This window comes from Taudactylus pleione, unplaced genomic scaffold, assembly GCF_031769625.1.
Source record: "Taudactylus pleione unplaced genomic scaffold, aTauple2 ptg000019l, whole genome shotgun sequence".
Taxonomy (NCBI): Eukaryota; Metazoa; Chordata; class Amphibia; order Anura; family Myobatrachidae; genus Taudactylus; species Taudactylus pleione.
Genome location: NW_028284421.1, coordinates 13,538,555 through 13,682,733, shown reverse-complemented (window position 1 = coordinate 13,682,733; position 144,179 = coordinate 13,538,555). Strand labels below are relative to the sequence as shown.

Genomic DNA, 144,179 nt, shown 5'->3' with positions numbered 1-144,179 from the left:
GTTTAGATTTGGGTCCCATTCCCAGTATATCTCATTATGGTATGCAAATATTCCAAATAGCGGAAAAATCAGATATCCAAAATACCCCTGGTCCCAAACATTTTGGATATGGGAGACTCAACCTGTAGTACAATGCACATATCAATACAATTATACAATTCAATGTCAACAAATTACTATTAGGTTACAAAATACCTTTAGCGCTAAATTAACTGTTGCATTCTCTTCACAACACGATACAAATAAATAACTTGCACGATACAACAATTTACTGTACCTTTACCAATAAATTAATGCTATACTGCAATATAAGTAACCTTGGTTTAACCAAAATGTCTTTACTTTTGACCTAGATAATGAGCTGGGTAGTGTACACTATTTATTTGCTTTCTCTTGTAATATACACAGGATATTGTTTGACTGATGACTGTAAATGTAGCCAGTGTCAGCGTGAAGCAAGTTAGAAGAAACTGCTATAGCACGTCAGTATAAAGTTAGGCTTTCCCAGTGAGTTTCTTAGTTAAACAGTGGTTACAGTAGCTAATGGTTTATAAATGGAGGAGAAATTGCAATTTAATTTCAAAGTTACTGAGTCTGAGTACTGTACCCGAGCTGCGTCTCAGAGCCGGAGGCCGTCCCCGTCATTCTGGCTGCTCATCAGCATTGATAGAGCCCAGTATATCTCCCAGCTCCACCTCTTCAGTTGGAAGACACTAGCCAGATATCTCCATCCAAAACCTGTCACACTCACTGGCTCCACCTCAACTCCCGCTCTCACACCTCCATTGGATCAGGGCTTCACAGGAGAGACACAGCAGACACAGCCTCTCCTGCAGGTAACCTCAGGAAAAAGAAGCTCAGAGTCCCAGCGCATGCAGCTTCCAACTGCCACTTCCAACTGCCGCCCGTGCACTGACAGTTCCATCTCCCACAGCTGCTGCAGTGCTTGCACAATAGTTTAAAAGGAGCATGGGATACTTCCATTACCAGTATGGGGCAGCTGTCATATCCATATGGGCCCCTGTTTACTACTATTATGTTATACTGTACACAGGGCTGCAAAGAGAATTAGTGGTCCCAAGTACAGCAATTTTGCGCCGCCCCCCCCACGGAGTGGATGTGGCTGCAGCATGCTGGGAGTGTATAATATATCTATATATACACTATATGCATAATACATATTTTTATATATATAATTAGATATCTATTTACAGTAATATATATATATATAAATCTAATATACTGTATATAACACATAAATGTATACACATAAGCACATATATATATATATATATATATATATATTCAGACATGTCCTGCACTCTCATCATGTGCAAGTTGACATCGGGGTGCTTCCAGTGGCTGAAAGGGCCACATAAATAAACAAAGATTTCCCCTGGAGGAAGGATGCACTCTCCTGGATTACAATAAGTCAATTTTATTTGCATTTAAAAATTCTGTTTTGGTGAACAAGCACTCCAAACAGCGTTGAACAGGTAGCGGTCGGTCGACGTTTTGGTTCTCACTTGAACCTTTATCAAGACCTCAATATTCAGAAGCAACTGATGACAACAGTGTACAATGGTGAACAATGATCTTCATAGGTACTGGAAACAATGAGTTAAATTACATCATCAGAGTCAAATAGGTCCATGCTGGAAGACCTTTATCCCAATGGAGGGCTGTGGAGCGCCCGGTCCAGTATGGCCATCAATGTCGGGAAGCACTACTAGGGGCACTGTATAAGGGGCACTGTATAAGGGGCACTACTGGGGGCACTGTATATTGGGATATTGGGCAATGCATAAGGAGCATGACTGGAGCACTGTATAAGGGGCACTGCATAATGGGCACTATTGGGGGCACTACATAAGGGGCACTACTGGGGGCACTATATATATTGGGCACTGCATAAGGGGGCACTCCTTAAGGGGCATTAATGGGATCACTGCATAAGAGTAACTACATAATGGGCACAACAACAGGGGGCATTGCATAAGGGGCACTACTGGGGGCACTGCATAATGTGCAATACAACAGGGGGCTTTGCATAAGGGGCACTACTACTGGGGGCACTGCATAACAGGCACTACTACTGGGGTTACTGCTTAAGAGGCACTGCTACTAGGGACATTGCATAAGGGGCACTACTACAGTGGCTCCTAACTGCCATGTCACAGGCTGTGTTTGAAAAATTACAGTTAGGAGCTGATTGGCTGGCACCATATCACTTTTCACTCATCACTTTTCACTTCTCCTAACACTGCTTAGTAAATAGACCCCTCAGTGTGTTTTCATCAACACGTAGATCTTAGTAACTGCGTTGGGGCTCATATATGTTTGGATGTAAATCAATTTTATGACACGCCTCATGTAGCAGTACACGTCCACTTTACGACGCAGTCACAGGTGTTGCTTTCACAATCTTCCTGAAATGCTTTTTCAAAAGTAGGCAAGTATGCATCAAGATGTCACATGCACGAGCACATGACGTTGCACGCACGACTAGAGGAGCCGCGCCCTAGAGAAAAAAAGGATATGACTAAAGGCCCACATCCACATGAATCATAGCCCGAACATGTCGGTCAATCTGCCAATAACGACAGATTGACCATGTTCGGGGATGAGGGAGGGTGCCTACACTGAACGACTAATCGTTCAGTGTAGGTACTGCAGAGGATGGGGAAAAAGGTACGATTGCGATGTCGTAATCATACTGTCTGTCCCGGGTCGCCTAGTGGATGTGCTGCATTAGTTTTAAGTAAGTCCCATCCCACTGTGTCCTCACTCCTCTATCTTTTTGCAGGCAGCAAGAAGGAGGCAGAGATCTGCCAAGTAGGCAACAGGTAACCCGATCCCCTCATATCAACAGAAGTATAATTGTCTATCTTTTCCTGGCAGCAGTGGCTCATTACCTTTCCCAGTATGTTACTTCTCTGGGCTTAATTACAGCACAACCTGGGCAGGTGCCCCCTGTACAGCAATGAGGTGCTAGCCTGCTGCTATATACACATTTCTACAACTCACATTTGTCAGCTCTTTCTGATTGTCAGGGAGACTCCCTGAAATGGGATGCAGTCAGGAAGCCGACGGTCGAAATGCCGACGGTCGGCTTCCCAACTGTCAAATCCCGGCAGGGGTCTAATGTTGGGCGTCGAAATCCTGATGCCTATTATTATCCCTATGCCGGGAGCCTGACGCCCGGCATACCGAACGAAGGTAAGACGGGCGGTGTGTGTGGACAGCCACGGGGAGGGAGGTTAGGTTAGGGGCTCCTGGGGGGACTTAGGGTTAGGCACCACCTTGGGAGGGTTAAGCTAGGGGAAGGGGGTTAGGGTTAGGCACCCCCGGGGGGGAGGTTAGGGTTAGATACCCCCTCGGGAGACTTAGGTTTAGGCTGCGGGGATGGGGGGGTTAGGTTTAGGCACTTGAGGGGGGGTTAGGGTTAGACACCACTAAGGGAGGGTTAGGGTTAAGTGTGGGAGTAGGGTTTGTTTTACTTACCTTAATCCGCTGCCGAGATCTTCACTCCTGCCGGTCTTCCGGCGCCCTGAAGTAGTGGCAATCCTCCTGACTCTGAAGAGTCTAGCAATCGCTGATTGCATCTTACACCCATTATGCTGTTTTTATATGCTTGAAATATAGATATATACACATTCAAATGGGACACTCCATAACTACTGAACCAATTTTGATTCGGTTTTCAGTCACTGAAATGTTCCTTGAGATGCTCCTAGTACATACATACTAGGGGTGAGCGGGTTCGGATTTCTGAAATCCGAACCCCCCCGAGCCCCCCCGATCCGAGTCCGATCCGAATCAGGCTCGACTTTTCCCGCCTGACTCGGATCTGAAATCGAGGCAAAACGTCATCATCCCGCCTTCCGAGTCTCGCGGGTTTTGGATCCTATATAAGGTACCCACGTCGGCGCCATTTTCTCACTCGGCTGTGGACAGTGAAGAGGGAGGGTGGGAGTTAGGGCTGTGTAGTGTAGTGCTGCTGTTGTCCACTACTTCAAAGTCCATAGGGGCTGGCTGTGTTGTGCTGTGCTGCTGTTGTTAATAGGGGCTGTGTCCACTACTTCAAAGTCCATAGGGGCTGGCTGGACTGTGTTGTGCAGTCAGTTCTCCATAGGGGCTGTGTCCACTCCAAAGTCCTGTGCAGTGTCCCAGTCCTAAAGGAGTGCTGCAGTGTTGTCCAGGGGGTGCTCTGTCCATCAGGGGTGCTCCCCCCAAGTGCTAAAAAAATAATATATTTTCTGTGTTTGTGAATTGTGTGCGCAGTAGCCGCACGTGCATCAACAAAGTAGTGCCAAGCGTGCGCCTGTGTCATAAGTAAAGGGCCGGCTGGCTTGACCGTTAAGGGTGCTGTAACCCCCGAAAGTACACTCCAGTCCAAACCAAAAAAAAAATTATTTTCTGTGTTTGTGAATTGTGTGCGCAGTAGCCGCACGTGCATCAACAAAGTAGTGCCAAGCGTGCGCCTGTGTCATAAGTAAAGGGCCGGCTGGCTTGACCGTTAAGGGTGCTGTAACCCCCGAAAGTACACTCCAGTCCAAACCAAAAAAAAAATTATTTTCTGTGTTTGTGAATTGTGTGCGCAGTAGCCGCACGTGCATCAACAAAGTAGTGCCAAGCGTGCGCCTGTGTCATAAGTAAAGGGCCGGCTGGCTTGACCGTTAAGGGTGCTGTAACCCCCGAAAGTACACTCCAGTCCAAACCAAAAAAAAAATTATTTTCTGTGTTTGTGAATTGTGTGCGCAGTAGCCGCACGTGCATCAACAAAGTAGTGCCAAGCGTGCGCCTGTGTCATAAGTAAAGGGCCGGCTGGCTTGACCGTTAAGGGTGCTGTAACCCCCGAAAGTACACTCCAGTCCAAACCAAAAAAAAAATTATTTTCTGTGTTTGTGAATTGTGTGCGCAGTAGCCGCACGTGCATCAACAAAGTAGTGCCAAGCGTGCGCCTGTGTCATAAGTAAAGGGCCGGCTGGCTTGACCGTTAAGGGTGCTGTAACCCCCGAAAGTACACTCCAGTCCAAACCAAAAAAAAATTATTTTCTGTGTTTGTGAATTGTGTGCACTGTGGCTGCACGTGCATCAACAAAGGAGCAGCGCCAAGCGTGCGCCTGTGTCCCATAAGTAAAGAGCCGGCTGGCTCATTTCTTAAAGGGTGGTGTAACCCACAAAGTGCACTACTCTCCAGCAAAAATAAAATAATATTTTCTGTGTTTGTGTGCGCTTTAGCCGCACGTATATATATCAATATAACATAAATGGAGGACCAAACTTTCTCCGATAAAAATAAAATAGGGAAAGATCAAGAACCACTTCCTCCTAGTGCTGTTGCTGCTGCTGGGAGTTGTTCATCATCCCAGAGAGGAAGTAGGAACATCACTACTTTTACTAAACAATTGACCCTCCAACAGTCCCTAGCGATGAGGATGAAGTACGACAGCAGTCATCCTGAAGCAAAACGTATAACTGAGGCCTTGACTGCTATGTTGGTGTTAGACGTGCGTCCGGTATCCGACATTAGTGCAGTGGGATTTAGACAATTGATGGAGGTAGTGTGTCCTCGGTTCCAAATCCCGTCTAGATTCCACCTGCATCCTCAAAGCAGCAGCGACAAGCGTGCGTCTGTCTGTTAAAGGGTGGTGACACCCTCAAAGTGTGCTACACAAACAATTAAAATATTGTTCTTTTTTTTTGGTCTTTGTGAAATGTGTGGGCTGTAGCCGCACCTGCATCCTTAAAGCAGCAGCGACAAGCGTGCGTCTGTCTGTTAAAGGGTGGTGACACCCTCAAAGTGTGCTACACAAACAATTAAAATATTGTTCTTTTTTTTCTGTCTTTGTGAATTGTGTGGGCTGTAGCCGCACCTGCATCCTTAAAGCAGCAGCGACAAGCGTGCGTCTGTCTGTTAAAGGGTGGTGACACCCTCAAAGTGTGCTACACAAACAATTAAAATATTGTTCTTTTTTTTTTGGTCTTTGTGAAATGTGTGGGCTGTAGCCGCACCTGCATCCTTAAAGCAGCAGCGACAAGCATGCGTCTGTCTGTTAAAGGGTGGTGACACCCTCAAAGTGTGCTACACAAACAATTAAAATATTGTTCTTTTTTTTTTGGTCTTTGTGAAATGTGTGGGCTGTAGCCGCACCTGCATCCTTAAAGCAGCAGCGACAAGCGTGCGTCTGTCTGTTAAAGGGTGGTGACACCCTCAAAGTGTTCTACACAAACAATTAAAATATTGTTCTTTTTTTTTCGGTCTTTGTGAAATGTGTGGGCTGTAGCCGCACCTGCATCCTTAAAGCAGCAGCGACAAGCGTGCGTCTGTCTGTTAAAGGGTGGTGACACCCTCAAAGTGTTCTACACAAACAATTAAAATATTGTTCTTTTTTTTTCGGTCTTTGTGAAATGTGTGGGCTGTAGCCGCACCTGCATCCTTAAAGCAGCAGCGACAAGCGTGCGTCTGTCTGTTAAAGGGTGGTGTAACTCTCAAAGTGCTCCAAAAAATAAAAAACTATTTTTTAATGTGTTTGTGGCTTGTGTGCGATGTAGCCGCACCTGCATCCTTAAAGCAGCAGCGACAAGCGTGCGTCTGTCTGTTAAAGGGTGGTGACACCCTCAAAGTGTGCTACACAAACAATAAAAATATTCTTCTTTTTTCTGTCTATGTGAATTGTGTGGGGTGTAGCCGCACCTGCATCCTTAAAGCAGCAGCGACAAGCGTGCGTCTGTCTGTTAAAGGTTGGTGACACCCTCAAAGTGTTCTACACAAACAATTAAAATATTGTTCTTTTTTTTTCGGTCTTTGTGAATTGTGTGGGCTGTAGCCGCACCTGCATCCTTAAAGCAGCAGCAACAAGCGTGCGTCTGTCTGTTAAAGGGTGGTGTAACTCTCAAAGTGTTCCAAAAAATAAAAAACTATTTTTTTAATGTGTTTGTGACTTGTGTGCGATGTAGCCACACTTGCATCCTCAAAGCAGCAGCGACAAGCGTGCATCTGTCTGTTAAAGGGTGGTGACACCCTCAAAGTGTGCTACACAAACAATTAAAATATTGTTCTTTTTTTTTTCTGTCTATGTGAATTGTGTGGGCTGTAGCCGCACCTGCATCCTTAAAGCAGCAGCGACAAGCGTGCGTCTGTCTGTTAAACGGTGGTGACACCTCAAAGTGTTCTACACAAACAATTAAAATATTGTTCTTTTTTTTTGGGTCTTTGTGAAATGTGTGGGCTGTAGCCGCACCTGCATCCTTAAAGCAGCAGCGACAAGCGTGCGTCTGTCTGTTAAGGGGTGGTGACACCTCAAAGTGTTCTACACAAACAATTAAAATATTCTTCTTTTTTCTGTCTTTGTGAATTGTGTGGGCTGTAGCCGCACTTGCATCCTCAAAGCAGCAGCGACAAGCGTGCGTCTGTCTGTTAAAGGGTGGTGTAACCCTCAAAGTGTGCTCCACAAACAATAAAAATATTCTTTTTTTTTTCTGTCTTTGTGAATTGTGTGGGCTGTAGCCGCACTTGAATCCTCAAAGCAGCAGCGACAAGCGTGCGTCTGTCTGTTAAAGGATTACATCGGTGACAGCATCCAAGTAGGCATGTCAGACAGTCCGTACCTGTACTGGCAGGAAAAAGAAGCAATTTGGAGGTCCCTGTACAAACTGGCTCTATTTTACCTGAGTTGCCCCCCCTCCAGTGTGTACTCCGAAAGAGTGTTTAGTGCAGCCGGGAACCTTGTCAGCGAAAGGCGTAGGAGGTTGCTTCCACAAAATGTGGAGAAGATGATGTTCATAAAATGAATTATCAACTCTTCCAGGGAGACCAGCCTCCAGAACGTACAGAGGGACCTGTGGTTCCAGCAGGGACGAATTAATACTCTGTGAGGATGAGGATGTACACACTGAAGAGGGTGAGGAATCGGTGGATGAGGAGGATGAGGATGACATCTTGCCTCCGTAGAGCCAGTTTGTGCAGGGACAGATAAATTGCCAGCTTGTTTTGTGGGGGCCCAAACGAACCAATCATTTCAGCCACAGTTGTGTGGCAGACCCTGGCGCTGAAATGATTGGTTTGTTAAAGTGTGCATGTCCTGTTTATACAACATAAGGGTTGGTGGGAGGGCCCAAGGACAATTCCATCTTGCACCTCTTTTTTTTCTTTGCATTATGTACAGTTTGGGGCCTAGTTTTTCAATGCCATCCTGTCTGCCACTGCAGTTTCACGCCTAGATGGGTCACGTGTTTGTGCCGCCCACTTGTGTCGCTTAGCATAGTCATCCAGCTACCTCGGTGCAACCTTTTGGACATAAAAACACTATTGTGAGGTGTGAGGTATTCAGAATAGACTGGAAATGAGTGGAAATTAAGGTTATTGAGGTTAATAATAGCATAGGAGCAGAAAAACCTACAAATTCTGTGATTTTAGCTGTTTTTATGCTTTTTTTCAAAAAAATACAGATCCAAAACACAAAACCCAGAACCCAAAACACGCAAGGGTGGTTTTGGCAAAACCAATCCAGATCCAAAACACGAAGAAAGATCCAGATCCAAAACCAAAACACAAAACACGAAAAGTGGCCGGTGCACACCCCTATTCTGAACCAAAACCTCCATCTCCTTTCTTGTGAATTGTGGCTGCCTTTTCTTTTTGCCAGCTTTGGCCGGAATACTGGGCCCAGCAGCCTCTTCCATGTCATCCTCAACACCTATTTACATTAAATTATTGTTAAGTTAGATGTCAATCTTTCACTATATTCTGCTTCTAAATAAGCCTTGATTTGAAATGTGAGAAATACTTACCAGCCGCCTCTTGGCCATTGTTTGGCTGGTCTGTAGCCATTTTTCAATCAAAAACAAGAACTACACCAGACCGTTTGTTTTTTGCCGTGACGTATTTATACATACGTCCTTATTATTCGGCCGCATCATTGATTGTGCATTCCTATGATCCGTCCTTAATTTGAGCGGGAAAAGAAACACTATTTATGGCTTTTGGCGACTCGAGTCGAGGCGGCGGGTGTTGTTTATTGGAGGTTACGTTGGTCGGAGTGGATTGTTGGCGGGAGTTGTATTTGGAGGTGTTTTGGTATTTGTTAGAGGCGTTTTTTTGGGGTTTAACTTTCCATTCGCATTTTTTGGTGTGGTTCTTTTAGTTGTGGTGTCTTTTTTGGGTACGTTTTTTCCCGTCATCCTTTTGTAAAATATGGCTCTCCTTTTTTTTTGGTTTTGGACCAACAATAATTTGTGTTTTTTTTTTTTCTTTTGTAGGTTTATTTTGGCTCTGCCCCAACGACCTTTTTGTTCTGTGACTTCTATATCGTGTATTGGTAAGTTTGGATTTTCACTTGTTTGTTAAATGTTCAGGACTTGTTTTTCTCATCTTTTGGGGACATTACTGATTTCTTCTGGGTTTTTTGGGATGTGAAAATTGCGAACTATTTAGCGCACTTTTGTAGGCTTGATTTCTCTTGTTAAATTGCGAACTATTTAGCGCACTTTTGTAGGCTTGATTTCTCTTGTTAAATTGCAAACTATTTAGCGCACTTTTGTTGGCTTGATTTCTCTTGTTAAAATGCTAACTATTTAGCGTTCACAATCTGGGTTGTTTTTTGGGGGCAAAATTGTGGAAGTCGTCGCAATGTCGGTTTGCTCTTTGTAGAAATGTGTGTTTACCCCCTTTATTTGTGTGCCATTTCAAAAATCAAGCTTACAAAATGGACACCCCAAAATCTGTCCTTTTTATGGTCTGTTGAAATGTAGGTTTTGGAAAACATGACAATACCCCGGCATGTAAGCATCTTTGGATTGTATCGTAAAGATAAGTATTTTTCAGTCTTTTTTTGGGGCAACATACCTTAACTTCAATTCTTACCATTTCAGGTTGATGTTGGTCGTATTATTGTGGCCATGCTACCGGAAGCCGACCAACCTCAATCTCGTCCCAGGCGTAGGCATCGTAGGCGTGCAAGGCCCCAGATATATAGAACACATGTCACCCTTTTTGGAATTACCAAATAGCTGGCTTCCCACACATCATAGGGGTTGTGGATGGTACTCACATACCACTTCAGCCTCCAGCACGGCTGGAGGACATTTTTGGGAACCGAAAACACTATCACTCACTGAATGTAATGGTGGTATGTGATGCCTCCCTCCAGATCCTGTCCCTGAATGCAAAATTACCCGGGTGTGCACATGACTCATTTGTCATCCAGCAATCAGGGATTTGGCAAAAATTAAACAACCTACAAGCTGGTGATGCGTGGCTTCTGGGTAAGTGGAGACCTTTAGTAGATACCAATGCAAAGCTTGATACACAGTGATCCTGATGTTGTCACTTCTTTTTCACAGGAGACAGTGGCTACCCTTGCACGCCCTGGCTGCTCACTCCTTATTTGGCTCCCACACCAGGCCCACAAAGTGATTTTAATTACGCACTTACAGCCACCAGGCAAGTGGTGGAGCGCTGTATCGGCCTTTTAAAAGGCCGATTCAGATGCCTCCACCGCTCTGGTGGCGAGCTCATGTATTTGCCGGATATGGTTTCGAAAATTGTGGTCCTGTGTGGGATATTTCACAACATTGCCATAAGGAGTGGTGTCCCAATGCAGCCAGAGGATGCCTTGCCTGAGGATGGCCCCCACGAGGTTGGTCGGAGGTCAGTATGTGGGGGGGCCATACGCGATGATGTGGTGGCCAGATTCTTTAGGTAATTTTTGACACAAAATAAGTTAATTGACACAATGTAGAAAGGTTATTTTTTTTTAAATCAAATTAATCGGTTTTTATTTTCCCATCTTGTTTTTTTTTACAAAATATTTTGGAATGAAACGATGACTACTTCCTGCTCCCAAAAAATTACTTCCTGTGGCCACATTGGATATATCTTCTGGACCCAATTTTGCAACGCAACATTTGTGGAATCATGTTGGCATGCTCATTCGTCAACCAGTTCTTGATTGTTTTTTTGCTTTTTTATTATGGTGTAGGCTGGATTTTTGAGTTTGTTATCACTGTGTGTATTGATTGTGACCCAACACTTTGTGTTTATTATTTATTTTTAATAAATTTTTGGTTATTTTAAAAACATCATTTCTTTTCGACATTACAAGCAAGTGTAAGCAGGTTCACCCAAGGAAAAGTTGCTTAATGGCTAATCCAGTAATGTGTCAAATTGCTCATTATTTTACTATGCTCTGTGGGTTAAAACCAACACCAAAAGGTATTATGTAGAATCAGTATGTTTTACAATCTCGGCCTAAGCAGGTTTAAAAAAAAAATTACAAATCCCAAAAAAAAAAAAAAAACAAATGATGGTAACTCTACAAACCTATTGATAGTGTTAGGTGTTTCATGTGCCTGCTTAAAAAATCAGCTTTACACAATCTTAGTTACATTAGTTTCAAATACTTGCTGCAATAGTCTACTTATGTAAGTTTAAACAATCTTAGATTTCCAGACAAGGAATGAGACTGTATTCAAAATTTAAATGTTTATTGTTTTAAAATATTTTGGGAAAAAAAAATAATAAAAAAAATTAGTGGCGCAGGATCCCCAACATTCAATCCAGGACCACCCGCAGGCCGATCACATGCCCCCTCAACATTTGTACACACCCGGCTAGCTCCGCCAAACGCCTCTGGTCCTCTGTGGGTTATAAAATTGTGGTGCTTACTAAAATGAATCCTTAATTTACGATTCTAAAAAACTTCAAAAGCAAAATCGACTTAGCAAAAAGTGACAATTGTTTTACAAAATCCAAAAAAACACCAATTCATTTTTCAAACCAAAAACTTGTCTAAGTATGAGTGTTTTGACATGTGTGATATGTGTATGGGGAAATCAGCTGAGAAATTTATAAACAAACAGATATATAACCAACCTTTTAAAATACTAAAAAAAGGAAAAGGCACAGACAAAAGGATTACATCAACACATAAAAAAAAATAAAAATAAAAAAGGATAAAAGGGAAACATACCGTTGAGAATGACGCCTGGACCAGGAACCACACCATCGTCCTCCTCGGACGTGGGACAATTTCCTAAGGAGGTCGGCGGGGTGATTTCAGACTGTGGTGATGGGGTGGTCAAGAGAGGGGTGGGTTGAGGGGAGGGGGAATTTGGATGGATGGGAAATCTCCAAGAGGGAGGGGCGTCAGGGTCTGGGCAGGCTGGGGTGGAGGGGGAATTTTGGGAATTTTGGGGAGAGGAGGTTTGGCTCAGGGTTGGGGAGAGGGGATGAGGGCGACGTCTGCGCAGGCGATGACGCCGTAGTCTTCGCTCGGCCCCTAAATGATGGATAACAAATTGAGGTTAGTTTAGAACATCACCTTTCTAAACGCTAATTGGTTAACAAACAAAAAGGAAAACATGCACACGCAGATATGTGTGAAAAAAAGAAACAGGCCAAACAAGAAAACATGCACACGCAGATATGTTTAAAAAAAAGAAACAGGCTAAACAAGAAAACATGCACACGCAGATATGTGTGAAAAAAAGAAACAGGCCAAACAAGAAAACATGCACACGCAGATAGGGCCGCAAATATAAACATGAAAACCAAACAAAACATAACTTACTTTCCGCTATACGCTGGCGAAAACATGCCAGCAAGCGGGGCGTCCGCCGTTGAAGGTCGGACCACCTGCGCTCCAGCTGGCCGATCTGTCGGCATGAGCCGAAGGAACGCAGGCGGCCGCGAACCTCCGCATAGGCGGCACGCTTCTCCCGATTGCTGATGGGGGGAGGCTGGCTGGTGATACGACGGTCCATCACCTCTGTCAGGACAATAAGCTCCAGCTTGGTGAATGCAGAGGCTCTCATGATGGCAATGGTGTATTTTTAATAAAACAGTTTTAATAAAGACCAGAAAAAAATTTTGATTGGCTAATGTAGTTGGGAAATTAACAGGAACCATTCTATTGGTTAGTGTATGAGTCATGTGTTCTACAGGCCAAAAAATCTATTGTGAGTTATGATAGGCTTGATGCAGTAACATGCGTAAGCTAATTTAAATAAAGAAATGAAACCAGTAAAATATGCGTGGGTAAAAACACGGAAAACAAATAGATAATTGGATCAAACATGTATTTTGGATAAAGAAAACCATTGTTTAAACCGTACGTATTCTGCGGGTAAACAAAAACACGGACAAGAGTAAAGTTTATTGAAAAAGAAAAAAAAACGTTTTGAAAACATGTGAAGAGCAATTAAGCTAATTGATATATTGATTGGCATGATACGATTGAAGTAGGTAGGCAGAATGAACGAGCAGGTAATCGAAATCTGACAGGCCCACTTCCGGTTTGTATTTGTGCGAGCGTTCCCTGCAAGCCACATTGGGGATGTACGCTCGCTATTTGGCTCGCTCGTTAGCTAGAGGAGGGGTTGGGAGACTTTGGGGAGGAAGTTTAGCTGCATACGAAATTACGAGCGAGCGCTTAAATTAACATATTTCGGCACGTACGCCGAACGTACAAACGGCCACTTGCGTCCGGCTCTGAATCAAGCCCTAAGTTACTTAATTGAACCTCAAATGTTTTCAATCTTGTTTTTTTTTTGAATGTCAATAAACTTTATTGTTTGTATTGTGTGACATTTGTTCTGGTGAATCCGTACCATTATAAGGACAAAGCAGATTTATAGTATAGTTCCTGTTTAAAGAATGTTTCTGTTATTTATGTTTTCCTTTTTGGTTTACAAACAGATTATATGGTTATTCCGTTTGTTGTGACCTTTGCTAACGCATCTAAATGCATCAAGCCAATCATAAGTCTCAATATATTTTTGGGGGGTTTTCACATGACTCACACATTAACCAATAGAATTGTTCCTTTTAATTATGAAAGTACATTAGCCAATCAGATTTTTCTTGTAACCTTATTAAAACTGTTTTGTGTGAAAAAAATCATTGCCATCATGAGAGCCAGTGCGTTCACACGCCGTGAATTGCTGGTCCTTACTGAGGTAATGGACCAGAGAATCACCACACTACAGCCCCCCGTCACTAATATAATGAAGAGGCGGGCGTACGCGGAGGTGTGGCGTCGTCTGCGTTCCAAGGGCTACCGCCGGAACATCGGCCAATTGGAGCGCAGATGGTCTGATCTGCAAGGCAGGTCACCCCGCCTGCTCGAGTCTCTCCGGCTGCGTATCTGTAGGCGTAAGTGTAAATGTGAATTGTTTAATCTTAATCTTATTTGCATAATGTACTTTGCTAATGTAATTTATCATTAATGCATGTGCATGTTTGCAATATGGCCTTGTTTTGTTATAAATTATACCTTGTATTTGTGTATGTGAATTTAGGCTTTATTTTTTTTTTTTAAATTAAAAATGTATGCCAATTTAGTTAATCTTTTGAACTATCCATCATTTAGGTCGAGAGCGGATAGTGAGGCTGCGAAGAAGGCCGACCCGACCCCTATCCCCCATTCCAACCCTCTCTTCCCCTGCCCACTCCTCCCCAAATTCCCCACCCTCCCCTGACCTTGCCAACCATATTTCCCCTCCCTCTCCTGGCCCCCAATCCCAAACCACCCCTCCCTCCCCTGTCATACCCATCCATATTTCTACTCCCTCCCCTGATCAACCCTCTCCATGTTCCACTCCCTCATCTGTTTCCCAACTCACCCCTCCCACATCACATGTCCATTGGCCGACATCATCCGAGGATGTGATTGGCCACTCTTCCCTCGGTTCTGGATGGTGCAGGTACTTTTTTTTTGGTGGAAGTAATGTTTTTAAATGTTCCCTATATGCATACACTGTGGGTTTTTTTTTGTTTTTTTGTTTTTTGGACATTATATTTCTTTTTTATGCATTTTATATGATTTTTAAATTTGCCCTGTGTACCTAAAAAATTCAGTTTAGAACAAATCTGCTAGTTTTTAAAAAAAAAAAAAATGTTGGTTTAACCTTGCACATATGACACATGCAAAACCACTACCACTTGTGTCTTTCATGTTTTTTAATTAATTTTAACATTGTCAACTTGTGTTAGGCTTACTTCATATGCAAATCTTTTAGTTCTAACCACTGTTATATTATTTTTTTTTTTTTACATTTGCTTTGTGTTTGAAAGTTTACAATGTTGAGTTTATTTTAATAAATGTGAAATGTTTGCCCCATTTTGCATGGTATCTTATCTTGTTTTATATGTTAATCCTAATGACCATTAGAAAAAATATTAATGTCTACATTTTAGTAATACACAGATTTCTCTTTCAACAGAGGCACGGATGCAGAATAATGCAATATTCGAGGAGCTTGGGCGTCTGCGTGGCCATATTATTGGTATTCTCATGTGTTTGGACCATTTGTTGGCCTTAAGGAGGCCTTAATTGTGCTTTATTTTGTTTGATACAGTTGTTCATTTTTTTTTTCAAAAAATTAAAAAAAAATTGGTTAATAAATCTCTTTCCTTGCCTCTAACATTTTAATCCCTGGATAAATAATAAGTTTGCATTTGTGGAATGTGTTTTGACATTTTGAAAAGGAATATTTGGAAACTCCAAGTAATTATGAAAGTGGTCATTTTAATACCATTACATTTAATAAGAATTTTTGCAAATTCCTTAACACACATTACCTTTTTTTTATGGATACATTTACATAAACGTGTTTGTATTAGTCTTTCCCTCCATACTGCTTCGCCATAATACCTTTTGTTATTCCAAAAAAAAACAGTTTTCACTTGAGACAAAATTAAGAAGCTATTGTCCCGTTTTTTACAACCAAAAATTTTGGGTAACTTATTGTTAAAAAACAAACAAACACATTTTTCAAAACAAACATTTAATAAACACAACACAAACATGCTTAATATACATTTTTAAAAAAAGGACATCAAGAACTGGTTGTAGATGTAGCATGCCAACATGTTTCCACAATTTATGGTAATAATTCATTTGTCCAGATGTAAAATCCCATTTTGGAACATATTTGTCACAGTCGTTTATTTTCAGGTAGTATGCAGGTTGTTTATTTGTTGGTAAAAAAAGAGAAGAAAGATTAAAACAAAATACCACATTTGAAATTTAACAGTCAAAAAAAATCAGATAACATATGTTTGATTAACTAAATGATTGAAAAAAATTACCTGAAAAAACGTGCCACTACATCATCATGTATGGCCCCCCAGGCACTCTCCTCCGACCAACCTCGGGGGGGCCATCCTCAGGCAAGGCATCCTCTGGCTGCATTGGGACACCACTCCTTATGGCGATGTTGTGAAATATCCCACACAGGACCACAATTTTGGCAACCATAGCCAGCAAATACATTAGGTCGCCACCAGAGCGGTGGAGGCATCTAAATCAGCCTTTTAAAAGGCCAATGCAGTGCTCTACCACCTGCCTGGTGGCAGTAAGTGCGGAATTATATTGACTTTGTGGCCCTGGTGTGGGAACCAAATAAGGAGTGAGCAGCCAGGGCGTGCAAGGGTAACCACTGTCTCCTGTGAAAATAAAAAAAACATCAGTACCATTTCTAAGTCAACAGTGTTTGTTTTTAAATTTAAGGGTACCACTTACCCAGAAGCCACGCATCACCAGCTTGTAGGTTGTTTAATTTGTGCCAAAGCCCTGATTGCCTGATGACAAATGAATCATGTGCACTTCCTGGAAATTTGGCATTCAGGGACAGGATCTGGAGGGAGGCATCACATACCACCATTACATTCATTGAATGGAAATGTTTTCGGTTCCTACATATTGCCTCCAGCACTGCTGGAGGCTGAAGTGGTATGTGAGTGCCGTCCACAACCCCTATGATGTGTGGGAAGCCTGCAATTTCGAAAAATTTCTGCTTAACAACATTAAGGGACCCCATATCCAATGGCATATTTATAAAATGATGGAGGTGCTTAAATAGGGCATCCATTACCGCCCATCATTATCCTTGAAAAGGAGGATTGAGAAATTCCTGCAACTATGCCGACTGTGGTCTGGAAGGATCCTGAGGCACAAAAATGTAACACCGACATTAACTGCATAAGTGGTGGTATTGCTGTTGGATTGTTAATTTGCCTTTCAAGATCACTCTCTATTAATGAAAGAGTGTCTAGGATGATTTTGGGTGGTAGGCAGTAACACCTTAAGACCACATCATCAGGCAGTCCAAAAATGGTGACACGTGTTTGAAATATCTGGGGCCTTGCATGCCTATGAGGCCTACGCCTAGGAGGATGTCCAGGTTGGTCGGGGTCGGGGACCATCGCCAGTATAATTCGCCCAACATCAATCTGAAATGTTAAACAATGTAGTTATGTTTTCGAAATTTAAGAATGTTAAAATATACTTATCTTTTTTTCATATTACAGGGTTGGGCAGTGACATCTTGCAGTAAACCTACTATTTAGAATTTGCAAAGAAATAAAAAATATCATTTTCAAAAAACAAGACAGGCTTAGGCCAAAATATCAAGAATGCATGCACTACACAGATGATGTTGAGTTATTCTTGGATTTTACTTTAAAATTGTAATGTACGCTTACCCCACAGACAGGAAATGGTCAAACTATACACAATACATTAAAAAATTAACGCTTAATGGTACGCTTAACCCACAGACAGGAGATGGTCAAACTATACGCAATACATTAAAAAATTAACGCTTAATGGTACGCTTAACCCACAGACAGGAGATGGTCAAACTATACACAATACATTAAAAAATTAACGCTTAATGGTACGCTTAACCCACAGACAGGAGATGGTCAAACTATACGCAATACATTTAAAATTTTTCCCCCAAAAAAAACATTGCAAAAACAACATGTTTTTAGGAACACCAATCTATATAGCGTGACCCCTAAAAAAACCATGAAAAATTTACTAAAATAAAGGGTTATAATGTAGGAAAAAAAACACTTACCACACAAAGACGAACACACCAAAATAAATGAAATCCCAAACACCAAACGAAAACAATCCAAAAACTAAATAAAAGCAAAGTAAACACATATTAACATTTAAAATGTTAAAAATATTAGCAAGTTATAATAGACCCAAAAAAAAAATTATAAAAACTTACCTCCAAAAATAAGAAAAAATTTAGAATATAAAAATACGCAAAAATGCGAACGAAAATAACCAAACAAAACAAAAATCTAAAAAAAACCTCCAAACTCTCCTCCAAAACCACGACTCCGACTCACACTCAAACTCCAACACCAACGCCAACTCCAACTCCAACAACAACCACTCCAAACAACCCACCCCGAAACAAGGCCACAAAAAAGCCTTAAATAGCCAGAACTTTCCCGCTCAAATCAATGACACACAATAGATGCGCCCGCATAATGCACACGCATCTATGAAAACGTCAATGGGTCTGCTGAATTCAAGTGTCTCATCATATCCACTGAACAGCAGCAAAGCCAAATCCAGGACCTCACAGTAAGTAGCTAAAAAATTAAAGTTACAAAAAAATATAAAAAATAGACAAATAATGTTTTTTTTTTAAAAAAATTGAAAAGTGTGGAGACTGAGAATGAGGAGGCTGCGGGGCCTAGTACCCAGGCCAGGGCCAAACGCAAAAGGCAGCCTCAATTCACAAGAAAGGAGATGGAGGCTTTGGTGCAAAAGTGCATTGATAACCTTTGCACAGGCACCCCAAAATATGGGTGTAACACAGAGATGGAAACTGTGGGAAGAAATAGCCAGTGCTGTCAATGGGGTTGGTGACTTTGTCCGTTCAACCAAAAAGGTCAAACGCCGGTATGTAAATGCTGTAACCTATTTCCAAAGTTTTTTTTTCTAATAAAAAATATAACCCTACATTTTTTAACAACAGATGGAGCGACTTCAAATATCGGCTAAAACAAAAATTGGCAGATAGGGCTAGGCATGCAGGGGTGACAGGTGGTGGGCCAACCCCTGTGTCATTGGAGCTAACAGATTTGGAGGAGTTGGCACAGGGGTGTGTGCAGGAAGAGAAGGTGTTTGGCGTGTCCAACATGGACACAGACATGCCAGACTTTGCGGCTCCACATGTTGCCGCAGGTAAAAAATTTTGAAAACTATATAAAAAATGTAGAAGTAAAGTTTCTAATTTACTAATTTCATTTTTTTTCAATCTTTTCCACACAGGCACAGAAGAGGACGAGTCTGCTCCAGAGGTGAGCTTTGGCCGCAGTAGATCTGCTGGCTCCGCAGGGGAGGAAGCAGTATATCCGGCTGGGGACCCAGTGGCAGACAGTACAGGGCATTCCCCCTCGCAGGCAGTGTGTCACAATTGGTGTCTGCGAGTCACGTGTCTCAGGTGGTGATCGGGTTTCAACGGAGGCCAGCATGACTGGAACCACAGATGATGGAGATGAATAGCTCTTTTATTATAAGAAGTGGGTAGCAGTGAGAACTGCCTTTGGTGATGAGTGACTGGAACTGGAAACTTGAGACGTTGGAATGTGACCAGAACGAACTTGGAGGGACCGGACTGGGACCGGCAGGTAGGCTGACTGAGCTGGTCGGGTTACTAGTAGATGGGCTTGCAGACGAATGGTAGCGTGGAAGCTATTTGTTGTGGCTTGGGAAGCCGTGGGTAGACGTTGGTAGCTGGGTGACTACGTGGAGCGGCTGGATAGCTGTGGGTAAATGCTGGTATCTGGGTAGCTACGTGGAGCAGCAGGATAGCCGTGGGTGGACGCTGGTATCTGGGTGGCTACGTGGAGCGGCCGGTTAGCCGTGGGTAGACGCTGGTAGCTGGGTGGCTACGTGGATAGAACTGATGAGCTTGGAACTTGACTCTGGACTGGAATAACGTGACAATGGCTGAAGGGAAATCAGGTAATGCTGAGACGAGGGTTAAACAGGGTGATCCGGAAATGCTGTGACAAGGTTGGAACTCAGGTGCAGGCTGGATTGGATAATTGGGAATAACAGGTTTCAGGAAGGAATGGGTAGGTTTGGGAATTTTAGGTTCAGGGAGGGAGTAGGTAGGTAAAAGGAGCAGGAGTTGATCCACAGCAGGAAGCAAGGCACGGTGACACGATGCAGGTTTACAGAGTGCCAGGGACCAACCAGGAGTAGGACTAGCAGCAGAGCACAGGCCAGGTATTGCTGTAACAGGATAACTGGATGCCAGGTATTACTGTAGCAGGGTTTCTGGAAGCACCGGGGGTTGCTGTAGCAGGTTTCAGGGATACACTTGACATGCAGAAACAGCATGAACCATACACCACGGGAAGACGAGATGTTCAGGCCCAGAATGCTATCAGGGGAGGAAACATATACCCTGGGTCTGGCAGCAATTGGTGGATATGGACAGGTGGTCTGGCAGTAGCATTCTGAGTGGTGGAAGGCACAACATGCAGAGGGAGTATTCATCTCTGCAGCTCTGAGAATCAGAACCACACCTGCGACTCCAATCAGGGATCACAGACAGGAGAGACCAGGTGCAGTAATTACTGTGACAGGAATGCATAGAGAAGTCAGAGCAGATCCCCCAGGAGAACTACAAACACAGATCCATGGGACAGCTGACAGGGGTAAGTCTCAAGGCAAAAAGGTGACAACTAGACAGTGGCCCTCCTCACAGATCTCAATGAAAAAACGGATAAGAACACCGAGATTCTGATGAGGATGGACGCCAATCTGCTACGGTTGGCGGACGCCCTGGAGGAAAATGCTGTGACCAATGTGAAAATAGCAAATGCCCTGGAGCAGCTCGTCTGCCTGCGCATGTTGGAGCCGCCCTCCCTTCCTGACGGAACATCAGGGCCCTCCACCTCTGGTGCAACATCGGCCATCCCTCAAAATGTGCCTAGCCCTATGCCTAGGCCAGAGGCAACAACATCTACCTCTGGCCAGGCCAGGCGCAGGAGCACACGGACAAAGTCATGCTCCCAGCAACACCAGGCCAAGCGGACGAAAGGGCGTTGACAGCACTGGCTAATTTCCACAAAATTCATCTCTGTGTTTGCCCCATATTTGTGCACACCAAAACCTCCCTCTCCTTTCTTGTGATTTTTTTATTTTGTAATATTTGTTATTTGTGCAATTGACAATATTTTCCTTTTTGGCTGACCCAAAAAAAAGAAAATTTGTAAAAATGACATTAATAAAATTTTTGTGCAAATCAAAAAAAAAAATGGTTTGAAATTTCTTTATCAACTAGGTAAAAGGGACTGCAACAAACATACTTAAATACATGAGAAAGATCATATACTAAAATATTTGCACCCAAAAAAAAAAAAAACCAACAGGTAAGTAAACAATAACACAAGCTAAGCAATTAGTAGGTGATTATCTTTGTGTATTTAAACCAAAAAAAAAAAAACACAAAAAAAACAAACATAGTTGATTGGTGCTGTGCTCTAAAATAACTAAGGAAATGTGCCAACAACATGCGTACGAAATATAGCAAATAAAACAAGCACATTTCAAATAACATAACAAATGAAACATTTTATAGGTGATTGCTGTTGTGATTTCCAGACATACAAACAAATAGGATCACAACATGCGTTCCAAATTTAGCTAATAAATCAGGGCCATTACACATCACATTACAACAAGTGATCCAATTATTAGGTGATTGGTCTTGTGCCTTATTCAGGAGAATAGCAAATCATCGATTCGCTAAGGGAGCTACGAAGACACCATCGTCTTTGAGAGATCCAATACCCTACCACAAGCTGAATGAGCAGTCATAATGGAAACTGGATCACACAGTGACGTATCACAACTTCCACTCAAATATTGCACTCGCACAAGATAATTAATGTATGCCCAAAAAACGGCTGGACACGCCTGCATTTTCAAATCTCTACCCCCGTCACCACCCATAAACGGACCATTCTGTCAAGCAAATTACATAGGTCACTTCCTGCTCGCTGTGTATACGAGCGAAAGAAAACTGACCGCAAAGATACGGCCGCACATGCGCAGTGATAACCGGACACATGCGTGGTTGGAAAACATCGAATGCGTACGAGCGAACAAAGAATTGCGTCCGGCTCTGAATCAGGTCCAGAGCGCAGAGTCTTGTGGGAAGCACCGCCGCTCACCCGCGATTTCCGATAACGAACTAGACTCCCGCATGCTAACTTGCTGTAAGTTAGCAGCAAGTTAGCATGCGGGAGTCTCGTTCGTTATCGGAATTAACAAGACAATTCGCTCCACCAACTAAGAACCAGACAGAATTTCTGCAGCAGTGCCACCTGGAGCTTCCTTAAGGACACTGCAGATGTGCAGCCCGCTGCCCTTATATCCCCCAGGAACATCCTGAGGGTGCTCTGGGCATTGCTGTAATTTTTTGCATTTGTAGCCCTGCCCCTCCACGTGACATCATATGGTGGGGTTGTGGCCTGCACCGGGCACCGCGAGCCAAGGTTACGATTCTGTTAAGGGTAACATGGAGCTGAAACTCAAAATGATCAAGGGCCTATTCTGAGAAGCAGAGGAGCTGTGACCATTGCTGTGTGGGTGTGATCAGTACTGTGTGGGTCAGTGCACCTCTACTCTGTCAGCCCCAATATCTCAATAAGGGCTTCATTTATGAATGAACCTAAATACCAGCTTCATTTTTTGTTTAGTATCACAGTGATACAAACAAAAATGCCACTAGTATTTATCAATACTCACCCCTCCGGCGAGGTCCAGCGCAGTCCTTCTCGACGGCGAGGTACTCCGCTCGGCTATTGGCAGCCTAACACTGCCAGCGCGGGCTTCTGTGTAATGTGCATGTGTAACGTTCCGCCTGCGCATGCGCATGGCACTGTAACCCGGCGGGGAACCCGCAGTGCCTGGAATGCTTCGCTGAAGCTGCAGTAATAGTAAAATAACCCTACTGACTCCTGCACACTGATTGAATAGCCAGTGCCATTCTACAATCATTGCGCTACAACCACTGCATGAGAAGTAAGCAGAGGATGTTGCCTGGACGCAGGGGCGCCGAGAGGGCGGGGGAATGGGTACTATTTACCTGGGCCCGTCACCGCCACCCCCCCTTTCTCTCTCCCTCACAGCAGCCCAGCAAACAACATTTGCTGAGCTGCAGTGGGAGACTGCTTGAGGCCAGGGCAATCTCTTCCATTGGGCTTGTTGGGCAGTTGCCCAAGGGCCCGAAGCTTGTAGGGGCCCACCAACCCACCCCCCTGCAGCCGCGGCCAGTCGGCAAATTTGTGATATTTTTATAAGTCGGCCGCCGATGCACTGTATTCTGATCTAACCTCTTGGCTGCCTCTTGAAAACGGGATTACCGAAACAGCTGTCGGGGTATAGCATTGCCTCTCAGTATTCTCAGACGCACGGCTTTGAATCTGTGGTACTCTGTCTGACGTTAATTATATGTGTTTCATTACTTCGGCTGTTCACTGATTTTAATCTGGCTTTTTTATACAAAGGCACAGTAAAATATATTATGTTTTGCAATATGATGGAGTGCTGGTTTGTCTCCAAAATGTAGAGATCACATTATTTATATATATATATATATATATATATATATATATATATATATATATATACACACAGTCAGGTGCATAAATATTGGGACATTGACAGAATTTTCATATTTTGGCCTCTATTCACCACCACAATGGCTTTGAAATGAAACAAACAAGATGTGCTTTAACTGCAGACTTTCAGATTTAATTTGAGGGTAATTACAACCAAATCAGGTGAACGGTGTATGAATTACAACGGTTTCTATATGTGCCTCCCACTTTTTAAGGGGCCAAAAGTAATGGGACAAACTAAACAATCCTAAATCTAACTTTCACTTTTCAATACTTTGTTGCAAATCCTTTGCAGGCAATTGCAGCCTGAAGTCTGGAACGCAAAGACATCACCAGACGCTGGGTTTCATCCCTGGTGATGCTCTGCCAGGCCTCTACTGCAAATGTCTTCAGTTCCTGCTTGTTCTTGGGGCATTTTCCCTTCAGTTTTGTCTTCATCAAGTGAAATGCATGCTCAATCGGATTCAGGTCAGGGGATTGACTTGGCCATTGCATAACATTCCACTTTTTAGCCTTAAAAAACTCTTTGGTTGCTTTTGCAGTATGCTTCGGTTCATTGTCCATCTGCACTGTGAAGCGCCGTCCAATGACTTCTGAAGCATTTGACTGAATATGAGCATATAATATTGCCTGAAACACTTCAAAATTCATGCTGCTGCTTTTGTCAGTAGTCACATCAATAAATACAAGGGAACCAGTTCCATTGGCAGCCATACATGCCCACGCCATGACATTACCACCACCATGCTTCACTGATGAGGTGGTATGTTTTGGATCATGAGCAGTTCCTTTCCTTCTCTTCTCTTCCCATCACTCTGGTACAAGTTGATCTTTGTCTCATCTGTCCATAGGATGTTGTTCCAGAACTGTAATGGCTTTTTTAGATGTTGTTTGGCAAACTCTAATCTGGTCTTCCTGTGGGCTATTCCCTCGTTATTTCATTATCAATTAAGCAGGTAAAAGGTCTGGACTTTATTCTAGGTGTGACATTTGCATTTGGAATCAGTTGCTGTTGACTCGCAATGTGAGATCCAAAGAGCTGTCACTATCAGTGAAGCAAGCCATCATTAGGCTGAAAAATCAAAACAAACCCATCAAAGAGATAGCAAAAATATTAGGTGTGGCCAAATCAACTGTTTGGAACATTCTTAAAAAGAAAGAATGCACCGAAGAGCTCAGCAACACCAAAAGATCCAGAAGACCATGGAAAACAACTGTGGTGGATGACAGAAGAATTATTTCCCTGGTGAAGAAAAATCCCTTCACAACAGTTGGCCAAATCAAGAACACTCTCCAGGAGGTAGGTGTATATGTGACAAAGTCAACAATCAAGAGAAGACTTCACAAGAGTGAAAATAGAGGGTTCACCACAAGATGTAAACCATTGGTGAGCCTCAAAAACAGGAAGACCATATTAGAGTTTGCCAAACAACATCTACAAAAGCCATTACAGTTCTGGAACAACATCCTATGGACAGATGAGACAAAGATCAACTTGTACCAGAGTGATGGGAAGAGAAGAGTATGGAGAAGGAAAGGAACTGCTCATGATCCAAAACATACCACCTCATCAGTGAGGCATGGTGGTGGTAGTGTAATGGTGTGGGCATGTATGGCTGCCAGTGGAACTGGTTCCCTTGTATTTATTGATGATGTGACCGCTGACAAAAGCAGCAGAATGAATTCTGAAGTGTTTCGGGCAATATTATTTGCTCATATTCAGTCAAATGCTTCAGAACTCATTGGACGGCGCTTCACAGTGCAGATGGACAATGACCCGAAGCATACTGCAAAAGCAACCAAAGAGTTTTTTAAGGCTAAAAAGTGGAATGTTATGCAATGACCAAGTCAATCCCCTGACCTGAAACCGATTGAGCATGCATTTCACTTGATGAAGACAAAACTGAAGGGAAAATGCCTTAAGAACAATCAGGAACTGAAGACATTTGCAGTAGAGGCCTGGCAGAGCATCACCAGGGATGAAACCCAGCATCTGGTGATGTCTATGCGTTCCAGACTTCAGGCTGTAATTGCCTGCAAAGCATTTGCAACAAAGTATTAAAAAGTGAAAGTTAGATTTAGGATTGTTTAGTATGTCCCATTACTTTTGGCTCCTTAAAAAGTGTGAAGCACATATAGAAACCGTTGTAATTCCTACACTGTTCACCTGATTTGGATGTAATTACCCTCAAATTAAATCTGAAAGTCTGCAGTTAAAGCACATCTTGTTTGTTTCATTTCAAAGCCATTGTGGTGATGAATAGAGGCCAAAATATGAAAATTGTGTCAATGTCCCAATATTTATGCACCTGACTGTGTATATATATATAGTCATAATAAGGTGCACTCACCAGACTTGAAGTGTAGAAAAAGGTCTTTATTCACAGGAAAGCCATCACAAATATTGTCGACATTTCAGTTCTCCCTGGGGTTTGGTATGAAATACCGATGGACGCATGGTTCAAATCCCAATGCCGGAAAACCGGCACCAGTGAAGATCCCGAGAGTAGCTAAGGTAAGTACTAACTAACTAACCCCCCCTAACCCTCCCTTAGGGGTGCCTAACCATAACCTCCCCCCAAGTGCCTAACCCTAACCCCCCCCTGTAAGTGCCTAAACCTAACCCCCCCTTCCCTGCAGCCTAAACCTAAGTATCCCGGGGGGGGGGGGTGCCTAACCCTAACCTCCCCCCGGGTGTACCAAACCCTAATCCCCCTTCACATAGCCTAACACTAACCCTCCGGGAGGGGGGCCTAAGGAATCGGTATGATTCCCTGCAGCGGCAGCCCAACACTGGAACAGATCCCGGCAGCGACAGTCCGACAGTGCTGGAAATCCTGATTGTCCCCTATTAAGTATTAACTAACCTAACCTACCCCCTAACCCTAACCCTCCCTTAGAGTTGCCTAACACTAACCTCCCCCCAAGTGCCTAACCCTAATCCCCCCTCTAAGTGCCTAAACCTAAACCCCCCCTTCCCCTCTGCCTAAACCTAACCTCCCCCGGAGGTGCCTAACCCTAACCCTCCCTCCCCCTAGCCTACCCCTAACCTCCCGGGGGGGTGCCTAACCCTAAGTCCCCCGCCGGAGCCCTAAACCTAACCCACCCTCCCCCACGGCTGTCTCTTCGATCGGGATGACGGGCGCCGGTCTCCCGGTGTCGGTAAAATGAGCGGTGTCTACATCTAGATGCTGGGCATTTCACCCTCGCCGGGATATGACAGTCGGGAAGCCGGCTGTCGGTATAATGTCAGCCGGCTTCCCGATTGCATCCAGTGCCTAACCCTAATTGACCCCCGGAAGCCCCTAACCTAACCCCCCCGCACGGCTGTCCACGCCCGGGACCCAGCTTACCTTCGATCGGGATGTCGGGCGTCAGGCTCCCGGTGTAGGTAAAATGACAGGCATTGGGATTTTGATGCCTGTCATTAGACCATTGCCCATACATGCCGACATTCAGCTCCCTCCTTCCGGGAGGGAGATGAATGCCTGCATACAGCGGGGGGTGTGGCCGGGCTATGATGCCATTTTGGGGGCGGGGCCAGGGACGTGACTGCACAATCACATCATCATGGCCCCGCCCCCTCTTTACAATGCCGGATATAAAGGCATTGTGAAGAAGGGGACGGAGCCACGATGACGCGATTCAGCGCAAATTGCGTCATTGTGCCCCCCCGCTGCGGGGGATTCTAGTAGCACTCCGGGGGCCAGGCGGCACCCGGGTGGCTTGCCTGCCTTTCCGGGAGGTCGGGAGCGGCACCCGATATTCGGGAGGCTTTCGACCAAATCGGCATCCCAACTGCATACCCTCCCTGTGACTTTTGTCAAGATACCAGGGAGGACTGAAACGTTGACAATATTTGTGGTGGCTTTCCTGTGAATAAAGACCTTTTTCTACACTTCAAGTCTGGTGAGTGCACCTTATTATGACTCTGTGCATCTGGAGCTGCTATGCTTGCTAGAGGTTGCCACCCTAGCATTTGTTTGATCTTAAGAATTTGAGTGTGGACTTTTTATTTAAGTATATATATATATATGCCTAATGGAGTGATTTAGGTCTCAGGCATACCTAACAGTGGATTGCATTGTGCAGAACTTTGACCCAGGAAGCCTGCTCTGGGCCTTCCACTGGATGGATTTGGATGACATCATATAATAAAACTTAATAACTTGAAGATATAAACCCGGGCAACGGCGGGTACTTCAGCTAGTATATATCAGTGGCGTCTAGGGCATTGTGGTTCATGGCACTGCACACTAAAGCAAACACGCCGCCCACTGTGTGTTTGTTTTAGCACTGCAGCCAATAAGAGTCAGACAGACTCTTATTGGCTGCTGCACCCAATGCCGGAGCTGGGCTGGAGCTCACTCCTGAGCTCTGCCTTCCAGCTCCCACAGTGTGTGACAGGAGAGGTGTCATGATGTCTCTCCCATAGTGCTGAACGGGACCGGAGTATCGGACGGCAGCAGGCGCAGGCAGGTAAGTATAATTATAAGTGTGTTTGTGTGTTTTATATGTTTTTTGTGTACACGGCACTACTACTGATGGCACTGTAAAAGGGACACTAGGGGGCACTGAACAAAAGGCACTACTGGGGGCACAGTATAAGGGGCACTGCATAAAAGGCACTACTGGGGGCACTGTATAAAGGGCACAGCATAAAAGGCACTACTGGGGGCACTGTAGAAGGGGCACTACTGTGGGCACTGTATAAGGGGCACTTCATAAAAGGCACTACTGGGGGCACTGCTTGGAGCACTGTATAAAGTGCACTATGGGGGGCACTACATAAAAGGCACTACTGGGGGTACTGTGTAATGGGCACTGTTGGGGCACTGTATAAGGAGCACTACTGGAGGTAATGTATAAGGGGCACTACTGGGGGCAGTGTATAAGGGGCACTACTACAGTGGGCATTGCATGAGGGGCACTGCTACTGGAGAAATTGCATAAGGGGCACTTCTACAGTGGGCATTGCAAGAGGGGCACTAATACTGGGGGCATTAAGGTGTATATGGAATGGAAAGGAATGTTCCAAGAGTGATGAGAAACGGTTGTATGTCATGTTGGCACGCCCCATTTCTCTGTGACCACGCCCCTTATGGCATGTGGCCACACCCACTTTTTTGATGCACACGCCTTTGGCCCCCGCGCAAATAGTCTAAACGCTCTACATCTTCCTTACTTCTCCTACATGCCCTCCACTGGCTCCCCTTCCCTTTCAGAACCCAATTCAAGGTTCTCACACTCACTTACAAAGCCCTCACACATTCCTCTCCCATTTACATCTCTGATCTCATCTCCCTTCACTCCTCTCAGGGGCGTATCAACCCATTGGCCTGGATGGCACTCGCCAGGGGCGCCGACCAAAGGGGGGGCGCCGCCCAGCAGTGCCACCAGTAGCCAAGGGGTGGACAAGTCCCCCGGGCCCCACAAGTTTAGGGCAGACCACAGTGAGAGTAGTCTGTCATACACGGTTTACAAACAGACAGCCGCCGGCGTCGGCTGTGTGTTTGTAATAGCAGCTAGCTAATGAGAGTCTGCCTGACTCTCATTAGCTGCTGCGTCGTCAGCGGAGGGAGCCGGCTGGAGCTCACTCATGAGCTCCGTGTTCTGGCTCCCCCCGCAGCATGTGATGGGAGAGATGTCATACGTCATGACGTCTCTCCCATGCAGGAGAAGAGCAGGCCGGGACTCGGACAGCGGCGGTCGCGTCAGGAGTGGGGACAAGGTAAGTTTACATTTTTTTTGTTCTTTGTGTGTGTGTCTGTGTGTGTAAGCCTGGCACGGGGGGGGCACTGAAATAGGGGGTGTCCGCTACTGGGGGCACTTTATGGGGGGGGTGCCCGCTACTGTATTGGGGTGGCCACTAATGGGGCCAATTTATGGGGGTGGCCACTACTGGGGGCAATTTAGGGGGGGTGGCCACTACTGCGGGCACTGTATAGGGGGGTCTACAACTGGGGGCACTGTATAGGAGACTACTACTGGGGGCACTGTATAGGGGGGCTACTACTGGGGGCAATTTATAGGGGGGACTACTACTGGGGGCACTGTATAGGGGGGACTACTACTGGGTACTATTACTGGGGGCACTGTATGGGGGGACTACTACTGGGTACTATTACTGGGGACACTGTATAGGGGGGACTACTACTGGGTACTATTACTGGGGCACTGTATAGGGTGGACTACTACTGTGTACTATTACTGGGGGCACTGTATAGGGTGGACTACTACTGGGTACTATTACTGGGGACACTGTATAGGGGGGACTACTACGGGGTACTATTACTGGGGGCACTGTATAGGGTGGACTACTACTGGGGGCAATGCAGCATAGGGGGGATTACTACTGGGGGCACTGTATAGGGGGGGCTAGTACTGGGGGCAATGCAGCATAGGGAGGGACTGGGGGATTACTACTGGGGGCACTGCATAAGGGGGGTAGGGGGGCGCCAGTACATTACATTGCCAGGGGCGCTTGGATCCCTAGATACACCCCGACTCCTCTGTCCATCCTCTTCGTTCACTTCATACACGCTGCCTTTCATGCCAATTGATTACTTCCGCTCCAGCCTCCAAGATTTTGTCCGCACTGCACCCCACCTTTGGAACTCTCCCTCTCCCCATCAGACTCTGCACCTCTCTACAATCATTCAAACGAGCTCTTAAGACCCACTACTTCATTAAAGAATTCCAGCTGTCATCCTAACTTGCTGCTACGAAACATGTTGGGCATGGCTTACTGATGTGCACGTGTGATGTCATCCGGTATTCCCAGAGCTGACGGTGGTCCACTGAATTGCTGTCTGGAGCATCACCTGTCGATTACACCAGGATCCGGAGGACCGTCCATGGTGGAGTTTAATGTTTTAAACTTTGATGTACGTGAGCAAATGTTATAAGTAAATTTATTTTTCACATAATCACGAGTGCGCTCTCCTTTCAGCTTGCTTACCTCTAGAATCTATCGCTCCGTGGCTTGGAGCTGGGAAGCAGCTGCGCTACATATATACCTGAACAGATCATTTCTGGACATTTCAATCAAAAGAATTCATGCGCATTAGTAGGATTTCTTATATATATATATATATATATATATATATAAATATAATATATATATATATATATCTATATATATATATATATTTCTGAGGGGCCAATGTGAAAGGTCAGCATGGGTGTCGTGAGGCAGAGTAAAAAAAAAACAGCCATGCACTAAGGGCCTGATTCAGAGCCGGACGCTGTTTGCGGTCGTTCGCCAAGAAAATAGGGGTGGCTATTCAAATGAACCGTTCGCTCTTTGCGGTCTGTTCACGCCTCTATGTCTGAACGAGCGAACAAAACTTGCGGTCGTTTTTTGAAAAAATACGCCCCCTGGCCGCTCGCATCCTACGTCATGTCCGCTATTTATTAGATTAATCGAGTACATCGACCAGCTTATGAACTGCTCGCTATTCATGTGGTTGGTTTTTGCTACCACAATCTTGCGAGCAGTTCTGGCTATAAAATAACCCAGTGACGTGGTCAATGACGCTGCTGTATTAATTATGCACACCCTTAAAACGCCCGTTTTGACCTTTAAGCACGCCTGCGTTCGGATCTCCACTCCCCGTTTTCAAGCACCTTCCCCTGTTACCACCCACATACACCTCATTCTGTCACTCAAAATAGCAGGCATTTGCTATTTAGCGAACAAACGATTTTCGGCCGCACTGACTGGTTCGCGCATTCGTATTACGATGTGTACGCATGCGCAGTTGGGCAAACATCTCTCGGAGCGAACGAGCGGCCGCTTACGAGCGGCTCTGAATCAGGCCCTAAGGCCCTCATTCAGAGCCGGACGCTCTGAGCAGAGCGCACGCTCTGAATGAGGGCCGTCCTCCATAATTATGGAGCGTCCTCCTGGACGCTTGTATAGCTGTGGGTCACCACCCACAGCCTATACGAGCGTGCAGGTTGATGGCCGCGATGGTCTTGACCATCGCGACCATCGCCACTGCGAGCCGGAGCCTGCGGTTGAGTTTCTATCAGAGCCAAAATCACTCCCACTGACATCACTAGTGATGTCACTGGGCCGGCTTCTGACGGTAGGCGTTCCCTTGGGAACGCCCCCGTCTGAGAGGCACGCCCCCGGCATGACCAACCAAAGGGGGTGTGCTGTCAATCAACATCGACAGCACGCCCCCTTTGATCAGACACAACGAGCGAAGGAAAGTCCTTCGCTCGTCGCGTCTGGCGCATGCGCACGACGGAGCTCCCGCCGTCGTGCACATGCGCAGTGCACACCATCGACCCACTTGCGAGCGGACAGCCGCTTGCGAGTGGGTCTGAATCAGGCCCTAAGTCGGCTTTATATTCCGCTGTATGGTCCAGGGGGGTGATGATTTGAACTATTGATTTATTATGTGCAATATACAGCTTTGACACTAGATGGCGACGCAGAACACCAGAAGTAATGTGTGAATGGTTTCTCTGCACATGTGCACAGACTGGCAGAAGAAAGGGACAGACTCACAGGAAATCAGTGAAAATGCAAATACACAGTGCGTGTGGGAGTGAGACACATAGAGGGAGAGGGAAATGTCTGGCCTGAAATACAACAAAAGCCAGAAGATTCCAGCCATGGAGTACTGCAGGCTGCAAAAATCCAGGGAGGATCATTGAACCTGCTAGGATTACACTGGGAACCAGTAGCCACTGGTCGCACTTCCTGCTCCAGCCGGGATCACATTTATCATCTATTACCGCGAACACTTGTTCGTACATCCACGATGTTCTCCATGAGACAGTCTAAACCCACATTTAGATCTTACCTCCTGCCACCTCAGGTATGGTGTATTTCTTTACAAATAAACTTGATATGTATGTTCTGTTCAGTAAATCAATGCTCATTGGAGCTGGTATATTAGCCCTGTATAGTTCTATAGGGGAGTATTTTAAATGAAGAGGGTACAGGCCTGTGGCTTGATACTGTAAGTGGAATGTCACTTCTCATTTAAGTTCCAAGGAGTTAATAAAAAGTGATTGTGACTGCAAGGATGGTATGGGCAGCAGGGAGTGTAACCTGTGATTGTGGCTGCAGTGAGTGTGTAACCTGTGATTGTGGCTGCAGGGATGGTATGGGCAGCAGTGAGTGTGTAACGTGATTGTAGCTGCAGGCATGAGTGTGTAATCTGGGATGGTATGGGCAGTAGTGAGTGTGTAACCAGTGATTGTGACTGCAGGGAGTGTGTAACCTGTGATTGTGGGGATGGTATGGGCAGCAGTGAGTGTGTAACCTGTGATTGTGGGGATGGTATGGGCAGCAGTGAGTGTGTAACCTGTGATTGTGGGGATGGTATGGGCAGCAGTGAGTGTGTAACCTGTGATTGTGGAGATGGTATGGGCAGCAGTGAGTGTGTAACCTGTGATTGTGGCTGCAGGGATGGTATGGGCAGCAGTGAGTGTGTAACCTGTGATTGTGGCTGCAGGGATGGTATGGGCAGCAGTGAGCGTGTAACCTGTGATTGTGGGGATGGTATGGGCAGCAGTGAGTGTGTAACCTGTGATTGTGGAGATGGTATGGGCAGCAGTGAGTGTGTAACCTGTGATTGTGGCTGCAGGGATGGTATGGGCAGCAGTGAGTGTGTAACCTGTGATCGTGGCTGCAGGCATGGTATGGGCAGCAGTGAGTGTGTAACCTGTGATCGTGGCTGCAGGCATGGTATGGGCAGCAGTGAGTGTGTAACCTGTGACTGTGGCTGCAGGGATGGTATGGGCAGCTGTGAGTGTGTAACTTTTATATATGAGCAGCGGTGTTTTACAGATGAATGATGTTGTCCACATGCTTACACTCTTCTGCAATGTTTTTCAGCATGAAGATAAACTCAGCCCAGAAACCAAAATTAAAAAGCTGAAGCCGGTGTTATTGCCAGGTAAGAAATGGAAACTATGAAGCTAGGCTAAAGTGTGCTGGCTCAGTGTATTTATTTTCTGTCTGTCCTCGTGTCAAGTGTAAGAGATGGTTTTCATCAGACGCTGACAGGTTGGGCATTTTTCCACTTTTTATGTATAAATATGATTGAAAATAAAAAAGACGTTGAGAATGTAAAATACAGCTGTATCTCACAGGATGTCAGCACTACCAGAACCTCTCCCACTCTTCATATTACTGCTCTTTACTATCTCCAGCTGATGCAAAGATAAGGGGAAGAAAAGTTTGGTTCAGGAACATGTATTATGCTTTTAAAACTGATTTAAACAGGAAGAGAACCAAATGAAGGATGTCTTCTTGCTAGGAGCATACGTGCATTTTACCTATGTACCACTGTAAGTAAAGATTAAAACAAATCTGAAATACCTCATCTGAGCCTTTCCAGATTTATTACACCCATGCCAATAATGCCCTGCCACCACAAATAGTAAAATGGCAGTGCCGCCACTGTTCAGGAAATGGTCAACCCATTATCCAGCCAATGCCAATGGGAGAATGAACATTTAGGAAGGCACTAGTGGGTGATTTCCCCTTATACAGCTGCCAGACCCTAACATGGAAGTCCTACTGTTCTGCTAGTTGGAGATATAACGTTTACTGTTAAATATTTGGTATATATGACGTTTAAAGTTTCTGATCATATGTATGATCATCACCTGCGATGAATTGGAATGGGTATGAAATGCCAGCAGTCGGGATGTCAAAATACAGACCGCGGCATCCCGGTGGTCAGTATCCCGACAGGGGTTGGGTAAGTATACTAACCCTCCCCCCTTCTCACCCTAACCCACCCTTCTTGTAGCCTAACCCTTCCCACCATCCCCCCTTCGTGCCTAAACCTAACCGAGATGGCGTCTTTATAGATTCTAGAGTTGGGATTAAGATAGGTGTCGGTATTTCAATGCCTATCTTTAGTCCCGTGTTGGGCTTGCGATGTTGGGATCTCGACTGGCGGCATCCCGTCCACCGTTCTCTTAACTACATCCCGATGAATTGGGTATATAATTACTCATATTTTAACAATATGGTTGTTGAGAAAGACCTATTGACCTAGATTACAGCTCTATTTGAAAACTAGCTAGAAGTTGCCCTACGATGACTGCCATATTTTCAAAGTCACTGAATTGGCTCTTGCAATAAACTGGCCTGCTAACAATTTGCAGCAACGTATACTTGTTATGAATTGTTCCAATACCACTGATAAGGTGCAATCCTGATTTATATTCTCCTCACTACGCATATACTTCATGATTTTATAATAAGTTATCACTTTATAAACTTAACTGACAGAATAGGCTGAACAATACCTCTTTGGAGAATATTACATTATGATAATTTGTATTTGTGTATATTATTATGATAATAGAGCACAAATGAAGCTGGTATGAAGAGATTACCAACCAATCATGTCCTAACCTGTGTTATACTGTATGTACTGTTTGACTGCACATTGCTAACTCTCATATTGGAGTCCCTAAGACTTGGATCAGCGATGGAAAACTAACATGACCAAATTCACTGTAACCCAGTTGAACTCCACCAGTTGCTGACTATTGCTACTACCTGGCTAATGTTTATTTATTTTATTTTCTGGGCTCAATCAAGGGTGTTTCATGAAACTCATACATTGCACAATACGCGCATCTGAGAAATCCGAGATCAAATTAGAAATGAAAATTTGTGTTAAGTTGCCCATACATCTGCGACGGATTGCCGCGATGTAGGGCTGCGATCGGAAATTTTCGTTCGCCCACCATCGATGTTCTGCGAACCGTCGCCGGATCACAGACATTTCACATGTTAAATTTCCGCGATTTGACAATTGCGATCATTTTGATCGCGAACGTCAAATCGCAGAGATCCAACATGTTGAATTTCTGCGATCCCGAGTTGTAGCATCGCAGGATCGTGGCAATCCCTTGCAGATGGATGGGGCCTATTAGTCGTGGCGAGGTTGCAAGACTTTTCTACAGAATCTGACATGGGAAGTGCTTTAAAAACTGTGAAACCTTCCTGGACCCTCAGAAAGTGACAAATGAGATAGCAGGACCATATAGAACTGTTAGTGACCATAAGGAAAGTGCTGGAGGTTCTTAAAAGGTGTGAAATCTGTGCTTTTTATTAATGAGTGAGAAATTATAGCAAGCAAGTGTTTTTCAGCAAATTAAAGAATTTCCAGCATTTTGGGGCCCAGAAATAAAAAATACAATTGTATTACAGCTGTTCAGCGTCTTTATACAAATGTGTAAAGTACAAATAAACACTTTTTTTTTACCTCGCATCTGCAATTGCTAAAACCACATAACCTGTCCCACATAATTTAACCCATTATTGAGCTTTAAAGAGAAATTCACCTGAATGTGATTATTCATTGGGATGAGTGTACCATAGGTTTTGCACTGTGTCCCGACATTTTTACCTTTTAAAAGAAAGATTTCCCCTACCTCTTCACCTGCTCAGGGAGGTGTGCATAAAACAACGTGAATTTCCTCTGTAAAATCAATGCAATTTTGGAATTGGACAACATATATAACTTGCAGGACGAGTTCGTTGTGAGATCGGTTCACATGACCCAAATCGCACCTAAATGGACTGACCCTTATCTGTTCACACTGACTTTGTTTGACAATCAGAGTAAATGATTTCCATTGTTATATATATATATATATATATATACACCATGTCTCCTGCTCGGTAGAGCAAAAATAAGCGGCACTCCTCTGGACTTAGTGAAAAAAATGTAGGTGGTTTTAATCCAGCATGAACCAACGTTTCAAGGCCCCAGCGGCCTTTTTCTCAAGGCCGTTGGGGCCTTGAAACGTTGGTTCATGCTGGATTAAAACCATCTACATTTTTTTTCACTAAGTCCAGAGGAGTGCCGCTTATTTTTGCTCTATCAAGCAGGACACATGGTATATACAATATTTTAGCAGGCACCACGGCGTTCTACATTCATATTGAGTGCCTGTGTGTGTGTGTGTGTGTGTGTATATATGTATATGTATATATATATATATATATATATATATATATATATATGTGTGTGTATAATATATATATATATATTATAATTTCATACAAACACAGCACTCACCATTGTATTTCAAACTGTACTTGTAATTCCAGGGAATGATAGTTCCAAAATATTGCAATAGTTTGTCAAGCTGACCAACCACATCACGGTCTTCCTATTCTGGTCGGTCCCTACGCTGACTCACTGGCTTAAAGAGACAGAACCACACCCAAGCATACTAACTAATGATACCTGTGGTATATGCTGACAAAATTTGACTTACATATAAGAACATGGGGTATACACTGTATATATAATCTGTCTCATTTATGGTCTGTGTTTAGTTTCACTTTAATATGTAGAATAGATACTAACAAGATGCTTTCAAAGTTAAACTGTTCACTGTTTCATTTTTATATCGCCAGAGGCTGGCTTTTGTTGTTCTAATTAAACCATTTTATTAAAAGTAATCCCTTTGTACCCACCATGATTTTCAGGGTTCCTTCCCATTGAGTCCCACACTTGACTGACCAATTGGGAGCTGTAGTAAAGAGATTGTAGCTTCTGATTGGTTCTCTTGTTCACGCCCCTCCACAACTGTCACTTCTTTTAAATAGTTTTGCAAGTTCTGTATTACTGAACAGACGGTGCCCTGGAAAAAATGGCTGCACTGAGAAACCCGTTGGGTCTCCTGCTAAAGGAATCATGTCTATGTATACTAGGTGGTAGTGCAGCTTTAAAGAGTAACTATGCTGTGAACTGTCTGCTTAAAAACTATGCATTAGAACTAAGTTTTGGTTGTATAATTATGTGACAATGTAAACTACAGATTAGAGGTTTTTTTTTTTTTATGGGGAATTCAATTGCTTACTTGCTTCCTTCTAAAGTGAGGGGAGCTATTTAATTGTTTGTGCTGCTGGGTGCGAGTGGCCATGATTTCCGTTCGCACCAACCTGAGGGGTGGAGCAGAATCCATCTAAAGCCGTGTTTTTGGGCGCCCAAACTGATCAGGCCCAGTAGTTTGCATAGGATTAGCCACTTTATGTGGCTAATCCCTTCGTACTTGGGCATGACATGCATGATAAGTAATATGCGCCCGTCGCACTCGCACCCATTAACAAAACAATTGAATATCGCTCGTCGGGCTGTCATCACTTCTGGGAGCCATAAAACAATTGAATTACCCCCATTATGTTTCCCTCTAAGCAGCATGCATTTGGTGACCGTGCTCGAAGTGTGCCGGTACACAACTGTATGATATACCGCCACTTAAAGCACTGAGCCCTGCTGTGCCGCCCGCCGGAATTTCTGGCCGCCGAGGTGGTTTTGGTGCCGGGTCGCATGCTGATCACAGCTGGTGCACTAGCAGGCAGCCATGGAGAGACAGCGGCACCGCGCCGCTGTCCTATCAAATCAGAGCTGTCCATGCCTGTGTCAACTCTGTGAGCCGTCCTGCATAGGAATATATTTTTTTTTAATTGAAAACTGTTATACTTCCTGGCAGGAGGCTGCTTTGTTTTGATTGGTCCTCCTGACATCCCCCGCTCCAAAACGCCACCCATGCCCGGGTGAGAATAGTCTATGTGCTGCTGGGGAGTGGGGTGTGCACGAGGGTCAACAGAAAAGCTGCAATCATGGACCTTGTGGCTTCAAAATGGTCCTTCTACCCCGTGCTGCGCTCACCATATTATGTGGTAATACTTTGTAAGCTCTCCCATACAGGCAGCCGCCCCCATAAATGAATTGGTACAAGTTGGTTGCTATACCACTGTTTAGAGTGTACAAAGAAGTGAACTCTGTTAGATATATTCATCCACTTTGCGATTAATTCTAAATAGTTCATTGTAAATCAGTGATTTATTTTTTTTTATTCAAAGTGGATGCAGTTAGGAAGCTGGCGGTCGAAATGCCGACCGCCGGCTTCCCAACTGTTAAATCCTGGCAACAGACTAATGATAGGCATCGAAATCCCGATGCCTATTATCAGCCCCACACGGAAATCCCGACGCCCAGCTTACCGATCGTAGGTAAGCCAAACCATAGCAGCAGAACCCGCAGGGGGGAGTGTTAGGTTTAGGTGCTCCAGGGGTGACTTGCGGGTAGGCATCCCCCCAGGAGGATTAGGATAGGGGAAGGGGGGGGGTTAGGCACCACCGCGGGAGGGTTAAGTTTAAGGGTGCGCGGAGGCGGGTTAGGTTTAGGCACCCCAGGGGGGAGGTTAGGGTTAGTGGGAGGGAGGGGAGGGTTAGGTAGTTTACTTACCTCCGTCGGGATCTCCTGCTGCCGGCCTCCCGGCGTCAGTATTTTATCTGCCGGGCTTAGGTCCGGCGGTATGACATACCGATTCCACTCAAAGCACTGGTTTTACACGCACTGTTAACCTTGATACTTAACCCACTGTTGAAGATAAATTGTGCCATTCTGTGCATGAACTATGTCACATTAGTAATGGATGTACTAAGGCCTATTTCCAGCTAGAGGGTAACCACTGGATGATTCATGTAGGAAATAAAAGGTTAGAGATGCAGATATGGGCTAGGGATTTGTGGTGAGCTTGTGCTTTTTTTTTTTATATTAAAAGACTTTTAGACAATTTTTAAAAGGTCTTGCGGTGAATAATGCAAAGAAATCCTACTTTCCCCTATGCAGTGCCTGCCCTTAATGCAGCTGTTGCAGGTACAGATTTCTAAGCGAAAAATAAATATTTCCCTACATATGAAAATAGTTTAGTTTGGGCTGATTAATGTGATCAGAATATCCGTCTCGCAAAATAGATAGAATATGCCAGAGGTTCCCAAACGCAGTCCTCAAGGCTCCCCAACTGTTCAGGTATTAGAGATATTCACGGTTGAGCACAGTTGGTTGAATCAAATTGACTCTTCAACCATGGATATCTCTAAAACCTGAACTGTTGGGGAGCCTTGTGGACTGCGTTTAGGAACCTCTGGTATATGCAGATACATCCTGCAGTGCCTGTCACTGCATTTTCATTTTGCACAATGCATTACAGATGTTGGGGCTGCATGTGGACTGATCACTGTGGTAGGCGCACAAAGCTCAGTGTCATGGATTAGGCTGACTGTAGGTGTTAACAGGTAGATGCATTTTCAGCACATGGCACACTAAAGGCAGCCTTGCAAGTAACTACTAGTAGAACAACAGTCATTGCTTGTTTATGTCCAGAATTGATACTGTCAAAATTGATGGATCATTATTGGCAGAGTTGGTAAATGCAATCGGAGATGATACAAAGGCATTCGTGTGTGTGTTATCATCATAATGCTGTGACTCAAGTCTCTGTTGCTTGGCTCTGAGGCCAGAAGCAGCATGGTTATGGGTGTGGGCAGCTGTACTGAAAACTGTTAGATGCAGCACTTCCTCATGCAGCTGATAACTGGCTACATGTGATTATTGGATAACAGAGGTGACTTAGAGGTTGCTGGTTTGTGAAACACTGATTACTTTTGTAATGAAAGTTGAAATGCTGATACTAATAACAATTTACAGTGAAACTTCAATTCATTGAGCAACACAATGCATCCTGCCACTCTTTGCATGCATTCCGGTGTTAATTAGCCGGTATGCAAGAAGGAGACCACAAAGGACATCTCTCTAGGAAAGAGCGGTCCTTTGCGAATGTGGGAGTTCCAGGTCTATGACCCAGAAGTCCCTCCGGCATCCTTAAGCGCATGCGCAGAAGGATGAGCGCACCGCAGGGGGTTATGGTAGTGATCCGATTGAATCCCTCTCACATCACTCTCTGACTAGAAGCCCATAGGCCTAGGGGGCTTGGTGCATATAACAAATGCGGTCACTCCCCCGAAAAATGCATTATAGGGGGTTTGACATAATTTTTCACATTGCTGCATCCCGACTATTATATGTAAACCCGTTCAGCCAAGGACATTCAAAAGAATTTAAGTTTTACTGTATATTCAAAATAAGTAATCAGAATTGGTTACTTGTTAAATGTTATTACTGTACAGCTCCTTCATACCTTAAAATTCCTTCCTTCTTGCTTTGATCTCGGCACAGTTATCTATAACTTCTTCGAAATCCAGCTTCCTAGCCATGTACTGCTAGATAGATAGAACTGCTGAACCTTTCATGCCAAATTTGGTGGAGCTAGTTCCAAACTCTGGCCGTGCATAAAGGACAGACAGATAGGCACACGCATTTATTCGCTCATTATATAGATGATCACCAGAGATTAACTTCTCAGGGTCCTCATCATTTAAATTAGGTTTTTTTTTTACACCCTTGTTTTTTTTTCATTAATTTGACATTAGCTGCAGAAAGTCCATGACAAGCTTTCACTTTGTATGTTGAATGTTTTTTTTTTCTTTTTTTTATGATTGCTAAAAAGGCCAAACAAGTCTTAAAATATACATAAAACCCCATAGTCTTGGCATGTAAATTACAGACGTTCGTTTTACGTTTGTCAGAACCCTTACATTTACAATATGCATTCTTCCATTTATTGTAGGTGAACATAATGACTGTTATACTATACGATGATCTACGACACATCATTTTGGATTGTTGTTTGCATGTTGTGAGAACATATTTAGCTTTGATGTTGCCTTCTGTAGTGGAAAGAGTAGATTTCCTGCCTCTGGTTATCATTTCTCAGAACATTGTGTTGCCTGGCAATACTAACCCACTGTGTGTTACCACGGCACAATGTAGGCATGCAGAACCTATGACGGATTGGCCTTTCTCTTTATGCATTCTGGGAGTTTGCTGAGGAATTGTTTTTATTTTATTATTATATTATTTTTTAAATGGTAATATCATGCTGGCGTCTTGTTTCTATTTACATTTCTGTACACGTTGAGTCTCCCATATCCAAATATTCAGAAATACAGAATATTACAAAATACAGATTTTTTTTGGCATGACTGAGATAGTGAGCCCTTTTATTTTTGATGGTTCCATGTACACAAACTTTTTTGTTTTAAGGCACACCCTAATGTACACGGTCATGGATATTAGAAGTTACCTTTGACACATTCAGACATTTGCTACAATACAAATCTGATATGTCTAAATATAAATAGTGAGGAAATAAAGTGGTAGTTTTTATGGTGCCTTTAATTAGTCTCTGTGCGCTTTTTTTTTTTCTTATTTAACTTCATCTCCCTCTCGTACATGTGTCCACGGGCTTGAATTGGGCTGATAAGGAGCAAACTGTATATCGACAACAGGCGGCTCCCCCTGAGTATTCACCTTTGGCCCCCAGTTACCTCCTGCTTTGTCAGATTTGTTTATTGGCGCTTGTAACACTTGTTTAAGTTGACTGCTTATATTCTTTTGCAGGCCTAAATTAATTGTTGTAACTTATTAATGAGAAAAGGGTAAAGTTTGGCACTTTGAAGGTTAGAGGGCCACCTCTGAAGTGTATCCATGTTCTCTTTCCCTGCCATAGATTATCAGAAAGCTCATAGGAGCACAGATTATTTAAGGATGTAAGTGTATTGATCTTTTGGGGGAAGCAGACCTGTTCACTTGCCATTGTGTTAGTAGATAGCCACAATCCCGATTGTGTGACCCTGCTACTTCACTAACTCAGTAATGCATTTAGGCTCCCATTTAGTAACAAGTTTTGGGGCATATGTATCAAAAAATGTGAAAAGATCATGTTTCCCTTCGCCAGACATCGTGTATCTTTTTGCTTTTTATCGTCATATTTATCATGTTTTTTCGGCAAAAATGGAAAAGTGATAAACCCCCTGAATTGTGATAATTTTCGCATTTTTGTTTTTGAATTAGATAATGGGGAAAACAACTGCATAACAGCTGGATGGTCACATGTTGAATACCCCTGACCTAGAGGGTCTGTCTGCGAACTATCAAGGTCACGCCCACTGTATTCTTCACAAAGTAGATGTGATTTTGGTTTCCCAATAGGCATGACATTGCATGAATAGTCTAACCTCTCCAACCACCTTTTGATTAAATAAAACTTCAAGTCTATTTATCAAGCAGTGAAAAGTGTGGATTAGTGAACCAGTGGAGAAGTTGCCCAGTAGCAACCAATCAGCTTTGAAGTAGCATTTATCAAGTTCAGTCTATAAAATAATAAGTAGGAGCTGATTGGGGAAAACAACTGCATAAATGATTTTTTCATGTTCAGATAAAAAAACCTAACAACTGCGCATGTTCTGTTTCTGTTTTGGACATGCGCAGTGAACGGTAGGTGGCGTTCTGCGTGAGTGACGAGCGGAATTCTAGTGGTTCATCAAAATAAAGTAATCTCTTGATATTAGATCTCCCGTCTCCTTTAGTTTCTCCTGATTTTCCCTACAAAAACCTCTACTTTTCTTCTATGGGTCATATACTGTGTATGTGTGTGTTTTTCACTGCTTGATAAATAGACCCAGTCTTTTTGTGTAAAGGAAATGTCCATGTTCACTCAGAGGCAAGTATGCAAACTCTCCACTCCTTTATCTTTTATCCTAATAATCTGTTCGCATACCGAAATCTTTATTTAATTATTTTATTTTTTCTTCTGCAAAGCTTGTGCACCTACTCTGTACAATGTACTCAGTCAGCCCAACTCCTCCCATCTTGCTTTGTAAATCTATGCACTTGGATAGACACTAAAGAGCATGATACTACCAGAGAGACTTCTGTCATTCGGTGCTTTGTGACTGAGGCCCAATGACAACTAGTGTTTGAGGACTAGACTAGTCCCACAAATTGATTAGACAAGTTTGCTTTTTGTGGTATTGGAATGTGAGCACATGTTGTCATAGTCCCTTTAAAATATGAATGTGATCAGTGAAGTATAAATATTTGTGTAGCTGAGGGATCTTCTCTTCTTTGTATGAAAAGCCTGACAGCCATGTTACCTAATGTTTGCTTAAACCAGGAGTCTGAATAATGAGTTAAATATTTTGCGAGGAAAAAAGTGGAGTGCTCTGAAGAAGTGACGCCACAAAGGAACCTTATATCCTGCCACATGTCTGCAACATTCAGAAGGGATTGCATGTAATGAATATCATTATCTTTGATACTGACAGTAATAAATAGGGTCTGTTGTGATTTGGGTTAATGAGAAAATGACATATATTTGTTGCATAGTTCCTTTACACATAGCCCTGTGTAAATGGACCTTCTATATCAGAGGCGGCCAAACACTGTCCTTCACCTGTTGCATCCTGGCCCGCCGAATACCAGAATGGCCAAAATGGGCCGGCTACACATGCCCAGCAACAGCAGCTCTTCCTATAGGCTAATCCGGATCTCTACACACAATCTTCACAGAATCCCACTGCCAGGCACAATATCAACATTCCCTCCCTTTGCAGTGATACACAGAAAATCCAGAAAGAGCAACACAGAAAATCCAGAAAGAGCAGGTAAGTATACTATCCCTAACCCTCCCTTAGGGGTGCCTAACCCTAACCTCCCCCCGTTAGTGCCTAAACCTAACCTCCACCCCCCCCCCTTACCCGCACCGAACATAAACCTAACCCTCCCGGGGGGCTGCCCAGCCCTAACCCAGTGCCTACCCCTAACCTTCCCCGGAGGGGGGGGGGGTGCCTAACCCCAAGTCCCCCCCCCCCCGGTAGTCCCTAACCACCCCATCCCCACCCGAGTGGATATTCACTCCCGGCAGAGGACGATCGTTCCAGTGTCCTCTCGGCGTTCTGGCGTCAGGATTAACATAGGCGTCGGTATTTAGATGCCTATGTTAAATCCTTTGCCGGGATTACAGTGTCGGTAGTGAGGCAGGGCCGCCGGTCTCATAACTACATCCTGTTTTATGTATTCATAGACAATATATGGTGAATTTGTCAGTTTTTCTATGTGTTTGATTAAATGCTTTTTTTTTTTAATGCTAATTTATTTACCATGGCAGCCACAGTCACATGACATGTGATGTATTGAGCAGAGATATACCGCACAGGTTGATTTAAAAAAATGGAAATCTGAATCAGAGGAGGATGTCATGAAAATATGTCTGCCTACCTCATGTTCCAAGAGTATAAGGATTGCAGCTTAAAAATAAAATTTAAATGGGAAAAAAAGTCTGTGGGGCTGCACCTTAAACTATTTCTAGAAATTATTTGCGTTATTATACTGATATTTTTATTTTTTTTATTTTTCTTGTAATAATTCATTTTTCCAGTATTTGCTCTGCTGTGCTACCTTTCTTCACAGGAAAAAAAAATCAAATAGCTAGAAACATTGCACTTGGAAAAAGCAAAAAAATGTTTTCTATTGGTCTTCAAAATTACTTCCACAAGTGTGAACTTTGCTAGGGCAGTAAATGCTAGATGAGACTCATTTTTTTTATTTTTTTCCCTGTTGGAATGTATAAAAATAAAACCTTATGCGAAAAAAGACAAATGTTTTCATTTGAGTAGAATCCAATCAGGCCGTTGGAATACTTGACATAGCTGACTTGGAGCTTTCATGATGTAGAGGTCTATGTACTAAGCCTTGGAGAGAGAAAGTACCAACCAATCGGCTCCAAACTGTCACTTTACAGCTTTTAGACCCACAAACTGTAATCAGCGAAAAAGTTTTGCCTATTGTCGCTTTTTCGCCAGTTTGGAAGTTATCTCCAAATTCAATTCCAAGCAGAATTCGCCTAAGCGGAAATTCAATGCAATGTAATAGGCGAAAAAGTTTCTCCAATGAATAGTAGGTGAAAAGAAGTACAACATCTTTATTTTGGGGTGCAAATGTGGGGAAACGACAAATATCTGGCAAAAACCAATAACACCCCAAAAAAGTACTTTCATTTTTGGGGTGAAAAAGTGGGGGCACAAGCATAGAAACTAGCGAAATAGACTTCTTGGGGATCTGCAAGAATGGCTCGGGTGCTTTTAGGATTGCAGATGCATGTGGGTTTTTGAAGTTTTTTAAAAGTTCCCTTTAGAGACATAAAAATATGCTAGCACCCATTTTCAAGTACCCAAATTTGACTGGACTACTTGTTTTCACCCAAAAATACTGCTTTATGCCATTCTTCATCACTTATGCAAAGATGCTAATAAGAAGCAATTCAAACAACTTAAGTACCCCAAACACTTTTATTAGGGCTATTAGTACACATTTACATTGATTCCCTATGTTAGTGCATCTTTTTTTGGGGTACAGACTGATTTAGCCAATTCTGACAGTACTTTCCGCCTGTTCCACATTCGCCGTTTTCACCTGTTTAGAAATTGAATAGGGCGAAAAGCGGGGACGTTAGGGTTAGACTAGGGGAAGGGGAGGTTAGGTTTAGGTGCTGGGGGGGGAGGATAGGGATAGGCATCCCCCCCCCCCCCGCGAGGGTTAGGTTTAGGGAGCGGCGAGGTTAGGCACTAACAGGGGGAGATTAGGGTTAGGCACCCCTAAGGGAGGGTTAGGGGGGAGAGGAGAGGGTTAGGGTTACTTACCTCCGCTGTTGGGATTCCGTCCTGCTGGGCTAGCCTTGTCCGGATTTGAACCGGCGGCATAACAATCCCATTCCACCCACCACAAGCGATATCCGATACCAGACATGCCGCAAACAATAGGAAATCTCCCATTACTAGATCTAAACAAGAATAAAATATACGAAATTTAAGACGTAGCTGATTAAAATGAAAAAGGAGGACCGATTATGGAGTAATTGGTAAGAGCTAATTACTTTAAATTAAGGTGCGTACACACTAGACAATATTTTATACGATTCACCTAATTTTGATGCATCGGAATGACAAATCGTGTAAAATATGTCAAAATTGTGAGTGTCCAATCATGATGCTGATGCACGTACATCACATCTTCAGATCTTGCCTACAGCAGGCAAGATCTGCCAATCTTGTTAACGAGATTAAGGTTGTTTGTAAGATCGTTTGTCAGATTGGACAGTTTTGCAAGATATGGTTTGTCTGGGGAGTTGCCAGGGCAGTTTAAGGGAAATTGTTGATGACATTGCATCTTTTGCAAGTCGTCTAGTGTGTAGGCACTTTTTAGTATTGGGATTATTGAAAAAAATAAATAGGTGAAGAATATATGTATTCTAGAAGATGTTATACTTATTAGGACTGCATTGTATATGTTGTTTCTTCTATTGTTGGTTATATTATTGCGGGAGTGGATGGGTACAGGATGCCAGTGCTTAGTACGACGCCAGCATCTCTACAGGGTTAGAATACTGACACTTGTCGGTCAGTATTCTAACCCTAACCTCCCCCTAGTGCCTAAACCTAACCTAGCATTCCCGCTAGGCTGTTTTAGTGGGGCGTGGCGCCCTGCCCTCCTTCTGGAGCGCCCAAGTGCCCTGCCCTTACCACGCAGCGCCCCACTAAAACAGCTGTCTCCACCCGCAGGTTGCAGTGTTCCACGGGTGGGGAAATGTACGGTGACCCGGTCACCGGCAGTGAATAGACGCCGGGTGCATGCGCCCGGCATCTATTCTTCCTTTCAGCAGTGCTTGGGGGCTGCCCGGCATGTCCATAAGTACCGGGCATGCCCCCAAGAGTGACGAAAAGGAGACGTGTCTTATAGACACGTCCCCTTTTCAATGGCCACACCCGCACGTGGAAGTGCCCTCTCTAGATCCAGCACCCTGCCTGCCGCCGGAGCTAGAGTGAACACTACTAACCCTCCCCTTTGGTGCCTAACACTAACCCAACCCCGCTACTGACTTCGAGATTCCGGCGCCAGGATTCTGACAAGTGTCGGGATTCCGGCGCCAGGATTCTGACAAGTGTCGGGATTCCGGCGCCGGCATTCTGAGTGCCGGAATCCTCGCAATCGGGATATTGACCGCATCCCTTGTGGGAGGTGAGGTTCCACGCAAGCACTTTTCTTTGTTGAGGGACCCGAATGTGTTGAGATACTTGTATTGGTGAATATAAAATGGCCTTGTTTACCTTGAAGAAAAGGGGTGTCATTATTTTTCATATACCCCTCTGTAATAAAATATTGGGCTCCCACAGGTGGATGTTGGAGGGAGATCTTTTTATCAAGTTGAAACTAGATGGGAATTGTTTACAATTGCAACAATTTATGCACCTACGGACTCTTAACAGCACTTTCTTTGCAGATGTTTGTTCTCGTTTACAGGATTGGGCAGAATGTGCTTTAATTCTAGATGGTGACTTCAGTGCTATGTTGTCCCCAGCCCTGGATAGATCTGGATAGTCAGTTGGGTGATGGGGTAGTACACCGTCAGCATTGACAGTGCTTGTGAATTCCCTACAATTGATAGTCCCATGAAGATTTCCACACCCAGTAGCAAGTGAATACACTTTTTATTCCAATCCGCACCACACTTCTGCTAGAATAGACTATTGTCTTCTTTCTGCTCACTTATTTCCTAGGATCCAAGAATCACGTGTAGAAAATATTGCTCTGTTTGATAATGCACCTACTTGGTTCATCTTGCCTCTCTCCATCCCTAAGGTTTCCTCTTTTATTTGGAGGTTTCCAAACTTATTTATTTAAATCCCCAGATTTCACATTGCATCTCAAATTTTGTTTTTAAAATTATACAGATAAAACCAATGAGGACATTAATTTGAGCATTCCAAAAATTGAGTTTAAAGGTGCGTATCCACTAGCAGATAGTGGAACGACAGTACGATTACAACATTGTAATCGTACAGTAGTTCCTCTTCCCCCTGTAGTGCCTACACTGAGCGATATGTCATTCTGTGTAGCACCCTCCATCATCCCTGAACATGGTCAATCTGTCAAACGACCAGCAGGAGCGCGCATCGCTGGTCGTTTTCATGCCTGATTCATGCCCGGTTAATTAGCGATTGAATGATAACGTTATCGTTCAATCGCTCATTTTAATCAGCAAGTGGATACGTGACTTAACATTATTGGAGTCATATGCGGCAATGTTGAGATTAGATAATGATGATACATGCCAAACAAACAAGGACACCAAACACCTCTATGACACATTGTGTACTGAACAAGCTCAATATCATTCAAATTTTCAAAAGCACCACATAGGGTCGTATTCAATTAGCCACGAAAAGTGCAGTTTTTTCGCCGTTTTTCGGTTTTTGCCTGTTTTCAACTTTTCTCCATATTCAATTCCAGACGTTTTTGCCTACACGAAAACTTTACATGGAAAAATAGGCGAAAAAGTTTCTACTTCAGGGTCCATAGGGTATCCACAGGATACCTTGGGGTATAGGTGTGACGTCAGTCGCTGGGCACCATAGAGTTAAGCTTTTCAGCCTCCCAGGATGCACTAGGGTCCCCCTCCTATACCCCGCCCCCGAGCCAAGGCACCTCAGTTTAGTTTGGTGCCCGGCCGGCGTCGGGTGCACCTGTCGGAGTGGGGGCTAGAAGAGCCCCTGAAGCTTTCTTCAGTGCAGCTGTGGCTGCACATCTGGATGTACAGCATGGACAGTCAGTCCTGACGTCCCTGCTGTCTTCCCTACACCCCCGCCGGTACCAGAACGCCGGTACCGATCCGGGGATGCTGGTGAGCATCTGGGGTCACAGCTAGCGGTGACCCCAGATGTTCCGGACCATGGCCGGATCCAAGGGGGACAAAGGTAAGCAGCGGGGTCCCGCGGTGGGTCCCCGCTGGTCACATGGTCCTAAGTCCCCAGGCAGGGGGCTCCCTGGGGACTGGCTGCAGCGTGGAGCCAGGCGACCAACCTGCGCTTTCCACTACCCCCTGGGACAGCGGACCGCAGCAGAGCGGTAGCGCTGCGGCGTCCCAGGGGTTAAATGCATGCCAGGGGAGCGCGCCTTCCCTGTCTCACAGCCGGCGCCTCCCCCGCTGCACACAGCCCTCTCTGCATGCTGCCGACTGGTCCTGTGGCAGCGCTCCTCCCCCAGGCCAGCCTCCTCTCTGCTCCTCGGCGGCCATCTTCTCCAGAACGCATGGTGAACGCTGCTGGAAGCGCTGGACGGAAGCATCGTGGTCTGGGTCCCCCCGCATACCTCTCCTCCGCTGTGGCTCAGGTCTGTGTATGCAGCGCTGTGTCCTACCAGGCCCTGTGTCTGTGTAGTTGAGTGATCAGCGCTGTTAGTGCAGGAATTGTTATTTCTCTGCATTGTATGTGACTGTGCTAGCGCTGCCTGTAACTTTTCTTCTCTAAACTGTCAGCTTTATTACTGTCCCTGTTCTTTCTGCTAAAGCCCTTACGGTGCGGTGCTGCAGGATGGTCTCTCGCCTATTTAATACTTAATTGGTGAGAGAGGTCACATACGTGGTGCCATCATGTCTGAAAGTGATTTTCCCCTCCGGCTACAGTGTACCACGTGCAAAGTACCGTTAGCGGAGGGGGAGGGTAGCGCGGAGGGCCTTTGCTGGCAGTGTTTGTCCATGGCGCGGCCTATTACGGTTACAGCATCGGTACAGGAGCCGCCCTGGGCTTGTTTCGCTCAGGCGTTAACAGCTTTAGTGGGCCAGTTAGCTCCGCAGCCCGCGTTTACTCCGATGGGTTTGTCCCAGCAGTCTGTGGTGTCGTCACCCATGCAGGGGTTCCCACGACAATTGGTGGTACCCCACAGTCTCCCTATTTCCCCGCTCCCGGGTTCTCAGGAGCCAGCGTGGGTTAACTCCCTGACGAGTTCTGTACAGCACTTGTCGGATGTGTTGCAAGGGGAGTCTGTGATGCGGCCTCATAAAAGGCCGGTGGCGTCTCTGTCCGCTCCTTATGAGGATGACGAAGGGACGTCTGATGATGGGGAGATTCTGGATCCTTACGATCAGGAACCTCTTCATACTAAGGACGCTGATGCTAAGTCCAAAGTATATATTCCTGGACTTATTCGGGCGGTCCGCACAGCCTTGGTGATTGAGGACGAAGTTCCCCCAGCGGCTAAATCTAAGTATGCCTTTTTCAAAGATGTGAAGGGCGATGCCACAGTCTTTCCTCTTTCGGGTCAGTTGGTGGACCATTTAGAGGAGGCGTGGAAACAACCTGGCAAAAGATACCAGCCGCAGAGACGCCTGGCGGTGGCTTATCCGTTCGCGGATAATTATTTTGCTAAGTGGGAATCCCCTCCACAGGTGGATTCTCACGTGACCCGTCTTGTTCGTAGTGCCACATTGCCGATGCCATCCATGTCCTCCCTTAAGGATGCTACGGACCGCAAGGTAGAAATCTGCCTGAAGTCCGCTTATTCCCTTGCAGGGGGGGCAGCACGGCCGGCTATGGCCATTTGCTGGGTTGCCAGAGCGATGGAGCGCTGGGCGGATTCATTAGAGGCTTCTTTTGAATCCGACTGTCCGGCCGAACAGGCGGAGTTGATTGGCAATCTCCGTGATTCGGCCACCTACATCAACGAGGCGGCTCTAGACATTAGTACTCTGGTGTCTAGAATTTCTTCAGCAGCGGTAGCTGCTCATCGCACCTTGTGGCTGCAATCCTGGAAGGCGGATGCAGATTCCAAGAAAGGTCTGGAAGCGTTGCCGTTTACCGTAGAAGTTCTCTTCGGTCCGGATCTGGATAAGATTGTGGCCACGCTGGCGGCAGCCAAATCTGCTTGTCTCCCGTCGGCCGCTGCTCCTTCTGGTTCTGGACCATCGTCCTTTCGGTCATCTAGGGCCCAGGGCAGGCCCAAACCACAGTCGTTTCCTCGACAGGCTGGCCCTAAGAAATCGGTCAAGCCCCGGAAGCAGGCATGGAGTACCAGACGTCAGGCCCCCAAGCCAGATGACAAGCCTGCGGCCTGACGGTCCGGGCCTCCCTTTGGGGGATCCCAGGGTGGGAGGCCGCCTGCTACAGTTCGCCCAGTGTTGGTCGACCACTACGACAGACACTTGGGTTCTGGAGGTGGTTTCCCACGGATACGCCCTCTCCTTCCGGCACACACCCCCGGCTCGATTCTTCACCACGGGTCTACCATCAGACCGGAACAAGGCTACGGAGCTGCGGAAGGTATTGCACACTATGCTCCAGGCTGGAGTTATAGTGCCTGTTCCATTCTCCCAGAGGGGCCAGGGTTTCTATTCAAATCTATTTTTGGTACAGAAACCCAATGGGTCATATCGTCCGATTCTCAACCTCAAAGCACTCAACAAGTCTTTGTGGGTCCCGAAGTTTCGGATGGAGACCCTACGGTCCATCATTCTAGCGCTGGAACCTGGGGACTACATGGTGTCATTGGACATACAGGACGCTTACCTGCATGTCCCTATTCTTTTGCGCCATCAACAGTTCCTCAGGTTTGCAATCCGCAGCGACCACTTCCAGTTTCGGGCGTTACCTTTTGGCCTGGCAACAGCACCACGTGTTTTCACCAAGGTGATGGCGGTCATGGCGGCTTCTCTGCGGCTGCAGGGAGTCCGCATGTTGCCGTATTTGATAGACCTGTTATTGGTGGCAGGATCTCCAGAGCTCCTGTTACGCCACTTGGACCTGACCATTGCACTGCTGCAACGGCACGGCTGGCTAATCAACTGGCAGAAGTCCACTCTAATCCCGTCTCGGAGGATTCTGCATCTTGGAGCCTTATTGGACTCGGGACAGCAAAGGATCTTCGTGACGGAGGGCAAGATCTCTGCTTTACAGTCAAGGGTGCGCAGTTGTCTGCACAGCCGCCGGGTGTCCTTACACTCGGCGATGAGGTTACTGGGCTCCATGGTGTCGGTGTTCGACATGGTGGAATACGCCCAGTTTCACTCCAGACCTCTGCAGCACCTGATCCTGTCCAAGTGGAACGGGCTGCCTCAGTCTCTGAAGTCCCCGACGATTGTGCTCACCCCGGAGGTTCGCCTGTCCCTTGCGTGGTGGTTACAGACGACCCACCTCAACATGGGACGTCCGTTCTGGGTTCCAAATTGGGTCCTGTTGACAACGGACGCCAGTCTTCGGGGCTGGGGAGCAGTTTCGGGTCCACACTTGTTCCAGGGCAGGTGGACGCCGACAGAAGCTGAGCTTCCAATAAATATCTTGGAACTCCGTGCGGTCTTCAATGCTCTCCAGCAGGCACAGCGGTTTCTCCAGGGTCGCCCGGTGCAGGTCCAGTCGGACAACTCTACCACCGTGGCCTACATAAACAGGCAAGGAGGAACTCGCAGTCGGGCGGCTCTCGTAGAGGTCTCTCGGATCCTGGTTTGGGCGGAGCGCAATCTTCCGGCCATATCAGCGGTCTTCATCCCGGGAGTGCTCAATTGGGAGGCGGACTTTCTAAGTCGCCAGGACGTTCATCCGGGGGAATGGTCCCTGCACCCGGACGTTTTTCAACTACTGGTGGACAGGTGGGGTCTTCCAGAAATCGACCTCATGGCGTCCCGGCACAACAACAAGTTGCCGGTGTATGGGTCTCGCACAAGAGACGAAGGGGCGTCTCTGGTGGATGCTCTGTCCGTCCGGTGGACGTTCCGGTTCGCATACCTGTTCCCTCCGGTCTCCCTTCTTCCACGGGTAATCCGGAAATTCAAACAGGAAGGAGGGACGCTCCTGTTGATAGCTCCCGCGTGGCCCAGACGGCACTGGTTCTCAGACCTTCAGGGTCTGTCCGTGGACAGTCCTCTGCGGTTGCCGCTACGACCGGACCTTCTGTCTCAGGGTCCTTACCTTCACCCGGACCTGACTCGGCTGGCTTTGACGGCGTGGCTGTTGAGACGGCCATGCTGAGGTCCCGGGGGTTTTCCAGCTCTGTGGTGCGTACCATGTTACGAGCTCGGAAACCGTCTTCCGCGAGGATATACCATCGCGTGTGGCATACGTTCTTCCAGTGGTGTCGACCGAGAGGTTATGCACCGCGGGAGTTTCGTCTGTCTCGGATTCTCGCCTTCCTGCAAGCGGGACTAGATCATGGGCTTCGCCTTGCTTCTTTGAAGGTACAGGTTTCGGCCCTATCTGTCTGGTTTCACCGTAGGATTGCTACAATCCCGGATGTGCGCACCTTTATGCAGGGTGTTCTCCGCATTCAGCCGCCCTTTGTTCCACCTGTGGCGCCTTGGGATTTGGCTGTGGTCCTGAGTGCTCTCCAAGGACCGCCGTTTGAACCACTGGGCTCAGTGGATCTTAAATGGCTAACAGCTAAGACTGTTTTCCTTCTGGCCATTGCTTCGGCCAGACGTGTTTCTGAGTTAGGGGCTCTTTCTTGTAGACCCCCTTTCTTGGTTTTTCATGGGAACAGGGCAGTGCTCTGCACTCGGCCCGAGTTTCTTCCCAAAGTTGTTTCCCAGTTTCATGTTAACGAGGAAATAGTTGTGTTGGCCTTTAACTCACCGGGTCTTTCCGTGGGTGAGGCCTCTTTGGATGTTGTGCGGGCCTTAAGGACTTATGTTGACCACACTTCGTTTAGGAAGTCGGACGCTTTGTTTGTCCTCTATGGCTTCCGTAAAAAGGGTTGGCCTGCTTCAAAGCAAACTTTGGCAGCCTGGATCCGTATGGCTATTTCTGAAGCTTATCTTCATGAAGGCCTACCGGTCCCTCCTTCTCTGAAGGCTCATTCCACTAGGTCTGTGGGTCCTTCGTGGGCAGCTCGACGTGGTACCTCGGCAGTTCAGATCTGCAAGGCTGCTACGTGGTCCTCTGTCCATACCTTCGTGAGGTATTACAGGTTTGACACCTTCGCCTCTCAGGATGCTTCCTTCGGGCGGCGGATTCTCCTTTCTGCACAGGAGCGTCCCCACCCTTAAAGGATACTGCTTTGGGACAACCCCAAGGTATCCTGTGGATACCCTATGGACCCTGAAGTAGAAAATATGAGATATGGTAAGAACTTACCCTTGTTATCTCTATTTCTACGAAGTCCATAGGGTTCCACAGGACTCCCGCCCTGTCGCACCTGTGCTGCAGATGGGCTTTGTTCTGGTCACTGGTTTTCCGTCTCCCTCTGGTGAGAATGTGATTCTTGTATGTGTCCAGATCTTTTTTCTCTCTCTTCCTTCTCCTCCTCCGGCCTATGGCTTGATAACTAACTGAGGTGCCTTGGCTCGGGGGCGGGGTATAGGAGGGGGACCCTAGTGCATCCTGGGAGGCTGAAAAGCTTAACTCTATGGTGCCCAGCGACTGACGTCACACCTATACCCCAAGGTATCCTGTGGAACCCTATGGACTTCGTAGAAATAGAGATAACAAGGGTAAGTTCTTACCATATCTCATATTTTCTCCACAAATAAGCAGGCGAATTGGAAGTGCAAAATCGCTATTTTGGGGTGCAAGTGTGGGGATTGGATCCAGAACACTTTGGACACCCCCGGAATGAGTAATCTGTCACAAAAAATTAAACCATTTTTTTTAGAAAATGTAAAAAGTATTGGAAAATGTGTAAAAAGTGGTGGGCCTGGTACTTTAGGGGGCTATATGAATGGGGCAGGTGTTTTTGGGATTGCACGAGGCTGCAGCAGGTGTATTTTAAGATCTTTTTTAAATCTTCACTTTAGAGACATTAAAATATGCTAGTACCCATTTAATGTACCCCAAATTTAACCTCAGTACTTATTTTTCCCCTAAAAAGCTATCATTTTTCAGCACTTATGAATATAACAGCCAGTTCTGACACTTTAAGAACACAAAACACTTCTATTAGGGCTATTAGTACACTTCTATACTGATTTCTAGTGTTCGTGCAGCTTTTTTGGGGGTACAGACTGATTTCCCAAAATATTAGGTACTTTTCCCCAGTTTTGCTATATGCCGATTTCGCCTGTTTGCATTCTCCTGTCTTTTGGAATTGAATACGGAGCTAAGCGGGAGAGTGCAGGGAAAAAATATTGCCTAAAAACAGGCGAAGGTGGCAAAAACAACGCGGTTTGACTTTTCAACGCTAATTGAGTTCCCCCCCATAGTTGGAATTGTGTGTGTATATTGACAAAAACACTGGGGAATTGTCAAGGAGATAGAGAGATAGATAGATAGATATATCTATATTGTCTATCTAAGAAAGGGGGCGCTCTGTCGTGCATGAATCAATTTAATAAGAAAGACCTAAATATCCACGTCTCCATGAAACGGGGTCATGGACTCGTACCGATTTAATAAACACTGTGGGCTGGATACCACATGACATTTACTGCACCCGTATGGAAATGCTCGTCTTGGCCACTGGTTTCCCGGGACTGCCAAACCGCTCTATGAGCCTGCTCAATGCCGCGATCGGCAAGACGCCAAGGGGTGAGCACACTGCATCAGTCAGGCCACGCCCTAACATGTTTCGTAGTTCACTTCGTCAGAGGGCTGGCCTGGCTGACGCTCTAACTCCACTATAAGATGACCAAGGACTCAATGAACTCATTATATTAGTTAAAAATCATGACGTTTTGGGGATAAAATGATATCAGTATCTCATTGTTTGCATTGTGTTATGTGAGTACAGTTTTACTCTACAGTATTTTGGTTTACATGGAACAATATTGTTTTTGGGTGTAAATGAAGCACCTTAGCGTAGTCCAGTGGTTCCTAAACTTTTCTGAGTCACGGCGCCCTAGTGTATCAGCATTGTTTTCACGGCACCCCTAAACCAAGAGTTTGTTATTGAAACATTTAGAAAAAAAATGTAGTGAAGTAGTAGAGTGAAGTAAACTATACTTACCTGTCATCCTTAGGCTCAGTTATATAGTGGTGGACAGGTTTGTGCTTCTATTTGTGCACATATTTACATTATATTAACCATAAAGAATTTGATTTGGTGCTAGACCACCAACCTGAGGCACCCCTGCAAGTGTCCCTTAGGGCACCCCAGGGTGCCGCGGGTCACAGATTGGGAACCACTAGTGAGGTAATTTATCAGTGTTTCTATTTATCCAAAGCATGCTGAAAATACTTGGCTTCCTACAGGGATCTGTGCTAGCTGCTAATTCTTCTTGATTAATTGACTTTAAGTGGATGTAATTTATTAGTGGATTTGTATAGGTGTAGCAAAAATCTATTCCATGATTTACATACATCCTGAGCCCGGAAAGCTTTTTCATGAGTGGTTGCTCAGGGAGCAGAATGTGATCAGACATGCATGTTGTTTAACATGATGATCAAATGTGTTTCTCCTTTACAGCATTAACCACTTCATGACTGGATTGCATGACCAGAACCACATTTTAAGTTGTCGATGTTACAGGAAATAACTTGTATTTTTTAGTCTAAAAGTACAGTAAATAGTCTGTCTATAAATAAATTGTATATTATAAATAAATTGCATATATGAGATGGCATAAATATTATTTTCTGGGCATTCTATGTGGGGGAAAATAATCACTTTGTGTTTCTTCCCCTGGTTAGTGTTAGGCAATTAGGGCCTGATTCCGTGATATAAGCTAGCCTGATGGTTAGCTCACATCTCCCATGTTTAGTGGTTTGCGCGTGCGCAGAACGGGTCCTGCAAGTTCGTAAGGAGGCCCCCGAAGCCTCTGTCAGATTGACAGTCAGAAGTGTTTGGGGGGCTTGTACAGTCGCTTGCGTGTACACTTTATACAGGGTATACTTTATACAAGGTCTGACATGCTTGTAAGAATCAAAGGTGTACATTATAGTTTTAATGTTGTCGTCACCCTTTCACTCAATGCTTCACTTCATAGCAAGCTCTTGGAGTTGGAGTTATTTTGGGGTCTATTTACTAAGCTTTGTTAGGAGAGAAAGTGAACAGAGGTAAGGTACCAGCCAATCAGCTCCTAACTATCATGTCGTAGGCAGTGTTTAAAAAATTAGTTAGCTGATTGGCTGGTACTTTATCTCTGTTCACTTTATCTCCTAACAAAACTTAATAAATAGACCCCTTTGTCTAATGTGTATAGTGCTGTATAAAATTGTATGTGCTATATAAAGTGTATAAAAATAGTTTAAGATTATGTAAGGATGTGAGAAAAGCATAAGCCAGCATGAAGCATGACAAGATAAGGTATAAGCCGATTTCCTCTCTTATCCCATCCATGTGGTTTTAAATGCTGGTTGATGGATTTGTTTCAAGATTAGAGGCGTACACACCTTGCTTCAGGACAATGGGCTCTCTTAGTACTTGTGCTCTTCTGCTACAGCAATTTGGGGTGCTGTAATGGTCATTAGTAACAGAGCTTAAGACTCAGGGGGGAGATATAAAGTGGAGAAGATGCCCAAAGCAACCAATCGGCTTATAATTGTCATTTATCTATCACAGTCTATGCAATATTTAGAAGCTTATTGGTTGTACTGTTCACTCTAGGGGCTGGACGACTATCTTATTAGAGCCCTTTTGTGTGAACCGAAAGCACGTCCACACACCTCCAAAAGGGGGCGTGGTCACCCAGATAGGGACGTGGTCTCCCGAAAAGGGCCACTGCCTTGAGATACGCCTACTTTTCATCATTGTAGGGGGCGTGCCAAGCACTCACTGAGGTACTGGGCTGCCCCCAGCTCTGCCCGCAGTGCGAATAGATGGCATGTGCACATCATCTATTCCCTCGCAGCCTGGTGATTGTTTCACTTGAATTTTCTTAAGTCGTGGAATACTTAGGCCCGCGAGTGGGGACGGCCTGTTTCAGGGGGCTGCCGATATAAAGGCAGGGTGCATTTTAGCACTTTCAAGTCGGGCAGAGCATGGCGCCCCACTAAAACAGGCTAGCGGAAATGCTTGGTTGCTTTGGGCAACCTCTCCACTTGACCTGTTAAGAAGGTTTGATACACCTCCCCTTCATTGTCCTACAGAAAAAAATAAGCCTTTGGTGGGTCAGCACTATTTTTCTCTTTTCAAAATCAGCCATTTGCCAGGACTGGTTTAACCATTTTTGTTGACTAAAAACAAATATAAAGATGTATTTTTGTTACACATCTCCATTTAAGTAAAAATATGTTCCTTGAAAAAATCTCTCAGACGGAGCACAGAGTGGTCTTTGTACAGTATGCAGAGAAGTAGATTGCCAATGGCTAGAGGGCCATAACCTTCATGTCATTTAGGACAATGCCTGGTTGTAAGTTTTTGTTACATTTTGCATGAGAACTTTTTGCATGTTACTGGCAGAATATTTGATTTGCACCCACTTTGCCAGGGACTCTCTGCTTGCTGTAAGCCTGCTTTGCTAACTTTGGTTAAATCTTTACTTTCCACCAAGGTCATTTACATTCAATTTATTAATGTTCTATTATAATGCTATATTTTATTGCATACTATAAATACTTTGGATAACTTATAGGGGTGTAAGTACAATTTTTGAACCCTAGGACAACATTTACAAGTCTCCCTCTTCAAACCTCCATTATCAAATAACAAAATGATCTTGTATAAAGAGATACCTATCTCACAATACAAACAATATCTGACATGTCCGCCTGTAACCCAAATCACTCATAATGCATAAAAATATGAAAATTGCAGGCAAGAATAATCATATGTACTAGGTGTAAAAAATAATAGGAAATCATGGTCATAAGTGCATCAAGCTCATGTCAGATAATATTATGGAAAGCAGAGTTGTTTATCAAGTACAAAAGGGCTCACCGTGGCCGATTTATGGATTCATTTTGATTCCAGTGGTAGAAAATAATTAGAAGTGTCCTACACCTGTACTGGTACATCATCAATAATCATATCTTATTGATTGAAGTGTGTGTTTGTCTCAAAAAATGGTGAGCGACTGGTTGAAATGTGTAGTGTTTATTCACTACATCGTTTAGTGCACGCTCCCGTGGGTCGTCTGCCTCATCGTCTGATCTTTATTCACTACATCGTGTAGTGCGCGCTCCCGTGGGTCGTCTGCCTCATCGTCTGATCTTTATTCACTACATCGTGTAGTGCGCGCTCCCGTGGGTCGTCTGCCTCATCGTCTGATCTTATGTGCAGCATGTAAGATCAGGCGATGCGGCTGACTATCTCATGCAGCGCAATGCGTGGGGACCGGCCTATCAGGCATCTGCAAGTGTGTATGCACTTGCCGGGTCCCATTGCCTGCAATATCACGCTGGGTACACATCGTCTTTGTACCCAACTTTAGCCCTAAAAAGGGAGTACTTGACAATGAACAGACTTGTATAGCTCACATGTGAAAAGCTGTTCCCAGTCAGAATGTTTTGAAACGTGATGCATTTATACCATCCTAATTTGGTAGTTTTAGGTGTTAAAGGAAATGTGTAATAATTTATGGTGCATCCTCTTCAGGATACATCACCATGATATTGCTGTATACCATATATACATACACACACGAGTCACATTATTTGATCACCAGCTCACCAGCTAATAGCCAGAGTAACCGCCGTATGCAGCACAGACAGAAACTAGATGGGCTGGGAGTGACTCAATAAGGTGCTGGTAGGTTGGCTCAGGTATCTGGAGCCATGGTGACTGCAGTGCATCCCACAGCTGCTGGTAGGTGTGTGGTGGAGTATCCAGAGAGCGAACACAATGATTGAGCTGGTCCCACAGATGCTCAATTGGGTTCAAGGACGGAGAATTAGGGGGCCAGGGAAGTATTTGGAAGTCTTGGTCGTGCTCGTCCAACCACTGTCAGACATTTCTAGCCGTGTGACATGTCGCATTGTCTTGCTGGAAAATCCCATCCACCTCAGGGAGGACAATAGTCATGTATGGGTGTATGTGCTGTGCAAGGATGGATTCATAACCATATTGGTTGATATTGCCTTCCACATGGATGAGTGGGCCCAAAGAATGCCATGAAAACATTGGCCAGACCATAGCGCTTCCACCACCAGCTTGCGTTCTTCCAGCAATGGTTGCAGGGTGTTTGTTCTCCAATGTTTTCTCATCTGACATGCCAACGTCCATCCATTCAATTGAGAAGGCAACCCTTCGCCAATCAGCGGAGGTCCAATTCCGATACAGGCGTGAAAATGTAAACCTTTTCCGCCAATGCACCTTCATTAACATTGATGCAGTGACCATCCATTTGCTTCGGAGCCCCATACGCAGCAGGGTTCGCTGAACTGTCATTTTAGACACGTTTGGTGCCCCCCAGGTTAATTTTGACCATAAGCTGCTCCACTGTAGCGTGTCAGACGGCCCTCACGCACCTTCGTAGCGGACGTTCACCTCTCACATCAATGGCACGTGTCGTTTCCCCCACATCGGTTATTTGCAATGATGCCATTTGTCCAGTCACGATACACAGTTACCACAGCAGTGCACGAACAGTACACAAACTGCGCTGTTTGAGAAATACTGTCACCCTTGGCCCAAAAGCCAGTAATCATCCCTTTCTACTTCAGGGTCCATAGGGTATCCACAGGATACCTTGGGGTATAGGTGTGACGTCAGTCATCGGGCACCATAGAGTTAAGCTTTCAGCCTCCCAGGATGCACTAGGGTCCCCCTCCTATACCCCACCCCGAGCCAAGGCACCTCAGTTTAGTTTGGTGGCCGGCCGGAGTCGGGTGCACCTGTTGGAGTGGGGGCTAAGAAGAGCCCCTGAAGTTTTCCTGCATGCAGCTGTGGCTGCACATCTGGATGTACAGCATGGACAGTCAGTCCTGACGTCCATGCTGTCTTCCCTACACCCCCGCTGGTACCAGAACGCTGGTACCGATCCGGGGATGCTGGTGAGCATCTGGGGTCACAGCTAGCGGTGACCCCAGATGTTCCGGACCATGGCCGGAATCAAGGGGGACAGCAAGGTAAGCAGCGGGGTCCCGCGGTGGGTCCCCGCTGTTACATGGTCCAAAGTCCCCAGGCAGGGGGCTCCCTGGGGACTGGCTGCAGCGTGGAGCCAGGTATATAACCTGCGCTTCCACTACCCCTCTGGGACAGCGGACCGCAGCAGAGCGGTAGCGCTTTGGCGTCCCGGGGGTTAAATGCATGCCAAGGGAGCGCGCCTTCCCTGTCTCACAGCCGGCCCCTCCCCCGCTGCACACAGCCCTCTCTGCACACAACCCTCTCTGCAACACGCCGACTGGCCCTGTGGCAGCGCTCCTCCCCCAGGCCAGCCTCCTCTCTGCTCCTTGGCGGCCATCTTCCTGAACGCATGGTGAACGCTGCTGGAAGCCTGGACGGAGGCATCGTGGTCTGGGTCCCCCCGCATACCTCTCCTCCGCTGTGGTCAGGTCTGTGTGTGCAGCGCTGTGTCCTACCAGACTCTGTGTCTGCGTAGTTGATTGATCAGCGCTGGTTAGTGCAGGAATTGATTTTCTTTGCATTGTATGCGACTGTGCTAGCGCTGCTGCCTGTATCTTCTATTCTGACTGTCAGCTTTATTACCGTCCCTGTTCTTTCTGCTAAGCCCTTGCGGTACGGTGCGGTGCTGCAGGGTGGTCTCTCCTCTTTAAAAAAACAATTGGTGAGAGGGGTCACATACTTTGTACCATCATGTCTGAAAGTGATTTTCCTCTCCGGCTCCAGTGTACTACGTGTAAAGTACCTTTTTATGGAGGGGGAGGGTAGCGCGGAGGGCCTCTGCCGGCAGTGTTTGTCAATGGCGCGGCCTATTACGGTTACAGCACCGGTACAGGAGCCGCCCTGGGCTTGTTTCGCTCAGGCGCTTGCAACCTTAGTGGGCCAGTTAGCTCCGCAGCCCGCGTTTACGCAGATGGGTTTGTCCCAGCAGTCAGTGGTGTCGTCACCCATGCAGGGTTTCCCAAGACAATTGGTGGTACCCCGCAGTCTCCCTATTTCCCCTCTCCCGGTTTCTCAGGAGCCGGCGTGGGTTAACTCCCTGACGAGTTCTGTACAGCACTTGTCGGATGTGTTGCGGGGGGAGGCTGTGATGCGGCCACATAAACGGCCGGTGGCGTCTCTGTCAGCTCCTTATGAGGATGACGAAGGGACGTCTGAAGATGGGGAGATTCTGGATCCTTACGATCAGGAACCTCTCCATACTAAGGACTGACGCTAGGTCCAAGGTGTATATTCCTGGACTTATTCGGGCAGTCCGCACAGCCTTGGTGATTGAGGACGAAGTTCCCCCAGCGGCTAAATCCAAGTATGCCTTTTCTAAGGATGTGAAGGGTGACGCCACAGTCTTTACTCTTTCGGGTCAGTTGGTGGACCATTTAGAGGAGGCGTGGAAACAGCCTGGCAAGCGATACCAGCCACAGAGGCGCCTGGCGGTGGCTTATCCGTTCGCGGATAATTATTTTGCTAAGTGGGAATCCCCTCCACAGGTGGATTCTCATGTGACACGTCTTGTCCGTAGTTCCACATTGCCGATGCCATCCATGTCCTCCCTTAAGGATGCTACGGACCGCAAGGTGGAGTTCTGCCTGAAGTCCGCTTATTCCCTTGCGGGGGGGGGCAGCGCGGCCGGCTATGGCCATTTGCTGGGTTGCCAGAGCGATGGAGCGCTGGGCGGATTCATTGGAGGCGTCCTTTGATTACGACTGTCCGGCCGATCAGGCGGAGTTGATTGGTAATCTCCGTGATTCGGCCACTTATATCAACGAGGCGGCCTTAGACATTAGTACCCTGGTGTCTCGAATTTCTTCAGCGGTGGCTGCTCGTCGCACCTTGTGGTTGCGATCCTGGAAGGCGGACGCTGATTCCAAAAAGGGTTTGGAGGCGTTGCCCTTTAACGGAGAAGTTCTCTTCGGTCCAGATCTGGACAAGATTGTGGCCACGCTGGCGGCAGCCAAATCGGCATGTCTCCCGTCGGCCGCTGTTCCTTCTGGTTCAGGACCATCGTCCTTTCGGTCTTATAGGGCCCAGGGCAGGCCCAAACCACAGTATTTTCCCCGACAGGCTGGTCCCAAGAAATCGGCCAAGCCCCGGAAGCAGGCATGGAGTACCAGACGTCCGGCCCCTAAGTCAGATGACAAGCCTGCGGCCTGACGGTCCGGGCCTCCCTTTGGGGGATCCCAAAGTGGGAGGCCGCCTGCTGCAGTTCGCCCAGTGTTGGTCGGTCACCACGACAGACACTTGGGTTCTCGAGGTGGTCTCCCACGGGTACGCCCTCTCTTTCCGGCCAGACCCCCGGCTCGATTTTTCACCACGGGTCTGCCATCAGACCGGAACAAGGCCACGGAGCTGCGGAAGGTCTTGCACACTATGCTCCAGGCTGAGGCTGGAGTTATAGTGCCTGTTCCATTCTCTCAGAGGGGCCAGGGTTTCTATTCCAATCTCTTTTTGGTGCAGAAACCCAATGGGTCGTATCGTCCGATTCTCAACCTCAAAGCTCTCAACAAGTCTTTGCGGGTGCCGAAGTTTCGGATGGAGACCCTACGGTCCATCATTCTGGCGCTGGAACCTGGGGACTACATGGTGTCATTGGACATACAGGACGCTTACCTGCATGTCCCTATTCTTTTGCGCCATCAACAGTTCCTCAGGTTTGCAATCCGCAGCGACCACTTTCAGTTTCGGGCGTTGCCTTTTGGCCTGGCGACAGCACCGCGTGTGTTCACCAAGGTGATGGCGGTCATGGCGGCTTCTCTTCGGCTGCAGGGAGTCCGCATGTTGCCGTACTTGGACGACCTTTTATTAGTGGCAGGATCTCCGGAGCTCCTTCTGTGCCACTTGGACCTGACCATTGCGCTACTGCAACGGCACGGCTGGTTAATAAACTGGCAGAAGTCCACTCTAATCCCATCTAGGCGGATTCTGCACCTCGGAGCCTTATTGGACTCGGGGCAGCAAAGGATCTCTGTTTTACAGTCGAGGGTGCGCAGTTGTCTGCACAGCCGCCGGGTGTCTCTACACTCGGCGATGAGGTTACTGGGCTCCATGGTGTCGGTGTTCGACATGGTGGAATATGCCTAGTTTCACTCCAGACCTCTGCAGCACCTGATCCTGTCCAAGTGGAACGGGCTGCCTCAGTCTCTGAAGTCCCAGATGATGGTGCTCACCCCGGAGGTTCGCCTGTCCCTTGCCTGGTGGTTACAGACGACCCATCTCAGCAAGGGACGTCCGTTCTGGGTACCAAATTGGGTCCTGTTGACAACGGACGCCAGTCTTCGGGGCTGGGGAGCAGTTTCGGGTCCACACTTGTTCCAGGGCAGGTGGACTCCGAGAGAAGCGGAGCTTCCAATAAATATCTTGGAACTCCGTGCGGTCTTCAATGCCCTCCAGTAGGCACATCGGGTTTTCCAGGGTCGCCCAGTGCAGGTCCAGTCGGACAACGCTACCACCGTGGCCTACATAAACCGGCAAGGAGTAACCCGAAGTCGGGGCGGCTCTCGTAGAGGTGTCTCGGATCCTGGTATGGGCGGAGCGCAATCTTCCGGCCATATCAGCTGTCTTCATCCCGGCAGTGCTAAATTGGGAGGCGGACTTTCTAAGTCGCCAGGACGTTCATCCGGGGGAATGGTCTCTGCACTCGGACGTTTTTCAACTACTGGTGGACAAATGGGGTCTTCCAGAGATCGACCTCATGGCGTCCCGGCACAACAACAAGTTGCCGGTGTACGGATCTCGCACAAGAGACGAAGAGGCGTCTCTGGTGGATGCTCTGTTCGTCCGGTGGACTTACCTGTTTCCTCCGGTTTCCCTTCTTCCACGGGTAATCCGGAAATTCAAACCGGAAGGAGGGACGCTCCTGTTGATAGCTCCCGCGTGGCCCAGACGGCACTGGTTCTCAGACCTTCAGGGTCTGTCCGTGGACAGTCCTCTGCGGTTGCCGCTACGACCAGACCTTCTGTCGCAGGGTCCTTGTCTTCACCCGGACCTGACTCGGCTGTCTTTGACGGCGTGGCTGTTGAGACAGCCATGTTGAGGTCCAGGGGGTTTTCCAGCTCTGTGGTGCGTACCATGTTACGAACTCGGAAACCGTCTTCCGCGAGAATATACCATCGCGTGTGGCATACGTTATTCCAGTGGTGTCGACCGAGAGGTTATGCACCACGGGAGTTTCGTCTGTCTCGGATACTCGCCTTCCTACAAGCGGGACTAGACCATGGGCTTCGCCTTGCTTCTTTGAAGGTACAGGTTTCGGCCCTGTCTGTCTGGTTTCACCGTAGGATTGCTACAATCCCCGATGTGCGCACCTTTATGCAAGGTGTTCTACGCATTCAGCGGCCCTTTGTTCCACCTGTGGCACCTTGGGATTTGGCTGTGGTCCTGAGGGCTCTCCAAGGACCGCCTTTTGAACCACTGGGCTCAGTGGATCTTAAATGGCTAACAGCTAAGACTTTTCCTTCTGGCTATTGCTTCGGCCAGACGTGTTTCTGAGTTAGGGGCTCTTTCTTGTAGACCCCCTTTCTTGATTTTTCATGGGAACAGGGCAGTGCTCCGCACTCGGCCTGAATTTCTTCCCAAAGTTGTTTCCCAGTTTCATGTAAACGAGGAAATAGTTGTTCCGGCCTTTAACTCACCGGGTCTTTCCATGGGTGAGGCCTCTTTGGATGTTGTGCGGGCCTTAAGGACTTATGTTGACCGCACTTCTTCGTTTAGGAAGTCGGACGCCTTGTTTGTCCTCCTATGGCTTCCGTAAAAAGGGTTGGCCTGCTTCAAAGCAAACTTTGGCAGCCTGGATCCGTATGGCTATTTCTGAAGCTTATCTTCATGAAGGTCTGCCGGTTCCTCCTTCTTTGAAGGCTCATTCCACTAGGTCTGTGGGTCCTTCGTGGGCAGCTCGACGTGGTGCCTCTGCAGTCCAGATCTGCAAGGCTGCTACCTGGTCCTCTGTCCATACCTTCGTGAGGTATTACAGGTTTGACACCTTCGCCTCTCAGGATGCTTCCTTCGGGCGTTGGATTCTCCTTTCAGCACAGGAGCTTCCCCACCCTTAAAGGATACTGCTTTGGGACATCCCCAAGGTATCCTGTGGATACCCTATGGACCCTGAAGTAGAAAATATGAGATATGGTAAGAACTTACCTTTGTTATCTCTATTTCTACGAAGTCCATAGGGTTCCACAGGACTCCCGCCCTGTCGCACCTGTGCTGCAGATGGGCTTTGTTCTGGTCACCGGTTTTTCCGTCTCCCTCTGGTGAGAGTGTGATTCTTGTGTGTATCCAGATCTTCTTTCTCTCTCTTCCTTCTCCTCCTCCGGCCTATGGCTTGGTAACTAACTGAGGTGCCTTGGCTCGGGGGCGGGGTATAGGAGGGGGACCCTAGTGCATCCTGGGAGGCTGAAGCTTAACTCTATGGTGCCCGATGACTGACGTCACACCTATACCCCAAGGTATCCTGTGGAACCCTATGGACTTCGTAGAAATAGAGATAACAAAGGTAAGTTCTTACCATATTTTATATTTTTTGCAACTCTGATAAATCGTCCCTTTTACACATGACAGCAACATGTGATATGTGTGCAGACGGCCTACCACCTTATATACCCACCAAGCCAGCACACGGCACATGACGTACTTCATGGGTTACGCGCTGCCGCCGTCAAATGTAGGATGTGGTCATCATAATGTGATTCGACTGGGTGTGTGTATGCATATATGTGTGTATGTATATAATATATATATTTACATACATACTGTGTGTATGTTATATATATTATATAATGAGAGAGCGGTCCCGCTAGGCGCCTCGCTGAAACAGCCTGCAGGTTCTATCCTGTGGGTGGGGAAAATGGCAGAGCAGCGGTCACCGCCAGTGAATGGATGCCGGGCGCATGCGCCCAGCATCCATTCACAGTGACCGCGGCGCTTGGGGACTGCCCCGCATGTCCGTAAATGCCGGGCACGCCCCCATGAGTGACGAAAAAGGGGACGTGTCATAAAGACACACCCCCTTTTCGGGAGCGTGCAGAAGTTCCCTAGATCTAGGTCCGGCGCCCTGCCTGCAGCCAGACCTAGAGTGAACAATAAAAATATATGTATAGTGTGTGTGTGTATGTATGTCTGGAGATATATAGAGATATATATATATATATATATATATATATATTTTTTTTTATTTTTTTTTTCATTTTACCCAAAAGAAACATCAGACTGTCATTTATCTTAAGATAGGTCGCCCTCGTACGGTTTCCCAGTACGAGAGGTGATGCCATTATACGACTGCGTGGATGCGCATCGCCAAAGTATGTACACCAAAACAGCATACGATGTGTACGATCGCTCGTTACTATCAATCAAAATCGTACACATTGCATAAAAAAATCTTACCATGTATGGCCGCCCTTGGGTTGTTCTGTATAGTATAGTGTCAGTTGAGTAGCAGAACATACAGTAGACACTGGTAATTATATTGTGTGACGTCCACCTTGAAACATGTTGTTTATCACCTCAGCAAAAAGTACTTTTGGCATATAGTAGTATTCTGTACAGGCATACAAGGTTTGACCTCCTGCAAAATTTGCTTCAAGCATAATACTGTGAAAAAATACACCTTTGTCTCAGTAATATATAGACATAACAGTACAATGGTTATTAAATCCCTGATTTAATGTAAGACACTAAATCTCTATTTTTATTCAGCAAATGTAAGAAATGTTTAGATTGCTCACACATTTAGTGCTCAGAACTGGCTGGACAAAAATGTGTCTCAAGAAGGTGTTTAAAAATGTGCACGTAAAGCCTAATTAATGTGGATAGGAGAGACTTGGCTGGCGTGATAACAGGGTCCCAGCCTCTGTGGAAAAGTCATAATGTATTCCAAGATTCTGCCTATTTCAGTCAGAGGTGCGGTCCTGTGGTTGCTGCTGGGCTGTGTCTATTTGCTCAGCTCCCAGTTTAGCCTGTAACCAAACATAAATAAAAGTGTGTGTAAATTATCTCTTTCCTGTGTAAACACAGCGGTTTTAAAAAATATATAATTTTAAGAAGGTACTTCCTTCAGTCAGAAATAGATAAATAAGATTTTTAAACATTGTTTTCCTTTTATCCCACATTTGCTTTGACCTCAATTTAATAGACTACATTACCTGCCATTAACCTGGCAGGCAATGGACACTTTCAATGCTTAATTTCAAAGATAATTTTTTTAATTGGAAATACTGTCCTTTTATTAGTGTTTCTACATATTCAGATATACCCATGAGGTTTTTTTTCTCTTGTGTTAGAAACTCATGATAGAAAACGATTTTATTTTACTTACAATTTTTATTTACACTGAGGGCTATATTTACTAAAGTGAGAGTTCTTGGAATTGGAGATATTGCCCATAGCAACCAATCAGATTCTACTTAACATTTAAGTAGCACCATCTAGAAGATAATAGCTACAACTACAGGGGTATTACTACTGGGGGAATTTACAGTATACAGGGGGCATTACTATTGGGGACACTACCACAGGATGCATGATCGCGCTGAGCGTCAAAATAAGTGGGTCCCAGGGACACACCATTTAAAAAAAATTGGGTCCTTCCTGACCATTTCTGGGTCCCATCATAATTTATGCTATAGAACTCCCCATATGCCCCTCAGACCACCCCACATTCCACCACACTTCCCCCACATACCCCTAGAATGCCCATTTGATACCCCCAATAGCATCAGTTTTGTACATAGAGGTCAGACAGCAGTAGCCATTGACAATAATAGGGACTGCAGTCTGCCTTAGTTAGCCTTCTGCAGGAGATTTCTGTGAAATCTTCTGCATTACACTGTTCTTACATAGCGGTGATACATAAAATTATGCAGAAACTGTAGTTTCTGCCTAATTTTTATGGAAAACCACGAACCAATAAATACATTTTAAAAATATACCAAGAAGATTTTCTTCTCTAACCTTTGAACAAAAATGCTTAAAGAATTCTCTGCTTTTAGCTGTGCTCTCTTCTGTCCTTTTATTCTGTGTGAGCTGGATGGGGGCGGCTGCGCTCATGCTTCAGGTCCTTATGGCTCCTCGTCAGGGAACAGCAGTAGGAGGTGGGGAGTCGGAAATGGGAATAGGCGGTGAGTAGCTGGGAACAGGAAGAATCAGGGAGACAGATTAGAGGTGGAGGGGAGCTGGGAACAGGTAAAGTAGGCAAGGACAGGAGAAGGTGCTAGGTATTAGATGTGGAGGGGAGTTGGGGACAGGAGGAGTAGGCAGGGGCAGGAGATGGGGCTTGGTGCCACTAGGTATTAGAGGTGGAGAGGAGAAGGGGATTAGAGGGAGAAAGCTCCTACCTATTATTTTATAGACTGTAATTGATAAATGCTACTTCAAAGCTTCTCCACACTTTTAACTGCTTGATAAATAGACCCCTGAGTGGCCATGGCGGCGCTGTCCTCAGAAAGCAGGCAGGGGTGAGGGGTCATAGATAGGAGCATAGAGAAGGGGCATGGCATAGAGACTGCACTGTACTTCTGGTCGGACATTGCCTCTGGCAATGGACAGCACAGAGCAGCCCATGCAGATAACAGCAGCCGGCCCAAGGTGCTAAAATGGGACCAGCCCACCGCTGGGTTCTGCTCCTCCATGTGAGCCAGGTCTCCACCTCCAGAGCAGGAGGGGAGGCAGCAAATGACATTTTCTCAGGCTTCTGAAGGGGTAGACAGGGCAGGTTCCTATTGGCCGTAGCGCACAGTATCTCAGCAGTCTTAGGAACCCAGGGACTGGCCACAGCGGAGTGCGTCCCTGGCGGGCACCCATTCTGCAAAAAGAGTCCCCAATACCAGGTAAAATTTGCGCTATATCGCATATTTGTGATTACTGACAAACTATTATCTTGTGAGCAGCTGCCCAAATTCCAGACCACCACCCATTATTTTAAAACAGCCATTCTACCACTCCCCCAGAACTCCGTTTGCAGCAGCCAGCAAGCTCACCCTTAAACACCATGCAGCTGCCCACCTTAGGCCATGTCACTGGACACATTTTTTGTTAAGCAGCTCTCCTCCTCCATACTATATTATTTGCAGATACACACTCAACAGCCTGGAGCCAGCCTAACACCCGCAATCCACAGTTTGGATTAATGCCGCAGTACCCCCAGCCAGTTTCTATTATTAGCACACCTCCACCGCCATGCATTATAACCATATCCCCAATGCACCTAACCAACCCCCACCTGCGGCCCTACCCGCTTTACAGTTACCTGAGAGTGCAGCCACATGCACAGGGTCTTGCCTGGTACACGGCGCCTTCTATATACAGGGTACCAGCTGCTGTCTTCACTCCGGGCCGCAGTCTTCTCCACTCCGGGGGGCTGGACTGCAGTCTATTACAGTCCAGGGGGTCAGACCGCAGTCTTCTACTCTCCGGGGGGCAGCCAGGGCCGCAGTCTTCTTCACTCCGTGGGGGCAGGGCCGCAGTCTTCTTCACTCCGGGGGGGCTGGACCCCAGTCGTCTTCACTCCGGGGAGGGCGCAGTCTTCACGTCGGGGCAGTCCACTCCTGACGCTATGATGAGCTGCTGCTGACTCCACCTCCATTTTCTAGTCTTCCCTGCAGCTGGGCCAGGGAAGACATCAATCTTGTAAGAAGGAGCCAGGGGATTGGCTGGCAGCGCGTCCTCGGAGACCCTCCCATTCTGGAAAAATGAGTCCATGGTCCTCATTTGTGGGTAAAATACGCGTTATAGCGTGTATATGCGAACACTGGCTAGTATCTGGTTGCTATGGACAACATCTCCACGTCTAAAAACTCTCACTTTAGTAAATTTACACTTTAGTGTGAATAGGGATCAATAGAATTATGGGAATAACGTCCTCCGGATGGGCCTGATCACATGGCTCCCTAAAGTGTCCCATAAAAAGAGGCTTTTCTCATACCTTACATAAACCTAAACTTTTACACTCCATAGGGTGCACTGTACAAGAACATATTCTCACTTGGGCTGGGATGTACTAAAGGAAAAATGCGGTAAAACCCCCGAAAACAGCATTTCCTTATGTACTAAGCCCCGGCCGCACTTCTATCGGTGCAGAGGGTAACGCAAGAAAAAAACCTGGCGTTACCCTATAGAAGCCTATGGGCTTCTTACCGCACTCCGCTCCCGCTCCCCAGCGCTGGCCCCCACTCATCTGCTCTCCATGGTCGCCGGCCCGCGCTCCTCCTGGGTCGTTGTTCTCCTAATCCTCTTCTGGGTGCAGGGAGGAGGAGCCCAGGGCTTCCAGCACAGGTGACCAGCAGGAAGCTCCCGGGGCTCGGAGGGGGTGGGGTCCCACAGAGACCCCGTCACTTGGCGTTAGCTGCTTCGCACAGGGCAGCTCTTATCGCAAGAGAGATCCTTTGCGATACTAATCGCATATGTTAGTACGTACAAGATCTGCTGCTTTAGCATTTGGCTTAATTTCCTCATAATAGTCACAAATTAACAAACCGTGGTAACTTGGTCTGTTTTCAGTTTTAAGAAATATGTTTGGTCCTATATATCAAAACAGTGAAACCCTGTCTCTTTGGGTGCGACACTGGGGCAGCACTGAGCACTAATTTCATCAGCTCATACACTGCACCCCGGCCTCCTACGGCTGTATGTGATGTCATAGGGGTCACGTTGCACAGCAGTACACCAGCCCTTCCGTTATACAGCCGTGGCGGCCGCCTGCACGCCATTCTGCTTTGGTCGGCTAGCTACTATGTTAAGCAGAGGCCTGGCTGACTCCCTGGCCCCGTCTGACTCTGAGCCTGAGGCGAGCGGCACACTGGTGCCAGTGTATCCTGAGAGGAGGAGGACGAGAGGCGAGGACTGGGATTGAAAAAATGAAGCAGGATTGGCTTCCCTAGTTGTTCCTGTTGCAGTGGTTTCATCTGTTCCTCTCATTGCTTCTGAAGGATTAGCTTTGGCCTGGCTGAGTCTGCTATATGACCAGTCCCTTTTGTATAATCCATCAAAACACTTCTAGTATGCATGTACAAGTCTGTTTACTACTGTGCGCAATGCAGCTGGGAAGTGCTTCGATGCCAGAAAGTTGTGTATTACATAAAACACATGTTTACTATTATGTGTGAAATGGAGAAGAACGATTTTGTGGCTGGGCAAGCTTGTCTTATACATGTGAAATAAATGATAAGCCCATGTTACAGAAGCATGCTGCATCTGATCATCTGATGGCACAAATCACACTCCCCTATCAGACCCTCCAGCTTGTCCGATTACTTTTCTATTCTGTAGATCGGGTAGAACGATCATTTGGGTTTGTTTTTCTGGGGCCAAACAGGACACACTTGGTGTTACGCAGATGTGACCTACGGAGAGATTGTAAAAGTCTTCGTTTAAATGTGGGATCATTTATACCTTTTACTGAATATTAGAACATCTGTACTTCATCCTGTAGTTATTTAGTAAATTGTTCACTGAAACCTGTTTTTCTGTAAAAGACTGGCCTCAGTATATAGTCACTGCTTTGACAATAAATTCATTTTGGCAACAATATGAATAGTACAAACATATTTTTTATTCATTTGCTTTTTTTACCCTTTTAGCTAGTTCCTTTTTTTCAATTTATTTTACTGTTGTAAAGAAGGTAGGTATTCAATAAGTCGACATTCATAATGATGACACTAGAATGTCAAATATTATGATGTTGGCATGGTTAAATGTGAACATTGACAAAAATGTCGACCTAGAAAATGTGAACGTTATCATTTAGGGTTTGATGTCGACATTATGTCAACATGTTACAATTCGACACCGTACATGTCGAGGTGATGAACCTGTTAACTTGTACTCTGTCAACAGTCAGTCCATGTTATGTAGTTGGCATACTGTATGTCAACGTCAACATAATGTATGTATCCCCTATAAAAATGGACCAGTGAAAATGAAGCATCTACTATCTTCTAGCATTCTACTACCTGTCCACAGGACCATCTCCCCTCGCAAATCAGTTTATTGCTGAATCCTGTGCTAATCCCATCCTAAACTAAATTCTGTAATCTACCCCCAGCCACTGTAACTTTCTTTCGTGAATTAAGCATGTGCTTATTACAACTTTTCTGGAAGGAAAAAAAATTCTAACTCAAACTCTCATCTTGCCTGTTCTTGCCTCACATTCTTCCTTTCCTCACATAAAATATTGGACCCTCTTTCATCACACTTTCGTTCCCAACACCTAGACACTGCACTGCGATAGTATCTGATCATTGCTCACTTCTAATTCTCCTGGATCTCTGCTGCATTCAAAAAAGTTGACCATTCCCATCTCATGCAAACAGTACAATCCCGTGGATTTCAGAGCACTATCCTATCCTGGTTTGCATCCTACTTATTAAGCCACTCCTATATTATTTTTTCACTGGATCCACCGTCTGATTCAGCTGGAATACCACAAGGCTTAGTGCTAGGCACTCTCCTCTGCTGTTCCATGGGGTAATTCTACTATGGAACGTTTTTTCCAAGCCACCCTGTCTTTTGCGGATTCATCCTCTAGGTTTAAGGGGTCAAACATATTCAAGGCAAATATGCCTGGTTTTGTTCTGGCCCACATTGCTAAATCTTTTTTGTCATTTTATCTTTTGATGTTCTTTGCGTTTAAGGTGGTCAATTTTTCAATATCTGAATTAATCCAGCTGTCAACAGAAACTATATATGTGTCCTCATACACTGTGGCTTCAGTCGCGGCATACAGTATCTCTTGGTGCTACATGTGCCTTTTTTGCTCAAAATGTGCATCTTATTCGCACAAATGAAAAAAACTACTTTGCTAGATTTCACTGATGAATTTGATTGGCGACATTTGTACATAATTAATTTGTAGTTTTTGAAGCTACAATACCCAGCGCTGTCTGATTAATTTATACGTAGAAATACCACCTGCTAGCTAGTAACAATCTTGGTCTAGTTAGGACCATTTAAATATGTGCAAACAACCAAAAGAAAAACCATGTAGTTTACTGCGCAAGGTGGAAAGCTCCACGAGTAGGGCCTTCCTCCATCCTGTTCTCATATACTATTTCTCTTGCACACCTGCTACACATCCTCCTTGGACCCCAATCATCTGTTTTTGTTTTTTCAGTCGAACTAGACCTGTCGTTTTGCGCCATGTTGACAGGTTTCAGCTGATGCTATACTTTTCAATTGCACATATTGCATCAGTGTTTGTAGTGCTAATTGTACTGTACTGTTTTACCCTGTATTCTCTTATTGTTATGCTCTCTGGGCCTGATCCCAGACTCGGTCGCAAGCGCTGAGAGCTCGCAACCGGGTCGATGTTTGCCCACTGGGCATGCGCACGGCGGAGCCTGCTCCGTCGTGCACATGCGCGTGACCTGGCTAGTGATGGGTGCTGCCGCTCCGGGTCTCGCACCAAAGGGGTGATGGTGATTGACAGCTCGCCCTGTTTGGTAGGCGTGGCCAGGGAGTGGCTTCACAAACTGAGACGTTCCCAAGCGAACGCCTGCCGTTTGTGGGCGGCCCCACTGACATCACCAGTGATGTCAGTGGGAGAACTTCCGGATCTATTAGAGCCAGAAGCTCTCTGGGGCTTGCGGCCATGAGACCCTACCACAAGGGTCTCGTCGCAAGCCCGATGGTCGCGATGGTCTTGACCATCGCGTCCATCAACCTGGTCGCTCGCTACAGCTCGCCACAGCTATGCGAGCGGCCAGGTGGCCGCTCCCAAAAAAAAACGCCATGATTCAGAGTGAGCGCTCTTTCAGAGCGTCCGTCTCTGAATCAGACCCTCTGTATAGTGCTGTGAACACTTGTGGCGCCCTACAAATAAAATGTAATAACAACAATCCAAAAACATATTGGTAGGTTTATTACATGATTGCACTGCATTATATGGTGGTGCAATTTAAATTAAAAGTTAATAATAACCGTGTTTTTGTGTCTAGCATATTTTTACGGTGTACGAGGCTGTACACTATTATACTAATTTTCTTGAGCTGCTTTTGCCTCCACAGTGTTGTCGCCTATACAGTACTCAGTAATAATAAGAATATCCCATACTCAGAAGCTATGAAGTTCTCCGACTACTGGTACTTAAATAACCAAAGTCAGTGGCTCAAAGTTTGAAATGCGTATTTGTTGTGTAACAGTTTTTCTGCTCCTTCACCAGCCTCTTCTGTGGGTTTTCAGTTGCCTAGAAACACGGTAAACTCTGAAAATGCTTTAATTCCAAATCAATGATGTCATCGGAATGTGTTGCAAGAGGAGATGAGTCACAGCCATTATAGGGGCACATGATTTTATGCGAACTGCAAGAATCTCTTCAAATTATGTAATGGTTTAAAAATAAGAGTTAACAATAATGTTATGATTTTCTTTGTTGATGCCCAAGTTCTGGTTTCCATATCTAGTATGTGCAGGAAAATATAACTTACTGATCCAACTCCCTCGTAATTAAATTAATCACTTATTTTGTTCTGGGATCCTGTACACAGGCCCAAGGTCAGACAATGAATTGTGTGTTCCTGGACCTCTCACAATGTGGAATGTTGCTGGCACAGCCTTGTTAGGGATGACTAAGTATTCATGCATGTGTCAGCCGTTCTGCCTGCCAAGCTGCTAGGAATTTTCTTGAGATCCTTTAACAAAATCATGGTTTGTTATCCCATGGTTACATATTCGCAGTTCTCATGTTTGTCCTGCTGGTAGATAGACAGGAGTAACATTACTGCAGTGATGGTAAATATTAGTGGTAGGTGTTTTTTATTAACAGCTAACTCCATGCAATCAGACTAAATGTGCGTATCCACTTGCCGACATTGAAGAACTGAACGATAACGTAATCGTTCATTATACTGTGCAGTGCCCACAGTATAATGTTGTCGTTCAGTGCAGGCACCCTCCCTCATCCCCGTACATGCTCAACCTGACGATATTGACAGGGAATCGCTCATCGCCCGAACATGATGGTCAACCTGACGATATCGTCGGGTTGACCATCCTGTTCGGGCGATTAGCGATGCCGACCAGCGGGAACGCGCATCGCTGGTCATTGTCGACATTTTTCTGCTCGATTGCTGCACGATTATTGAGCGATTGAACGATAACTATGTAGTTATCGTTCAATCGCTCATTTTTCTCGGTTAGTGGATCCGCTGCATTTTACAAAGTTCAAATAAGTGGATTACAAACTAAAGGCCTCCATACATCTGAAGGCCATTTCCACAATTCCTCAATCAGGCTGGAACCGCAGTCGTAAATGCCGATTGACTGCCATTGATAATCGCCGATCTGTCGGAGAATCCGGAAATTCTCAACATGAAAAATTTCACAATTTGTTGATCACAATCATATTTTGCTCTGTATCAGCAAATCGGGGAAATCCAACATGCGTGATTTCACCAATGCCCTGGTGTCTGGGGATCGTGGAATTGCTCCAATCTATTGCATTTGTATGGGGGCCTTTACGCTCATTATTCACCAAACAATTTGTGTATGATAAAATATTGTACCAAGATGTTTAGACTTCATGTGATGTGACCATGTAATAAACGTGAACTTTAGGGTCACTTCAGCTCTCATTAATCTAAATTAGAGCAGTCATTTTTCTCAATGCAAATTTTTGCCTATTGCTACATTTTATAAATATGACTAATAGGGGGGAATTCAATTCAAGGCTATGTTGAATAGCTTGGCAGGGAGCTCCCGCAGCTATTCAATTCACTGCTCTGTTTGGGCGCGCTAAGGATTTCTTCTCACCATCGCGACCATCGGTGATCGATGGTGGATGGCACCGGGTGGCCGGACAGCAGAGTAAGCCTCAGCTTACCCAGCCTAGACGCTTGTGAGCCCAGGATATTGCTTTGATCCAGGGCTTGCCACTCCCGGAGAACGGGAGCCCGACCTCGCCCCCAGGCAGTGGCATTCAAGGGCTAGCGTGTGTTTTAGCAGGACCCATTCTGCACACTCGCAGAATGGGTCCTCTGCGCATGCTGAATTAGCCCCTAAATCACTAAACATTTGCTAGATAATATAAATATATATATATATATATATATATACACACATGCACAATGCGACTTCTATATTATACACAGGTTTTATTGTACAGATGCCTAGAATTAAAGTAAAAAATAGCATGGACCATTATGAAACTATCCACGTGTACATGTGAAAAACATTTTGAGATATATGCTGTATTATGCACATGTGTTGCTTTCTACAAGCACACAATGCATCCATGTGGTTCTCATGGTGCCTATGGTATGCATTAATAAATCCCCCGCTGTTACGTACCTTCTCTCTCTGGACAATACTTTCTTAGAGAGCGGCGCATTGGATGTAATACAGCATGCTGTTGTTGTTGTCACATGCCATGACTGCGGGTCAGTATCTGGGACAAATTGTTACCATTTTGTTTAAGCAGAACAATGTGTGCCACTGATGAGTCGAGATTGGGAATATTCTGTTCAGTACAAGAACTGTGCAGGCTTTTAACATTTTGTAGACAATGTTTGTGAGTAGAAGTACATTCTGCATATCTATCCTAAAATAATAGTGTTAAAGCTTATGGGGATACTTGGAATTTAATTTCCTGTACAGAAACCAAAATGGATTTGTATTCCATGGCCTAAGGGGTTACAAGGTAATACAAAAGCACATCCGTAAATGGGAAGAATTTTGATAAGTATATAGGATTAAAGTTCATCTAGGCAATTAGAAACATAGGCAGCAAAACTTGTAATATTCAAAGGACAGGGATGGAGCAGCTACTTTACCTGAGACCGTCATATCTATGTAAGTTATTTAATGCTGGAACAGGGGCATTGTACATTGTATGCAAAATGGTCTACATCACTGTAAGATATTGCATATTAGGTGGAAAAGTGTCATCCATTGGGTACGCGTGATGTGTGCATGGATTAATCACCCATGATCACACCTCATATCATTGCACAGCACCATATCTGGTAATATAGGTAAAATCAGAAAAAAGGGGGGAAATGCAGATGCACACTCTAAGTACTAACAATACTTCATATCCAAATATACTGTATATAATAAACTATCAATTAACATGGTTTTAGTACATGTTTGGCCAAAGATGTTTGCCCACCTACCACGTAAAGGTGAACCTTATCAGCTGGGTCCCTAACATCGCCAATACTGACACATTGTATACATTTATCTAGGACTTACTTTTCATAGTGCCCATTACATGTGTGTACTTCAATGCACAGGACCCATACTAATTATAATCACCTGGGGCAGGTAGGAGGAGTGCTAGCCCAGGAGAAGGGGTCTCACCTTCAAGTGTACCTAAAATAGACACGTACATAGGAAAAAAGGGGGAACTGGGCTGCACATCCTAATTTAAACACAATAATAGGTACTACCTTGCCGAGACCTGTAGTTCTACAGCAGAAAAAAGGAGGGAAATGCAGATGCAGACTCTAGGCACTAAGAATGCTGAATATTCAAATATATAATAAAACTATCAATTAACATGGTTTTCTATTAAGGTTCTTAGTACATGTTTGGCCAAAGATGTTTGCCCACCTACCACGTCAAGGTGAACCTTTATCAGGTAAGGTACAGATCTACCCACACACATCTATCCTCTGTACGCTACAAGTTGCGCCACACATAACGCGGGAGCTCCGTATGACTCGGTAGCGCCGAGCATCTTTTTGTGAATCTTCTTACCTTCAATTGCGTCTTATTCGCACAACGATGCGACTAGATAGCAGAAGCCGCTTCCGATTAAAATGATATGCAGCATGCCTATGTTCTGTGTGACTGCGGGCGTATCTGCATGTGAAGCGCTACATTACAGTGTTACAGCCGCTGACTAGTAATGTAGCGTTTCGCATGCAGATACATCCGCAGTCACTCACAGAACCTAGGCATGCTGTATATCATTTTAATCAGCAGGAGCTGCATGTGCTATCTAGTTGCATAGTTGTGCAAATAAGATGCATTTGAAGGTAAAAAGACACTCGGCGCTGTCGAGTCACGCCACGGCATGGTGCGACTAGAAGGGCTGTTTTACGTGCAAGGAGGCTAGATGTATGTGGACCCATCTGTAAGGTGATGTGTGCATGAATTAATCACCCATGATCACACCCGTGCCTCGTATCATTGCACAGCACTATGTCTGGTAATATTGGTAAAAGCCATGGATACTTTAGGTTTAGCTATCCTTTTTTACAGAAATGCAGTAAGGTGCAACAAAAGCAAATCTTCCACAAATCTGGATTTATTTAAAGTATTTAATGTTCTGGAAAATATATCTTTGTGTAACTGTCACTGTAGTTAGGAAATGTTCTGCATATATTGCAGTTGGTGTAACCTACACATGTATTATCCCAAATACTAAGAGGTCACACTGTGTAAGGCTGTGCATGGTACAAGATTATATCTTCAATGCATTCAGCTCTCATATCAGAAATGTACTTCCACCGCATCATAAAGAGGCCTGATTCTGAGTTACACGCAAAAGCGACAGCAGCTGTTAATGCAAATGTCTACAAACTCTGAAAGTGCAAGATCTGAGACACCCACTTCTAGCGCCCGCTACACACTGTAATACTGATTGGTGAGTCGTCATACGCCACCATCGGTCACACCATTGAAACTAGCGCCAGCCCTATGGCAGGTGCAGTTTATCTATCTGACCATGGCCTATTATGCTTGCGCCAGGGAAGGCAGCCACTTGCGTTGATACCCCATAATATTCCCACTGAATGGCCCATTTTTGTATGTAGTACGAGCCACCTCCCCGTCACCCCATCGCTTTTCTGCCACATTTCTGATACCAGGCCTTGGAGAGTGAAAAAGTGAAGAGAGATAAAGTATCAACCAATCAGCTCCTAACTGTCAGTTTTCAGGCTGTTTGAAAAATGACAGGAGCTGATTGGTTGGTACTTTCACTCTCCAAGGCTTAGTACATCTGCAACGTATGGGATTTCAGAACTTCATGCGCAGTTGCAAATAATCTCTCGTCTGCATGAACATCGGCATTGTGTGGGGATCGTGTGCAACTCAGAATCTGGCCCAAAGGGTGGTATTTAAGAAGCCCTAGACCTAAAATATAGATTTATTTATATATTGAAGCTGCTAGTAGAAATAAAAACTAATATAATGAAATCTAAAAAATTGTGGCTGCCCAGTTTCTTTCATATATCAGACCACATGTCCGTTATCCCATTAAAGGACACCAGTGCCTCCTCTGGCCACCTTTGTATGACTTTGCAGATGGCTGTAGCTTGCCCTCAGCTGCACAGCAAGTGTTAAACATTCATAATAGAACCAAGAAAACGTCTAAGTTCACCACTATAAAATGACCTGAGAGTGCGGCTTTGTGTTCAGTGTCAGAGCTGCTCCATATATCACCTGGACACTAGGGAAGCTGAAGTTGAAGGGAGGTGGTAGGTATATAATATCCCATTTCTCCAAGATGTCATGAAGAAATAGGTCACACTCCTGATACATCTGGATTAGCAGGGTTAGTGAGAGAACTTCATGTCATATGATGTCTCCTTTGTTTCCATTTACAAAATGTATAAAAATGGAGAATGATCTATGAATAATTGTAATGTAATGTTATATATAATTGGATATCACATTTTACTGCTTGTGTTCTTATTGCAACATTTTTTTATATTTTCGAACTGGTCTGGTAGGTACATGAGAGACAATGGCCAAATTGTTAAATTTGTTTTGCATGTTAAAGAAGATCTCAGTGGCTAGTCTATCCCATCGTGTGTGTGTGCTCTAATTTCTCAGTAAGGAAGGTAAAGCTTTACTTCATGTGGCGGCTATTGGGCCACTTACAGTTGAGCCACTTTTTCTGGGATTTTATTCTCAAATAAAAGGCACCATGCGGAACACTCTTCAACGAGGTATATACTCTATTCATTTAAATAATTGGTTCCAAAGTTTGCATTGATGTTTGGCAGGTTTTAATTATGGCAGGCATATCATGATAGTGGAGTATCGGATATGTTTTGGTTATTCACGGTTTGTGATATGGATTTTGGTACAAATAGAGGTGAATGGTCTGTGCTATACTTTAACAGTAACCAGAATAGGAGTCTGTTATTTTGATTCCACACACTGGGTAATGCCTGGTGAATATTGTCTAAGGCAAACAAATTAACAGACTAGAAGGCTCAAATGTATGTATGTATGTATGTATGTATGTATGTATGGGCAGCACTCCACGGCTTTTTAAAACACACTCCAGCAGCTCTGTACAGTTCAACGTCCCAGGTGTCTTTATCGTTGCATATTTCGTCAGGAGATTGATCCTGACGAAAGATGCAACAAAAAAGACATCTGAGACGTTGACCTGTACAGCGCTGCTGGAGTGTTTTCAAAAGCTGTGGAGTGCCGCCCATATGCCCCATATAATGTCGGAATGTATCTATTTATTGAATGTGGGGGGCCGGACATATATATAATCTCATACAGTACATTTTATATAGAGCGCATCATTTAAAAAAAAGAAAAAAAATTTTATGAATTCTTTTACCGAAAACGAGATTAGAGAGTAGGTGTAGATTTTATAAAGCACTCAATTGATAGAAGTTAAGTGAGTTATGAATTGCTGTGTGTTTGTACCAGTAAACCTAAACCATAAATTGATTAAAATACAATCACTCTTTTTAATTGTAATAAACCTTTATAACCTTGACCAAGGTTTCCATAGTCTGACAGGAAGCACTTGCTTCTTTGCCAAGTACAAGCATTTGTCTTCGTCAATAATTCATATAGGTATTCTGAGAGGAACTCTGCAATGTCCTTCAGTTATATTATTGGAGTAATAGACTGGTAGTATAAATAGATGCAGATATTTCACCTTAAGAAAAGTGACTGCTGACTTCATTTCCATGTAGTCTGTGTATACATTCCCATGTGACCATATGATCACGCAAGATTCAAATCTGCTCACAGGGAATGCGATGATGTAGGTATGTAGTCATTATGTCGACAGTCAAAAGGTCGACACCATAATGCTAACTGATGTCGACACCTTCAAAATGTCGAGACAGAGTTAGGCTGAAAATCGGGTGGCGGCATTTTGTACCTGTCAACAGTATGGTGACTGAATAATGAATACCGAAACACAATGTTTGATGTGTTTTTGCTGTTATCTTGATTCGGACTTGATTTTTGTCCATTGTATTGCTACTTTATTAATTTTCCTATTTTCCCTACTTAGGTGAAATTGTGGTTAATGAAGTGAATTTTGTCAGGAAATGTATTGCATCTGATACAAGCATATATGACCTGTGGGGGAAGCTGATTTGCACCAACTTTAAGATTTCATTTATTACAGATAATATTTTGCCATTCCAGGTATGTACTCTCTCCTTATGTGTTTATGTGCAGTTTGGTGCAGGTTTTTTTTTATACTAGCCCCACCAACATCATTTTCATGCATTGACTTGGCAATTTACATCAAGCTGGACATGAATCTGATTGGCTAGTGACTGCAACAGCTTGTGTGTGTGATTAGAAGACAACTGTGCTTTTTAGCTCTCCCCCCCCCCCCCCATCTGCACTCGGTTTGGTGACCAGCATCATCACTAGTCGGTGCGCTGCTGTGGCCGCACGCTGTATGGCTATACCTGAGAGGATGCTGCTGGGATCTCCAGAATGTTAGTGTGCTGCCACAGACAGCCTGCCCTGATCGGGCCCCCATGGATCCGCCAATGCATGTACTGTAAATACTCATAACTTTCAACCTTAAGATGTGAGAGTGCACACACACCCTCTTCGTTATACTGATTTACCACTGCAGTCCTGTTAAAACTACATACTTTTTAACATCACCCTCTATTGCAGACAGCTGAAGCACACCTCCACTCGTTTGGACATGGTCCTAAATAGTTATGATGGAGGTTACAAAAAATAAAATCAAAATGTAGCCTTTATGTGACTGCACTAGCTATGCCTCTGTATATAAATCCAGTACAGTGCATGTCTGCTAAATAACTCTGCAATATTGTCTGTCTGTCTGTCTCTCTGTATGTTCCCAATAGCGACTCCCACCTAGCATGACAAACTTATGTGGGGGTGTGAGTGAAAGAGTACATGATGACCACGTTTAGCCTAGTGTAAAACCTGTTATTGCAGGCATTTAATTCCGCTTAGTTCAGTTCTATATTAAAATAAAATATTTGTTTATTTGCTTTTTAAAGCAGCTGCCCAATGAACACTTTTTTTGTATAATAAAGCACTGTGGCAGGCCATACGGAGCTTGGTCACTTTCATTTTTCCAGGCTGCTATTAATTTATAATTCTGCAGAAATGAAAGTGACATGTGGCTACCATGGCTAATAGTCACATACATGATACATGATGTGGTGAGCAAAGAGAATGCCTCTATGCTCTGACTGCACTGTCCCCCTCCTCATCTCCCCTATTATACTTCATTGATCGCCAGAGAGGTTTTGTAACGGTAATAATAAAAATGCAGGAGGACAGCAATGAAAAGTGTCTATCAGGAGCATGCTTAAAAAGTATCTAACTTGCTATTTAAAGGGAGAAAATTGAGTGATTGCTCTTTACTATAGTTTAATATGTATTTTACAGGTTTTGTTAAAGTAGATGGTTAGGTCATCAATGAATCCTTTTTATTTTTTTTCTAGAAATTCCACTATAAAAACCGCCTACTGGGTGAACATGATGTCCCACTAACTTGTATAGAGCAAATTGTTGTAGGTATGTATTAAGGCCCAGGTAAACAGTATTATTGGACAGATGATTCAGTGATGAACTGTTATTTGTCATGGTTTATTGCAGTCCTTAATATAAACTCTTGTTAAAAACCTCTCTCCCCTAACTGAGATGACAACACGAACATAGAGCTCATGAGATTTGCTGTTGTACGTACAGTAGCCACTTAATTTGTCTACAGATGTATTCTGATACACCATTGCTGCAGTCATGCTATAAAGCCCCTCTCAGTGTGCCAGATCCTCTGAGACTCTGCTAGTGTCGGGCGTCTTTTTTGTGTTGTTATTTTTTTTTTACATATATACAAGTGTGACATATCAAATTAATGAGCAGTCTGCTGGTGCTTCCTAGTCACATGGCATTGCGACTCACAGGCATTTTCAGTAAAAAAAAGACACCCAAGCGAAAAAAATTGTGGGTCCCCCCACTTTAAGAAATTGGGGTCCTACTACACTGTTTCTGGGTCCCATCACATATTACGGAGGGTGAGGGCAGGTAGCAGTCGGGACAGTGCTGGGGGCCAGTAGCAGTTGGGGTACAGCTGGGGGTAAGGGCAGGCAGTGTTGGGTGTAGGGAGGGGGTAAGTTCAGATAGCAGTTGGCACAGTGCTGGATGGCAGACAGTGCTAGAGGTAGGGGGAGGGAAAGGGTAGATATCAGCATTGGGGCAAGGATGGGGTTAGAGACAGGCAGAGCTGGAGACAGTGTTGTGGGAGTAGGGGTAGATAGAAGCTGGGGCAGTACTGGAGGCAAGGAGGGGGTTAACGGCAGGCAGTGCTGGGGGTAAGGAGGGGGGTAAGGGTAGATAGCAGCTGGGGTAGTACTGAGGTGGCAAGGAGGGGGGGTAAGGGTAGATAGGAGTAGATAGCAGCTGGGGCAGTACTGACGGGCAAAGAGGGGGTAAGGGTAGATAGCAGCCGGGGCAAGGAGGTGATTAGGGACAGGCAGTACTGGGGGTGGGTAGGAGGTAAGAGTTGATAGCAGCTTGGACAAGGAGGGGGTTAAGCACAGGCAGTACTATGGGCAGTGCTACATTAATAATAATACTGCAGACTAATCCTCCCAGGATATACCAAGCCAAGTTAATATCTTCTCTATAAGGCCTGCAGCGCTGCAGTGTAGACACAGTGAACACGCACTACTGCAGGAGGAAACACACACTTCTACACACAGTGGTGTCACAATGATCTCAGTAGTAGGCCAGTCAGCATGTAAACATCCCTAACATACAGAGTCACAGCCTACATACGCGTCACCATCTCCCCACACACAGATGCTAGCCAGGGCAGTGTAGGCAGGCATTGGATGCAGGGGCGTCTAAAGAGAGGAGGGGGCCTGTGTGCATTCCCTGTCCAGGGCCCCCTCCTCTCTCTCCGGCAGCCGACTGACGCGGCCAGCCGGCCACCGCAGCACAGTAGACTCTGGGCACCGCGCTATTTCCCCGGCGATTTCTTTACTGTATATGTGCAAAATGCCGGAAAAATGGCCGCGACGACCATTTTCCGGTGTTTTGAGCAGTACTGAGACACCAGACGCGGGAATTTCAGATAATATGGGTGCAGGGTGTGCGGTGCCCCCTGAACCCGCGAGCCCGTGTGTACCGCACACCCTGCACCCATTTATAGATACGCCCCTTCTGGCTCGCTGCCCGTACACACTGCACACATCATGGGGCAGTAACCGAGAGCGGCGCTGACCTTTTCGGTGACTGAGTGTGGCAACACTGCGTTGGGTGAGTGGGGCCAGTTTCTGCCAGATGTTTGCGGCACTGGTACAAGGTGCTGGCGGCAGCTCCTGGGGTCAGTGCGCCCTGCAGAGGATGCAGAGGCACCGCTGGATACTGACCTGGAGGATTCATAGCAGAGCAGTGCGCTGCTCGAGAGAGAGGGAGACACTGCAGGCTGTGATTGGCTGGAGAGACTAAAGGAGGTGATTGGCTGGGGAAACACTTCAGGCAGCAAGCGTTTGGCTAGGGTGCTGGCGCACAGAGCCAGATCATAGCGCATCACACTCATTGGCCCTGCCATACAACAGTGAGCTGATAATGTCTCTTGCAAGTATAATCAGTCTTCAAATCATTATTTGTTTCAGTAAATGACACAAAGAGAAAACAGAAGATCCTCTCCTCCAATAAGAAACTGAAATTCAACCCCACAGAATTAATCATTTACTGTAAAGACTTCCGCATACTTCGATTTCGTTTTGATGAATCTGGACCCGAAAGTGCAAAAAAGGTGAAATGGCCTGATAGAGCGTCCCTCCATTACTATAACACTGAATACATGTACCTGCACTATGTTTGGGACGTTTATGGGTTGTGGGAAATGACCTGATAGAGCGTCCCTCCATTACTATAACACTGAATACATGTACCTGCACTATGTTTGGGACGTTTATGGGTTGTGGGAAATGACCTGATAGAGCGTCCCTCCATTACTATAACACTGAATACATGTACCTGCACTATGTTTGGAACGATTATGGGTTGTGGGAAATGACGTGATAGAGGGTCTCTCCATTACTATAACACTGAATACATGTACCTGCACTATGTTTGGAACGATTATGGGTTGTGGGAAATGGCCTGATAGAGCGTCCCTCCATTACTATAACACTGAATACATGTACCTGCACTATGTTTGGAACGATTATGGGTTGTGGGAAATGGCCTGATAGAGCGTCCCTCCATTACTATAACACTGAATACATGTACCTGCACTATGTTTGGGACGTTTATGGGTTGTGGGAAATGGCCTGATAGAGCGTTCCTCCATTACTATAACACTGAATACATGTACCTGCACTGTGTTTGGGACGTTTATGGGTTGTGGGAAATGGCCTGATAGAGCGTCCCTCCATTACTATAACACTGAATACATGTACCTGCACTATGTTTGGAACGATTATGGGTTGTGGGAAATGACCTGATAGAGGGTCTCTCCATTACTATAACACTGAATACATGTACCTGCACTATGTTTGGGACTTTTATGGGTTGTGGGAAATTAATCTTTGCCCGTTATTTGTTTCTCAGCCAGGTATCCGTCCGTTCGTTCATTCTGTCATTTTGTTTTGATACTTTGCAGGTTATGTGCTAGAAGCTACCAATAGCAGTAGCTCAATGTCCTGGCACACAGTAACTACTGTACACTTAGAAGATCACTTTTCTTTATAAGCTGTTGCAGTAGGATGTATGTGTCTGAATATTTTTTTTTTTATATCATCAAAGCACAGTCATTAAAATAAACTAGTATAGGAATATTGCACCATGCTGATACCGGTTATGGCTCCAGTTTAGGGTCTTTCATCCAGCATGTCAGACTGATATAGCCAGGAATAAAGTCTCTTTCCAACGATTTGCTAGTTTTGCTACTCTAGGGGTTTATTAGACATTTCTTAGAAATTACTTACATAGTGTGTAATAAATAGGTAATGAAAGCAGTAACGGTTTTGTCTTTTAATTGCTTCATTAAACAACTGAAATATTTTTTGCTTTTGCATGATATGTATTTAGTTTACACCATTTTACTGCCTGACACCAACATTTTATTTAGTAAATTACGTCCCAGGCCATGCTGATCAATCTATGCAAATCCCCAAATTATGCAGTGGAGTGGGTCTGTTGCAAATATTCAATAAGTTGAAGGCAGATTTAAAGTACTATATAGCATCTACCACTGTCTGAGGACTCCCTTGTTCCTGTCAGGACTGTTAATACGTTAAGGCCCTTGTTGTCCACCAAAACACGCTGCCTATGTATGAAATATGGCATCCGTGGCAGAAGCACGGAGAACACCTCTTGGCTGTGGCAGACAAGGGGCGCCTACCTTTTATTTATTTGCAGGCAGACTGCTGACAGGAGCAAGGACCACCTCACCTGACCGCAGCAGGGAGCCAGTGACCCACCACATCAGAGTTTCCCACACAACTGAATTTTCAGTTTTGGGTAGAATTGGCATTTAAAATATTGATCTCCATATGTCAAAACAATCCTGTGATACACTTCTAGCAATCGTTACACTTGCCATTCTAGTTTTAATAGACTATTGTATCTTTCTGTCTGAAATATAGGGGGATCTGTAGCAAACGTTCTAAAGAGGACAAGTGGAGGAGTTGACCGTGCCAACCAATTAGCTTCTTGTTATCATGTATCTAGTACATTCTATAAAATGACAGGTAGTATCTGATTAGTTGCTAAGGGCAAATTCTCCACTAGTCCTCTTTAAGTGGTTTGATACATCTCCCCCAAAGTAATTTTAATGCACCCATGAGGGCAAATTTCATTGTGATGACATTTTTGTACAGACTCTGCTCACAGCATTAACTGTGCATGCTGCATGTAACTGAGCACCTGTTATTACAATAGTGTAAGAATCTGTATTGCAGCCAGTTGCCTTTCTGGAATATACTTTATTTCCCAGCTCCGTGAAAGACTCAATCACTGATTACTAAAATCTGTTTTAGGCTCCTGGAAATTGTGTAAGAGATTTCTTCGGGAAAATGAATAATGCTCAGTTACTCAATCCATCCATTCAAAGTGGTGTTTTGGAGTTCAGGAAAGGGTGAACAATAGAATTACTCATCTTCCTAAAAAAATCTATCACCGCATGGTTTTTCTGAATCACTGTATAACCTGGCTGTATTGTGGAATTAATTAGATCATCCGTGTTCTCAAAAATGTTCTGGCACACGCTTCTATTTGTGTTTTTTTCAGTAAAGCTGTCTGTAGTGATCCCCAGCTATAAACTGAACCAAGACTGTGCATTATACGGTGTGAACCAAGATTGTACATTATACGGTGTGTGTTCACCTACTGTAATGTACCATAAAATTGTTGTGCCTGGTGAGAGACGATACTTGATATGTAGTAAGGTTTGAGGATGTTTTTCATGGTCTATACACATTACTAGCAGATGTACCCAGTTTCACCTGGGTAGACCTTAGATATTTACCGTTTCCATTTCCATCTCACTACTCCAGTAACACATTAATCCAAAAAACAAAATTGAAGCCTGTCCGGCTTTGCCGCCGGCCCTGGCCCTCGGCTTTGCCGCCGGCCCTACATTGGTGCTTATTTTTATTGTATATTTCAAATTGGTCACCAAATGACAGTGTGCCATTGTTCTGGAACCCAAAAGAAGTGTTTCCCAGTATTGCATATTTCAAAATCTTAGGAACTCAATAAGGGTCTTGACGTACAGGTTGTGCACCTCCTAGTCTAATCTATATATTTGCAAATATTTACAAAATAGTAACTATATTAATCTGTTTTGTTCACTTTCTCATAGGTTTGTCTTGCATTAGCACATTATTCACAACCAACAGACCTCCAGCTACTTTTTGCCTTTGAATATGTTGCCAAAATGTATCATAATCAAGGTAAGTTATTCTTGCATTTCTTTTTTTATTACAACTTTGATCACAACTGCATTCTGGTAGAGCTACTGTTTGCAACCTATTACTATTTACTTCTTAACGGCAAGGAAAACATGTAGGGCTCATTCGTACTTGTGAAGTGAATTTGGCATAAATCTGAGAGCAAAAAACTACACTGTTGTAGTCACTTCATTAGTTTGTACACCATTCTCTGGTAGCATTGACAGACTTCTACTCTAATACTGGGTACACACTAGACCAGGGCTTGTTACATTTTTCTAAAATCTAGGAGCCAGGATGAAAGTGTAGGAGCCAGAACTCCCCTTCCCCCGGGGCAGCATTATTGAGCACCTACGCCCGGGGAACCAACCCCCATGGCCACACCACTAACGGGGTACCCCAGGTAAACCACCCTCAGCTACATTACTGAACAGCTAACCCCCGCTCTCCAGGCAACCAACCCCCAGAAACACCACCCCTCCGCAGCCAAAAAACCCCGGGCAAGCAAAGCCACCGCCGGCAATGGTCGAACTATTGAGTGGTGGGCCCAGGTGCAAAAATATGCTTTGTGCACCCCTATGCAATGCCCCATCAGTAGTCCGCCTATGCAGTGCCCACAGTAGTGTCCCATATACAGTGCCCCCAGAAATGGTCCCCCCTATGCATTGCCCCCCAGTAGTAGTCCCCCCTATGCATTACCCCCAGTAGTAGTCCCCCCTATGCATTACCCCCAGTAGTAGTCCCCCCTATGCATTACCCCCAGTAGTAGTCCCCCCTATGCATTACCCCCAGTAGTAGTCCCCCCTATGCATTACCCCCAGTAGTAGTCCCCCTATGCAGTGCCCCCAGTAGTAGTCCCCCTATGCAGTGCCCCCAGTAGTAGTCCCCCTATGCAGTGCCCCCAGTAGTAGTCCCCCTATGCAGTGCCCCCAGTAGTAGTCCCCCTATGCAGTGCCCCCAGTAGTAGTCCCCCTATGCAGTGCCCCCAGTAGTAGTCCCCCTATGCAGTGCCCCCAGTAGTAGTCCCCCTATGCAGTGCCCCCAGTAGTAGTCCCCCTATGCAGTGCCCCCAGTAGTAGTCCCCCTATGCAGTGCCCCCAGTAGTAGTCCCCCTATGCAGTGCCCCCAGTAGTAGTCCCCCTATGCATTACCCCCAGTAGTAGTCCCCCTATGCATTACCCCCAGTAGTAGTCCCCCCTATGCATTACCCCCAGTAGTAGTCCCCCCTATGCATTACCCCCAGTAGTAGTCCCCCCTATGCAGTGCCCCCAGTAGTAGTCCCCCTATGCAGTGCCCCCAGTAGTAGTCCCCCTATGCAGTGCCCCCAGTAGTAGTCCCCCTATGCAGTGTAAACACTGGCCACCATTAAAATGCTAGAAATAAACAGAACACATGTCCACAAATATCCACAATGTATGCAGCAACCTATAAAAATATGCTTAATGCTTATTGAGTCTGAAACCTCTAATTTACTTATTGATCTTATTGTAACCCAATGTTTATGCTGCAGAGGAGGAGGAGGAGGTAGAGACTGTGGCATCTCCAGATGTGTACAGCTCTGTATATGTGCAGAAATTATTTCTAATTTACTGTCTTCTGGGTATTATTACGCCCGTTTCATACACCTCTGCATCATTGCTTATTCTTATCTGCCTTACTAGTTAATGTGTCTAAAATGTTCAAACACACTAGTTTAGTATAGACTTGCATAAGCACAACATTACGTAAGCTACATGTTTTGTCAAACCTTTATAGAGACATGATGACAGGAAGATTAAATTAATTAAAACCTCTGCTCATACATTACACCATTGATTACTTTGCCTGCACTTTTAAAGAGGAAGTCGTATTGTGAATCTAAGTGATATGTGTGAAGAATTTGGGATTATATATAATAGCCTGCGATTTGCAGGCATCACAGTCACATTTACCCCTTTATGTGCATCTGCACTACCATTACCATCATTTGCAGATTATGAGAATATCTGACTCTTAAATAGCATACTAGTGGCTTTTTATGTATGTACACAGATGTGTCCTCACTCATCATTGCATTAGTCACGCCAGACAGCCTCTCTCGGCGTGCCAGGTCCAGTGAGACTATGCTAGTGCCGGGCGTATTTTTCATGCATTTTTTGGCAAAATTGAATCTAATTCTCGATGCGATGAGACTAGGTCGTACCAGGAGACTGTGCTGATTAATTTGGTATACAACACTTGTATATCTCTGTGCATTTTTTTCAAAAAAAGACACCCGATGCAAGCAGAGTTGCACAGGACACTCACTCACGCCAGGCATGTCACGTTGCGTGGCGTAGTGAGGATAGATGTAGGAGGAGACCTCTGTATAGAAAAAATGAATAATTACAAGGAACAATTTAGGTCCTCTAGTAAGACCAAGTTAGTCATAATATAATGAGTTTATGTGATGCTCTTCTTTTCTATGGCTCAGACATACATATAAAATATTGTGGTCATTGTTATTGACAGGTGATAAAATGAATGGAATAGATCCAGGAGGAGGAGATATTGGTCTGAAGACTCCATTGTTTGAAACATTCTCTGACTGGGATAGAGAGATCAAAAGAACCGGAGCCTCTGATTGGCGAGTTTGCTCAGTAAATGAAGGCTACATGATTTCAAAATGGTAAATATCCTTCGTAGATTTAGGGAGCCTGTATGATCAATAGTTCAGGAAACAACTGCAGTTTGTACATATAGATAACAGTATTTTATTTTTGGTTTCATAGCAATTTCCCTATCGAGAATGACACTGCAGTTCTGCAGACTTTGGCTTTTATTATTACGCAGATCATTGTTCTAATGCTAGTTGTGCCATAACAACTCTGGAACAACTCCTGAATGGTTCCCAATGTCTGACCAGTCCAGTACCATCCTACCGTGATGCCCTTTGCTTCAATTGGATGTGGCTTGCTTTATTCCATGGTATTTTCGTTTGTGATCCATTCATTGCAAACTGAGTAGTAGTGTCATTTCTCATAAACTTCATTAAATTCTATGTAGTCATGAAAAGCACATGCCCACGCTATCACTTTCACAATACTGTAAACTGAATGTGCTTTACAGATAGAAAAGTACCACCGCTTCAGTGACCGCTTACTAATAACAATTACTACCATGACCAAATATCATCATTTTCTCTGCCTTACTGAACACAAAGCAATAGTACACACAGCCATCCTTGTTCACAGCCATCACTCGAAGCAAAGTGATAAACTTGGTTACCTGCCAAGAATCTATTACGTGTTTTGGTATGCAGTCAGAATGACGCTGATCACAAGGTCGACATTCACAATGTTAGCAGATGGTCGACATTGTTGACACCTGCAAGATGTCGCCATTGACAGAATGTTGACTAGGGATAGAGAGAATTAGTCAACATTTCATTAGTGACAACATGTTGAATGTCAATATGGCTAATGTTGACATCACAACCATGCCGACATCATGAACATCTACAAGTTATACCACACCTTTTCTCTACATTAACAAAAAGGTAAAACTACATATCTCTGATTTTGTACTTGTACCCATTCACATCCACCCACTGAGCCTGTTTCAACTTTGGGAAATGAATTATAAAATAATAGAATGTGGCAAAGGGAAGTCATTTATAGGTTAACTCAGGTTTCTGGTGATTTACACAAAACAATGCTTCTCCGATTGCATTTCCTTCATCTTGTCTAGCTGCCCAGGCTTATGGAAAGTAGTGCGTCTTTTTACAGTGCAGATTAAAGCTAAGCTATTCAAGGACTTCTCTTCTAAGCTCTTTTCTTTACACCATATGCTGCTGATATGAACAAATGATATGAAATACAAAACAAATTCACATAACCATGCAACAAACGACACCGCTAAGATGTTTCTATTTTAATTGTTGAGGAATTAATTAGTAGTATAATACCTCAGAGACCGGGTAATTTGACAGCTTGTCAGTCAGCTGTTCATGAGAGATGTTCCACACTGGCATCACAGTCACTACAAGTGGGATTGAAGTGATTGCACAGCATATGGCAACATAATGTGTTTCTCCCGACTCCTCCGTTGCTTTCAGACTTGACCAAAATATATTTAGAACGTTTTTTGTATGTGCCTGACACCTTGTGTTAAGAAAAAAATCTATTTGGTTTATTAGTAGTCAAACCTTTTTCTTATTTAAATAAAAAGTCATTCGATATAACACGAGAGCAGTTTGCAATCGCAAACTAGAACACATGAATTGAGAATTTGAGTTAGCACTTAAAGAGCAGATCCCATTTACACATGTTCATTGTCCAAAACTTTGTTATATTTGAAAACTAAATGGTGATTTTCCTTGACGTTCCCACACAGAAACTGATAAAAAGAAATGAAATATTTTCTATCTTGGCCTGTGCCCCAAGCGACAGTATCCCTTCTCAATGCAGCCACTCAAAGGGATGACCAAATTGGATGAGGTCTGGTCCTTCATTCAGGCAATGCCGTTGGATCACTTCTGGTTGGTCTACGACAGGGATGGGGAACATCAGGCCCGGGGGCCGGATAAGGCTCCCGGAATCATTTGATCTGAACCTCTGAGTTTTTTCTGCTAGCCTCATCTGGATGGCAAGGTGCCTAGAATGGCACCCTACGCCCAGAATCTATGCAGCAGTGGCGCCTAGAGCGTCCTTAGGACTCTTCAGACGGTCACACCGCTGCCCTTACTGCTCCCCAGAGCATCCTCAGGATGCTCCAGGCATTGCTGTAATCACTGGCGATTGTGGCCCGGTCCCAGTGTGACATCACACGGAGGGGCCGTGGGCACTGGGCCCGCAAATAATGTTATATATGTCAAAATGGCCCTCGGCAGAAAAAAAAAGGTTCCCCACCCCTGGTCTACGAGGTGGCCTGGTAGTATGGTCAGAAGACCACATGCAAACACACAAGCTGTCTTCCCAATGCCTTTTTTTCTAACATACTCGGTAATGATCCATTTAACTTCTGTGGGACTTTTATCAGTCTTAATGCTCTTTTCGGGCTGCAAGCTGTCATATCTGTCTAATTGGAAAATGTCCAATGATTTTGCATTGTGTGTGGCCAATTTAACTGAGCCTACTCACAGAACTATCTCTGTATACAGCAGTAAGCCTAAATAAATCTTAATGTTAATTTTTAGTGCTGTTAAAAGTATTAAAGTAGTGATGGTGAGCTAAAGAAACTCCTGTATATAGGCTGATAACGTGTGGGAATTACAGTGATGAGTCATCTAATAATTCCCTGTGACCAGTAGACAATTGTATTGGAAGCTGTCTGTCCTGTTTTATAGGAGGCTCTCACTAAGACAAAATTATACTGACTACACTTACCTGCATGTACTAGTAAGTGGTTGCATGAAGGCATCATAGTTTTAAATCTGTGATTCTCATTCATTAATTATCCGGTCCCACCAAAAACTGCTACTCATCTCAGGTAGGTGTAGTGTTCTAGCAATTGCCCTAACAATGACATGTGAACCCGATGCAAGTTTCATCACATAATCTGGGTAGTTGTATGCATTTGGCAAAATATCAAGTTTAAGTAAATGCAAGTTTATTTTATTGTTTTCACATGTTTAATGCCCTGATCTTTAATTTCAGTAGTCCCTCTTGGTTTCTGAGCGCATTTGACTATGGGCCTGATTCAGAGTTATACGCAAACCCGATGGTTTAGGTATATCTCTGATGTTTGGCGATCTGCACATGCTCAGGATCTATACTGCACATGTGCAGATCTGCATCTGCGAGGACGGTCACAGTGCCCCCTCTGTTTGGCGTTGGCCCCATTTTCTGGGCATGCTGAGGACAAGGCCATCCTGAGTAACCTGAGGTCAGATGACCGATGTTCACGCTGATGATCCGATGCTGCGTCTTCGGACGCTGCTGCGGATCAATAAAGCATACAGTTGGAATCTTTCTACTACAGACGCCTCCTGCTACTTTGACATATTTTCATACAGCAGCTACATACAAAGACGCAGCTGCTATGCGACCTGTGACCATCTCTGAATCAGGCCCTATGGTCCATGTCACAGTGGCTAATAGCCGTCTCAATGCACTTTTACTAATTATGAAATATTCGTATCTCATTCTAGCCTTCCAGAATATTTTGTTGTCCCCTCCTCTTTGGCAGATACGGACCTAAAGCAGTATTCCTATTCGTTTTTTGGAAGACGCATGCCAGTGAGTATGTGCTGATTACTGTTTCAGGCGTTGAGATACATTCTGGGCTCTTTATTATTATTATTATTTCACAGTTCTTATTAACCTTTTTAAATGGTATTATTGACCCAAAAACGAATGAAGACTATATGATTACTTAATCGTCTCTTTAAAACAATAATAGTTAATTTGCTTGAAGGAATGTGACCCTGTTTTATGTTCTATGCAGCTGTGGTGCTGGAACCATTCTAATGGCAGTGCATTAGTGAGGATGGCCAGCATCAAGGACCTGTTACAGCAACGCAAGATAGACCAACGGTAGGCACTATATTGGTTATTTTTGCCTATACATTTGCTTCTCTACAATTTTATTTCTAGAAGAAACCCCCACCCCAGATGCAGAGCTGGCAATAGTATTTCACTCAGTATTTATATTTTGAAATGATTGCCCTGTACAAGAATGAAATACATCCATGGCCTATTTATGTTGCATGGCTTGAAATGGGTTAAAAAAATATATGCATTGCTAAATATTTTGTATAATTTATTGTAAAATTTACAAAATGTTTTAAAATCTCCCATAGGTGGGAGAAGAAAATCCCTGAATAGTTAGAACGCCTGTTTTGCTTTGGCAGTGAGAGAAACAAATAACCTGAGCTTTGATACATAGATTATGGAATAAGGCTGGAACCTCCCAGCACAAACCAAACTCTTTTCTGTTGCTACTGCCTACCTTGTAGATCTCAGTTGTACCTCCACAAAGTGGACTGTGGATCTTTTTTTTATTTATTAAATTCTGATTTTCTCTCCCAGTATCTGTGGTGGAATCACTCGCAGTCACCCTCTAAGGAGCGATGTTTACAAATGTGACTTGGATCATGGCCTCCCAACTATGCAGGATATTCAGGCTGCATTCGGCAAGCTCAAGCAGCTGTGCGTGAATGGTGAGTGGAGCATTTATGCTTCCAATGCTTGTTTCTTTGCTGATTAAATGTGCAGTATTTTTTTTGTATTTCTGTGTATGTTACCCACATGGTGTCATTTTTTTCTATATTCAACCAAACAGCTTAACTATTCCCAAAACCAGCTAGATTGATGAACCCATATTACATTGTTTTTGGCATATTTGTTTGAAATTTCAGGTCTCACAAAGAGACAAAACGTCATCTTTCATGGACAAACATCATATTTCACAGACAAAAGTCCATGAAAGATGACGTTTTGCCTCTTTCCGAGATCCGAAATTTGATGGGGAAAATCCGAACCAATCCGCTCTGCACATCTCTAACTACAACGTATGCGGGCGGCTTTGCGCATAAGAAACCAGATTGATTCCAAATGAGATTTCAAGGTATTTTTCACAGTTTTACCAAGTCATTTGCTGTCCAATATAATTTTGGGAGCAGATTCCAGTATTTCCGTCTACAGTGTGACATTTGAAGGTATATTCACTATTAATCAGATTAATAGTGAATATATCTCCCTCCGTTTAATGTCTGCACAATTTCCTATAAAATGTAGCACCAGAGAGCTGACCATGAATGTTACTCTTCTGCGTGTTCCAGTGCTATATTTATTTGTGCTACTATTCACTAAGTTACTAATACTGAACCGACAACTGATTACACAATAATATATAAAGAGTTTTATTTATTAATTGCACAAAAGACCTCTTCATTAACATCTAAATGGCTCTATTGCCGAAACTCATTGCTATTTCGTAATGTGGTAATAAAACAAGGCACTCTATTTACATTAAGTAGTTTAATCAGCTGTTCATCTCTTGGCTTCAATAGCTTGTAGCAAAAGTAAAATGATTGTTTTCTCTTCCTGCTGTGTCTTACACTCAGTATTGCTGTGTCTTACACTCAGTATTGCTGTGTCTTACACTCTGTATTGCTGTGTCTTACACTCTGTATTGCTGTGTCTTACACTCTGTATTGCTGTGTCTTACACTCTGTATTGCTGTGTCTTACACTCTGTATTGCTGTGTCTTACACTCTGTATTGCTGTGTCTTACACTCTGTATTGCTGTGTCTTACACTCAGTATTGCTGTGTCTTACACTCTGTATTGCTGTGTCTTACACTCTGTATTGCTGTTGGTCTTGGTCTTCGCTGATCCACGCAAACATTCCTTTTTGCAGCATGCCTGATCCATGCAAATATGCTGTTTATACAATATAATTTATAGTCTTCCACAACCCCTGTTTATGTGCGAGTCATACAAATATTTATGTAGCATAAAGCACATTATGACAGAAGCATGGATCCTGCCACTTGGTGTATTTAAAGTGAAAAATCCCCCAAGGGTAGAATAAAATTTGACCTCCAATGTCTGATGCTGGACAATACTTTGGTGTAAATATTGATTACATATTGATGAGAGTTTGCGTGTTTGCTGTAAAACATCATAAATGTCTGTGCCAGGTTACATTCACTAGGACATTTGGTACACTGTGGACAGGTTTGTTCAGCATGACTTGTTTCATTGCACAGCAATGTGCTGAGTAGCTGGAATCAGCCAGTAAGGCTTCAGGGCTACCTGATCCTGTTACATACCACACTGAGTTATTGTACTCTAGTATTTAGTACAACTGACCTGCTCCTTTCTGCAGTAGCCAAGCTTAAATGCATATATATACACCAATCAGTAAATCATTAGCGTAGCCCACATTGCCCTGGTAAATGGAGCCGATGACTCCTGCCGGCTGGAGGGGAAGAGGCAGCAAAAGTTCATGCACAGAAAGGGAATCACATACTGAGAATAAGAAGTAGGTGTGAAAACCAACAGTAAAAATAGCAGCTTTACACTTGGCCACATAGATATCTAGTTTCCTCTTCTCAGTGTTAGTTTTGCTTTTTTCCGTTCCTCATTCTCCACAGGTTTAGTAACTTTTTGCTCTTACTAACCTACTAAGAAGGGTTTAGGACGTAAGCCGAGACCTCATCCAACAGCCAGAATAGCATGTTACAAAAATAACTGAGGATAATGTACAACCTATACAACATACTGTATATTTTATGCCTGCAGACAGATATCCCTATCTAGAGGCCAGGCAAATCCATAGCCCTAAACGTAATAATTTAACATGTATGAGAGGATACAACTGGATTGTAGTGGTAATTATAATGACATAATAGGAATGATTATTATGTATTGTTCTCATAATAAATAATATAATCATGTAATAGAAAATGTTATGTATGCATTGCAATAAAGAGTGGAGTTCATGTAGGAAAATTATCTTACCCACTATTTTACCCAAACACTGGGAAGTCCCAGAAAAGTATACTTTGTAAATATAACCCCTTTTTATGCCTAACCATTTCTCAGAGAGACTTTCTAGTAGAGTGCACCCAATGAGTATCGTCCGTATACTGGTGAGCTGAGCGCGTACAGTCCTAGCTACTCCTGGCCTTTCAGAAAAGGAAAAAATGGTGCTCTGTTGAGAATTTTATTATTATACAATAATTTAAGAATAAATGCATCTAAATCAGCAAATGTATTCCTGTACAATAATCAAAAAGGCAAAGTGTACCTTCATACACACAATAAAAATAGCTGTTGTACTCTAAAAAGCACCATTCGATCTAATAACAGATAATACACAGACAATAATTCAAAGATCTTGTAAGGTGTTCCTTCATTGAGAAACTAGTATTTGCACAGATACTTCCTCTGTATGGTATCAATTTAAAGGCAAAAATTAAAGACAAAAATGTATCCAACAATGTTAAACAGTCTTTTTTCTCCTTCATCCACTAGGGGACACTGGAGCTCAAGACAGTGGGTTATAGACGGTGGTAGAGTAGAGCCTGGCACGTTAAATAATTAAGAAGTGTGACGGGCTCCTCCCCCTCTATGCCCCATCAGCCCCAGTTTAGAAATTGTGCCCGAGAGAGTCGGTAGCACTGTGGGGCTGGCTCCAGCCCTTTAGTATTTTGTTTATTTTAAATTTATATTTACACATGAGGACAGGCAGGCTGCTTACTGTGGCAGTCTGCCTGCTACGTGGGAGCCGCCGTGAGGGCACAACACGGCTACTGCAGCCTGTGTCCGGTGACCCTGAGGGGGGACCTTAAACAGAGTCATCGGACTCCATGAGGACAAGCCACAACTGAAACCGGTTCGTGTCCGGGTTTCCTCATTTGCCCCCCTGCCCAGCAACCCGGCCGCAGCAGTTCGTAAGTATATCCCACCACTCCTGACTAGCTGGAGTGGTGGGCCAAAACGCTGGGCTCAGGGACAGCGCGTGCTGCGCGGCTGTTATACAGCCTCCTTCCCCCTGCCAGTAAACCTGGCAGTGTCGGATCTGCTGATGAGACCCGCCGCTGCAGTCAGCGTCCGGGTCTCGGGCTTATCCCTAGCCACTGTTCCCCCTCCTATTTCATGAGGGGATGGATACTGCGTGGGCCCCTCTACAGTGCGTGTTATACAGAGGGCAGCGTTGGTGATAGCGCGATGCTGCCGTGGCTGTCACTGAGAACGCCTGCTCCTCCCTCCTCTATGCAGGGAGGGAGAATGCCACGTCCCGCTACTACCATAAGCCCCGCTATTTTATAAGTACATAACGGGGCTGGGGCGGGGCACAAGAAGCCGCTCAGCGCGGCTGCTCGTTGCCGCGCTGGTGCTTGTATGAGCGAAGCACCAGCGCCGGCTTATGCTTAGAGCCGCATGAGAGCGCGGCTGTTATTCACAGCGCTGTCGGCTGTGGGTTGCTGCGCCGGTGCTTGTATGAAGGAAGCACCGGCGTTAGCTCTTACAATCCCACTCCCCCCTCAGGCGTCCTCCCTGGCAGTTTCCCCGTCCTAATTAATGAGGGATGGAAATGTATGTTTAGCTTGAGGCTATCTCCCCACCCCGCCCTACTGCACAGCAGTGGCGCGTCGGAGGTCATGTCAGGCAGCACCTACATCGCGCTAGGAGAGTCCCCGTCCCCTGTAAGCATGTGTGGGGGTGATTTTCACAGTGTGCGCGCCCCCCCCCCCAGGTTTACCGCCACTAATGTAGCGATGGGGGCGGAGCTTAACGGCGGGCCTGGGCAATTTTCCCTCGGTGGCCTCCTGCTGTCTTTGCAGTAAGCTTGGGGGCTCTTTCCAGCATAACCCCTCACGGAATCGAGCGGGGTTCCTCACCATAGCGCCCCAGTCCGCAGGTGTGCGGGTGCGCGCTCAGGCACATTAGCCGGAATTTCCCAGCTGTGTAGTCGGGAAGGATGTTAGCTGTAGCGGATCCTCCTTAGTCCCCAGCGGACCTGTTGCGCCCTGCTTGTGAGCGCTGAGCTTTCGTTAGGCGGGGCAAGTTAGCATTATGTGTGTCTGGTGTTCTGTCTCCTACATTAAGTAATACAGTACACAGCTTAGCGCAAGGTTGACAGATAATGCACACCCACTATTGGAGTCAGCGGGCAGTGTAGGGCTCGCTGACTTCCTTCTAGCCGATGACTACTTCCTAAATGGAATGAGAGAGATCCCTTCCATTTCTGTATGATGACGTCATCAGCCAGTGTCCAACGTCATTCCCTACCATTGAATGGGCAATATAATCTTGTGGCGAGTCACCGTGCCTGAAGCGTGGCGTGCGGAGCGAGCCCGCAAGGGGCCGTCTTTATTTCCTGGAAAGTGTGGGCAGAAACCTCCACTTCCGCCTTCACTCACGTCACTTCCAGGTACGGCAACGGAAGGGGTTTTATACTCTTCCATAACTTAATGCCTCCAGTGTTGGAAGGAGGTTAGCTGGGTTAGGGTTACATCTCTTCCATAGCATATTTGTGACCTGCTATACAGAGCTGGTCGCTCTGGCCTGCACTGGTTTTGTTTTTAGTGCAGTTGTGCCAATAATCCATATCTCAAAATAAATATCCAGATACGGATAATTTCAATTTACCTTGGTAGTAAATTGCATTGGGAGTACGCATATCTATGTGTAGGTAATTATATCTTATGTGCTCGCTTCGGCAGCACATACAATAATTGTGACGGTACTCCCGGATCTACCCTATTCGGGAATGAGAGCTCCCCAAATGTGCTGGCCATCCCTGTTGCCCAGAATTAAATGCTGGGACACCCACATCTCTAGCGTTGTGCTAACTGACTTCTCCTATAACCAGAGTGGGTTGGGGTCTTGCGCTGCAGCGCTACCCACTGCACAGTTTTCTAGTTTAATATGAGGGCTCTGTCAGTAAACAGGAAGCATACGGACTCACCATGAACAAGCCCATTTTCTTATCTCGGAAGAACAGTGTTGTGCAGTGCGCCCCACTTGCACATTTATTTCCCTGAAGCACAGCTCCCTAAGATGATATTTTCTGAAGGGGCTGGGGGTGTTTTTTCCCAAGGAGAGTACTCGCAACAGTCCGCCATATTCTACTACTATGCTATATACATAGCTCACTTTAAGGGATAGTACAAATTAGTGTGTGGATTAGGCTACACACTTCTGCATTATATATGTATGTGTGTATGTCAGGGTCAGACCTGGTTAATCCTTGGAGGGGAAGCCACCTGGTATTCCAGGAGCTGTAGGCTATGCATAGGATCATATCTATCTATCTATATCTATATATATATATATATATATATATATAATGTCTTGTGTGCAAACTTCGGCAGCATGTAAACTAATTTGTAAACTGGGTTTTATGTCCAGAGTACAATAGATTAGGTGGCTCTATGGAATCGTCATATTCTGCAGCTTACATTGTGATAGACACAATTCCCCAACACCACTACAAGTACCACATACATGTAGTGGTCTTGTATATCCACACATGTATATAAAGTTATACATAGGTACATAGGTGCTCCCGGGGCACTCGTGTCTAGGTCCAGCTCAGGCTGTTCATGACTCTTAGGTCTGGGCTATCGCCTAGCATCCTTGGACACTAGTGTAGTTCTGTCCCCATCCGTTAATACTTGGCACATAAGCCGCTGTATCTAGCGCTCTGCAATATTGCAGCGTCTCTCTGCAAGGGGCCTGTTATTATTTAAAACTGCAGTAAGTATCTAGTGGCGCACTTGGTCTGCGCCTGGTACTTATAAGACATGCTGACTCTTCTCAGAGATTGACTTCTTATGCAACTATGTATATGTCTGTATGTAAGGCTGTGTATCCCACTCTTCATATGCAAATTTATAATATTTGGGAAAACCTGCTTACAGCCCTAATTGGGGTTATGAATAAAAGTATATCCCTTCCTTCTTTAATTGGGATAACTAACATTCTATATTTGTGTATCTTCTCAGTGTATATACAATATATTCAGGTACTCCATAATATTGACTTGTCGCATTCTAAATATCCACCAAGAGGTTCCTACTCAGCAATATAAGTATTGTATTTTATATTGGTATGTGACCACTACTTCAATGTCAAGGGTCACTTGTGGGGATCCATGGAAATTCTATGTATACATGCAGAGGGTCTTAGTTGATATCTTACGCTATCTGGTGATTCTGCCTCTTTGGCTATATGCACTTCCCCATTATAAGTGTTAATGTAATGATACTTACACTAGCAGGGTGTTTGGGGTATATGTGCATTCTCTATATGAATACACATCTCTTATGGAACACTCTCAGATAAAGTCATTGAATGTAGTCCTGTTGTATTACCTACATGTCTCCACTAACAATTCTGCTAGTTCCTACAGTATTTTCTACGACAATATCTCCAGACTGAAGTCCAAGCTATAGAGCATTGGGTCTTTGACCACCGATGTTACTCTTTATACCGGATGGGTTGTTGTGAAATGGAAAAGGTCAGTGACATTCTACGTAGCATCCAGAGGGCTTCTGGTCACTCACAGGTGAGCAGGCTCACCCCCTAATCCTCCGGAAGAGGCTCCTGATACTGCAACCTGACATTACACATCAGTTATCCTCCCTTCTGCACCCTAGCTGCTGTCCTGGCAGACATTCGCCCCCTTATGGTACCTGTTCACGTTAGTTGGCTCTACACCTTAGAGTCGTCCTGGTGTGTGGGTCCATCCAGCATAGAGATTAGTGATATGCTATTTTCTGGGTTGCGGTGCATTTTCAGGCTAGTGCACAGGTTTACATTACGTACGTCAGTCACAGGTCCTGTTCCTATAACAGAAATATTATACACAAGAGGCCTTGTTTGTTTGTTTTCTGTTCAGTATCTGTTGATACTTTTATTACACTGACAGGTACTTTCATGTTGACCTAGGGCTCTAGCCTCACTATATAGGATGCTTCCCTATTTGGTGTCTCGCTTTCCCTGGGTGGCTGCTGCATCCATGATTTTCAGCAGCTAAGGTATCCCAGTTGTTTTCATACAATTACGGGCCAGAAGCTGCTACTGTCTACACGCTTCCATTATGTTGGAAGTCGTCCATTTGTGGGAATCAACCTCCGCTGTTGGCGGAGGTTGATTGTTTTGTTTTTTGTTTTTTTCCAGGTGAAGGGGAAGCTGGTCTTCGCCTGAATACATGGAAGGGTTCCAGTTGCGGTTTTATCCCTCTGTTCCAGACTGGGTTGTCCTGTTGTCTGACCCTCTGTAAAGAATTGTTGTCTCAATCTTCTCTATGCCATCCCTGCCACTTGCCAGTGGAATCTCCACTGGCTGGTGACTTCTACGTTTTAGCCCTTCCGCTGGTTGAAATCCACCTAATTAGTTAGACCTCAGGACTGGTCCTGGACGACAGTTCGACATATGCCTCTGGCCTTCAGATATACTCTTTGTTAAAGAAGTTTGTGGACGGGATCTGCATCAGTTATATGTATAATTCTACATTTCTACTTCAGGGTCCATAGGGTATCCACAGGATACCTTGGGTATAGGTGTGACGTCAGTCGCAGGGCACCAAAGAGTTAAGCTTTCAGCCTCCCAGGATGCACTAGGTCCCCCTCCTATACCCCGCCCCCGGGCCAAGGCACCTCAGTTTAGTTTGGTGCCCGGCCGGAGTCGGGTGCACCTGTTGGAGTGGGGGCTAGAAGAGCCCCTGAAGCTTATTCTTCATGCAGCTGTGGCTGCACATCTGGATGAACAGCATGGACAGTCAGTCCTGACGTCCATGCTGTCTTCCCTACACCCCGCCGGTACCAGAACGCCGGTACTGATCCGGGGATGCTGGTGGGCGTCTGGGGTCACAGCTAGCGGTGACCCCAGATACTCCGGACCATGGCCGGATTCAAGGGGGACAGAGGTAAGCAGCGGGGTCCCGCGGTGGGTCCCCGCTGATCACATGGTCCTAAGTCCCCAGGCAGGGGGCTCCCTGGGGACTGGCTGCAGCGTGGAGCCATGCGACCAACCTGCGCTTCCACTACCCCCTGGGACAGCGGACCGCAGCAGAGCGGTAGCGCTGCGGCGTCCCAGGGGTTAAATGCATGCCAGGGGAGCGCGCCTTCCCTGTCTCACAGCCGGCGCCTCCCCCGCTGCACACAGCCCTCTCTGCATGCTGCCGACTGGTCCTGTGGCAGCGCTCCTCCCCCAGGCCAGCCTCCTCTCTGCTCCTCGGCGGCCATCTTCTCCAGAACGCATGGTGAACGCTGCTGGAAGCGCTGGACGGAAGCATCGTGGTCTGGGTCCCCCCGCATACCTCTCCTCCGCTGTGGTCAGGTCTGTGTATGCAGCGCTGTGTCCTACCAGGCCCTGTGTCTGTGTAGTTGAGTGATCAGCGCTGTTAGTGCAGGAATTGTTATTTTTCTGCATTGTATGTGACTGTGCTAGCGCTGCTGCCTGTAACTTTTCTTCTCTAAACTGTCAGCTTTATTACTGTCCCTGTTCTTTCTGCTAAAGCCCTTACGGTGCGGTGCTGCAGGGTGGTCTCTCGCCTATTTAATACTTAATTGGTGAGAGAGGTCACATACGTGGTGCCATCATGTCTGAAAGTGATTTTCCCCTCCGGCTACAGTGTACCACGTGCAAAGTACCGTTAGCGGAGGGGGAGGGTAGCGCGGAGGGCCTTTGCCGGCAGTGTTTGTCCATGGCGCGGCCTATTACGGTTACAGCACCGGTACAGGAGCCGCCCTGGGCTTGTTTCGCTCAGGCGTTAACAGCTTTAGTGGGCCAGTTAGCTCCGCAGCCCGCGTTTACTCCGATGGGTTTGTCCCAGCAGTCTGTGGTGTCGTCACCCATGCAGGGGTTCCCACGACAATTGGTGGTACCCCACAGTCTCCCTATTTCCCCGCTCCCGGGTTCTCAGGAGCCAGCGTGGGTTAACTCCCTGACGAGTTCTGTACAGCACTTGTCGGATGTGTTGCAAGGGGAGTCTGTGATGCGGCCTCATAAAAGGCCGGTGGCGTCTCTGTCCGCTCCTTATGAGGATGACGAAGGGACGTCTGATGATGTGGAGATTCTGGATCCTTACGATCAGGAACCTCTCCATACTAAGGACGCTGATGCTAAGTCCAAAGTATATATTCCTGGACTTATTCGGGCGGTCCGCACAGCCTTGGTGATTGAGGAGGAAGTTCCCCCAGCGGCTAAATCTAAGTATGCCTTTTTCAAAGATGTGAAGGGCGATGCCACAGTCTTTCCTCTTTCGGGTCAGTTGGTGGACCATTTAGAGGAGGCGTGGAAACAACCTGGCAAAAGATACCAGCCGCAGAGACGCCTGGCGGTGGCTTATCCGTTCGCGGATAATTATTTTGCTAAGTGGGAATCCCCTCCACAGGTGGATTCTCACGTGACCCGTCTTGTCCGTAGTGCCACATTGCCGATGCCATCCATGTCCTCCCTTAAGGATGCTACGGACCGCAAGGTAGAAATCTGCCTGAAGTCCGCTTATTCCCTTGCAGGGGGGGCAGCACGGCCGGCTATGGCCATTTGCTGGGTTGCCAGAGCGATGGAGCGCTGGGCGGATTCATTAGAGGCTTCTTTTGAATCCGACTGTCCGGCCGATCAGGCGGAGTTGATTGGCAATCTCCGTGATTCGGCCACCTACATCAACGAGGCGGCTCTAGACATTAGTACTCTGGTGTCTAGAATTTCTTCAGCAGCGGTAGCTGCTCGTCGCACCTTGTGGCTGCGATCCTGGAAGGCGGACGCAGATTCCAAGAAAGGTCTGGAAGCGTTGCCGTTTACCGGAGAAGTTCTCTTCGGTCCGGATCTGGATAAGATTGTGGCCACGCTGGCGGCAGCCAAATCTGCCTGTCTCCCGTCGGCCGCTGCTCCTTCTGGTTCGGGACCATCGTCCTTTCGGTCATCTAGGGCCCAGGGCAGGCCCAAACCACAGTCGTTTCCTCGACAGGCTGGCCCTAAGAAATCGGTCAAGCCCCGGAAGCAGGCATGGAGTACCAGACGTCCGGCCCCCAAGCCAGATGACAAGCCTGCGGCCTGACGGTCCGGGCCTCCCTTTGGGGGATCCCAGGGTGGGAGGCCGCCTGCTACAGTTCGCCCAGTGTTGGTCGACCACTACGACAGACACTTGGGTTCTGGAGGTGGTTTCCCACGGATACGCCCTCTCCTTCCGGCACAGACCCCCGGCTCGCTTCTTCACCACGGGTCTCCCATCAGACCAGAACAAGGCTACGGAGCTGCGGAAGGTATTGCACACTATGCTCCAGGCTGGAGTTATAGTGGCGGTTCCATTCTCCCAGAGGGGCCAGGGTTTCTATTCAAATCTATTTTTGGTACAGAAACCCAATGGGTCATATCGTCCGATTCTCAACCTCAAAGCACTCAACAAGTCTTTGCGGGTCCCGAAGTTTCGGATGGAGACCTACGGTCCATCATTCTGGCGCTGGAACCTGGGGACTACTTGGTGTCATTGGACATACAGGACGCTTACCTGCATGTCCCTATTCTTTGGCGCCATCAACAGTTCCTCAGGTTTGCAATCAGCAGCGACCACTTCCAGTTTCGGGCGTTACCTTTTGGCCTGGCAACAGCACCACGTGTTTTCACCAAGGTGATGGCGGTCATGGCGGCTTCTCTGCGGCTGCAGGGAGTCCGCATGTTGCCGTATTTGGACGACCTGTTATTGGTGGCAGGATCTCCAGAGCTCCTGTTACGCCACTTGGACCTGACCATTGCACTGCTGCAACGGCACGGCTGGCTAATCAACTGGCAGAAGTCCACTCTAATCTAATTCTGCATCTTGGAGCCTTATTGGACTCGGGACAGCAAAGGATCTTCGTGACGGAGGACAAGATCTCTGCTTTACAGTCAAGGGTGCGCAGTTGTCTGCACAGCCGCCGGGTGTCCTTACACTCGGCGATGAGGTTACTGGGCTCCATGGTGTCGGTGTTCGACATGGTGGAATACGCCCAGTTTCACTCCAGACCTCTGCAGCACCTGATCCTGTCCAAGTGGAACGGGCTGACTCAGTCTCTGAAGTCCCAGACGATTGTGCTCACCCAGGAGGTTCGCCTGTCCCTTACGTGGTGGTTACAGACGACCCACCTCAACAAGGGACGTCCGTTCTGGGTTCCAAATTGGGTCCTGTTGACAACGGACGCCAGTCTTCGGGGCTGGGGAGCAGTTTCGGGTCCACACTTGTTCCAGGGCAGGTGGACGCCGACAGAAGCGGAGCTTCCAATAAATATCTTGGAACTCCGTGCGGTCTTCAATGCTCTCCAGCAGGCACAGCGGTTTCTCCAGGGTCGCCCGGTGCAGGTCCAGTCGGACAACGCTACCACCGTGGCCTACATAAACAGGCAAGGAGGAACTCGCAGTCGGGCGGCTCTCGTAGAGGTCTCTCGGATCCTGGTTTGGGCGGAGCGCAATCTTCCGGCCATATCAGCGGTCTTCATCCCGGGAGTGCTCAATTGGGAGGCGGACTTTCTAAGTCGCCAGGACGTTCATCCGGGGGAATGGTCCCTGCACCCGGACGTTTTTCAACTACTGGTGGACAGGTGGGGTCTTCCAGAAATCGACCTCATGGCGTCCCGGCACAACAACAAGTTGCCGGTGTACGGGTCTCGCACAAGAGACGAAGGGGCGTCTCTGGTGGATGCTCTGTCCGTCCGGTGGACGTTCCGGTTCGCATACCTGCTCCCTCCGGTCTCCCTTCTTCCACGGGTAATCCGGAAATTCAAACAGGAAGGAGGGACGCTCCTGTCGATAGCTCCCGCATGGCCCAGACGGCACTGGTTCTCAGACCTTCAGGGTCTGTCCGTGGACATTCCTCTGCGGTTGCCGCTACGACCGGACCTTCTGTCTCAGGGTCCTTGCCTTCACCCGGACCTGACTCTGCTGTCTTTGACGGCGTGGCTGTTGAGACGGCCATGCTGAGGTCCCGGGGGTTTTCCAGCTCTGTGGTGCGTACCATGTTACGAGCTCGGAAACCGTCTTCCGCAAGGATATACCATCGCGTGTGGCATACGTTCTTCCAGTGGTGTCGACCGAGAGGTTATGCACCGCGGGAGATTCGTCTGTCTCGGATTCTCGCCTTCCTGCAAGCGGGACTAGATCATGGGCTTCGCCTTGCTTCTTTGAAGGTACAGGTTTCGGCCCTATCTGTCTGGTTTCACCGTAGGATTGCTACAATCCCGGATGTGCGCACCTTTATGCAGGGTGTTCTCCGCATTCAGCCGCCCTTTGTTCCACCTGTGGCGCCTTGGGATTTGGCTGTGGTCCTGAGGGCTCTCCAAGGACCGCCGTTTGAACCACTGGGCTCAGTGGATCTTAAATGGCTAACAGCTAAGACTGTTTTCCTTCTGGCCATTGCTTCGGCCAGACGTGTTTCTGAGTTAGGGGCTCTTTCTTGTAGACCCCCTTTCTTGGTTTTTCATGGGAACAGGGCAGTGCTCCGCACTCGGCCCGAGTTTCTTCCCAAAGTTGTTTCCCAGTTTCATATTAACGAGGAAATAGTTGTTCCGGCCTTTAACTCACCGGGTCTTTCCGTGGGTGAGGCCTCTTTGGATGTTGTGCGGGCCTTAAGGACTTATGTTGACCGCACTTCTTCGTTTAGGAAGTCGGACGCTTTGTTTGTCCTCTTTGGCTTCCGTAAAAAGGGTTGGCCTGCTTCAAAGCAAACTTTGGCAGCCTGGATCCGTATGGCTATTTCTGAAGCTTATCTTCATGAAGGCCTACCGGTCCCTCCTTCTCTGAAGGCTCATTCCACTAGGTCTGTGGGTCCTTCGTGGGCAGCTCGACGTGGTGCCTCGGCAGTTCAGATCTGCAAGGCTGCTACGTGGTCTTCTGTCCATACCTTCGTGAGGTATTACAGGTTTGACACCTTCGCCTCTCAGGATGCTTCCTTCGGGCGGCGGATTCTCCTTTCTGCACAGGAGCGTCCCCACCCTTAAAGGATACTGCTTTGGGACATCCCCAAGGTATCCTGTGGATACCCTATGGACCCTGAAGTAGAAAATATGAGATATGGTAAGAACTTACCCTTGTTATCTCTATTTCTACGAAGTCCATAGGGTTCCACAGGACTCCCGCCCTGTCGCACCTGTGCTGCAGATGGGCTTTGCTCTGGTCACCGGTTTTCCGTCTCCCTCTGGTGAGAATGTGATTCTTGTATGTGTCCAGATCTTTGTTCTCTCTCTTCCTTCTCCTCCTCCGGCCTATGGCTTGGTAACTAACTGAGGTGCCTTGGCCCGGGGGCGGGGTATAGGAGGGGGACCTAGTGCATCCTGGGAGGCTGAAAGCTTAACTCTTTGGTGCCCTGCGACTGACGTCACACCTATACCCAAGGTATCCTGTGGAACCCTATGGACTTCGTAGAAATAGAGATAACAAGGGTAAGTTCTTACCATATCTCATATTATATCGATATATATTATGTTCAGCAGTGCTGGTATTCTACAGTCTGCGACTGTTGCACCTTCCTGTTTTAAACTCTACTACAGTTTTGTGGAGTTTTATTCTTGGATTACCGCCCCTTTTCCTATGGACTCATGTTGGGACTCACTGCTCCCAAGGGTCTGGGTCGGTTTGTTTTCAGGTGTGATTACGGTGTTCTGACGTTTCTAATCTTTGTTGTCCACTAGATACAGCTCTTGCCTTTCCATTGGGCCTAAGGTTCTTGGCGGTCCCTGTTACGGTTGGTCGCGGGTTACGGCAAGTTCTCAGCACTTCCCACCCAGGAGGTTGGCTTTGGGACGTCCCCACTGTCTTGAGCTCCAGTGTCCCCTAGTGGATGAAGGAGAAAACAGGATTTTGGTACTTACCGATAAATCCCTTTCTCCGATTCCACAGGGGACACTGGACGCCCGCCCAGTGCTGTGTTCCTGCCGTTTTGTTGGCTCATTATATGGTTGTGTGACTGCATGTGTTCCCTGCAGTGGGTTCTTCTATTCTCCTTCAGCCGGTTTTGATCGTTCTGTGGTCTTCTCCTTCTCCTCTTTTTCCTGTTGTCCTCCGTCTCCTCTCGGGCTCAGTTTCTTAAACTGGGGCTGATGGGGCATAGAGGGGGAGGAGCCCGTCACACTTCTTAATTATTTAACGTGCCAGGCTCTACTCTACCACCGTCTATACCCCACTGTCTTGAGCTCCAGTGTCCCCTGTGGAATCGTTTAAAGGGATTTATCGGTAAGTACCAAAATCCTGTTTTTTTTTCTTTTTTCGTTTTTTTGCTTTTAAATTGCAACATTATTTTCATTTAACATTGTTGGATACATTTTTAAACTCACACACACAATACAATGCATATAGCCTTTCTGCACCTTGTAGTGTCTACTGTTTGTTGGTCTGATATAAGCAAGAGCTCTATGCACTTACATAGGTTAGTCTATGATAGGACAGGGATTAGTTTTTTAGCGTTACTAGCCAATCATGGAGCAGTATTCTTCTTGGCATCAATGAACAAGTTTTGTCCAATATCTTATTCCATAATATTATCTGATTCTTCTCAAACATATTCAGCAATTTTGTGAGATCCTGGACCTCATTTTAGGTCCCATAAAACGATCATGTTGCACGTTACAGCCTTTAGAAGCTTACATTGATTTACAATATGCTTGCCTATTGATAGTATCACCACCTGAAATTACTCCTGAAATGCGGGAGCAAATGTTATATTTGGCTTTCAAAACAGAGATTTGTAGTAATGTACATTTCAAGAACAGTGTGGTGATTTATACTATTACTGTAACATCATTAAAGTGTTAATTAAAAGCACCCGAGATAACCATGTGTGGGGACCCACAGATCAAATGAGCGAGACATGTTAATGTACATTAGTGGTCATTTAATCATGTAGCATAGCCATTGGGATTTTTAGAATTTTCCCAGTAAACAACAAGTTTAAACGCAGACGAAAAGCAGAAATTGACCCTTACATATTTGCTTCTATTTCTCTATGCTTCATTGGTAGTTAATAGAACATGTGTTTCTGCAGATTTTATCCAGCTTCTCTGCATATTGAGCATTACCCCAATCATTTGTCTTACCATACGGACTAAGGTTGTGTGTGTCCTGTAGTGATGACCCAACTGTGTACATTTCTCTCACTGTCTTTTTCTCTTACTTTATCTGATTTATTCCTCTCTTTTTTTTTTTTTCTACTTTTAGAGCCATTTGATGAAACAGAGGAGCGATGGTTTTCATCCCTGGAAAACACACGGTGGCTAGAGTATGTCAGGTATATACAGCTTTAATAAGCTTTTTTTATTATTCGTGTTTGTCTGCCTTATTTACAAAGCACCATGCTCTTACACAGCACAGTAAATTCAGGTGTTCAGGTAACTACCCAACAACCTTAAATGAAAACAGAAGGTAATAATAGCCCTACCAAAATGAGCTTAACGAGATATTCTATGGAACAGTATCAGTGCAACGGAGAAGTGAGGCTCATTAAACACATAAGTACTAATATTTGGCCAATTTCTTTAGATCTATATTTTTCTTCTCATTTGTTCCTTGTTGGTGCATAATACTGTTACACAAAAATCATAAATTGCGGTGGTGATGAACGCAATAATGGATGAATTGCTCTTATTTTGCAACTTTTTTATTTATTACTTCTTTAAACCTTTCTCTTTTTACATTTGTTTGGGTCATTTTACTCCAACTTCTGAGAGCTGTATAATTCAATTGATCTAAAATGATAGTTAAACAGGTATATCATGTCATGCGCAGAAGGGGCCATTTTGTGGGTTCATTTGAACGGAGCTTATTTCACCTTCAGTGATGTCACTGGCCCCTACTGAAATTATAGATAATTAGTCCCTCGCGAATTATAAGAAGTAGCGTAGCCCACCAAATGTTTGCCTCTGCTGTGTATAGACAATGGATGCACTCTTAATAACTTGACAGATGGAGTATTCTACTGTATACAGGCAATATGTGGGTTTTGTAATTAATGACTGTGACAAAATCTCTCCATAGACATGACTTGTTTTATTTGGAACTGCTCAATATATTTGGTTACGTCCCTGTTGAGATAAATGAGTTTTTATATTTTAACACATGAGTTCTTATCATCAGTAGGCAGTTTGGCAGCGGCCATCCGAACTACTAATATTAAAAGCTTTGAAAGTTTTCTATCTAAACCTGTTCAATTGTCATAAAGATCGTGCTTTCAATTATCTTTTTATCTGACTCCATGCTTTCCCTCTGCAGAGCATTGCTAAAGCAAGCCGCTGAACTTGTGTATATCATTGATTCCAAGCACCTCTCAGTCGTCATACAAGGTGATTTTTATTTTATTTTTCTTTACTATGTATTATGTAGCAGATTAACTATTCTGTAATTACAAACAAAACAATAGTAATTAATAAAAATTACAGACTTTTAGCTCACACAATTTGGTGACTTAATGTATGGGCGCAGGAATCTGAGAAAATATTTATATATAGTTTTTTTCTCAACGTGCATTTGACAAGGGCCAATGAGTGCTTGGTCCTTTAATGGACCCCTTGGTGGCAACTAGAGGTTCTGAATAGGACTAGTTAGCTGGTGGGAAGAGGGTTTCTGTGTAAGAGGTGGCTTGTAGGTGGAACGGATGTCTTTCTGCAACAGGTGGCTGACAGTTGGGGGTCTCTGTGCAACGTCTGGCAAATGAATGTTCCCTGTGCAATATATGACTTGCATTGCAATGTGTGGGTGGCTGGCAAAGGATATTTATCCCTGGGTAATGTCTGATATCTTTATTATGGAACAGAGAACAGGCATTCGCTGTGTAAGCAAACCCAACATTGCTTCCTCTAAAGTACATGGGTCCAAAGGACCAGCACTGTGGCCACCGTGTCCTCACACCAGGGGTAACAGACCGCAGTTGCTGTCACTTGTGCATTGCTTCTTAACACTGCAGTCATCAAGACCTATACGTTCTTTATGTATATGGAACCACATGGTGTCTGCAGAGATTGACAATGCAATAGTCCATCCAAATTATTATTATTATAACATATGTATTGTTGGTTTGGTGTTACTATTCCTTACGCTTATTCACTTAATAAATAATATGAAATTAAAGTTTATATTAACTAGGCCAATTTTCAGATCAGTTTTGTGACTTCACCTTTCATGTTACGGCTGTTGTTGTTATGGTCTTTAAAATGACATCAACTTTTTGAATATGATGCTAACGTCTCTTCAGAAATATACTTTATTAAAGTTGCTATATGTTCTTCACTTTTGGAAACTTGATAAATAGTTTGACTGTTTTTTTTTTTATTTGATCTAAATGAGAAGAGGGAAGTAATCAGCTTTGTGTACTTTTTAGAAATGGATCATGCAAAGTGGAGATGATTAGAATGTAATACTAACCTTTTAATGTGTAGACAAAAGATGTTTGTCTCGCTGGACCCAGATATTGTTATGGAGGCAATTTAGCTCTCTGCTGAAGGCAGAGGGATTTCCCTCTAGCATTCCGATGGTCTTTGTGACTCATTCCCTCTTTTTGCCAAGTCCAGTGATCTGAGAGGCTTGTCCAGCTGCTAAGTCTGGAAAGCAGCTGGAATGTCATTATCTGACTCCAGTTTTATCTGCTCTCCCAGAGTCCCATCACTTAACGAATGCATCTGTCTGTACGGTAGCTGCATATGATCAGTGATGGAACTATATCTCTTATTTGTAAGCAAGCAAATGTTCTGAAATGCATATACAGTATCTAAATATGTTAATTATGTCCTATGTTTTATATTTGGCAGTAGCTCTTTATATAATGTTGAGGATGTGTAGTCACAGACCACAGTCCCATCTGAAAGTTACGTTTATCCCATTCTATCTCACAGAAAGTGTATCCACAAGGGCTGCACATGGTATAAGTCTCCTCTTTCATGAGGGATTGCTTTGTGGTTTAATCCCGCCTTCCCACAGTACTGCGTTACTGACTGCTCAGGTCTGCGCTATTTTGAAAATGTAGAAACCCCCAGTGTCATGAAGTTTGCTGCGTTCATAAAGGCTACTCGACCATATATGTTATGTTATGTTGATTTCCATTCATTATATATAATTTAAATGCATCAGGGCCTAGCTGTATAGGTTATTAAATCCTTTCCACTTGCAAAAACTGGGACTGGTTTGGAAAAAATGTGGCATATGGAAATCATGTTCATACAGTGTATGATTTGTTAGGCCTTTTTATTTGTATGTATTTTATGATGCCCACATCTTAGTGAATAGCAGGTTTAATGGCTGAACTTGGCAGTCTGTTTTTAGGTTTCAGTAGTTCATATAGGGGAAATAATTGAATGTATTTTTTGTTAAATGACCAAATAGAGACAATTGAAATAAAACAGAAAATAAAATGACAACCTTATATGGTCAATAAATATTTAATGAATGTTCTGTTTCTGTTCTTAGAAGAGGAAGGCCGGGATCTCAGCTGCCTTGTGGCCTCTCTTATTCAGCTTATGTTGGATCCTTATTTCCGGACTATTGTTGGGTTTCAGAGCCTAATACAGAAGGAGTGGGTCATGGCTGGGTATCCGTTTCTTGATCGGTGCAACCATTTGAGGAAATCGGATAAGGAGGTATAGTGCACGGCTGCTCTCTGATGTTCTTGTTGCCTTACTGCCCAGACGTAGATTTTCTATTTTCAGCATGATCCTCCTTAACCCAGATTAGTGTTTTCCATTATGTTATGTGCTATTGCTACACAATGGGAATACATATGATGAGAAAGCTGGGGAGGACAGCACATGTCCAATTCCACTCAGTTCTTTGGCAGATGGGTTTTAATTGATGTGCTGTCTGTATATTAAATGAGTGCGTAGGTCAGTATTAATGCCTATTCCAAGTCAATTACAGTGTATTTATTTTCAAGACTGTACTTCATCAATTTTTATAGTCCATCGTACTATGCAAACATCCATTAATTAAAATAAATGCATTTATTTCTATTTGATACTGTGGCCATAGTGTGTATATATACAGCTGAATTTAGCTTCTTGCTCAGTGCAGATGCATTGCTTTCTTATAACACTTGGTGGCACAGAACCCGGTCTGACTTAGTGCTTCTGCTGTCACAAAGGCTGCACATGAAAGTTAGTCCTTTGCCAAGTTACACTTTGGTTATGAATGGTTCAAGGCAGTCACCACTCATTTTTTCTGTATACATAAAGCTACTCATATTTGTAACTGGTGGGGAAGAGTTGAATACATTGCTAGACAGAAAGCAGAACTGTTTGCTGTATTCCTAACATCTGTTTTTCTTCCCAAGTGTCCCCTGTTTGTTCTATTCCTGGACTGTGTTTGGCAGCTGCTGGAGCAGTACCCAGCAGCTTTCCAGTTTACAGAGACCTACTTAACTGTGTTACACGACAGCACTTGCATTTCGCTGTTTGGTACGTTTCTCTTCAACTCCCCCCATCAGCGTGTTCAGCAGAGTACTGTAAGTATGACTGGTGTATTTCTTCATACTAACATGGAGGCTTTATGTATTTCTAAATGTTTCCACAGAATTGTGTGTTTGATTTGTGTGAAGAGTACAAAATCACTACGTGAGAGCCATGAAGCAGGCTTGATGCTGAGACTGGCCTGCACGTTATACAGATGTGTCCACACTAATCTATTCCCATAATGCACCAAATAGCACTGTTTAGCGCACCACACAGTGTTCTACCAAATAATGCGACAAAAGTACAATGCACAGGTACACTAGACACTGGTGCTGCCAGCAGTGGTGTATGACTTAACAAGAAATAAAGAGAGTAACTTGCGCCCTAGCTGCAGCTCAGCACCAACTCTCAAGCTCACCAACTCTTGAACAATGTATAACTCAGACTAGAGTACTCCACAAGCGCTGCTAGACAGAGTATTGTCAGTCTGTGGAAATGTCCTGTATTCACTAGAAAGGAAATCCAAACAGAAAAATAGGAAATTTTCTTCAATTTTTCATATATAGCAATCTTCTATATATTCTACAGGAACCTCTGAACTAACCTCATGTAAATGAGATGTATGTATCAAAAGGTTTCTTTAGAACTTCACCCACATATAATGGAATACACAATCAAATGGATAAGTCACACCCCTCAAGAGAGAGACACCCCTAATCCATGTTCTCTATGTTCACAGAAAGGTATATTTTGCACCGAACCTCCTCTAGTTGTATGGTATATATTTTCCCTTTAATCCAAAGGTTCCAGTCCACCATGTATATCCATATAAGTAGATACTTCAGGACGAGTTGCATATAAAAAAAATTATTTAGACATCCAATAACTAAAGAGTATTCTTCCATATGGACCAGTAAAACATTTAAAAATCCACCATATATTTCATTCCCCCACACATTATATGGTTTGTTCCACTTCACACCCTAAGGAATTGGGGTACATCTCATCTCCTAAAAAAAAAAAAATCTCTGTAGAAAAACTTTCTATAGAGGAGAGTTCCCCCACTAGTTGAAAAAAGGTCCAGAGGGACACCTTAAAGTGTGAAGTGGAAGATATACCAGTGTCGCATATCAAATTAATCCATCCAGTCTCATGAACCGGTTTGTTGTGTCCGATTTTAACGAAGACTCATTTTCGAGCAAAAACAATGCTCAGTGGAAGCAGAGTTGCATGGGTCCTGCAGGCTCAATCGCGCTGCATGGTGGATTAAAGCTAGGAGTATTGGAGCGTACACACGGTCAGATTTGTCAGACTTGTCAGATTTGTCAGATGAACGACTGAACGATGAAAGATTTGAACGATTTTACCAAAGTTTTGAACGATTGAACGATTTTTGACTGCATTAAAATGAATAGAATCGTCCAAGTCTGACTGCAAACCCATCAGATGTCAGATATCGTTATCTGACAAACGGGAACGCGCATCGTTGATCGTCCGTCGTTCAGGCATGTCAGATATGAACGATTTTCCTTCAGATATGAACGACTGAACGATTTTTAAATCGTTATCGTTCATATCTGAAGGAAAAATCTGATCGTGTGTATGCACCATATATTTACTAAAGTGCAGGTTTCTAGAAGTGAAGCTGTTGCCCATAGCAACCAACCACATTCTACTTAACATTTAACTAGAACTTTCTAGAAGATAATAGCTACAATCTGATTGGTTGCCATGGGCAACAGCTCCACTTATAAAAACCTGCACTTTAGTAAATATACCTCTAGGTGTTTGAAGACAAATCTTTACATATATTTCTTTTGTTTACGCCCCAATGCCAGCTCACTGCTGGCATTGTTTTTGTCAATGGGCAACCTGCTGTCTGTCTGAAAAATGACCAGTTCAGCAGAAGCAAGCAGGGGGTGACTAAAGGGGTTTATTTACTAAGCAGTGTTAGGAGACAAAGTGAAAGGAGATAAGGTACCAGTCAATCATCTTCCAACTGTCATTTCTACTTCAGGGTCCATAGTGGGTCCACAGGGTTGACCTTGGGAGTATAGGTTGGGAACCAAATCTGGGCACCACGCAGTTAAAGCTTTTAGCTCGCAGGATGCACTTGGGTCCACTCTCCCTATAACCCCACCCCCAAGCCAGAGGCACCTCAGTTTAAGTTGGTGCCCGGCCGGAGTCGGGTCACCGTTTAGTGCAGTGGGGAGCCGATTAGCAGCCCCTAAGCTTTATTTTTTCTAAAGGACAAAGTTTTTTATTTTTACTTTGGATTCTTCAGAGAGGCAGCGTCAGACTGTCCATAGGACGTCTAAGCTGCCGCTCCGTCACCCCGCTGGCGCTGAGACGCCAGTACAGATCTGGGGATCTCAGCGGGACCCCAGAGTCTGTACTAGCCGGACTCTGCGGGCACCCAGGACTGCTGCCGGATCCACGGGGAGCAGGTAAGGCGCTGGTCACCGATTGCGGTGATCCGCGCATTTGAAATGCAGTCCTGTGCCTCCGGTCTCTGGGGACAGACCGGAGGCGCCGGCAGTGGCGGCGGGCCCCCCATACCCCGTGTGTCCACTAGACCACCAGGGACTTAGTGTTCGGTGCAGGGAGCTGGCGTCCCGGGGGTTAATAGCCGGCCAGGGGAGGCAGCCTTCCCTGTTACAGCGGCTCCTCCCCTCAGCTCAGCGCGCCTTTCAGTATCTATAGTCTGGCATCGCTGAGCTGCTTCCTCCGCGGGCCACGCTTCTTCTGAGGTCTCCAGCGGCCATTTCTTTGTGGTGCAGCAGAAATCTCCGGAGATAGCAGTTGGTCCAGTCCCCCTGCGTACCTCACCATCAGGTCAGTGTACACAGCGCTGTAGCCTTCCCAGACACTGAATCTGGGTAAGTTGCATGCAGTGTAATAGTGCAGTATATTATATGACATGTTTATGTATATATGTATATGTCTGCATTGTATGTGACTTATGCTAGTGCTGACTGTACTTTATTCTCTCACCTGTCAGTGTATATCTATCCCTTTTCCTTATCTGCCCTAATAACTTGGGGTGGTTCTGAGACCTCACATTTATATACTTGTTAATATTTGTGAGGTTTGTCACATACTGTTGCATGCTGCACGTTGCCATATTTTGAGTGGAACTGTGTGTTGCATACGCTGAAAATGGGTCCCTGCAGCTAATTTTTAGTATCAGTCAGGACCAGTATAGCGCTGCTTGATCGCAAGGCTTGGTCAGATATGTCTAACCAGGAGCTAGAGCGTTATACTGTACCCATTTTTACTATCCTGCAAGCCATGTGCTGCAGGTGTTAGGCGGAGGATTTAACTCTTAAAGGGTTCTGTATGTGGCGTCATCGGGTGCCGGCCCCTTTCACGACCCCCTTGGGTGGTTTGTTTTCTCGGGATCCTCTCAATTGCGGATCGCCGGGCGGGCTCCGTTGTTGTACCTCACTTGGGGTTACTTCGCCATACTGCCCTTTTTCATCTCAGGGTATCTCGCAGTTTCTTGCACTCTTCCCCTGTGACACAGACTATCGCTCCCTGCAGGGGTTTTTCGAGTATATGAATTCTCCCTGGTGTCACAATAGTCTGTCATGCCCCTTGCAGGGATTACCACAACAGCCACCCTGGGTGGATGTCGTTTTTCTACGAAACGCAAATTGGCGTGGTTGACACCCTGTGGTTACTTCCCAGTTGGCTCCGCCATGAACTGGATACTCTTTTGGGCTCTTTCCCTCTTACACGGGGGGAAGCCTATTTCAAGAATTATTATCCCTGCTTTAGGGCTGGTAGCAGGTCCATTCTGGTTAGAGTGAATGTTGACCTGCACCTGTATCATACACCCTCAGTATTACGTGCCTTCTGGTTCTCTGTTGCTGACTAGCAGGTGGATCGCATGGCGGGACTCTGGCTGTTGCCAGATATGAGGTATTACAACAGTGTTTGGCCTCCTGTCCCAAATTCCCTGAGGGTCATCACAAGCCCCTCCTGGGGTGGATACGCGTGTTACTCGTCGGATTACAGACGTTACTACGCATCCCATTCCTGCGTGGTCGGATTCTTCTGATCCGTAGGTGGTAACTCTGCCTGAAATCAGTATACTCACTTTCAGGGGTTGTTACCCATCCTACCATAGCTATAGCATGGTTGGTTAATACTATTGAATACTGAGCTGATGCATTTGTAATGTTTTTTCCCCTCCAACACGCCTGGGGTTCAAATGTATTTGGTCGCTCACGTAATATATGCAGTTGTCATAGGTGGACATGTCTATATTGGATACCAGTCTCCTAACTTTCAGAGTTCCGGCTGCGACGATATCCTCCGTAATACCCTATGGCTGCGCTCTGGGAATGCAGAGGTGCAGATACCATCTATAGGGTAGATCTTGTTGGGTCCTGACCTTGACAGTGGCAGTACATATTTCCCGCCTTCAGCTATGCCCACTACAGGGCCTCAGACTAAGTCTATTAAGTCTTTTTGTCCTCTGGGTCAGCCTAAAGGTCTGTTTCTTCATAGACTGTCGGCCTTTACAAGGGCCGACATATCCAGTACCGAGCAGGACTGGACTGCCAGCCGATCCTGCTTCTGAACCTACGAATATATCTTCAGCCTGACGAGACAGGCCTACCACTGGGAGATGGCGATTTTCTCAGTTCGCCCGGTACTAGTGTCTAGTTACCGTGGCTACGTGGGTAGGACGGTACGCCCTCTCTTTGCTCAGGCGGCCTATTTCCATGTGATGGTACGCAGGCCCTTATTCGGACCCGAACAGGGCCTTACAAATCCAGAAAGCTATACAGTTGTTGCGGTAAGCGGAGCTAATTGGGCCATCCCCACTTTCTCAGCGAGGGACTGGTTGTTCTGCTTTCTTTCTGGTGCGGTGGCTGAATGGTCCTCTTTGGCCTATTCTCTGTCTCAATTCCCTGAACCAGTTCCTAAAGCTACCTGGGCTCAGGAGGCAATCCCTATGCTCCATCATACTATGTTTGGAACCTGGGGACTTTATGGTATCACTGGATATACAGGACGCGTGCCTACGGGTACTTACAGAGACCTTGCCTCAGCATGGACTGAGGTTTGCTGTATCACAGCACTTACGATTTTTCGGGCTCTGCCTGTTGGGACTGTTCTCAGCCCCACAGGGGTTTAGCAGCATTTTGGATTTTCTGACAGTTCTTCTGTTCAGTATATCCCAATGCTCCTGTACCTGGATGGCCTCCTGCTCTTAGCAGGATCACCGGGGTACTTTACAGCCGGGTCAGGTTGACTGTGGCTTCTTCAGGTTGCAGACGTTTAATCAATGGGGAAAAAGTCCTCCCTGCATCCCTCTCTGGGTATTCTTCACCTAGGAGCCCTGCTGGATTCTCAGAATCTGAGAATTCTTCTTGCGTAAGACGGCATCTCCACTCTTCCATTAGGAGTACATGGATGTCTGCGCAGTCGACATATGTCTTTACACTCTGGGATGCATGGTCCACTATTCAGTGTCTGCCTTTGCAAGGGTGGAATGGGCTTAGTTCCATTCCAGGCCTTTCCATAATTGGCTTATCTCCAGATGGAACAAGTTTTTTCTGTCTGATCACTGTTCAAACGATGATGCTCTCCCCGGAGGCAAGTCGATCCCTTTTCGGGTGACTATGGCCATCTCGTCCAGGGTATTCTTTGCTAAGGACAGTGTCTGGTTCGCATCCATTTCAGTGTAGTTGGATGTCTGTCGATTCCACCCTGTCAATTAACTTGTTGGAACTTTAGCCTGTCTTGGGCCTTCACTCTGGCATAGCCCTTGTTTCCCGGTGAACCTGAAAAAGTTCAGTCCGACAGGGTCAGAACAGTGGCTTCCTTTTTAGCAATACTGTTCGTTGGGTGGCAATGTCAGGTATGTCATACATTCGGACATTGTCTGAGGGTCTCCTCCCGACCATCTCGACAGTGTTCATTTCAGGTGCTATCCATTGGGAAGCGGGTGTCCTCAGCCGTCACGACGTGTATCCCGGGGACTAGTCTCTTCCCCAAGAGAGGTTTCATCTCCTGGTGAGCAGGGGGGGGACCCTCCTGAGGTGACCCTCATGGCCTTCTGACTCTATGGCACTATGGTGTTACAGTCCAACTCTGGGGATTCTGAAGCAACCTTCAGTGACTCTTTGTCGGTGAAATGGTTCTTCCAATTTGCGTACCTGTGTTCTCCGGTCTCCATTCTTCCTCGAGGGAAGTGTTTCAATCGAGACGGAGATGCTTTCCTGCTGGTGGCTCCTGATTGCCCCAGATGTCAGGGGTACTTGGTTTTTCGGAGTCTCTCCATCTATACTCCATTCCTGATGCTTCACTGCCCAGACCTGTTGTCTCAGGGTCCTGGGGTTTGCCTTGGACCTGGGTCGTTTGTCTTTGACTGCGTCCCTACAGTGGTCTTACGGCTTCCCTGGCTTTGTCATCGTTGTAATGATTAGAGCACATGGATCAGCTTTTGCTGAGACCTACCACACACTGTGCCAGCTATAATTCTTATGGTATTATACCTGTCGATACGATCCTCTGGTGTCCAGGATTTCCAGATATTCTGGCATTCCTTCCGGCTGGCTTGGGTTTTACCCTCGGCCTGGCCTTCCTGACAGTGCGGATCTCTACACTGTCAGTATGATTAAGATATGGAATTGCTCCGCTCTGGTATCCAGTTCATCCTTTGGAGTGTTTTCTGGATTATGCCTCCATTTGTCCTCCCTAGGGACTCCTTGGGAGTTAGTAGTGGTTCTTCGTTAACTCAGGGGAAAGTTAATGGAACCGCTGGTTGTGATAGCCATTACATGGTCTATTGCTTTGGCTTTCTCTCTTTCTCTCAGGGAGTTTATATCAACCAGGTGAGTGTCGGAATTGGGAGCGTTCTCATGTGGCTCCCTCTTCTGGAGGGCATCTTGTCAGGGTGTGAGTTGCTCTCACCCTGTGTTTCTTCTTAGTGATTTTTAGGTTCCATATTATTCTGGAACTTATGGTGCGGCCATTCAGTCCCCAATCCTCTCGGCTCGTGTGGCCTCATTGACTGTGGTCCGGCCTCTGTGGATTGATGTGATCCGTTCAAGTTCCTGACGGAAATCGGACTCCTTATTGGTGGTCTGAGATTTCTGGTTTTAACAGGAAAGGATGGCCGGCCTATGGCCAAATGTTGGCTGGACGGCCTCGTATGTCTTCTTCAGGGGCCTACCCATGGGTAGGCCTTTCTGTTGTTGATGCTTGTTTTTTCTCGGGCCATGTAACCCTTGTGGGTGGCTCGCTGTGGCGCCTTGGCTGTTTTGCCTTGCTAGGTGCCCAAGTGGTCTTCTGTCCACACCTTTTTAAGGTTCTAGGCATTGGTTTCCTTTGCCTCTCAGGATGCTTCCTTTTTGGCGGCGGATTCTCCTCTCAGCACAGGAGCGTCCCCACCCTTGGTTGAACTGCTTTGGGACATCCCCAAGGTCAACCCTGTGGACCCCCTATGGACCCTGAAGTAGAAAACAAGAGATATGGTAAGAACTTACCTTTGTTATCTCTGTTTCTACGAAGTCCATAGGGTCCACAGGGCGCCTGCCCTGACGCACCTGGCTTCAAATGGGCTGTGTGGCTGGTCACCGGTTTTCCGTCTCCCATTTCTGTGAGTATGGTTATCGAGTGTTCCAGTTTTCTCTCTCTTTGTCTCTCCTCCTCCGGCCTTTGGCTACTTACAAACTGAGGTGCCTCTGGCTTGGGAGTGGGGTTATAGGGAGAGTGGACAGAAGTGCATCCTGGGAGCTAAAAGCTTTAACTGCGTGGTGCCCGGATTTGGTTCCCAACCTATACCCCCAAGGTCAACCCTGTGGACCCTATGGACTTCGTAGAAACAGAGATAACAAAGGTAAGTTCTTACCATATCTCTTGTTTTTTCAAACACAGCCTGTGATATGACAGTTAGGAGCTGATTGGCTGGTACCTTATCTCATTTCACTTTGTCTCCTAACACTGCTTAGTAAATAGACCCCTGAGAGAGGCAATATGTCTGACTGACATCAAACTGCCAGTGGGAGCAAGCTGAGCAGCACCAGCCATGCCATCCCATCAGGGGTCCGCCAGATGCACCTACTCAGGTGTTCTTTTGGGCTTGGACTTTTAATTTAGGCATAAAGCCTTTCTGTTCTATTTGCTGTAGGCTTTCTTGTAGTTAATATCTGATTTTCTTTCACATTTTTCTGTTTCCAGGAGTTTGCAATCGGTAAAAATATTCAGCTGGGAGATGAAAAAGGTCTGAGATTTCCCTCTGTTTGGAACTGGTCTCTGCAGTTTTCAGCAAAGGACCGTGCGCTATTCATCAACCCCTTGTATATTGGAAAGTGTGTACCCAGCGTTCAGAATGGTTCCACAAAATATTTTAAGAGGTCAAAGGTATAAAGAATATAAAATGAAGGCTTCCTTTTATTTCTCAGGAAAACCACGGAAATAAATGATTGATCTATTGTAAAGGTTGAAAGCAAACTGCTTGGTTGTGTCCCTTGTAACCACTTAGGAATTCATCTGATGTGACCTCTTGGTATTCATTTCATAATCCATGAAAGCTCTAGGCTATATGAAGTACTTGTTTCATTGTGTGACATTGGACTGAATGACAAAGTGCTGTTATAATTTTAGGATTTAAGATCTACAATGACTGTCTCATAAGTCAGTTACCACAATATGCATGTACAGTAGCCTAACAGTACAATTATTGAAGTTACTGTCTAATTCCTAAAGTAGCCGACGAGAAAAGGCACTTATAAAAGCAGGGGAAAACCTACTTATATTCTGGACTTCCCGTATTTGTAATTTACCAGGAGTAGGCAGCTAAGTCCGCTAAGAAAACAGTTTGCATGAATTTCCTGCTCAGTTACCCTAGTATAGCTTCTAATCCACCGCTGCAGCAAAAGGGTGTTATTTGCTCATCAGAGCTTATAAATCCCTTAGTTTGCACTTATGCTGTAGTTTGTTGTGAAGGTGCACATCCACTACACAATTAAACAGAGCGATTTGAATGATCGTTATCTCTCAATCGTTTGTTAATTGGGCAGCTTAATGTAAATAACGACCAGTGATGTGCGCTCCCGCTGGTCGTTTTTGACATCCATCATCGTCCGAACATGCTGGTCAATCTGCCAATAACGACAGATTGGCCATGTTCGGGGATTGATGTGCCTACACTGAACAACTGAACGTTCAGTGTAAGTGTCTCCTAGTGGATGTGCACCTTAAGAGGGAGAGATGAGCTCTGTGTGTACAGTATGTATATTTTCTCTTCCCTTTTTCAAAAATATATTTTTTTATATATATAATACATATATATATAAAGTACACAGGAAAGTGAGCAAAGTGGTGAGTAACTCTTCCTTAGAATGTCACTTCACTTTTTGTTATGAGGAGTGTCTCGATTTTACAATGATGTGGTGTATAAAGTTGGTGCTTTGACTTCAGAAAAATATACACATCTTTAAATCAGTTCCTTATTACAAATCACATTTGGGAACACGTGTTTACGTGGGTATTTAGCCCATAAATTAAACCACAAAAGAAACCGATGACTGCCCACTTCAGGCAGTACTCACTAGCATACTGCACTTCTCCTTCTGGAGACCAGTTATTAAAGAGAAATATGTAAGGCAATGATTCTGTGACCACATGAGCTGTATCAAGGCCAAAGATGGTAATTTCCTGCATAAAGTATGATTATACTCCAATTTACTACATCAGAGTAGAGGCTGAAGGTGGGTACACGATTTAATGGTACATTGCGCCACCCGTATACACTTTACGATGCGGTGGACAATGTGTTATTCCATGCTCATTTAGCAGCATAGCGTAATTCGTCGCATCGTGCCAAATGCTATGCAGCACAGCAGATGGGAACATGCGATGAATGACTTGTGGGCACGCGCGTTCAGGCGCACACATTATGCCATCTGTGCGTTATATCATTCCGTTCTGCGTAGGTATAACGATATAAAGTGGAATGGATTGCTTAGTGTGTACCCAGCTTGAGTTTATTGGTAGGTAACAAAACCTATTTCTCATATAACATTGGGAACAGTACAGTCTGTATGAGGATCTTCTAATGGTGCTTCATTAGCGGTCCAGCAAAGAAACCCAAATTCTTTTTTTGGTCACTTTTGTTGCAGTGCAGGCTGCTGATTCCATCCCTGGGCTTCATGCATCTTACTGTAAGAGAAACTAACCAGTGAAGCATTGCAGTATACTGCTGGGCAAGTCTAAACATTTTAGGGTCTAGCGCCTAGTATCATGTGCTCTACCTGTGGTCCTGGTCTCCCAGGGCTACATTGAAAATTTGTCTTTCTATAGATGAATTATAGTAATATTGTACAATACTTATACAGATTTCGGGTATCAATATTCTAAAACTGGAATTTACATTCAGACACCAGTACTTATTCTTTCTAATTTTTTCTGTATTCAGGTTAAAGCTTTATTCATTAAGTCTATTTATGTATGAAAATGAACAAAACCATAGGGCCCGCCCACTGCGCAAAATGGAAATGTATACTTACATCCTGCTTTTGGACTCAAGACCATTAAAATATCGTGACATATTGCGTTTTGTCTAGAAGACACGTTTAATTAAAATGATCAGCCATTTATGTGATCTCCATGCATGCAATACAAAGATAAAATTGAAAAAAACACTATATTAGGGTGCCAATTTGGGCTACCTATTTTCCTGTACAGTACATAACAGATGGAACTTATGTCACTAATTAAGGAGGGTCTTCCATAACATCTCTATAAAGAACTCCACTGGCAAAGGCTGTGTTAGCCAAAAATGTGCCTAAGGAGAGGTACAGGAGATGGTACTCCCTATTTGTAAGCATTTATAAAGCATCCCTGTGCATTTTCAAAAGAACCTTTGGTTGCGTAGAATAGGCTAATGATGCTTCTTCTAAGTAACTTTGCTTCTATATGTCCTACTTAAGGAGGGGGCTAAGTTGTTTCTATTAGGTGCTGTCTGAAGGGTGATTAGAAATAATTTGTGTTCTATATTTATCTAGTTGTACATTAGCCTTTACTAGTAAGTTTTTAAATTAGTTTCTTTGTTTTCTATACAGAAAAACTACAGTTCTACATTACGTGGGATGCCACCATCTTTGAAAAATGGTATTGTTGCGAAACCAGAATTCATGCCACGCAGGAATTCCCTGATACTGAAACTAAAACCTGAATTTGTTCACCAGGCTCCAGCCATCCAGAACAATGGACTAGAGCAATATTTCAAAGACTGCTTTTCTAAGCCAGCAGACTTGCATGGAGTGATCTTACCAAGGCTGCATGGGCCACACATAAAACTATGGAAGCTCTGTTACCTTCGCTGGATCCCTGAGGCACAAATTAACCATGGTGGTTTCATCACTGCCTTCCACAAAATTTCCCTGATAGCAGACGAGATCGAAATGTTACAAACAAGTCTGCGTCAGTATAGATGTTACCCTCTGTCGCAGGCCACATCTCCTGATGGCGAACAAAGCAGAATGTTTTTTAGAGCCGATGACTTACAAAGTACCTACGGAAGTTTGGACTTTCTTTCTTCCTCATTTCCTTTCTCACCAGTCGGGAATTTGTGTCGCCGAAGCATATTGGGTACACCTTTAAGCAAGTTTTTAAATGGTGCCAAAATTTGGTTATCCACAGAAACCCTTGCCAATGAAGACTGAGGATTGTTGAATTTATTAGCAGATTGCTTAGGTTAACTGTATAATTTCCATTGTTAGAAAATAGTGCTGCCATTTGTATATTTAGCTATACACTGACTTTTATTTATAATTGTTTTTCGAGGGGCAGGGTTTTGCACATATTCAATAAAAAAAAGACAGATTAAGCACAGCACTTGGGAAAGGCAGTTACATGACTTACAAATGTCGCAGTCCTACATGACATAATACATTTTTATTTATTTTTTTGTTTTTTCTAAGGTGTGCAATTATGTTTGATATAGAGAAGGGTATAATGCCATGTAAATTAAAATGCTAAAATAAATCCCTAACAGCTGTATCTGCTTTCCCGCTATCTCATCACCTTATATATTTGATTTGGACTTTCAAACATTAACATTAGTGTATTCAATACATACGCAGCTCGCACACATACATTTTTCTTTTTTTCCTTCATAAAATGAGCCTGGTAAATAGCTATCTACTGTACTACAATTTCTGTGATGCAGTCAACAGCCTATTGACTGTGACTGCAGTAGACCAGCATTAAGCTACATTTATGGCCACTGATCATTTCAAATGAACATGCTGTGTATAACTAAATGAGTGTATAATTACATTTCCTCAGAAAAGAATATATATTTCGCCCAAATTTAATCGATCATCTTTGAAATAGAAATTGCCATGTTGGACTGCACCGCCCTTTATTCACAGTCTTGTGTTGAATTTCTTATGGTTGAATTTTTTGGGCATAATTAACTTGTAGAATGCCAGTTCAGGAGCTAGGGAATTAAATCACTCACTTTGTTTTATGTGTTGTAGATTCATCGCTATAAGTTTCTGTTGCCAATATAGATATAGATATATATATATATATATATCTATATGTCTGTGTGTGCAACAGAACCTATATAAAATATATGAATAAAATATTTTTTATTTTTATTTTATATTTTTAAAGGAATGCTTATCTATTAGATATATTCCATTACAAATAGATATTTGGCAAGTGAATTAAATATTAATGTGATTCTTATACTATAGAATTTGGGAAGCTTTCTCCGGAAGAGTTGTGGCCTATGTATATGATTGGACCTACAATTTTACGGAGATAGTAAAGTTTGCATCTGGGTCATTCCATGTCAAGTGGACCAGGGGTCCCCTCCTGACCATCTCTTTTTTTCATACATTTTACATGAAGGTTGGGGTATATGTCAGACTAACTTTAGGAATATTTTAGTTCATAATATGCAATAGTAGTAGAACTTTAGCCCTCAAAGTTGGGGTTGGGTGCAACTGTAAAATTTTATCCAAATTGGAGAAGGTCAGGTTGGGACGATCTTCAAAATTGGTCCACTGGTTATGGAATGACCTATCTGTTTCCTGGAAAGAAATTAAACATGATATGCACTGTTAGTCTCTGTTGTAGATAAATCTTGTAATACAGAAATATAGTTGTAGAAGTGCCTTTCTGAAAAATTTTAAATTAAGACTTGTATATAGTTTAAAATATAGTAAACCTGAGTTATTTTTGTTATTCCCTGCATTGACTGAGTACTTTTCACTATGGATGTGACTTATTTAAAATGCCAGTAGAATCTTATTGTTTTTATTAAAGACTCTTAATTGACTAAAATGAGAACTGTTTGTGTTGTAAAAGTGATGTTATTTATTTGGGATCTTAAGTTAATTGTATAGTTATCCAGAATGAAGCACTGCCATCTTTAATTATTTTTTAATACAGTGTATAGCGATTCATACAGCACTAAATGACTGCATTACAAAAGAGACAAGCTTCATATCTAGTCTCTATTTAAACAGCGTAAGGGGGAAAAAGAATATCTTCAGCCAATGATGGTCTTCTAACAAAGTGTGGAGCTTTTACTGCCAAGCCTGAGTAAATTTGAGTAGAGAAGTAAAGTCTAGAGATAGTTTGTCTCAAGACCTGTGGCGTAGAGCACAAGTCCTCAAAAGGGCTCAATTTCCTATAGAAGGAGCAGGTGCAGACTATGTTCAAAATATAATGTTTAATTTGCAGGTATGACCACTGTTCCTAGCGTACAGATTGAGGGACTCCTGCAAAGCCTAAAACTTGTGCACCCTATTCAATTCCATCAGCTGCATAGTGCACCTCTAGAAGATCTCACTGTGCCTGAGGATATAAACCTGGAATGAACACACTGTTATGAGTGATAGATGTAAGCAGTGAAATAAGAGCAGATAAAAGATAGCATGATCTGATTTTTTCCAGGTGTGTAAGGTTGGTCCTATCGTTTGATGGGTGAGGGTCACAATGTCAGGCTTCCACAGGGCTATGTGCAGATGTGTATCGACAAAAATGTTTTTTTTGACAATTCACTGTTTTGAGGTAGTGTTTTTAGTTCACTCCAATTCCCCTGTTCAATATGGTTGCATAATAGCCCTAGAACCAATGTAGTTGTGTGCCAGCTTTGGTCCTACGTCTATATGGGGCAGCATAGACGGTGTAATGGTTAGCGTTACTGCCTCACAGCACTGAGGTCGTGGGTTCGATTCCCACCACGGCCATACCTGTGCGGAGTTTGTATATTCTCCCTGTGCTTGCGTGGGTTTCCTCTGGGTACTCTGGTTTCCTCCCACACTCCAAAAATATACCCTAGTGTGTATATGTGCGCGCATGTGATAGGGAATATAGATTGTAAGCTCCACTGGGACAGGGACTGATATGAATGGCCAAATATTCTCTGTAAAGCGCTGCGGAATATTGTGTGCGCTATATAAATAACTGGTAATAACTAAATAAAAATAAATACAGAAAGTCATGCTAGAACCTGGCTTGTTTACAACCCCAAAGTCTTTAACTGTATCCTGTAGATTCTTAAAGAATAGAGGGGGGGAATTGGGTAGGTATTGTTTAAAGTAGGTGTAGGTCGCATGGAAGGATATTCATTTTAATAGTACAGGTTGAGTCTCCCATATCCAACATGCTTGGGACAAGGGTTATTTTGGATATTGGAATATTCCGTATTTTGGAATATTTGCATATCATAATGAAATGTCTAAGGAATAGGGCCCAAATCTAAACACAGAATGCATTTATGATTCATATACACCTTATACACACAGCCTGAAGGTAATTTTATACAATACTTTCAATAATTTTGTGGCTCAAAGTTTGTGTACATACATAAAATTAATTTGTTTCATATACACCTTATACATACAGCCTATAAGTCATTTTATACTTTACTTTTAATAATTTTCTGAATTAAACAAATTTTGTGTACATTGAACCATCAAAAATCAAAGATTTCACTATCTCAGTGTTATGGAAAAGTGTCTCACCAGATAAGGCAGGAAAACTTGGTTTGTAGAGTAGCCTGCCAGGAGAGCAGTATTTCTTGGCTAGATGAGTTGCCTGCCAGGAGGGCAGGATTTCTTGGCTAGATGAGTTGCCTGCCAGGAGGGCAGGATTTCTTGGCTAGATGAGTTGCCTGCCGGGAGGGCAGGATTTCTTGGCTAGATGAGTTGCCTGCCGGGAGGGCAGGATTTCTTGGCTAGATGAGTTGCCTGCCAGGAGGGCAGGATAACACAGGCTGAAAATAGTTCAGCTGTAAATGTACAGTTTGATTACACACAGTAGGGCTGAGAAAACTGTAGCTGCTGATTATACAGAGGAAGCACGGACCCAAAGGCTTGGGCCTGCATACACTTAGCACAGCATGTGGATGGTGAATAGTTCAGGTGTAAATGTACAGTTTGATTACACACAGTAGGGCTGAGAAAGCTGTAGCTGCTGATTATACAGAGGAAGCACAGACCCAAAGGTTTGGGCCTGCATACACTGAGCACAGCATGTGGATGGTGAAAACAGAGAGCAAGCTAACAGCATTCAGAGCAGAGTGGAACAACAGTCTTGAATAATTGAGCTACCTGCTGAAGCCTGGAAGGCAGCGTGGAGGGAGACGGAGAGTGGTAAATAGAAGCAGCGGCTGAAGTGTAGACAATCACGGAAGATAGCTGGAACAACCAGACCGAGCAGTAGGAGGAAACTCTATAACCGGCAAGGGGGAATGAATCTGGAAGCTACAAATAGGAGCAGCCAATCAACAGCATTGTGGAGTATGAGTCGCTCTCTGCAGCATCCCCGGTGCTTGGTAATCAGCGGAACTGGATTCTGAGTCAGTGTAGGTCCCGAGTTGGTGGAAAACAAGCCGCTGCCACGGCTTGTGACACTCAGTCATGCTAAAAATATTCCGTATTTCGGAATATTCGGATATGGGAGACTCAACCTGTATTGTCCGTCCCAGCCAGGAGAATGTGCGCTAACTAGCCTTTCAGTGGTAATCTTATCTTTGAGAGTGCAAAGTTTGATTGGTAAGTTCCAGGTGGGGTTCTAGTCCCAAAAATACCTAAGTATTTTAAGTGAGAAGAGTGCCAGAAAGATGGTAAAATGTGGCACAGTCCACCACCCCCAGAGTCATGGACCGAGATGTTAACAACAGACTTCATATAATTGATCTTAAAATTGGATAGGGCCCTAACTATTTATATTCTGTCTCTCCTAAAGGGTGAAAGAGTTTTGAAAACAAGGGGCATTACATGCCATAGAATGCATCATATTGGTGTCACGTGGCTCACAATCAGTCAATAGCTTTAAACTGGAATTTTTATATTGTTAGATGTATGTATATATATATGTTTTCACCATATGGAGAAATGTAAGTCCTTTGGAAAAGTGATGCCAATGCCTAATATCTGTGGTTATATTGATAGAAATGTTTAGGCCAGACATACTGTTTCTGTAGTACTAGAAACAATGATGGCAATATTAAAAACATATAACATTTTATATAATTGTCTGTTTTTAATATGATAAACATTAACAGATTGCATTACAAGGATGGATGAAAATGTCACCGACATTTCACCATAGAAATCACCTAATAATAACTGAGCAGTTAAATGCATTGCTAATGCCAATGGATATGTAGCATAAATGTAATCCATATTTGCCCATTTATTTTAAACTATTCTATTTTTGCTCATTTCGGTGCCACCATTTTTAGAAATGTTGAGGACTACCACTTCGACGTGGACAAATTTATTGGTGCCCTTCCACGAAAAAAAGAACCCATATATTTCTCTGAAATAACATGAAAGTGACAAAAAGTAATTGGTAGCCATCATTGTATATTCCATATTTAATAGAAATCAGACTCTGCATTTGATTGTTGTTTCAACAAAATATTTTAAATAATAAAACAAATTAAAATGGCATGGACACAAATGATGGGACCCTTAATGTTATATTTTATTGTACAACCTTTGACAATGACTGCAATCAAGTTATTTCTGTAGCCCTCAATGAGACTTCTGCTCCTGTCCACAGGTAGTTTGGCCCACTCATAATAAGCAGACTGCTCCAGCTGTCTCCGGTTTGATGGGTGACTTCCCCAGACTGCTCTTTCCATAGATGTAGGATTCAGATCAGGGCTCATAGAAAGATACTTCAAAATAGTCCAATGTTTTGTTCTTTGCCATTATTGGGTGATTTTAGCTGTGTGTTATGAGTCATTATCCTGTTGGGAGGACCCAAGACCTACAACTGAGACAGAGCTTTCTGACACTGGGCTGTATGTTTTGCTCCAGAATGCCTTGACAGTCTTTAGAGTTCATTATGCACTGCACAGATTCAATGCACTTTGTACCAGAGACATAAAAGCAACCCTAAAACATAACCGAGGCTCCTCCATGTTTCTTAGTTGGTATGTTTTTTGTTTTTTTTCTTTTTAAAGCTTAATTTTTTTTCATCTGTGAACATAAAGCTGATGTGACTTTCCCAAAAAGCTCCAGTTTTGACCCATCTATCCAATGGACATTCTTCCAGAAACATTGTGTCTTCCAGTATGCATCTTAATGCACCTTGACCTTGGAGTTCAGCTTGTATCTCTTTGGAAGGTTTCCTTGACTGTTTTTTTTTTGTTTGTTTGTTTTTTTACCATTTTCACTATCCTTCTGTTAAATCTGGGGTCAATTTTCCTCTTGCGACCGTACTCGGGGAGGCTGGCTACAGTCCCAAGGACTTTAAATGTTCCTAATATTTGCAATTGTACTCACAGAAACATAAAGCTGCTTGGATATGGTCTTATAATCTTTCATATGCTTGTCTATCATTTTCTTTATGTTCTCCTCATACAACTCTCTCCTTTTGCTTTCTCTGGACCATGTGGTGCACACGATTATGCCAAACAGCTGAGTGACTAGTTTTCTCTATTTAAATAGGCTAAATGACTGATTAGAACAGGGGTGGCCAACCAGTTAGAGGCAAAGAGCCCCAAAATATCTGTAGGTATGTCAAAGAGCAGAGATCATGTGCATGCTAGGCCACGCCCCTGGTATGATGTTTGAAGGAGAATGTAAAAACGCATGCACACAATCACCGTGGAGGTAACTATTAAAGAGCGATAAAAAGCCAGAATAATATTTAAAAAATTTGAAATAGCCAGATCCACATAAAATACACTGAAACAGCCACAAAAAATACATAAAAAACAGGATTTACATAATACAATCCAACCCCTCCATGTGTCACTTCAGCAGCCTCTCGTGTCACTCCAGTAACCCCTCAGATGTCACTTCAGCAACCCCCACCCACATGTGCGACTCCAGCTCCCCCCTCTCCCCGGGCCCCTACAGTTCAGCCACCTTCCCCCACACTCCCTTCCACTCCGCAGGCCACTCTAGGCCCCCCCCCCCATGTCACAAATAAAATGGAAAAAAAAAAAAAAAACCTCCCACAACTTTTGCTGCGACTGTGTCACGTAGGTAGGCTCCGACGTCTGCAACTGCATCCTCGTGGCTGCAGGTTCAGTCACAAGTAGAGCTCTGCCTCCTGTTTGTGGTGCGACATCCCCACATTGCCCATACATGCCACCAGAGCGGAGCAGACTGCTGCAATAAAGGATGAGCCTCCTCTGAACACCTGCGCGCCTATTAGAGGAGGCAGTCAGCAGGAGAGCCGCATGTCTCGGGACGTTTCTCTAGCAGAACCTTTGGCTTTCGTTTGTTGGCATGGTTGTTGAAGCCTGGATTTTAAGAAATAAAGGCTTTTTAGAGTGCATGTTGAAGACTATAATTAGAGCCAGGAAGTCTAATTACACATCTGATTACTACATTGTCTGGAAAATTGTATAGTTTGGTGTGAACATTCAGGATTTCTTTCACCTGAGTTCTCTTAAGGGGGTTGGGTATGGGATCAGAATACCGACAGCGGTTAGTATCCTAACCCCTAACTCACCTTTCCCACAGCCTAAGCCTAATACTTATTATCGTGATGTCAGAGGTCGGGATTCCGGAGCTGGGATTCAGACTGCTGATCTCAGTATAACACTGAAATAATTAACTCCATCTGTGGATCTTTTAAAATGTCAGACAGAAATGAACATACCTGTGCACCGTTATGGGTCCATGTGGACTGGAGTTGGGAAGCGCTGCCCTAGAGCCATGGAATCTTAACCTGGTCCTGTCAGCTCTTCAGTTACCATCATTTCAATCTCTGGGAACTGTGAAATTTAAGTTTTTGATATTGAAGGTAAATTTGCTTTCAACTATCTTGTCAGCTAGAAGAGTTTCAGAACTAGGGGCTTGGTCTTACAGGTCTCCTTTTCTAGTTTTTCATGAAGATAGGGCATTAATACACACTAACACATATGATCAGCCAAAGGTAGTATCTGGTTTCACCTTAATCAGGAGTTGGCCATTCTTTCTTTTGGGAAGTCTTTTTCTACAGCTAATCAGTCAGTCTGCACTGCTGGATGTTGTAAGAGTATTAAGAATATAACTTGATAGGACAGTTAGGTTTCATAAGACTGACCATTTACTAATAGTTTATGATGCCATGAAATTAGGTTGTCCAGCAACTAAGTACTGTAGACAATAGCCATGTGGATCCGTTTTAAAATTCGGCAACAATATGTGGAACCCGGGTGGCTGGTTGAGGATCAGATACTGGCTCATTTGACTTGATTGATTGGTACTTCCTAGGCAGTGCAGCTCAAGGTTCCCGCCGGGCAGATTGATAGGGCAGTTGCATTTTCAACCTTTACAAAAAATAAGTGACAATTTTTTTTCTGAAAGAAAACCAGAGACTTGAACCTTCAAGAGTTAAGTCTCAAGACTCCATCCAGACTTTCACAAAAAGAAAACCGCCCAAGCAAAAAAAGTGGTAGGAAACCCCTCCTTTTCACACCAATAGATTTAGGTATTTTAGATACTGTGACAATTTCTGGCAGAATCTAGCATCCTAACCTTGACCACGGTCAGAATCATGTTGTGAGTGAAGCCCTATACTCTAAGGCAGTGTTGGCTAACCTTGACACTCCAGCTGTTGTGGAACTATATATCCCAGCATGCCCTGCCACAGTTTTAGCATGCCCTAATAGCAAAACTGTAGCAGTGCATGCTGGGTTATGTAGTTCCATAACAGCTGGAGTGTCAAGGTTACCCAACACTGCTCTAAGGAGTATGAGCCTGTTCTGTGTCGCACGCAGCAGCGTCTATTGGCAGACTGCTGTCTGCACATGCTGTTACAAACTCGTGCTCTTGTGTACATTCGTGTGGCCGAATGTGTAATGTCTGAGACACCCACTATTAGTGTCTGTGAATTTGTTATACAAATTATTGTATTCTTCCACACCACCATTGAAACTTGTACCAGCCCTAGAAAATGAAATAGTATGCAGTTTCTCCATTTGATTATGGCCTCCTATGCCTGCGGCTGTGCATCTGTGAATACAGCAACTTGTGTTGACACACTCGCTACATTCCCATACCACGCCCATTGAATGGACCATTTTTGTGTGCATTACTAGCTATCTTCCAGTCACCACCCAGGAAGACCCATCACTTTTCCATATTTCTAATACTGTCTATCTCAGGGGTAGCAAACCCTGGTCCTCGAGAGCTACCAACAGTGCATGTTTTCCAGGTCTCACAGAATCACCAGTGAAACAATTAGCTCCACCTCTGGATCTTTTCAAATGTGTTAGTGAGTAATGACTACACCTATGCGAGATCTAGGTGGTCTGAAAAACGTGAACTGTTAGTAGCTCTTGAGGACCAAGGTTGGCTACCCCTGGTCTATCTCTATCACTACAGTGTCTGTGCGTACACTCTGTGTAAGGGTTGGTTACGGGATGCCGGCGGTCAGAATCCAGACACCGGTATCAGACAGGGTTAGGATACCGACACCTGTTGGATAACACGGCACAATATGGGCACGATATCGTACTGCGCGCTCCCGCGGGGTCATACATCGCATCCCCAGGTCTTCCTGCAGAACCATCTGATCTGGGATGCGATGTACAATCCCATTCAAATGGACGAGGGCGGAGCCGGCATATTGTGTGGTCTGCTGGGACCGCACAATAGACAGCAGAATCCATCTGCATCACACCGTGTATGGGGGCCGGCATATTGTGCGGTCTGCTGGGACCGCACAGCGGTGACAGCAGAATCCATCTGCATCGCACCGTGTATGGGGGCCGTAAGGCTGGGTACACACGTAAAGATTTTCTGTCCAACCATCCAACTAGTTGATTGGTTGGAATGAAAATCTGGTAAGGTATGAAAGCAAATGACAATCATCAATTTGCTCCCAAACGTCGGAAAATGGACAAAAACTGTTTGTTAAATGTTTGATCTAAACAATTTGTTGAGACTTGTCTGAACGACCATTTTCATCTGTTTTCTGGCATTTAGGAGCAAATTGCTGATCATCAGTTACTCCCATACGTTACCAGATTTTCATTCCAACCAATCAACTAGTTGGATGGTTGGACAGAAAATTTTACGTGTGTATGCAGCATAACCCTCCCTCTTTGTCAATTGCCTAATCCTGCTTGTTTCTTTTGGCCAGGGTCCTCCTGGTGCCTCCCTATACTGATTGAGGTATGCCACCATTGTAACATGGGCTGCCTGGATCTTTAAGGCCCTTCCTTGAAAGCATGGACATGCACTCACAAGGGTGTTGAAATATGCTCTTCGTTCCTGCACATTACAGAAATCAGAGCTCCATCTTAAAGTGAAAATAATCTGGAAAAAGCACTGAAGGGTGATAGCCCTAATGTTCATTCTGAAATGGTAGCCCTTGTTGCAGTTGTCACCCTTCAGCCACCAGAGGAGCATATGGTGCATCATTGGAGACTGTCTGAAGGACTGACTGGTCTGAAGCTGGTGAGATGTTTCATTTCAAAATAAGGTTGATCCGGAACTGCCTTGAGTGAAACTGCACAGTAAACCATCTCAAAAGGTACATTAAAGGCAAAAAAGAACAGACCCTTTTCTGCAAGCTAAAGAGACTTCATAAGTATTTGTAAGGAAAGGATGTTTTCTAGGGGCAAGGGCTTGCTCTGCCAGTGGGTGTCGAACAGCAATACCAGGAAGACCATCTGCTGGGATGGAATTAGGTTGGATTTTGGCTGCTGTGACAAGCATCACCTGACATACTGTTACGGGTGCCGGGGATCTGACACCCAGAAATCCCAATGGGAGAGAGGAACAGACAAGGTGGAAAGCAATGTGAATGATTGTCCCGGATAACTGGCTGAATGCCACATAACACACTGCTAACCGCCGGCAGAAACGGCTGTGTAACTGAGCGGCTTGAGACCAACGTTGTGGCTTGAACACCGATGTTGCGGCTAGAGCCCGATGTTGCGGCTAGAGCCCGATGTTGCGGCTTGAGGCTGATGTTGTGGTTAGAGTCCGATGTTGCGGCTTGAGGCTGATGTTGCGGCTTGAGGCTGATGTTGTGGTTAGAGTCCGATGTTGCGGCTTGAAGCCGATGTTGTGGCGGAACGGCTGCTGGAGTAGTTGAGAAGCCGGGTATGCAGACTGTGGGAGAATGGCTGCTGGAGTAGCTGAGAAGCCAGGTATGCAGGCTGTGGGAGAATGGCTGCTGGAGTAGCTGGGAAGCCAGGTATGCAGTCCACAGTGAAATAGCTGGGAGAAAATAGCTGACCATGCACCTGAGCCGAGCGCTGTGAAATAAATGCTATAGCCGGCGAGGCAGCAAAAGTTCAGTGTATTTAATTAGAGGAGGTACTCATCAGGTGACATGGGAGGAACCCAGCCCAGGTCTCAGACGTCTGGATCTCCTGGGGGCAGGTCCAGTGGGAACAGGATCAGGAGAATCTTGAGCCATGTACAAGTCCCGGACTGGATTTGTAACACATACAAATTGAAATGTCATGATACGTTGCAGGATGGCGCTGGAGGCACAAAGATCCTGGTAACTTAGTATGACAGCAGTGACCAAGTAGCTCCTGGAGATGATCCCACGTTGCAGCTACAGGAAGAGGTCCTGATTACAGGGTGTGCTGATGATGGTTAAAATATCATTTGAACAAAGCAACAGTGAAAATACAACACTTAACTCAGGGAGACACTACTTAAAAAAAAAAAAATCCATGCAACCTATGGGCCTATACAGTATTAGGCACTTTAAATATCCCTCCAAAAGTTTAAGTGCCCAAACTCCTGTACTACACTTCTGTACCCTGTGTTTCCGTGTTCCTATGGATAAGAGAAAAAAAACATATGACCGGTAAATATTTTAGTTCAAATTGTATTTTATTGTAGATAAAATCAATAGAATAACAATACAATTATTTATAGACAATATCCGGGTCGTTGCCAGAAAAAACAATATAGAAAAAGTAAGACACTGGAAAATGTTAAAACTCAATCACAAAAATTGCCAGTGACAACAGAAAATATCACAACAGAAGACCCATTTATATAGAAAAGAATAAAAAATAAAATGAATGTAAACACAAAAAAGATACAACACAAGCAGACAGGGACATAACTAGACAATAAGGTGAGAGGAGGGAGGAAAGAAAGGGGATAGATATAATAAATCAGGAAGAAAAAGAGCAGTCATCTCAGATCACATAATATAATCTCGAGTTTATCAGTACTTATTAAAAAGGGGTTGAGAGAAATATAATGAGAAAGAAAAAAAATAATTAAATATAGCCGTTAATTTATTTTTTAATCAAATGCAGGGGCGTAAATTTTATCATTATTTGGGACTGATCTAGGAAATTGAAGGGCGGGAAGCGGATAAGATATTTTTGAAGAACACCGAATCCTTGAAATCCATCCAGCGACACCAAGTATCTCTGAAGGACTCATAATCACCATCAGCAGAGGACAGTATATCATCCATGTCATATAGATCCAGCCTAGCGAACCATTCCATAACTGTTGGGGGAGAGGAGGAGCGCCATTTCACCGGAATAACTGCTTTAGCAGCGTTGTCCAAATGGCATAATAAAGTTTTCTTGTACTTTGAGATGGGCCTAGATGATAGGTGAAACAACCAAAACGTTGGATCTGTAGGGACCGGTTCGTCTAAAATTTTATCGGAAAGGTTGAGGACGTCATTCCAAAAAGGCTGAAGGATAGGGCACTGCCACCAGATATGGAGTGGATTACCTGGGGCCCCGAGCAGCGCCACCATATATTCGGGACCCGAATCCCCATCTTGGAGAGAGTATCTGGACATCTGTACCAACGTGATAACAATTTATATTGAGTCTCCCTAACGCCAACACTAGGAGAGCAAGCATGAGCCAACTGAAATATTTTCTCCCACTCATCGTCAGTTAGGCCGACCCCAAGGTCCAGTTCCCAGACCTTGGTAAAATTAGGGGGAGAGAGGCTAGCGTCTGCCGAAAGGAAATTATAAATCAGCGAGATAGTGTGAGTCGGAGGGACAGGGCTAATACATAATTGCTCAAATGGCGTACAAGGCAAGCAGAGGGTCTTAGGGGTACCAAGGGATTGCAGAAAGTGACGTAACTGGAGGTAGTGCCAGTATTCCCGAGAGGGTAAATTCCATTTCCCACACACCTCATCAAAGGGCACAAAGTTACCGCCACTCACCAGCTGTCCGAACCTAAAAAGTCTTAACGCTAACCAGGGGTGAAAAAATCTTAACATCCATACCTCGGAGGAATTGTTCGTTAAAAAGAAATGAGGTGAGGGAGGAGTGGGATGAAGATATCGAGGGGGACTTTCGTAATGTTTTCCAAGAGCTTAAAGTAGGGCCAGAGATTTTGAGGGGGGGACAGGGAGCCATGGGGCTATTGATAAGGGGATCTTCAGCATCTGATTCTCAATTTGCACCCATTGTTTAGAGGTGTCTGGTCTGGGCCAGGACAAAATTCTGTGTAGGATGCAGGCCTGGTAATAACCTTTAATATTTGGGAAGCGTAAACCCCCTAGCTCTTTATGGCGGAACACGATATCTAATTTCAAACATGGTCTTCCACCTCCCCAGACAAATTCTCTAATGAGGGCCTGGACTTCCAGAAACCATCTTGGAGGTAGTTGAATTGGGAGGGTTTGTGACAAGTAAAGGATCTTGGGAAGAGAATTCATTTTGAGAATGCCCAGCCTCCCAAACCAAGAGAAGGGTCCTGATTTCCATAATCTTAAATCCGAACGTATCTTGTTCAGGAGGGGAGTGAAATTGGCCTCAAATAGGCGGGAGAGATCTCTAGTAAGGTTAACTCCTAGATATGTAAGTTGGGAAGGGTGCCAGGTGAAAGGGAACACTGATTTAAGGCTTGAAACCATCTGTGGAGATGCCGTAATATTTAAGCCACCGATTTAGAGTAGTTGATTTTAAAGTTGGAGAGATCTCCAAATATCCTAAATTCCTCCATCAAATTCGGTAGAGAAATAACAGGATTTGTAATTGTGGCCAATAAATCATCGGCAAATAAAGCTAATTTATATTCATCGCTATGTAACCGAAAGCCAGAAACGTTCGGATTCAGCCTGATCGACCTTGCCAGAGCCTCCATACAAAGAACAAAAATCAGGGGGATAAGGGACAGCCCTGTCTAGTTCCATTATTAATGGAGGAGTCAGAAAGGGAGCCGTTAACCCTAATGCGGGCAGAGGGAGAACGATAAAGAGCAAGGACGCGTTGAAGGCAAATAGGGCCTAGTCCCAAGTGTCTCAGTATTCCAGACATAAAACTCCAATCTATCCTATCAAATGCCTTCTCGGCATCAGTAGACAGTAGAATAGCTGGGGTATCAGTAGACGAGATAATGAATAAGGGCTATAATTTTGGAGGTATTGTCCCTAGCTTCCCGGCCTGGGACAAACCCCACCTGATCATTATGAATCAAAGAAGGTAGGAAATGCTTAATCTGTTTGCTAGTAGCATATAGTTTAACGTCTATGTTAAGAAGGGAGATTGGATGGTAACTGGGACAAAGGGAGCGGTTCTTGCCTTCCTTAGGGATGACCGTTATGTGAGATTCTAGGGATTGGCCTGAAAAGGAGGTCTTATCGGAAACCGAATTAAAGGCCTCCAACAATGGGGGAGCCAGTTTGTTCTTAAAAGCTTTATAGTAACTTATAGAGAATCCGTCAGGGCCAGGACTTTTCCCGGAAGGGGTGGATTTAATAGCTTCCAATAACTCAGGTAGAGTGAAAGGTCTCTCCAAGTCCTCGCTGGCAAGGTCGTCCAGCCTGGGGAATCCAATTCTAGTAAGATAGGCCTCAATGGCATGTTGTTTCCCAGGAACATCAGGAAAGGCCGAGGGGGCAGGTAAATTATATAACGCCGAATAATATGAGCAAAAAGCTTTTGCAATCTTATGGGTATCATGGAACACTAATCCCCTCCCATCTTTAATAGAAGGGATGAAGGTACGGGCTCTTTGAGTTCGCGGAGCTCTTGCTAACACATTTCCGGGTTTATTGCCACAACGATAATATCGATTACGACATTTTCGAAAAGAATGTTTGACCTTTTCCAATAAAAGTTTATTTAAGGCTGAACGAGCTTATACTAAATCCACATAAACATCAGAGGAAAGGGAGGTTTTGTGAGTAGATTCCAAAACCTGTATTCTCTGCAATAAATGTTCTATCTGTCCCAACCTTTCTTTCTTTAAATAGGAACCAAGTTGGATACATTTTCCTCTAAGGACACATTTATGGGCTTCCCATATAGTGAGGCTAGATACATCCGGGGTGATATTACATTCTAGATATGTATCAACGGCCTCTTCTAACTGAGATCTACAGTAAGGGTCAGACAGAAGGGACTCATTAAAACTCCAGGATCTGGTGATTGGGTCAGAAAATCCAAGGGAGATGTCCACCCTCACCGGAGCATGGTCAGACCAGGTTGTCACTCCAATAGAAGTGTCCTGTATCAAGTGGAGAAATCTATGGCCAACTAATATGTAATCTATCCTGGAGTAGGACTGATGGGAACTAGAGTAATATGAGTAATCCCTGTTTAATGGATGTGAAATACGCCAGACGTCGGACAGCTGATGAGTATAAAGCAACCGTCTTACCTTCCTCGATGTTCGACAAGGGACTGTTGAGGAGCCCGATGAGGTGTCCAGGAGATGGTCCAGAACCCAGTTAAAGTCTCCACCCACCATCAAGATCCCCTGTTGGAGTGTATCAATTTTATGCAGAACCCTCTCAAGAAAGGTTGGCTGGCCCTGGTTTGGTGCATAAATATTAACGAATGTGAAAGATTGATTAGCATCTAACCAGTAGGCATCTCCCCTCTTCCAAATTGTACTTCAGCATTAGTGACTGGCAATAGCAACTCCCTTAGATTTCGACTAAGGGAATAGCAACTCCATAGATTTCGATTGGGCATAATTACTATAATATGTTATAGGGTAAAATTGATTACTAAGTCGAGGAGCAGATGGGGAGTGACGGAAGTGGGTTTCCTGTACAAAAACGATGTCTGCTCTATCAGCATGAAAAGAACGAAGGGCCTGGGTTCTCTTTTCTGGGACATTCAGTCCTCTGGTATTAATAGAAATTATACGGAGTGAAGCAGCCATATGTGGAAAGTAAGACTAAAGCTACATGATATAAAAGAATAGATCTGATAAAACAATAAAATTAATAGAGGGACTAAGTAAGAGGAAAAGGAAAAAACAAGAAGAGATGAGGGGGAGACAAAAAACAAAAATTGCAATAATATAGCAAAACATTGATGAGAGGAAAAAAAGAACCGCTGCCGGACAATAAGGGGACCACCAGGGAACCCTTGTCCCGGGAAAAATTAGCTGTAGGAGGCACACGGGTGGAGTGTCCACGCCATCTAATAGAAAAAGAAAAAAAAAGAGAAAAGGTATATAGTAGCAATTAACTAGGAAATGATGTAACTTAATTAATCTAATATATCTCACTATAAATGGACCTTGTGAAAAAGAAAAATAAGTAAATGAAAAAGGTCTAATAAGCCTCTAGTAACAAAAGAGGCCTGAGAGCCCAATGCTAAACATTTCTGAAAAAAAAAAAATTAGAAGAAAAAGCCAATAATGGATAATGCCTCAATGAAGGGGGACCTCATAATATACTGAACATATATCAAGTGGAGTCTGATGCTGGAGGGGGGTCAGGTCCTTTAGGTTTCTTTTTATGGTGCTGTATTTGTTGCCAACGGTCTCTTCTCGGACGGCCAGGAGGAGCAAGTATCGGAAGTGAAAAGGCCTGCCAATCGGGAAGTGCAATAAGCTCCACGCCCAGAGCAGAACAGAAATCAGGTAAGTTCTCGGGAGACTGGAGAACTAGATGTTTACCGGCATGAGTGACCTGTAGAGAGAACGGGAATCCCTATCTATAT

The 144,179-nt window shown here is 44.8% G+C and overlaps 1 protein-coding gene across 2 annotated transcripts; it reads left to right on the top strand.

Annotated features, from left to right (window-relative positions):
* Positions 1 to 31,946: 31,946 nt before the first annotated feature.
* On the top strand, positions 31,947 to 129,139 carry MTMR10 (myotubularin related protein 10). 2 transcript variants are annotated; one of them, XM_088445532.1, is made up of 16 exons: positions 31,947 to 32,292; positions 33,318 to 33,378; positions 82,106 to 82,242; positions 83,538 to 83,610; positions 85,716 to 85,858; positions 88,913 to 89,003; positions 91,491 to 91,647; positions 95,110 to 95,197; positions 95,406 to 95,494; positions 95,990 to 96,120; positions 111,607 to 111,676; positions 112,657 to 112,727; positions 114,844 to 115,013; positions 115,703 to 115,873; positions 124,020 to 124,202; positions 126,905 to 129,139. In XM_088445532.1, the coding sequence occupies exons 1-16, from the start codon at positions 32,236 to 32,238 to the stop codon at positions 127,505 to 127,507; spliced, it is 2,295 nt and encodes a 764-aa protein (XP_088301658.1). In that variant the 5' UTR covers positions 31,947 to 32,235; the 3' UTR covers positions 127,508 to 129,139. The 2 variants fall into 2 exon arrangements, with proteins under 2 accessions (XP_088301658.1, XP_088301666.1); XM_088445540.1 differs by lacking the exon at positions 31,947 to 32,292 and adding an exon at positions 42,223 to 42,307.
* Positions 129,140 to 144,179: the final 15,040 nt, after the last annotated feature.

Bases quoted from the DNA above. Each gene is read 5' to 3' on its own strand.
- MTMR10 (XM_088445532.1), top strand. From the start codon at position 32,236: ATGTTCTCCATGAGACAGTCTAAACCCACATTTAGATCTTACCTCCTG. The intron at 83,611-85,715 runs GTATGTATTAAG...TATTTGTTTCAG, and splicing joins TATAGAGCAAATTGTTGTAG to TAAATGACACAAAGAGAAAA. The intron at 89,004-91,490 runs GTAAGTTATTCT...TGTTATTGACAG, and splicing joins CAAAATGTATCATAATCAAG to GTGATAAAATGAATGGAATA.